The 113,281-nt window shown below is 56.1% G+C and overlaps 7 protein-coding genes and 1 long non-coding RNA gene across 21 annotated transcripts; 3 read left to right on the top strand and 5 right to left on the bottom strand.

Moving 5' to 3' along the window:
• The first annotated feature begins 285 nt into the window (after positions 1–285).
• PRKRIP1 (PRKR interacting protein 1) lies at positions 286–28,086 on the top strand. Of its 2 annotated transcripts, XM_027609965.2 has the most exons (6): positions 309–754; positions 1,507–1,585; positions 2,618–2,718; positions 9,194–9,279; positions 10,535–10,602; positions 26,816–28,086. In XM_027609965.2, the coding sequence occupies exons 1-6, from the start codon at positions 434–436 to the stop codon at positions 26,908–26,910; spliced, it is 750 nt and encodes a 249-aa protein (XP_027465766.1). In that variant the 5' UTR covers positions 309–433; the 3' UTR covers positions 26,911–28,086. The 2 variants fall into 2 exon arrangements, with proteins under 2 accessions (XP_027465767.2, XP_027465766.1); XM_027609966.2 differs by lacking the exons at positions 9,194–9,279; positions 10,535–10,602; positions 26,816–28,086 and adding an exon at positions 7,300–7,510 and having other exon boundaries at positions 286–754.
• On the bottom strand, positions 26,183–35,408 carry LOC113931856. The gene is made up of 3 exons (XR_003522893.2): positions 35,155–35,408; positions 31,396–32,117; positions 26,183–26,624 (listed from the first exon to the last, which is right to left on the bottom strand). It is a non-coding gene; the product is annotated as an uncharacterized LOC113931856 (long non-coding RNA).
• On the top strand, positions 28,001–44,796 carry ORAI2 (ORAI calcium release-activated calcium modulator 2). 6 transcript variants are annotated; one of them, XM_027609960.1, is made up of 3 exons: positions 28,001–28,125; positions 38,877–39,114; positions 44,043–44,796. In XM_027609960.1, the coding sequence occupies exons 2-3, from the start codon at positions 38,890–38,892 to the stop codon at positions 44,580–44,582; spliced, it is 765 nt and encodes a 254-aa protein (XP_027465761.1). In that variant the 5' UTR covers positions 28,001–28,125; positions 38,877–38,889; the 3' UTR covers positions 44,583–44,796. The 6 variants fall into 6 exon arrangements, with proteins under 6 accessions (XP_027465761.1, XP_027465762.1, XP_027465759.1 ...); XM_027609961.1 differs by lacking the exon at positions 28,001–28,125 and adding an exon at positions 35,054–35,203; XM_027609958.1 differs by lacking the exon at positions 28,001–28,125 and adding an exon at positions 35,451–35,601 and having other exon boundaries at positions 38,827–39,114.
• Positions 42,231–55,976, bottom strand: ALKBH4 (alkB homolog 4, lysine demethylase). 3 transcript variants are annotated; one of them, XR_003522892.2, is made up of 5 exons: positions 55,797–55,976; positions 53,159–53,356; positions 45,807–50,654; positions 44,710–44,766; positions 42,231–42,358 (listed from the first exon to the last, which is right to left on the bottom strand). XR_003522892.2 is itself a non-coding variant. In XM_027609957.2 (3 exons), exons 1-3 carry the CDS (start codon positions 55,917–55,919, stop codon positions 50,067–50,069), a joined length of 909 nt encoding a protein of 302 aa, XP_027465758.1. In that variant the 5' UTR covers positions 55,920–55,976; the 3' UTR covers positions 44,943–50,066. The 3 variants fall into 3 exon arrangements, 1 of the variants encoding a protein (XP_027465758.1); XR_003522891.2 differs by lacking the exon at positions 42,231–42,358 and having other exon boundaries at positions 44,635–44,766; XM_027609957.2 differs by lacking the exons at positions 42,231–42,358; positions 44,710–44,766 and having other exon boundaries at positions 44,943–50,654.
• A 50-nt stretch (positions 55,977–56,026) lies between these two features.
• LRWD1 (leucine rich repeats and WD repeat domain containing 1) lies at positions 56,027–62,212 on the top strand. Of its 2 annotated transcripts, none has more exons than XM_035721993.1 (15): positions 56,027–56,236; positions 56,769–57,003; positions 57,126–57,242; positions 57,733–57,873; positions 58,126–58,230; positions 58,497–58,619; positions 58,711–58,825; positions 59,014–59,123; positions 59,312–59,519; positions 59,980–60,052; positions 60,137–60,277; positions 61,272–61,363; positions 61,517–61,672; positions 61,753–61,865; positions 61,953–62,212. In XM_035721993.1, the coding sequence occupies exons 1-15, from the start codon at positions 56,157–56,159 to the stop codon at positions 62,091–62,093; spliced, it is 1,950 nt and encodes a 649-aa protein (XP_035577886.1). In that variant the 5' UTR covers positions 56,027–56,156; the 3' UTR covers positions 62,094–62,212. The 2 variants fall into 2 exon arrangements, with proteins under 2 accessions (XP_035577886.1, XP_035577887.1); XM_035721994.1 differs by having other exon boundaries at positions 56,034–56,236; positions 57,165–57,242.
• POLR2J (RNA polymerase II subunit J) lies at positions 62,189–66,031 on the bottom strand. Its single transcript, XM_027609968.2, has 4 exons — positions 65,891–66,031; positions 64,720–64,809; positions 63,179–63,353; positions 62,189–62,593 (listed from the first exon to the last, which is right to left on the bottom strand). The coding sequence occupies exons 1-4, from the start codon at positions 65,941–65,943 to the stop codon at positions 62,558–62,560; spliced, it is 354 nt and encodes a 117-aa protein (XP_027465769.1). The 5' UTR covers positions 65,944–66,031; the 3' UTR covers positions 62,189–62,557.
• A 1,584-nt stretch (positions 66,032–67,615) lies between these two features.
• Positions 67,616–90,316, bottom strand: RASA4B (RAS p21 protein activator 4B). 5 transcript variants are annotated; one of them, XM_027613911.1, is made up of 22 exons: positions 90,148–90,316; positions 85,277–85,333; positions 84,272–84,385; positions 83,695–83,756; positions 82,541–82,670; positions 80,513–80,594; positions 79,839–79,970; positions 79,519–79,610; positions 78,125–78,242; positions 77,738–77,888; positions 77,394–77,458; positions 76,948–77,060; positions 76,525–76,717; positions 76,180–76,317; positions 75,450–75,594; positions 75,001–75,167; positions 73,027–73,164; positions 71,859–71,994; positions 70,257–70,377; positions 68,402–68,466; positions 68,112–68,270; positions 67,616–67,774 (listed from the first exon to the last, which is right to left on the bottom strand). In XM_027613911.1, exons 1-21 carry the CDS (start codon positions 90,210–90,212, stop codon positions 68,149–68,151), a joined length of 2,406 nt encoding a protein of 801 aa, XP_027469712.1. In that variant the 5' UTR covers positions 90,213–90,316; the 3' UTR covers positions 67,616–67,774; positions 68,112–68,148. The 5 variants fall into 5 exon arrangements, 4 of the variants coding, with proteins under 4 accessions (XP_027469712.1, XP_027469711.1, XP_027469713.1 ...); XM_027613910.1 differs by having other exon boundaries at positions 67,616–68,270; XM_027613912.1 differs by having other exon boundaries at positions 67,616–68,270; positions 84,272–84,380; positions 90,148–90,285.
• A 15,028-nt stretch (positions 90,317–105,344) lies between these two features.
• Positions 105,345–110,485, bottom strand: UPK3BL2 (uroplakin 3B like 2). Its single transcript, XM_027613101.2, has 6 exons — positions 110,204–110,485; positions 107,776–107,928; positions 107,367–107,586; positions 106,804–106,880; positions 106,401–106,521; positions 105,345–105,595 (listed from the first exon to the last, which is right to left on the bottom strand). The coding sequence occupies exons 1-6, from the start codon at positions 110,280–110,282 to the stop codon at positions 105,394–105,396; spliced, it is 852 nt and encodes a 283-aa protein (XP_027468902.2). The 5' UTR covers positions 110,283–110,485; the 3' UTR covers positions 105,345–105,393.
• Between the last annotated feature and the right edge of the window lie 2,796 nt (positions 110,486–113,281).

Here is a 113,281-nt window from a genome sequence, read left to right as displayed (position 1 = left end):
AAGAGGAGGACATCAAGGCCTATCTGTGCCTGCCAGGCTAGCTCCCAGATTGGGGGGGGGGGGCCCTTTCCTCTTTCTCAAAAGAAAGGCTCTCATTCATTCGACCCTTGTACATTTTCTGGGTGTCAGGTGCAGAATAATTCGAGGACAAAAGAGACATGGCCCCAGTCCTCAGGGAGCTCAGTGACAAGTCTGCGCTATCTTAAACAGATTGTCAGAAATGGGAGGGAGGGTGGACCAGACCCAAGGAACCGCCAGGACAAAGACCCGGGGGCGGGAGGGGAATGCTGAGAGCCATTAGCAGGGCTGCTGGCGGAGCTATGACGAGCACGCGAACTAGAGAGGCCGGCTGGGGTCGAACCCTCGGGCGTGCAAGGCCCTCTCCCATAGGAACGTGGGCGCTCGGCTGCCCTGATTTGCTCAGACACAGGAAATGAATTCAAGCGGCTTTCATCACGATAACGCACCCCGCCACGAGCTCAGGAATATTCAGCAGCCTGCTTCGGGCTCGCGGCTCCGCTCCAGCCCCGCCCTGCCTAGCGGACTGCGCTTGCGCTGCTGGCGCGCGGCGCTGTCGTCATACGTGCGCGCCGCCGCTGCCGCTCGCCGAGAGAGAAGGGAGGCTGTGATGGCGAGTTCGGCTGCCTCCTCGGTGCGACCGCCGAGGCCCAAGAAAGAACCACAAGCGCTCGTCATCCCCAAAAATGCGGCAGAAGAGCAGAAGCTCAAGCTGGAGCGGCTCATGAAGAACCCGGTGAGACGAGGCGCTGGTTCGACGGCTCCTCCCAGCGCCATTCCCTTCCAGCGCTTCCGGGGACCCGCGGGCCCACCTCCCCTGCCGCCGCACTTAGGAACTCAGTACCCGAACCCCAGGGTCAGCCCTTAGGAAGGAGTAGGCTACCTCGGAGATAGTGAGCTTCCCCTGGCCTTATGTGGGAGCCCCGGCGGGTTGAGGGCGCTGTGGAGCGGTTTCCCGTGCTCTAAGACACTTCTAGTTTAACTTTCTGTGAACTGAAGCGTTCACAGAAAGTTCACAGAAAGATGGAATCTGTGGGTCGGCACAAGGGTTTATTTTCTTCTAAACAGCACCGATTGTTAGAGGGGCATTGGCCTACATACCTGGGGCAGGTCACTCTCCCGTCAGGGTCTCGGTCCCTTCAGTCATAAAAATAATTGGATGAGGTCTCTTCTAACACCTTTGGCTAGAACGGGTTGACTCCGGGTGTCGTAGAGTTAAGGTTAGAAGTTTCCAGCCATGAATGGTGACTTAACGTTTCTGAATTCTGCTTTGGAAAGTTAGGTGTAGCCCTGGCAAGGCTATGGGCTCTGATAGACCCCAAAGTATATGGGATGAAGTAAATCTAAGGCAGGGAAGAAAATCAGCTTTAGGTCCAAGGAGCAGAGCAGCCTTATTTCACCCATCCAGTTAAAACGCTTTGGTTTTAAGAGATGTGAATTTGTCAACAGGTTTGTACTTAAAGTTGCTTCTGTGTTTAAATGTTGCAGGACAAAGCAGTTCCAATTCCAGAAAAAATGAGCGAATGGGCACCTCGGCCTCCCCCAGAATTTGTTCGAGATGTAATGGGTAATGGCTTTTGTGTATGTGTGTCAGTGAATATAATTTTTGAAGTGTAGATATAAAAACGCTGCAGTTAGTATTTGTTAATTAGATCTCTAACAGGAAAAAAAAGTTTACTGGTTCAGTAATTTTGTACTTACAAAGAAGGGGTGTTATCGCTTATGGTTTGGCACTAGAGAATTTTCTTCTGCATTGTTTTAAATAATGCGTTGTATTGTTTTTTTCTAACTGGAAATAGTTTTATTTTGGGGTTGTAAATTAACATACTAATTATAAAGAAGAATAAATAACAGAGGTATGAAAAATTTTGAACCCCCGTAATTCCACCATTCCCCTTGTAACATTTTTTTTAAGATTTATTTGAGAGAGAGAGAGAGCGCGTGCGTGTCCATGAGCGAGCAAGCACAGCAGGGAGAAGGAGAGAGAGAATCCCAAGCCAACTCCCCACTGGAGCACGGAGCTCGATCTCAGGAGCCTGAGATCATGACCTGATCCTAAATCAAGAGTTGGCTGCTCAATCCAACTGAGCCACCCAGGTGCCCCCCACTTGTAACATTCTGATACAGCCTTTCAGACTCCTGTAGTCAAAACCACTCAGGTTTAAGAAAAAATGATTTTATAAAAATGTGGTTGTTCAACACATACTACTTAGTAAACCTTTTTTTTTTTTTAAACTTAATATAAATGGACATCTTTTCAGCTCAGTAGAAATTTAGCATGTCAAATGTGAAAGCAACTGGTAGGGGAGGGAAAGGTCTTAAGCTATCTTCTAGGTTTCTGGTCTCTCAACCACAGTTTGTTCCTCTTCCTACTATGTTAGAGTGGGGTTTTTAGTGACTTCGCATTCAGCATTCATGCAATAATTATTTAATGATGACTACGCTATGCAAGTCACTGTGCCAGGTTCTGGAGTGCAGTGGGGAATGGTCCATTCCATTACTTCAGTTTCTTTTTTTTTTTTTTTGGTCCCTTTTGATTAAAGGTAGCCTATGTTGGTAACTGGATTTCATTAAGAACTCTGGACTCTCCTGACTATAGGTTCAAGCGCTGGGGCTGGCAGTGGAGAGTTCCACGTCTACAGGCATCTGCGCCGGAGAGAGTACCAGCGACAGGACTACATGGATGCGATGGCCGAGAAGGTCAGTGAGCAAAGAGGCTGGCCGAGCCCTTGGGTTTGGGCAATGTGCACTTAGGCTTTTAGGAAAAAGCATTTAAAGAAGAGGAAATAACACCTGGTTCTTGGCCTGGGTGAAGGCTGCCTTCTAAAGTCAGCATGGGAAACAGACATCAAATCCAGGTTATTCCTTGGTCGGACTCAGCACATCAAGATGCTCCCACTAGTAGATGAATGAGAGAAGGGGGACTTCCGTGTGTGTAGAAGGGACAGCAGAGTCCCCTCTCGCCTCCAGGCCATTTGCCTTGAAATGGAACAGAAAGCAGGATCTCCCACATCAGTTACTGGGTTATTATTTCTAACTGTTCTCTTTTTGGCTGAATTCCTGGTTAAATTCCATGTAGCTGTGTGTTCGGTGTGTATGGTAGTGTGCTTTCATGTGTCTGCTTCTTTGAGTGCTCTAGTTAGAGGCTGGCATTTCTTCATGACAGGTGTAAATAATAAAGAATTGGGAATAGCCTTGGAAAGTGTATTATGAGAACTATTTTTTTTTTTTTTTAAGATTTTATTTTTTTGACAGAGAGACACACCAAGAGAGGGAACACAAGCAGGGGAGTGGGAGGGGGAGAGGCAGGCTTCCCGCTCAGCAGAGAGCCCGATGCGGCGCTCGATCCCAGGACCCTGGGATCATGACCTGAGCCGAAAGCAGACGCTTAATGACTAGGTCACCCAGGTGCCCCAGATTTTATTTATTTATTTGACAGAGAGACCGCGAGAGAGGGAAGACAAGCAGAGAGAGTGGGAGAGGGAGAAGCAGGCTTCCTGCCGAGCAGGGAGCCCGATGCCGGGCTCGATCCCAGGACCCTGGGATTATGACCTGAGCTGAAAGCAGACGCTTAACGACTGACCCACCCAGGCGCCCCAGTATTATGAGAACTGTTAAGCTTTTTATTACCTGACTGGAAGACCCAAAAACCTCTCTCTTGTTGTTCTTAAAAAATACTCTGGATATTTCGTTTATTTTTCAAATAGAATTTTGGAGTTATTTTACCCACCAAAAATCTTGTTTTTGTTTTGTTTTACTAGAATTGAGTTGAATCCATAACTTAAAATGAATGAGAATGGATGTTATAGTGTTTAGTCATCCTCTCTGGAAATGTTGTCTTTTTTTTTTCCTGCATCTTTCAATGATTTATAGAGATTTGGTATATATCTCACATTTGTTCGAAGATTTTGTTATTTTTATTGCAGTGGTGCTAGGTGCTCCTTTATATTTTATTACTGGCTATTAGTAAAAATCAGGGGAAAAAATACTGACATTTTAGTGCTTCTGTGTTTTCCCACCTGACTATTAATAAAAGCCAGGGGCACCTGGGTGGCTCAGTCGGTTAAGCATTTGCCTTTGGCTCAGGTCATGATCCCAGAGACCTGAGATCAAGCCCTGCGTTGGGCTCCCTGCTCACTGGGGAGCCTGCTTCTCCCTCTCCCTCTGCAGCTCCCCACACTCATTCATTCTCTCTTTCTGTCAAAGTAAATAAAATCTTAAAAAAAAGAAAAAGAACAAAAAACCCACAAATATTATTTGGCTAATTCTTTGTGATTTTCCAAATCTGATTTCTCTTCCTAACATGCATGAGAGATTGCCCCTTGTTCCTGATCTTACAGCATGCACTGGAAAAGACCTTTTCCTCAGTCTAACCATGATGCCTGTTATTTCATTGAATACATTTCGTTTTAGAGAGCTTCACATACTTTACAATGAAAATTATTTGTTTGCTTTTTATAAAGGAAGAAACCACTTTATCCAATAACATTTGATTTTCCAGTAATTTGATTTAAAAAAGACTCACTGTAGAATTTCCTCCTGTATAAGGGAATTAAATGTTTTTAAAAATTAAAAAATCATTCATTAAATAGAATACTATTTAGCAATAAAAAGGAAGAAGCTAATGACACATCTGACAACATGGATGATTCCTAAAACATGCTGAGTGAAAGAAGCCTCACGTAAAAGAGAGCATATCATATGATTCCATTTGTAATGAACTACAAGAGCAAGACTAATCTGTGTTAAACGTGTATGTGTATCAGAACAATAACTGTCTCTGGCAGTTGGATAGGAAGAGGTACGAGAGAACTTTCTGGTATGATCAAATTGTACACAAGATTTGAGCGTTTTGTTGTATGTGTTACCTTAGGCGGAAAAAATAGAAAAACCGTTAACAAATATTAAACTCTAGTTAATGCTGTGCATGGTTAAATCTTTAGAAGTGAAGTGTCCTGGTATCTTGAAATGTGTTAAAAAAATAAGATGGATTGGTGGACGGGTAGGGGTATAGATAGGCGGACGGACGTGTTCAAGCAAGTAACAAAATGTCGATTGTAGGATCTTGGGGGTGGGCGTATGGACTGTATAATTCCTTCAACTTTTCTGTGTTTGAAATTTTCCAACATAAAACACAAGGGAAAATATTAAAGAGATAGACATGGTACAGAAGAAAATACGTAAAAGTAAAAATTCACTGGAATGGCCAAAATTGAGTTTGAAAAATATCTGTATGATTTGGAAACAGAATGGAATCGTTGCCGTGGTGATTTTCCCCTGGTGTTTGCTTGTCCTGCAGCCTGTCTTGGCCCCCAGCTGTTGGTGTTTCTTCTCCAGCTACTGCCATCCTCCACTTGCGACATTTTCGTTTCTGGTGGCTTGTCACACAGCTCTACCTGTTAACCATGGTGGGGTTTCCACTGTCAAGAATAAAGAAAACTATGTAAAAACTATCAGAAGCACTTTTAAAATTTTTAAACTGCTTTAGAGGGAAGGAAATAGAGCAGGCAGTTGGCTCAGCTACCATTAGTCTGAACTTTTTATATATTGATTAAAGACCCAGAGAAAATACAGAAAAATGTTTCACAAACCTTGAGTCCCCAGAGACACCCAGGTTCTTATTTCACACGTCCTCACCTTTCACAGTGACTAACAGGATGTCATCGCTGAAAGAGCGCATGGTGCTCCTTGAGTCCTTGTGGCAGGTTCTCAGCCCGCAGGGGTTAGCTGCTCCAGCAGCAGAGAGAGATGGGTATGGCTCAGCTTCTAAACAGACCACATGCTTTTAGCTTTAAGTCGTTTATTTCCCCTCCCTCCCTCCCTCCCTCCCTTCCTTCCTTCCTTCCTTCCTTCCTTCCTTTTCAGATTTTACTTATTATGTTAAAGCGAGAGCACACATGATCAGGAGCTGGGGCAGGGAGAGGGAGAAACAGGCTCCCCATTGAGCAGGGAGCCTGAGGGGGGTGTCCAATCCCAGGACTCTGAGATCATGACCTGAGCCAAAGGCAGACACTTAACTTGAGCTACCCAGAAGCCCCTCGAGTTGTTTATTTTCTTCTTTTTTTTTTTTTTTAAGATTTTATTTATATGACAGAGAGAGAGAGAGAGAGCAGGAATACAAGCAGGGGTAGTGGGAGAGGGAGAAGCAGGCTTCCCGCCTAGCAGGGAGCCCGATGGCGGGGCTCGATCCCAGGACCCTGGGATCATGACCTGAGCCGAAGGCAGACGCCCAACGACTGAGCCACCCAGGTGCCCCAAGTCGTTTACTTTCGACTTGTCCTCTAATCACCTGATTTTCTCAAAGGAGACCTTTTTTTTTAAGTTTATTTTTTTTAGTAATCTCTACACCAACGTGGGTCTGGAACTTCACCCTGAGATCAAGAGTCGCATGCTCTTCCAACTGAGCCAGCCAAGTACCCCAGCCCTTTTTTATTTCATGATTTTTGCTCTCAGAGAGAGTTTCCATGCCACTGTAAGCAGATCCACATGGCCCTGGCAGTGCAGACCAGCAGAGCTGTTGAAGCCACCTTGTCCTCCTTACTTACCCTGTTGACCTTTGTGGCTATGGCTAGGAGAAAGAGATGGCACTTTACAGCAATTGCATCTGTGGTTTACAAGTGCTTTCCTGTAGGTCTTCAAATGTTATTCTTCCTGAAGACTCGGAGAGAGGAATTAATCTTTTCCCTGTTTTACAGGTGAGAAAACAGAGGCTTAGAGATAGGGAGCTGCTAGGAAGGACCAATAAAAGGGATGGGTCTGTGTGTATGTGTGCACACTCACATATGCCTCTGTGCACGTGTGTGTGCCTAGTGGTGGTGATGGCAGTGGGGGTTAACGCTGCTGTGGAATCAGTCATTATAACCGTTGTCAGTTAGGACCTGAAAATCCCACGGTTCCAGCTCTGGCCGTTCATCTGATGAGCTCAGGTCACTGTAAGGTGAAAATGCACTCCTATGCATGTCCTCTACTCTCAGTTCTCTGCTACTCTTCTAACACTTCTGGTCACCAAATGTGTGGGGATTACCCGCAGCCCAGGCAATTCTGGGACACCAGCTGAGTGTCCCACAATTTAACTCAGTTTTGATGCTGTTCACCTGGTGATAACATCGGATGCCACAGGTTCGGGACTCAGTCTCGTGGGACTCAGTCCCACGAGACTGCCTCCCCGCCCACCTCAGAGGCCAATCCCAGGCCCAGGTTTCACTTGGGCTTCTGACTGACTGGCTGTGAGTTCGAGGTTTCCCACGACTCCCTCCTCAAGCTCAGTTAATTTGCTTACAGGGGCTCACAGAACTCAGGAACAGCCAGATGGAAGAAGGGGACACGGAGCTTCATCCCCTCCCAGCACCTCCACATGTTCACCAACTTGGAAGCCATCTGAACCCCATCTTTTGGGGATTTTTTTTTATTTTATTTATTTATTATTTTTTTTTTTTAAGATTTTATTTATTTGAGAGAGAGAGAGAATGAGAGATAGAGAGCACGAGAGGGAAGAGGGTCAGAGGGTCAGAGGGAGAAGCAGACTCCCTGCTGAGCAGGAAGCCCGATGTGGGACTCGATCCCGGGACTCCAGGATCATGACCTGAGCCGAAGGCAGTCGCTTAAACAACTGAGCCACCCAGGCGCCCTGGGGATTTTTTTTTTAAAGATTTTATTTATTTGAGAGCAAGAGAGAGAGAACACAGAGGGAGAGTGAGAGGGAGAAGCAGACTCCCCGCTGAGCAGGGAGTCAGATGTGGGTCTCGATCTCAGGACACTGGGATTATGACCTGAGCCAAAGGCAGACATTTAACCCACTGAGCCACCCAGGTGCCCCTCATTTTGGGATTTTGGGGGCTTCACTACAAACTGGTTAAATCACTGGCCATTGGTAATTCGTTCCGCCTGCAGCCCCATTTCCCTCCGTGGAGCATAGGCGGTGGGACTGAAAGTTACCCTGGTGATCAACCCTCTTCCTTAGGGGCTTTCTGAAGTCACTCATTAACATAAACTGTGGTTGAAAGGGGCTTGTTATGAAAATGACACCGTTTCACCTTTACTTCTGGAGCTATTTCAGGAACCAGGAACATAATTAAATATTATAATAATAAAAGATGCCTTGGGGCACTTGTGTGGCTTAGTCAGTTGAGCGGCTGCCTTCGGCTCGGGTCACGATCTCAGGGTTCTGGGATCGAGCCCCACATCGGGCTCCCTGCTCGGCGGGGAGCCTGCATCTCTCTCTGTCCTCTCCCTGCCGTGTGTGCGCTTGCTCGCTCGCTCTCTCTCAAGTAAATAAAATCTTTAATGGGCGCCTGGGTGGCTCAGTTGGTTAGGCGACTGCCTTCGGCTCAGGTCATGATCCTGGAGTCCCGCATCGGGCTCCCTGCTCGGCGAGGAGCCTGCTTCTCCCTCTCACCCTCCCCCCTCTCATGTACTCTGTCTCTCATTCTCATTCTCTCAAAATAAATAAATAAATCTTTAAAAAAATAAAAGATACCTCTGTGGCTCTTGTATAGGAAATTTACAAGAGTTTTAGGGCCTCTGTGCCAGAAATGGTGAAGATCAAATACAATTGACTCTTGAACAAACAAGGTGATTAGGGGCACCAAGCCCCCTACCATGTAGTAAAAAATCTGCATATAGCTTTTGACTCCCCTAAAACTTCTAATATCCTACTATGGACCAGAAGCCTTACTGATGATATAAACAGTCGATTAACACATATTTTATATATGTATTATATGTTATATTCTTATGATTAAGCTAGAGAAAAAGGAATGTTAAGAAAATCATAAGGAAGAGAAAATACTTTTACAGTAGTGTCCTGTATTTATCAAAAAAGATCCACGTGTAGGTGAACCTGTACAGTGCAAACCTGTGTTCAAAGGTCAGCTGTGTAGATTTCTTACTCTAAATCACAATAGCGCACTAGCCAAGGCCCTGGCTATATAACCAGTAGTGTGCCCCTTCCCATGCTCTCATGCTTCACTGTGTAGTAGTGGGATCTTACTGAACTGAAGAAGTAACGGTCGCCATCAGAAAGGCATATATTGATTTTTGTCCCACCTGTTGGGCAACCTCTTCCAGTTAAAGTGGCCCTGGAGACCTCAGTGTGCCTATAGCACCCCCAGTGGTGTGACTTCTAGAGCTCTCATACACGGCCCAGAGTGTGTCTAAATGATTTCTTTTTTCACAGCAAAAATTGGATGCAGAGTTTCAGAAGAGATTGGAGAGGAATAAAACTGCTGCAGAGGAGCAGACAGCAAAACGGCGGAAAAAGCGGTGAGGGCTTTGGGGCTTCTCATAACCAATGAAACTTAAAGGCAGGAAATGTGAGAGCTGGTGAATGAATAGTCCTTGTGGTCAGAAGTTCAGTGTATGACCTGTCGAGGTCTTGGATGTTACCCAGTAGAGGGATGGCCTTTCTTCCAGTATCTGAGGAGAGATTAAGTCACTTATTGCTGATGCTTCCCCACACCCCACCCGTTACAGATTCTCCACAGCTCAGGTCAGTGCTTGGGTGATCGGGTAGATTTCTAGGTCTCCTCCACTTCTGTATTTTAACATCAAGTTTTAACAGTATGTAAACTTTTTTTTTTAAGATTTTATTATTTATTTGACAGAGAGACAGCGAGAGAGGGAACATAAGCAGGGGGAGTGGGAGAGGGAGAAGCAGGCCTCCCGCCGAGCAGGGAGCCCGATATGGGGCTCGATCCCAGGGCCCTGGGATCACGACTTGAGCCGAAGGCAGACGCTTAACGACTGAGCCACCCAGGCGCCCCGTGAGCAAACTTTCTTTAGCTTCTTCCTTAAATTGTGTGACCTCCCTCAGTGACATTATGTCAGTATGTAGACTGTGTGTGTGTGTGTGTGTGTGTGTTTTAATAAATGCTCCCTCATCCTTTAGAGAGTTAAGCAGGATTCTAAAAACAGTCCCTAATTCTTAGTCTGTTTCTGGCAATCTGTTAATTTATTGCGGGATAGTCATCTTTTGTTTGCTTTCTGATAGGCTTGGTAAATTTAGTTAAAGAGCACGTCTGTATGCTACAACTTGATTACATCTTTTTTTCTAGCTGTTTTGCATTTTTTTCTTTTACCATGTTTCAGTTTCTGCATGTGGAATTAAATAAGAAACAAAACTTTGTAAAACTGTAACATTTCACATGGAAACGCTGCCCAGTCTTCACCAGCTTCAGAAATCTCACCTTTGCTGATGCTGCAATAAAGTATTGTCATTTAAGAAAATAAAATAAATAAAAATAGTCCCTAAATATCTTAGAATGAAAAACATCTCCAGTATTCCTGAGATTGCTTTAATTACCTCAGGACTCCCCAGGATTTCATTTTGATTCAAGAAGAAACCAGCTTGATAATGCTGATGGTGTTGGAGTAGCAGAATCACAAGAAAGTATTTCTTCCCTTTCGTTATTACAGCATTTGTACGATTATAAGGTCTTTAAACATTCTATAAGTAGATACTTATTTTTTAAAATATATAGTAAGGTAGTGAAGGAATTAATGTATTTTATATTTATAGCCAGAAGTTGAAAGAGAAGAAATTATTGGCAAAGAAGATGAAACTTGAACAGAAGAAACAAAAAGAAGGTGAGTGGTACTTACTTTTCTTGGTTGTGATCTTTCTCAGTGTTGATCACCATGGCTGACTTGTCAAGAATGAGATTTAGAGTTTGGAGCTGGTTGGCTGGCCACTGAAGAAATGAGAACTTATTTCTATTAGTTAGGACTCTTAATTGCAAGTGTCAGAAAGGTAAACAGAAGGAAAGATACTGGCTCACATTAAGTCAGGACAGACCTCCCTTCAGGGATGGCTAGTAAAGGAGCTCAGTGATGTTACTGGCATTCTTTGTCTCCCTCTGTCCCCTGGCTCCTTGTCCTCAGGCAGGTACATGTCCTCCCTGTGGTTGTGGGGTACCTGGGAATGCACCCTGCCTCATTCTTATCCACTGGGAAAGACTGAGGGGAGAGGCACCTGGGTGGCTCAGTCGGTTAAGCATCTGTCTTTGGCTCAGGTCATGATCTCAGAGTCCTGGGAACCAGCCCTGAGTCGGGCTCCCTGCTCAGCGGGGAGTCTGCTTCTCCCTCTGCCCCTCCCCTTGGCTCGTGCTCATGCTCTCTTTCTCTAGCTTGCTCTCTCTCAAATAAATAAATCTTTATTTGTATTCTTTTAAGATTTTATTTATTTATTTGACAGAGAGAGACACAGCGAGAGAGGGAACACAAGCAGGGGGAGTGGGAAGGGGAGAAGCTGGCTTCCCGCCAACAGGGAGCCCGATGTGGGGCTCGATCCCAGGACCCTGAGATCATGACCTGAGCCGAAGGCAGATGCTTAACCAACTGAGCCACCCAGGCGCCCCAATCTTTTTTTTTTTTTTTTTTTTTAAAGCAAAGACTGAGGGGATGCCTCTAGCAAAAGTGTTTTTGTGTCTTTTTGGCTCTGATTGAGTCACTTGGCAAGTCAGTTAAGAACGCTTTGGGCTCGGGGCACCTGGGTGGCTCAGGTCATGATCCCAGGGTCCTGGGATCGAGCCCCACATGGGGCTCCCTGCTCAGTGGGGAGCCTCCCTCTCCCTCTGCCTGCCACTCCTCCTGCTTATACTCTCTGTCATATAAATAAAATCTTTAAAAAAAAAATGCTTTGGGCTCTAAGAAACAGAAAACTCAACTAGTAGTAGTTAAACAAAGAGGAGGTCATTTCTCTCACATAACAAGAAGTTTGGTGGTAGGTGGCAGCCTGGTGTGGTTCAGCAGCTCAGCAGTGTCAGGCCCAGTATCCCGGCACTTCTCTTGGTCTTTACTTTGTGGGTATGAGATGGCTGCTGCGGCTCCTGGCATCATACCTGTGTTCAAGGAAGAAAGAAAGGGGAAAGAAGTGGTACTTGTCTTTTTTTTTTTTTTAAACAGAAGAGCAAAAGATCCCCCCAAAGTGCCTAACAGATGTCATTTTATATTTCATTGGTCAGTACTGGGTGACTTTGCCATCCCTTGCTGCTATTAAGCTAGATGAATAGAAAACAGAATTGTTGTGATTATCTTTTTAACCTGTCAGGGTTCATCCCTGGGAGCTGGCTACATTGCCACCCTAGACTGAGATGAGATTTTGTTAACAAGGAGGATTAGGGGCTGAGTCATGTATCACCATCCCATAGTGCTACCAGTCCTGTCCACCTCTGAACCCATCACAGGGACAGAGGTATCAGCCACTCCCCTGAGAGCCCCTGAGCTGAGAGTCAGGGAAAGAGAGGTGTCCAATGGAAAGGACCAAGGATGCTAAGAGACCAAACACATGACAGCTGCAGACCACATTACCGAATTGATGACTCTTCCCTGATTGACCAGCCATAGCTCCTGGTTGGACAGTTGTGATTTTGGTCTTCAGATAAAGTCAGACTTTCACTGATAGACTAAAAATGATTGGTCCCTTCCAGAATCGATTTCCTTCTAAGTTGTAAATATGCTATGTGACATTCTATGTATGGCATAGTTTTAGGCTATTTCTTACCATTTCTTAGAATAATTTATTTTATAACACTAAAATGTGATTGTTAGGACCTCATTCCTCAAACCACCTCATTATTTTCCCAGCCCTCTTCTCCCTCCCTACATGCAGGGGAACCCAGAAGTACTTGGTCCAGGCTTTTCTGTGGCATCATTTCCCCTCTGTCTGAAGAACTTCTTTTCGTCACTCAGAAGAGGTCTGCTGGCTATAATTTTCTTAGCTTTTCTTCAAATGAGGCTGTCTTCATGCTACCTTTGTTCCTAACAGACATTCTCACTAGATCTGAAATTCTAGGTTGGCAGTTTTTTCTTAGCACTTCAGAAATGCCATTCCAGGGGTGCCTGGGTGGCTCAGTTGTAGGGCGTCTGCCTTCGGCTTGGGTCATGATCCCAGGGTCCTGATATCGAGCCCTGCGTCGGGCTTTCTGCTCAGGGGGAGGCCTGCTTCTCCCTCTCCCACTCCCCCTGCTTATGTTTCCTCTCTCGCTGTCTCTCTCTCTCTCTGTCAAATAAATAAATTTAAAAAAATCTTAAAAAATGCCGTTCCACTTTGGCCTCCACGGTTTCTGATGAAAATTTTGTAATCATTCAAATTGTTCTATCATTGTTTTTCTCTGGCTGCTTTTAAGATTTCTGTCTTTGGATGTCAGCAGTTTGATTATGATGTGTCTACACGTGGATTTCCTTGGGTTTATCCTGTTTGGAGTTCATGGAGCTACTCAAATCTGTAGGCGTACATGTCTTGTCAAATTTGGAAATTTTTTTTCAATAAATTTTGTTTCTGTTCTTCCTGTTGGATAATTCCTACCTATCTGACTTCAAGCGATCTCTTTCCTGTGCCATTTCTATTTTGCTATTGATCCTACCCAGTGAATTTTTTATCTCAATTACTGTGTTTTTGCAGAAAAGTTCTGAAATTTTGACTTTTTTTTTATGTTTTATTTATTGGAGAGAGAGCGAGCGAGACTGCACAAACTGGGCCGGGGGGCAGGGAGCCTTACATGGCCTGATCCCAGGACCCTGAGATCATGACCTGAGCTGAAACCAAGAGTCAGACGCTTAACCCACTGAGCCACCCAGGCCACCCCCTGGGCATTTTGAGTATTACATCATGAGGCTTTGGTCTTGGTGGTATTTGTTTTAGTAGGCAGTCAGCCTGGTTGTGTTCCAGAACATGGGTTCTCCCTAGCCTCCTGCAGGTTGTGGTTCTAGCGTCAGTTCGGTTTTCCAAGTTTTGCCGAGCTCTCCAGGTGTGTCCTGCATGCACTGCACGGTGGCCAGGCAGGGTTTAGTTCTTTGAGTTCGGGTCTCAGAGTGTCTGATATGATGATTTGGGCCACATCCATGCTTGCGCCGTCAGGCTGAGCCCGGGAGTTCATAAATGACTTACGATGTCTTTTCTAATCTCCTTTTTCTCCATGAGCTCTCCTGTACTTTCTGGTTTCCTGGGACTCCCCTTCTCAGACCTCTAGCCAGAAAACTGAAGCTTTAGTTACACGCTACCTTCAGCTGCACCTGCCTCCAGGGCCGTGCAATGGGAGGACAGAGAAGAAAAGCAGCAGGGCTTACCCGGCCATCTTAGGACCACAGCTCCTCCAATCAGCGAGAAGGGCTCCCCTCTTCTGAAGTGTTTGTGCCCGCAAGCCCCCATTGCCACCACAGGTGCTGTGGCCACCGTGACTCTGGCAGGATTGCCTGGGAGCTAGGGTGTGAGAGAATGGAGAAAAAAGAAGAAACACCACAACTTCCCTTACTCTCAGCATTGGGAGTCCTTTTCTTACCGCTCAGACCAGAAGCGGAGGGTTTCTCGTGGAGTTCCGTCTGTCCCCGGGCTCCACTTCCGCACATCAGATCGTCCCAACTCCAGGCTGGGGGTACCGAGGGGGGAGAGGACCTCAGGAATTCAGAGCTGTTCCAGTGGCACTTTGTATGCTGGTCTTTTCCCCCGTCTGCTTGCTTCTCAGGAGTCCATCATTCTGTCCAGGTCCTGTATTCAGTGGAGAGAAAGAGTCAAATGTGTGTGCTTTGTCTTACCTAGAACCCTCTGTTTTCTTGTTTTGTTTTTAAATCTAAACACAGGACTGTAGCTCTTTTGCATTTCAGCCTGGTGCTGTTGGCTCTGTTGATTCAGGTTCCAAAATCCTTTTGAATTCTCAATCTGAAATTCAGCATGTTACCATGTTTTTCTGGGGTTGTCGTGGGCAGAGTTGATAAACGTAACTCCTTTGTCATGAATGAAAATGTTGAGCCAGACTGGGCCAGGGCCAGAGCCGGAGCCCAAGCCCTCTAGCGTCCATGGGAGAGCTCCATGTGGGCTGGCAGGGACCTGTTCACTAAAACCAGTAGGGTGGAGTTAATTCTCCAGCTAAGAATCAGCCAGACTCCCTCTTATTTCCTTACTCACAGACGTGTCATAAGAAATTAAGAGGTAATTTGAGGCTGCGGAGTGAGTACAGTAGACGTAAGTTCTAGCCTTAGCTCTCCCTCCAGCTCACCCTGACCTCAAGTGTCTGGCTTCTCTTATTTGAGAGTTCTTTTTTAGCTTATAACTGATAAGCTTTTTCTAGATCTGAAATTCTGCAGTTTGATAACTTCGCCAAACATCTTGCTGTAACTAAGATACACCATATTTGGGGGAGGTTCCCTGAGCAGTGAGTCTAAAAAAACTCTTCCGTAACAGGAAGCTGAGTGATTAGTTTGCTCTGAATTTGTACTTAATGAACCTGTATCGGGTCTTCGGGGGTCCCATTTTAACTTTTTAGTAATCGGTTCCGTAATAGAAGGAGCCCGTTGGCACCATCACAGAGCCGGACCTCTCGAATCCTCCTCCTCTGACCACTTTTAGACATTAGGTGTGCCGACTTTGCTGTTCTCGGACACCTCTAATTTGCCCGAGGCTATTAAGCCTGTCTGAGCTCACAGAGCAGGCTTTGGTATTCCCCGGGAGCTTGCATGCAGGCCTCCAGATTGTTTACGGTCGCCTTGTGCCCTCTCACTGCCCCCACCCCTTCCCCCTCCCCATGTCTTGAGCTTCAGTTCTGTCAAAAAGACGATGTTTGCGCACCTTGGTAACACGGTGTCTTCTCACACCGAGGTTGTGATCTTTGCTCGCTGGATCCTGCAGTCAGTTTCCAGGTTGCAGCTATCGTTTTTCCCAACGTGAATAGAGCAGACTAGAAATTGTCAGAGTGCGTCACACCTCTGGATACAGTGATTTGTGAAATTTTCTTTCAGTTTCTGTGTCGGCTTGTGGGCTGCCGTCCAACAGATTTGAAAATTGCTGTAGTATATGGGTCCTGCTCTTAGGCTTAATTGTGAAGTTAGCACCTGGGCAGACGAAACGGTGATTACTAACACTATATGGCCAGGTACGCCTTGTAACCATTGGGCAGGATAGAGGGTGCTGGTCGTGAAGGTGATGTGTGTGTCTTCTCCGTTTCCTTCTTCATTTTTCACTTTGTCAAAGAGAAAATAGATTTTCTTGCTATCTGGTTGAAATGAAGAGAAACTTAGTGTGGTGATACTGAGTTGGGTCACAAGGTGGCTTCAGCGCACCACTGGGTTCTTGAGGAAAAGGGCGGAAAATCGCTCCAGCTTTGGAGGCCCTTCCAAAAAGTGGTGAGGGGCAGCTGGCTAGGCGTTCTGTTCTATTGTTGGAGAGGAAATAGCCCCGTTTGTTGTCCACACTGGTCCAGTAATTCAGTGAGGACGCCCTGTAGTGTCGTCTGAATGACACCGTGGGATGGCTTTAAGCCAATGTGGTGGATTATTTGGAAGCTTGAGCTCCCCAAACCAGTGTTACTTATCCTAACAGGCCTGCCTACCAAAGAAACCTAGAGCAGTTTCTCATGCTCAGCGCTATCAGCATTTTGGGCTGAAGAATTCTTTGTTGTTAGGGACTGTGTCCTGTTCACCGTGGGATTTTTAACTCTGCCCACTAGATGCCAGTAGTGCCCACCGTCCCCTGGTTACTGACAGTCAAAAATGTCTCCAGACTTTGCCAAATGTTATTGGCGGCGAGGGATGACAGAATTGCCCCAATTAAGACTCCTGTCTCAACTGGTATCTGGTGTTCAGAAGGTACTTAAAATATGCTATAGATTGAACTGTTGTTTCAATGCCAAAATTCTTATTACATACGCTCTGTTGGAAAACCGTCCATATCCTTTGTGCCTTTTGAGAATAAAGATGATAGGGGCGCCTGGGTGGCTCAGTCGGTTAAGCGGCTGCCTTTGGCTCAGGTCATGAGCCCAAGGGCCTGGGATCAAGCCTCACACCGGCCCCCCCACCCCTGACTCCTGTTCAACCCGGAGTCTGCTTCTCCCTCTGCCCTTCCCCCTCCCCCTATTTGTGTCCCCTCTCCTTCTGTCTCTCAAATAAATAAAATCTTTTAAAAAAGAGAGATAATATATGATCACTCTAGAAGTTTTTGGATTATGCATAAAAGAATAAAGTCAAAAATTTAAATTATAATCCTTACTAAAAACGGTAATTTTAACACTTTGATGACATTTCTTTTATTTCAGTTTTTAAATATATATCATATAAGCCTTTTTATGTAAATACTGTATTTATCGTCCTAATTTTATCATATAACATTGTCTCATAAATATTTTCCCATGTCCTTACAATTCCATAGTACAAGGAAGGATTTTTTCCTAGTCTGGTCTTTCATCTGTTTTCTTTAAAAGTTAATATCTGTTTTAGGGCACCTGGCAGACTCAGTCAGAAGAGCATGTGACTCTTGATCTCGGATCATGAGTTCAAGCCCCATGTTGGTGTAGAGATTACGAAAACAAGTAGACTTTAGAAAGTAAATAAATGAGTTAATATCAGTTTCAGTTACACTCAGTTGCATTTACCTGGTCTTCCTAAAATACGTGAGTAAAATCTCAGATTCCTGGATTTTAAAATATTGTATAAACAATAGTGTAACAGTAATGGAAACAACTCATATATTATCCTAATAAATCCCCTTTCTTTCTGTCCGTTTGCTTTGTCTCTCCCTGCATGTGCATGTCATCTGTGTAGTGAATGAACAGTTTTCTGTTTTGCTGATTTAATACTGTAAGCATTTCCAGTCCTTCGTAATTTGTTCAGTGACTGATGACATCCAGCAGTTGTCCTGCTGCGATACACCTCTTTCCCTTTTGTTAGACGTTTCGATTGATTCGTTTTTGTCTTCTTTAGAAGACACTGCTTAGTGAGTATTAGGTACCTACCTCCCTTCCCCCTTTATGGTTTATTTCTTTAAGACAGATTTCTACTAGTGGGAATTACTATAGCACAGAGTATAAAAAGATTTCATGGCTCTTGAAATACATTTCTTTCCAGAGGAGTTGTACCAGTTATTACTGCCGTCGACGATGTGCGAGCTTCCACTTCTGCCGTCTCCTTGCCGGCACTGGCTTTTAAAAATTATTCCTCCATGTGGATAAGAATATGACTTCAAAAGCAGTCAGGGTCTTATCGGGGATTTAGTAAAAACTGTACAAAGATCCGGATCCGGCAGGACCAGGGTAGCAGCCTCCGCTCTCTTCCCGGCGCAGCCCCCACTTCTCCCACCTTTGTACAACCTCCAAAGTTCTTTTTTTTAAAACAGAGATTAGACAGTCCTTTGTTCTTTTGCTGATTGTTAAAAAAACAAAATTCATCCAAGTAAATTTAAGGATCTAATTGGTTTTATTAAGCAATTCATGAGTCGGACAGCATCCCATCTAGCAAGTAGAGAGATGCCCCCAGGAGGTTTAAAAAAGGAAGGTTTTTATTGGCAGGAGGGTGGGGCAAGAAGTTATAAGCAAAAGAAAAGAAAGGATTGTTTCAGGCCAGGAAATCTTTTTGGGGGAAAAGGGAAGGGCAGGGTTTTTATCATGCATATGACCTCTCTAGTGTTGATCGGGAAATTTCAGGTCGAGTGTTAAAAAGTCACATTCCTGGGATAGATTGAAACTATAAGTCTTGGTTTGCTGTTGGGGATGGGGGCAAATGACTCAATTTTTGACTTGTTTTTTCTTTTTTAATTTTATATAATAAGAGGGGCACCTGGTTGGCTCAGTTCGTGGAGCATGCGACTCTTGATCTCAGGGTCGTGAGTTCAAGCCCTACGTTGGGGGTGCAGTTTACTTTAAAAAAATTATATAATAATAGCTAACGTTTATTGAACATTTGTTACGTACCCACAGCTGTTAAGTGCTTTGCAGATTTTAATATTATCCTCCCAGTGGCCCTGAGAGATCGTTTGGCAGTGGTTTTATTCCCATTTAGAGTTGAGGGACTGTAGGCACCAAACAGAGCTAGAGGGAGGGAGTGACGGGGCACGATTGGAACCCAGGTAATGTGTCTCCACTGTCCAGTGCACCTGCCCACAGGGTGACCCTGCTTGCAATCTAGTCAGCAGCTCCTGCATTCCCGGTTCCCTTTCCAGTCTCTCCACCAGTTTGGTCTGGCTGCTCTCTTCCACGAGTTCTCTGCCCCCGCCAGGTGTACACCTCTGTTCTTCCACCTCACTTCACATGCTCGGGGCTCTGTGCTCTTTCCTTTTTCACGCTACCTGACTCCCCATCTGCCTGAAGAGCTTCTAGTCATCCTGTACCTTCCTCTTGCAATGTTTTCTCTCTTCGTAAGACCTTTCCTACCCTTATTAACCATTCTAGCCTTTCCCTCCACCTTGCTCCCAGAGCTCTGCACTTACTTACTTGGTTTAGAGAATCTGCTAAATCACATAACGCAGTTATCTCTTGAAGGAGCCAAGGGCAGGCTGCCCCAAGATAGGCCACGTTGGCATGAACATTATTTTTGAGTTTGTTAACCTTAAAAATAAGAATTGCCAGTTATTTTACCAGCAAAAAGGGAGTTATTCAGGAATAAAAGAATTGCAGTTTGGGACAAACAAGCCATGGCCAAACCTCAGGCAAGTCTAGAGAACAAAGGAGAGGTAGTGCCTTTTTTTCTTTTTTTAGATTTTACTTATTTGTTTGTGTGTGTGTGAGAGAGAGAGAGAGAGAGAGAGAGCAAGAGAGAGAGCAAGCACCAGCAGGGGTGAGGGGTAGGGAGAGGGAGAAGCAGACTCCCAGCTGAGCAATGAACCCAGTGCGAGGCTCAGTCCCAGGACCCTGGGATCGTGACCTGAGCTGAAGGCAGACGCTTAACCAACTGAGCCACCCAGGTGCCCTGAGGTAATGCTTTTTTAAGGAGAAAAGGGGTAGATTGGGAAGGCTGTTATAAACTAAAAGTTCAGTGGAGTAAACTGGGAATTCAAGTACGGTGGCTTCTCATTGGCTAAGCTTTTGGGGGGGGGTACATGGAAAGCATTTCTTTCTCCACCTGGGATAGTAGAGTAGTATCCACATAAAAGATGGAGTCCATTTCTTCTTGTTGGATCTGCAACTGATGGTGAGGGGTAGGGTGCCAGCACCCCTCAACTCTGTTTTTGGTAAGGTTTCTTGTTACTAATTCTCACGAGTTATAAGGAGTCAAACCCCAGCAGATTCAGGAAAAGCTCTTATACCTCCCCCTCAACTGCCTGCTGTACCAGGAAGAGAGCTATTAATAGAGATTCCTCTTTACCTAAGAAATTATCTGCACAATAGGGCAACCTTTGTTTTCCAAACATCTCCTGTTACCTTCCTGCTAATGGTGTTCCACCTCTTTGTATCCTCAGACTCCTGCCCCTCTCCTATGCTCAGGATGTCACTTAAGCCTTCCTGTTGCCTGTTTTTGGAATTTTGTGTCTGTCTGGATTCCCCATACATAAAAAACTAAATTTGATTTTCTCCTATTACTGTTTCATGTCAGTTTGATTCTTAGTCCAGCTAGAAGGACCTTGAAGGGCATAGGAAATTCTTCTTCCCCAACACTATTCAGCTATAAAATCCCAATTCCATGCGTGTAAGGCAGTGTCTCTTTTTTTTTTAATAAAAAACTTTTAGAATGGTTTTAGATTTACAGGAAAAGTCCAGAGATAGTATAGTTCAAAGGATTCCCATATCCAGCTTCCCTTTTTATTAACATCTGAAGTTAACAGTTTTAACACAATTAATGAACCAGTATTGATAGATGTATTAGCTGAAGTCTTTATTCAGGTTTCCTTAGTTTTTACCTAATGCCTTTTTCTTGCTCAGAAGCCCGTCCAGGATATCCTGTTACATTTCATCACCACGTAACCTTAGGCTTCTGTTAGCTGTGGTAGTTTCTCAGACTTGCTTGTTTTGATGCCTTTGAGGGTTTGGAGGATTGGGTGTCCTGTAGAATATCCCTCAATTGGGATTTGTCTGATTTTTTTTTCTCCTGATTAAACTAGAGTTATTTATTTTGGGGGAGGAAGGCCACACAGATAAAGTTCCATTCTTAATCACATCATATCAAGGCTCTCTACTGTCCAGATGACTTGCACTGTTGATGTGTTGACCTCGATCACCTGGCTGAGGCCGTGCCTGTCAGGATTGTCTACTGTAAATTCACTCCTTTTGTCTCCCTTCCCACGCTGTACTTTTTGGAAAGAAGGCACTGCATGCAGCCCACATGTAAAGAGTGAGGGGTTTATGTACCCTCTCTGTGAGGGTGGAGTAGCTACATGAATTATTTGAAATCCTTTTACACAGATTGATCTCTTCTCCCCTATTTATTTATATCAATATGGACTTGTGGACATTTATTTTATACTTCAGGTTGAATCCAGTACCACCTTATTTATTTTGTTACTGATCTTGTTCCAGCTTTGGCCATGGGAGGCTCTTTCCTTTGGATCCTGTGTCCCTTTTACATACTCCCATCATTATTGGATTTGGATTTTTTTTCTTTTTCTTTTTTTTTTAAGCACATTCTTACTTTCTGGCACTATAAGCTATTCTAGACTTACCTTTTATATTTCCTGACCCAGACCCAGAACCAGCCATTTCTCCAAGGAGTCTTGATTTGTTTTATTGTTTTAGAAACCAAGATCTGGGGGTTAGGCATGTTCTTTGCTGCTGGGCTGTTGTTTGTAGGCCCCCTTAACTGATAGAACAAGGAAATATGCATGTGTACTAACCAGTGTGTGTACACATATTTATAGATATTTTTATGCGTAACTATCTGTATCGATCTCTATTATGCTAACCTGAGTTTATACTGATGTCTCCAACTCTGATCCATTGCCACATGGATCATTCCAGCTTGTTTGCCCATAACCTCCCACTCTCATAATGAGGAATCTGGCCTTTACCCTCCACCATTCATTTATTCAGTTGTCCAGTTCCAGTGCATGTGGATAGTGGCTTCAGAATTGTTAACCTGTTACCTGTGTGAAACACTTCCATCAGCTAGAGTCCAGTGTTCTGTACAGTTCCTTTGCCTTTGGTCTTACAGACTCTGCTGTTTCCAAAATTACTTAGGGCAGCACTTTCCCCCACCCCCTTCACGGAAGTTGTTTCATCCGTTTGTTATAGGGTTGAATTCATATGTCACCTTTTGCATTCGTCCTGGGATCCTAAATAACTTTTAAAATTTGCATACACTAAGATGTATTCTTTGTGCTGTAAGTTTTGACAAATGCATGGCATCCTGTAGCCACTATTACAATATCCTACGGAATTGTTTCATTGCCTTAAAAAGAATCCCGTGCTTCACCTCCAGCCTCCTCCCACCCACAGTCCTTGGCAACCACCCGTCTGTTCACCATTTTCCATAATGCCATATAGTTGGAGTCCTACAACATGTAGCCTTTTCAGCTGGCTTCTTTCACTTAGAAAAATGCATTTAAGATCCATCCATGCTTTTGCCTGGCTTTATAGCTCATTCCTTTTTATTGTGGGATGGTATTCCATCGTATGGCTATGCCATGGTTTATTTATCCATTCACCTATTGAAGGACATTTTGGTTGCATCCTGTTTCTGGTGATGATGAAGAAAGCCGCTGCAAACATCTATGTGATGACTTTCGTGTGGGTGTGTTTTCGGATCAGCTGAGTATACACCTTAGGAGGGTGATTGCCAGGTCCTGTGATAAGATGTGTTTCGCTGTGTAAGAAACTGACAGGCTAGCTTCCGGAGCAGCTGGACCATCTTGCACTCCCACCAGCAGTAAACAGGAGCTGCTGTCCTCCTCAACCTCACCAGCAAGTGGCAGCGTCAGTTTGTTTCATTTTAGACAGTCTAGTCTGCGTGTTGTGGTATCTCACTGTTGTTTTAATTTGGGACAGCCTCTTTTTGATTCTTGTGTCCTTGATAACTAAACATAGTATTGATAAACACTTTATTTTTTCATTATGTTGTAAGAATGAGCAAGTGAAATAACTTTGTCAAGTTACCAAAGGATTTGAGTGTGCACCAGATTCCTAGACTTCTCTTGGAGAGTAATGCTTCTAGGCCCTGACAACATGTTTCCCACACATAGGCATCTGTTGTGTTTGCTATTAGGTGAGGTACCCCATTTCCAAGGGCTTTTCAATCACAGGGGATGATTTGCGCCTTCCTCCTGTAGCCAGCATCTCGGGCATCCAGAACACCCATTGCACAAGCATCCAAGTCAAAGTTTTACTCTTTCTTTAAGATCTGAGTTGAAGATCAAATCCTGTGCACCCATCCTGCTCTGTTCAGATCTATGCAGGGGTTGGCATTTCTTAGAGAACCTTGAGGCAGAGTATGACTAAGTTATGGAACAAAGCAAATCATCAGCAGTTTCCACCTTGGAGCCCGAGTTCTAGAGCAGGGCCCCTGGCTGTTATACAGGGAATGGGTTACAAGTGGCAACGACTGTGTTCCCCTTGGCCTTCGGGGTGGAGACTGAGGGCCCAGGCCTTGGACCGGTCACACCGCTTGCCATAGAAATAACATCCTTTTCTGGGAGTGCCACGCTCAGGGAGCTGGGGGGTACTGCCCTAGCGTCCAGGGGCTCAGAGCCAGGTTTTTGATGCATCTCTAGTTTTTCACTCCCATCTTTCCATGGCATGCATGGTTTTTCTTTTCTTTCTTTTTTTTTTTTTTTTTGTATTGTGGTAAAATACACATAACATTTACCATCTTAACCATTTTTAAGTGACAGCTCAGTGGTGTTAAGTGCATTCACACTGTTGTGCCGCTGTCACCACCGTCCATCCCCAGAACTTTTCATCTTATAAAATGGAAACTGTACCTAATTAAACACTAACTCCCCCTTCCCCCTCCCCCCAGCCCTTAGCAACCACCAGGTTACTTTCTCTCTCTGTGCATTGGAACCATAGGTGTCTGTCTCTCTGTGGCTGGCTTGTTTCACTGAACGTAAGGTCCTCAAGGTTTATCCATGTTGTGGTAGGTGTCAGAATGTCCTCCCCCCACCTTTTTTAAAGATTTTATTTATTTAACAGAGAGACACAGCGAGAGAGGGAACACAAGCAGGGGGAGTGGGAGAGGGACAGGCAGGCTTCCTGTGGAGCAGGGAGCCCGATGTGGGGCTCGATCCCAGGACCCTGAGATCATGACCTGAGCCGAAGGCAGACGCCCAACGACTGAGCCACCCAGGCGCCCAAAATGTCCTTCCTTTTTCATGCTGAGTAATATTGCGCTGTGTACACAGACTACACTTTGCTTATCCATTCAGTGTGCTCACCTCACCCCCGTCTCTACCTCGTTTTCCTTTTGCCTCAGTTTCCTTGGGCACTTCTGCAGGCACAGTTTGGCAGAGGCCCAGAGAGTCAGTCCACATCAGAGTCCTGATTCTTAGTGATTATGAAACCTTGAGTAACAAGTTACATAACCTCTGTGAACTCCATTCCTCATCTGTAAAATGGATCTGTAGTAGTGGTACTTGTCTCTTAGACTTCTCTTTTTAAGTAATCTCCACACCCAACGTGGAGCTTGAACTCACAAACCTGTGATCAAGAGTTGCACACTCCACTGACTGAGCCAGCCAGGTGGCCCTATCTCATAGATTTCTGTTAGAGTGAAACAAGGTGGTATATGGAAAGACTTAGCATGTGCCTGGCACATAAGAAGGTTTTGTTGTTGTTTGTTTGTTTTTTTAAGATTTTATTTATTCATTTGAGAGAGAGAGCACAAACGGGGAGAGGGAGAAGCAGACTCCTTGCTGAGCTGGGAGCCCAATTCGGGGCTCGATCCCGGGACCTGGAGATCATGACCTGAGCTGAAGGCAGACGCTTAACCATCTGAGCCACCCAGGCACCCCCACATAAGAGGTTTTCTACAAATATTAGTTATTGAAACATGCTTGGGGCGCCTGGCTGGCTCAGTCGGTTGAGTGTTTGACTCTTGGTTTTGGCTCAGGTCATGATCTCAGGGTTGTGAGACTGAGTCCCACGTCGGGCTCCCCGCTCAGTGTAGAGTCTGCTTGAGATTCTTTCTCTGCCCCTTCCCCGCCTCTAAAATAGATAAACCTTAAAAAATAAAACATGCTCGGGGCGCCTGGGTGGCTCAGTCGTTAGGCGTCTGCCTTCGGCTCAGGTCATGATCCCAGGGTCCTGGGATCGAGCCCCGCATCAGGCTCCCTGCTCAGCGGGAAGCCTGCTTCTCCCTCTCCCACTCCCCCTGCTTGTGTTCCCTCTCTCGCTGTGTCTGTCTCTGTCAAATAAATGAATAAAATCTTTAAAAAAAAATAAAACATGCTCAGTGTACTTTTGAAACTTCTCTTTCCTTTTAGCATGAGGTTGAGGAGAAGGAGGAATATCATAAAGTAATGAAACTAAATCTGAGCGATGGTTTCCAGCCAGTGCCATTGCCAGCCAGTGTTCTTTAGTGGCCCACCCTGGGGTGTGAGGGTGACTGTAGACTGTGCTGTGCCCTGAGCACTCCAGGGCCCCCACCTTGAAGCTGTCTGACCCTGTGACGACAGCAGTAGCAAAGCTCTGGGTCCCTGTGGGCTCTGGGGGTGCTGGAGCAAGTTCCTGCACATCTGCAGGGAGAAGGCCTGTTGGTGGGCCTAGGGAGCCTACAGTGCCTGCAAGGGGCTGGAGGACAAGGCTGCCTCTGTGGGCTCTGGCTCTCCTGTTCCAACTCTCGCCCACTGCCCTGCTCCCAAGGAGAGGGGAGGAGGAGGTGGAGGGGGAGCTGGGAACAAGTTGTCTTTCTGCTCAGCTTTTGGCCAGCTCAGCTGCACTGTGGGTACCGACAGTCATGCCGGGGAAACATTGGAATTCAGAGCTGCACATAGAGTGTCAACAGAGAAGGTTTCTGGGTCTGTGGGAAGAGCTGGGAAGCTGGCATATTTGTTGTGGGCAGGGCCCTCTGCCACATAGTTTTTGAATCCTTTTGCAAACTGTCGTGAGAGCTTGAGACTTGGGCAGGAGCGTTGCTGGCCTAATGTGAAGTGTTAAAGGGCTGGCTGGGGACATGGCCCTGCCATGGTGACAGTGATACACATGGGGGGGGGGCAGCATCGAAAAAGCAGTGGGGGGGGTGGCGCCTGGGTGGCTTAGTCCATTAAGCGTCTGCCTTCAGCTCAGGTCATGATCCTAAGGTCCTGGGATCGAGTCTTGCATTGGGCTCCCTGCTCAGCGGGGAGTTTGCTTCTCTCTGCTGCTGTCCCTAATTGTATGCTTGCTCTCTCGCTCTCTCTGTCAAATGTTAAAAAAAATAAAAAGCAGTGAGGCCCAATTGATGGGGTGTTGGGCTCCCTTTATGGATGCTGTCGGACCTTCTTCACAAAGATGAGATTCAGCTGCCAGCAGTGGTAGATCAGTTCTGTGACCCACCCTTTATATCCTGGAGGTGGCACGAGGGGCCGATGGACGTGAGGACCTCCTCTGGCTCCTCATACTGTGTGGGCGCTACAGCTGACCCTTAGCATGGCTTTGAGCTGCGTGGGTCTGCATACATGTGGGGGTTTTACAGTACAGCACTGTGAATGTATTTTCCTGATTTTCTTAATAACATTTTCTTCTATCTAGCTTTTTTTCAAATGTACTTTATTGTAGGAAGGCACTATGCAATACATATTACATACATAATGGTTAAAGGACTGTTTATGTAATGGGTAAGGCTTCTGGTCAACAGTAGGCTATTAGTAGTTCCATTTTGGGGGAGTCAGGAGTTAGACATGAAGGGGCGCCGAGGTGGCTCAGTTGGTTAAGCATCCAGCTTGATCTCAGCTCACGTCTTGATCTCAGGATCATGAGTTCAGGCCACGCTGGGCATGGAGCCTACTTTAAAGGAAAAAAAAAAAAATTTATACGTGGATTTTTGACCTCATGGGGAGTTGGTGCCCCTAACCTCTGCACCGTTCAAGGGCAAACTGCAGTTCATAATCTCTCCTCAGTGCTCCTCCATTTTTAAAATGTCCCTTGGTTCTCCGGGTGAATTTGTATGTCTCTAATCAGATGTCATGTGATTACAGGATCCAGTCAGTCCCAGGAGCAGCCATCCAGTAGCTCTGAGGAAGCATCTGGAACAGAGGAGGAGGAGCAGCCCAGCTTCATCACGGGGCGATGACAGTGTTTGCTCTAGTGGGCTGTCTGGAGCCTGGCCCATTCTGTGACCAGGGCCTCAGAAGACCCTCCACACAACCCGAGGGAAAAGGAGGCTCTGTTTCAACTCATTTCCCCTCCCAGCGCTTTGCTGGAGGGAAGCAAGTGGGAACCCATCTTGACCGTTGACGACCCCACCTGTGGGCAGGCCTCCATGCCTGTGGGACAGAGAGGACCGGCTCCTGGACCCCTGGGGCACCACCGAGCAGAGTTCATTCAGGTTCCCACTGATAGTGAACACGTATTACCTTCTGCCCCTGGTGTTTGGACAGTGATGAGTTTGGACTGGTTTCTGTGAAAGAAATGTTTATTTAGTAAAGAACAGAAACACTTTAGGTTTTGTTCAGACCTGTGTTATGTTGTTCCAAAGCTGTAGGGAAGGCTGGGAAGCAATGTGACAGGAGTGGGCCTGTTTCCAGGCTTGCTGAAGGAAATGGCCCTGGCTCTGGGCCAGCCCGCACTGCATGGTGCAGGAACCCCACTTCCTCCCGCTGAGGGGCAGACTGTACCCCATGATACATGCTGCCACCCAGCAGCTCCCAGTCCCCAAGTGTGAATTGAGAAGCCCCCAGCATGTGCATAGGGAGATGTGGGGCTCAGCCAGGAAGCCGAGTCATAGGAAGGGCAACTTGGGGTGTGAAGAAAGCTTTCAGAAAAATAAGCAGAGAATCCCAGCTCTTCTGGACCAGAGCAGAGTGTGGGGAGTCCTGGCCCAACCCGAAGGGAGGGAGTGAATTGGCCAAAAGTCGCATTTTCGACCTGCAGTAGGGGGATCTGAACCAGGTGCGAGGTGAGCCGGGGCAGTCTCTCTGGCCAGCGGGAGGGACAGAGATGGTTTGAATTGGAGCCTTTGCTCACTTTGGGGGCTATTTATCTCCAGTTCCAAGTGTCTAGTGCATTTTGTGCCTTTTATGGAGTTTGATAGAATTAAGGAAATAGTGGTTTTGAGCGAAGGGAAACTAAGAAACATTTTACTTTTTTCTCATTTTTGCAGTATGGATTTTCCTGGTCCCCACCCTGGGCCAGGCGACATCTGTGATCACTTGTGTCTTTTAAACAATTCAAGCCACCGGAATTTTTCTTTCCCAGGAAACTGAAATGGAAAATTCATCCCTAATAAATTAGCACACCCGTGGCTGTACATTTTGGAACCTGTGTTTCTCTCGTCAGGGACTGGCTGGTTAGTTTTGTGTTTATTTTTTGTTCTACTGTCTTTGTACTGTTGGTTTCCTAATCTCCTCACAAGATGTGTGTCACAACTCTTGCTTTGAATCTGCAGCCTGTATCTTGTGGGTGTTCTCTTGCCCTGGAGGCTGTCGACAGTGCTAGAACTTGGAGTCTGAAGACCTACGTATTCCAATTCTTTTTTTAAAGATTTTATTTGAGTGAAAGAACACAAATGCCAGAGGGAGAGGGACAAGCAGACTCCCCGCTGAGCACAGATCCCAAAGTGGGGCCCAGTCCCAGGACCCCTGAGATCATGACCTGAGCCGAGGTCCGACACTTCACCGACTGAGCCACCCACGTGCCCCCTGGGTGTCCAGTTCTGACGCTGCCTCTGGTGCATCTGGCCAAGAGCTTATTAATGACACCAAGCAGAAGTGTGTTGGATGGGGGAGCGAGTGCTGGAACAGATAACAGGATGCCAGGCTGCAAGTTTATGTTCTACACGTTTACTAGGTTTTCAGAAGAGGATGTTTGGGTAGGAAATGTCTAGCAATTTCAGGCAATTTTTAAGGGGCTGCCAATACCTTAGGTTGAATGACGGTCTTCAGGGTATTGTTGTTTGAGAAAAGGGAACAGTTAGGTGTCATCATTGAGAAGGGAGTGGGAGATACAGAGAGACCCCCCTTCCCCCCCAAAAAAAAAGCCATGATGGGGAGAAAATCATTCAGTAATGCCCTTGTTAATTGGCTTGTGGGTGGGGAAAATCAGGACTTGACCCACAAAGGTGTGCATAACTTGGTTGTCTCAGGAAGCCTCACGTATAAGAATTCTGATTTATTTCATTCAGTTACTCGCTCCCCACACTTCTATTGAGCACTCCATGAGACAGCCCTGTGTTAGCCAAAGTTACTTGTATTAGAATACTCTGTCCTTCAATTAGATGTCCCTTACAGGTTTACCAAACGAGTTTATAAACACAGAGAGGTCTGGAAACTTGCCCGGGTCACCCAGCAAGTAAGTGGTAGAGCTGGGATTTGAACCCCAGCAGTGTGACTCCCACAATCCACCAATCCCTGCCCCATAGTGCTGTGCTGCTCCATGGAGAAGCTGTGTGTGACCCAGACCCGCTGGGAGGGAGGCCCAGTGCGGCTCTCTCCGTGCCAGAGCTGTGCTCCTGGTACGTGTGCATGCGTGCATGTATAATAAGGCATATAATAGTTTTAAATATAGTTGCCCCTTATTGTTTTCAAGTTCTATGTTTGTGAATCCACCTGTTCACTAACACTTGTAACCCCAAGATGAGTACTCATGGTGCTTTTTTGGTCATTTGCAGACATGCACAGACTGGTGAAAAATTCAAGTTGCCTAATGCAGTGTTTCCAGCTGAGTTCAAACAAGGCAGTGCTCTGCCTTCCTGTCCAGCTCAAACGTGTCGATTTAATGGCAGGTTTTTTGCATTTTTTGCTTTTCCTTGATGATTTTGCCATTTTTTAAATGGCCCTGAAGCATAGTACTCGAAGTACTGTCTAGTGTCCTAAACACAAGAAGGCCGGATGTGCCTTAGATAAGCTTTGTTCAGGCATGAGTTACAGTGCCCTTGGCTGCAACTTCGTCTTTAATGAATCAATACATATTAATGCAAGTGTTTTTAAATTTTTATTTCTTAAGGTTTTATTTTAAGTAATCTCTACACCCAACATAGGGCTTGAACTCATAACCCCTAGATCAAGGGTCACACGCTCAGGGCGCCTGGGTGACTCAGACAGTTGGTTAAGCTTCTGACTCTGGATTTCAGCTGAGGTCATGATCTCAGGGTTGTGGGATTGAGCCTCTGGCGTGGAGCCTGCTTGAGATTCTCCCTCTCCCTCTGCCGCCCCTCCCAATAAAATAGAATAAACTTAAAAAAAAAAAAAGTCACATGCTTCCCCAGCTGAACCAGCCAGGTGGTTGATGTGACGGGGGGGGGGGGGGGGGGGCTGTCACAGAAACACCCCTGTTTCCCCAGGCAGCAGTGGTTCAGTATTCACTAATCAACACTCAGTGTCCACAGTGACTTTAGGGAACATAACTACTATGAATAATGAGAACCAGTGCGTGTTTGGAGAGTGAGGGAACGTGCATGAGCAAGCCTGGCCTTCTGGAGAGGAGCGTTTCCTAAAGCAAGGATTGTGCCTCACTGCTGTGTTCCCTGTGTGAACAGTACTTTATCTCACCTGGGGGATCAGGAGCTGAACTCTTCAGTCCCACTTTGAATGCAGGATCAGAGAAGTCACATGGAAGGGAACCAGCACTCCCCACCTATCCTTCACGTCTTCCCTACTATGTTCATCTCCCACCATCTAAAAGGTGCTTTTCTAAAAGGTGTCCTTTCTCGGCCCTCCCCCACAGCAGGTAACCGTCTCCCAGAGCAGAGGGAAAGCAGAGATTCAGACTGAGTCCTCATGCCCCACTTCATCCCCCGGCCCGGCTTGCCCTCCAGGTACAATGGAGAGCAACCAACCAGCAAGCAGCTCCATGTGCAACAACAGCAAAGCCCCGGCTCCAGGCTCTCCTGCAGACCACCACCCCATTTATCTCCTCCCTTCTCAGCCCAGCTTCCAGAGAGTTCTCTGTTTGCTTCCACCTTTCCCAAGTTTTCATCCCCATTATGCCACTGAAAGCCTTCAGTGTTGCCACATCCAGCCCCTGGGGGCATCTGTATCATTTAGAAGCCAAAACCTCTAGCACCCTGACAGTACTGCCTCCTGCCTTTCTTTCCGCCTTTCCCTGGCTTGCTTCTTTGTTCAAATCCTAAATGTTAGGGTGACCCAGTGCACTGCCTTTTATGGTCAACACTCAGGCCCCAGGAGATCTTAATCTGACCCGTGGCTTTAAATACCACCCTGACTGCTGTCTTCTGAGTTTGTGGCTGTCTTCTGAGTTTGTGGCTTCAGCTTCCCTTTGGAGCCTCCGCCTCAGCCTGGGTCGGTGCCCCACTTCCCTCACTCCTGCTCTGCTCCTTCCTGTGCCGTCAGGCCTCGGCTTTCCACCCACCCTGTTCTGTTGCCTTGTCTTCCTAGCATCCATCCTTCGTTTACTGGTCAGCAGCCCCCTGCCACACCAGCAGCCCTCACATCCCCCACTCAACTGAGCACAACCGGAGAGCGAGGACCTGCCTGTCCAGTTCTTTGCTGTACCTCTAGTGCCAGCACAGGGCCTGGGACATCACAGGTGCTCAGTGATGTCCCGTAAGGTGACTGAACAAATCTCAGTGCCTGAAAGCAAGCAGGGAAGTTGTTCATACCTGAAAAACGGCCTCTGTGGCAGGAAGAGCCTGAGCAGGTGCACACAGTTGTGTGTGCTGGAGACGCAGATGTGATGCCCCAGACAACAGTAGAGTCCACTTCAGACATCCAGACTGCCTGGCCCGGCCTGGAGGCCGACTCCTCACAGCTCAGGCATTTCAGACACCACCCCCCCACCCCGCCTCCGCAGCTTCTGCCGCAGGTCCCCCCTTCCATACCTTCAGAAACACTGGTTTGGAACCTGTCGAGGACTGTTACTACTTCAAGTTTCCTTTCTTTTTTTCCGACATGTGTCTTTTGGAAAAAGCCAGTTATTCAGTTGAGTTAGATGAGTTAACGTTTTGTTGACTTTCGGAAATAGGAATATAACTCAGTCCGTCTCCAGGCTGCCTGGAAGGAGAGTGGAGAGAGCAGCATTTCCTTCGGTGGTGTTTCTGGAAACAGGTGCGCCTTCTCCCCTGTGGAAGCTCATTTATGTCTACTGTTTGGCACATACTTGACTACAGTGAGCTACAGTTACCATATTTTAATATATTTCTGTAAAGAGAACATTGTGGGGCAGGTCCTGAGGCAGTTTTCAGTTTTCTTATTCCACAGAATATAGCAAATGTTTGTTGAACAGGACCAAAAGCTTAATCTGAAGGGTTCCTAAGTGTACTTGGCTCAGCAGTGGGGATGATGGTGAGCGAGATGCAGGCCTTGGCTTGAAGGATCTCCAGATCTGATAAAGAGACACAGACAAGAGAAGAAAGGTCAGTGCAGTGGCGTGTACCACAGGGTGTCATGTGACCCAGGTCTCCGGGATGCGGGCAGGGCTGAACTGAGCTCCTAGGTAGCTCACAGCAGTTTTAAGAAAGCAAGCCGAGATTAGTAAGTAGATGCCCTGTCATGGCCTGAGTCACTAGGTTAAGGGGACTGGAGTTGATCTAAGGCCACAGGGATAACTGAAGGGTTGGAGAGACAGGAATTTTTTCCACTTTGCAGTGTGGAGATTAGATGGGAAGGGGACAGGTGGAAGGCTCCTGCAGGAATGCAGAGCAGAGGTGATGAGGGCCTGAGTTAGTGTGAGACCAGTGGGACCAGGGAGAAACGGGAGAGTTCACAGGACTGGATGGGGACGGGAGGAATCAGAAATGACAGCAGGTCTGTAATGTCACCAGCTGGGTGGCTGGTGGAACTCCTTGAGACAGGTGACCCAGGAGGTAGGGCAGGCAGGTGAGGAAAGAGGAGGAATTCAGCTGTAAGCGTTGGGGGGTGGGGGGAAGTGAGGGCGGGCCTTGGGTCACGCCCTGCCAGGCTGGGGGTGATCTGGGCTGGAAGTGACCATTTGGAGTCAACAGACTCCTTGAAACAAGGGGAGTGGGTGGGACCCATCAGGAGGGAAGTGGGGAAACACCCACATCTAGGGGACAGACAGCAGAGGGAGAGCCTGCACAGGTTAAAAAAAAAAAAAGCCTGCACGGGGCGCCTGGGTGGCTCAGTTGTTAAGCGTCTGCCTTCAGCCCAGGTCATGATCCCAGGATCCAGGGATCGAGCCCTGCATCGGGCTTCTTGCTCGGCAGGAGGCCTGCTTCTCCCTCCCCCACTTCCCCTGCTTGTGTTCCCTCTCTCGCTGTGTCTCTGTCAAATAAAATCTTTAAAAAAAAAAAAAAGGTGAGGGCACCAGAACAAGGAGAGAGTTGTTTCTAGAAGGGAGGAAGGCACGGCTGAAATCTGTCCTGGAGTTCGCATCACAGTGGCAGTGGGCTGCAGAGCGCCGGGAAGGAAGTTGTGATGACAGCTCTCTTGGGAAGTGTGGCGAGCAGTGGGGGAAGGTGGTAGCAGGAGAGGTCAGAAGGGGTCAGGCTGAGTGGGAAGGGAGGGGGGCGGGGAGCTGGTATCAGCACAGGCTGGGAAGCAGGGTGGTACAGGCTGAGAACTGGTTGAGAAAGGGTCAGGAAGTGGGAGGTGCAAACTTCAGATCTAAAGGGTAGTGACAAGGCCTAGCCATGGGAGTCAATAGCCAAGGAGACAGAACTGTCAGGGGACTGGATACATTGTCCAGAGCAGCCGAGCGGCCATCTGGGTGAGAAGACCCAGGGAAGAGGAAAGCAGGGGCCGCGGTCCTCACGGAATGAGGGTGTGCATGGATGGGGAAGACCAGAACGTGATCAGCCCCTGGGATGTGCCTCGGAGACTTGGTCTTTTTCAAGCTGAGACCCGAGGAGAAGGAGCAACTTGCCATGGCCAAACTACTCGGGAAAATCACAGCCCCGACTCTCCCCTGGACGGGCCAGCTGCGTGGCTGGCACCCACGGGCCTTGCCCTGACCCTCCTCCTCTGGGTAGCTGTGCACCTGAGGGGCCCTCCAACTATTAGTATTCCAACTGTTCCTCTCTGTTCAGCATCTGTTCAGCATGGTGCTGGCACCTTCCTTAATCTTCTAGGGGCCGGGGAGAAAGCCATTTTCTGTGTTTGGTTAGGAAACCAGCACGGAAAAGCACTGGTGGTGATGACTTAGGTTTTGCTTCTGTCTGGGCATGCTGGGTAGGTGTGCTAGGGGGTGGGAGCACCATCACTGGCTTTCTAAAGGATGTGCAGTCAGACTCCAAGGGTGAAAATTTAAGCAAGTGACTCTTGTGGAAAGAATGGTCATCTATGATGCAATGACTCTAGTTTACAAAGTGTTTCTTCTTCCTGTTTTCCAGATCATTTTACAAAGAGCTGTTGGTTTTTGAGGGTTCTGCCCCCTGAAATTCAGATGATCCCTTCCTATAGCCATCTGTAATGTGTGTGCATGTGTGTTGGGTGGAGGGTCAGTAATCAGACCCTGGGATTTTCCTAGGCTGTGGTCTGTTTTTAAGTGTCTTCCTGAATTTAAAACGTGTCACTCCAGCTCTCAGCAGTGCCCTCTAAAATACGTCTTGAGAGAAAAAATGGATTTGGCCTGACATCCGTTCACTTCTTTTCTTACAGTCGTCAGAAAACTTGGGACTGGTTGACATGAGTGGAATTTTTCTTTCATTTGGATAAATGTGTCACTGTCGGATAGTGTTGTGACAGATGGAAAAATCCTATGTAGGGCACGCAGGAAGGACTGTGAGGGGCCGTTTGGCACAGGGCCTTGATATGAACGTATCTCGCCTCTTAGTTAATTATTTGTATGCACTTCCTGAAAAGAATGTTCCTGTTTGAATAGCTCAGTAGAACAGCTCGGTGGACGCCCATCAGGGGCCAAGCGAGCTGCACCCGGGTTAGAAACCCCTGTGTCTGGCTGGGCCTGGGGGCGGGTGGGGCGGGGGTCGGCTACAGTCAGGGCGACCACCTGACCAGTTCCTGTGCGCTGTGCGCAGCGCCACGGTCCACCCTGGCAAACGGGTGTGGCTGCCGGAACCCTTCCCAAACGGTGCCCCTTTCCCCACTCTAGCCACCTCACCCCGCCGGGCCTGTCGGCAATGGGATACCTGTTCCCTCTCCCCACCCCTCCACACGGCCCATGGCCAAGCCTGGGCATTCTTTGGGGCTCACCCTGGGGACTCTGCTCTCTTTGGGTAGTGAGACCCACACACGGGTCAAGCAGGGCTCACCCTACCCTGGACCTGTCGTCCAGACCCAGGGACCAGAGAAAGTGCAGCCGCATCGTTCGCCAGCGCTGCTGAGGGAGAAGGAAGGGGGTGGTGAGAGCGAGGGATGCCCAGGCTTCCGGCCCCCTTCGCCGCCGAGCCGACCCGTGTTCACTGTGGCCCACGGCGCGCCCGGGGAACGGGAGAGATGCGCACCTTTTGCCGGTTTCCGCTCCCCGGCTTCCGGCCCGGGTGGTCCTGACTAGTAGGTCCACGCCGCCGGGGTCCCCCAGGAGGGGCAGCGAGGCCCCCCCCTTTCCTTTCCCTCCCCTCCTCTCCCCTCCCCTCTCCTCCTCTCCCCTCCCCTCTCCTCCTCTCCCCTCCCGGCCTGCCAAGTCACGTGGCCCGTGGCGCGCCCCCCCCCCCCATGGGCCAACCACGTGATGGCGGCGCGCCGTTGCCTTGGCAGCGGCTGCGGTAGCCCGCGGGGGCGGGGCAGCCGGCGGGGGCGGGGCTGGGGGGGACCCTGCAGGACGCACGGAAGGAGGGAGGGGGCCGTGCTCAGCGCCCAGGCCTGGCCACGGGGCCACAGGGCAACACAGCCACGCCGCCTGCCGCAAGCCCGAGCCGGAGCGGAGCCGGGCGGGCAGGCAGAGCAGCTCGGTGAGTGCTCGCCGTGGGGGGTTGGCGGGGTGCTGGGGGGGGTACCCCGCCCTGCTGGGGGACCGACTGGAATTGCACCGGGAGACTCGACGGGGGGAGGGGATGGGCTTTCTCCTGGGCAGGCTTGGGATGGGGTGGCTTCGGGGTTGGAGGGTGGCCAGGTGGCCCCAACCCCATAAGATCCTCGGGCGGGGTGCGGCGCTGAGAAGGCCCGGAGGGAGGTCGGGGTCGGGGGCCGAATGCGGGTCCTCCGGCTCCTGAGGCTCCCTAGGGGAAGGGACAGAGATGCAGGTGGACGCCTTTGGGAAAGCCCTATGGGGGCTGCGCCCCCCCACCCCCCACGGGTGTGACAGAGACCGAGTCAGAAACAGACTCGCCATTGCTCATGCCCCAGATGTTTAAGGGAAGTTAAGACAGGCAAACCCCAAACCTACCCCCTGGATCAGACAGGCCTGCCAAGGAGAATAGCTCATCTTTAGAGAGTCACCGTTATTCAACAAGAGATTTTTTTCTCTAACCCTTATATATTTAAAAAAACAACAACAAAAATCGCCTGCAAAGTTTAGCCAGGAGAGCACCTTTTGGAGCCTCTGCCACCTGACAAATGTCTGGTTCCATCTTGCCCCACCCCACCCCCTGCCCCATCCGGGAGTGTGAGGACCAGACTCTGCCTCTCCCCCGGGTAGGGGGAGGAAGCCTGGCACAAGGTAGGACATTGGGGCTGGGACCGTTAGGATGGATATGAATCCGGTTAGGGCTGCTCCCTGAGCAGGAAGTGGCCTCTCTATCTCCAGGACCCACAGGCCTGCCTCAAGACCTGGCTCCAAGCAGATGCACAGCCCCGCTTCCTTCCACTCCCTGCCACCCTGAGGACATGTGCAGGGCTGAGGCTGCCTGGGCACTACCCAGAGGCCACTGTCCGCCCTCACTGCCCACAAAGCCCTCCATCTCCACTTTCCAACTCAAGCCCAGCCCATGCCCATGGATGGCCCCTGGGCTTCCCCCTTCTTCAGCCCACACATGCCTGTACCCCTTTGGAGGCCCCCAGGTCCTCCTGCCCCTCCCGGTCAGCCAACTGTTTCAGTGGGCACCCGGACCAGACCGACCCCAAGCTGCTCCCCTTACTAGTTCCTTCAGAGTGCCTGCAGCCCGGCGCCTCCAGAGTCCAGCACAGTCCTACCTCCTGGGCTGCCTCCGGTTCCACACACCCCCCGTATCCAGCCTTCCCCCCACATTTCCCTGATCCCTTCTGCAGCTAGCCTTCCTGCCATGTCCCCTTGCCTCTCAGAACCCTCCCATGCGGGCACCATCTGGTCTTTGAGGGAGGGCCCCTCTTTGCCAGTGCTGCCTTCACTACTTATGTTCTTGCTCCCCAATAGGGACCTTCTCCCTGAGGCTGATGCAGCCTAGCCCCTCCTCTGCTCCCTTGTCCCTTGCACCCCCTCCACTAAAGCAGCAGTTAGCTTCCTGGGTGAGAATCACCCCCTAATGCTGCTTCCCCACTGGGTAGAGTTCCTTGAAGGAACTCACAGGATCTTTGATGCCTAAGTACCAAATGCAGCCTGACCTTGGAGCCCACTAAGCATCTGTTGGATGGAGTTTAGAGGATGCATACTCTGAGGGGCAAAGGCTGTGCCTTTCACGCATCCACACGGCCATATGCTGTCCTCCAACCTGTCGGCTCACTTCTGTGACACGTGGGAGACGAAAAGAGAAAAAGTGAATTTTCAAATGATGCCATTCTCAATTATTTGGAGCTAACTGATGGATTAGTTAGCGGCGTTTCTCTGGATTCTCCCCGCGGGAAGGGACGTCCTGGTGATGGAAGTGCTCAAAAGCAGCGCCGCTGGCTGCAGACATGGGCGAGGGGCAGAGTGACCACGGCTCTCACGTCGACGTTCCTAGAAATGACCTAGTAATTGGTATCCCCTGGCAGAAATAGAAGTGCACAGAACTGTTCTCCAGGGTCCTGTTGGCCAGTAAAAGCTACACTTCTGCAGCCTGGCAGAGAATAGGGAGGAAGGCACCCCAAAAGAGAGAGCTCCTCCCCACCTCCCGGACCTTCCCACAGAACCCTTTTAGAGATGGACGTGGATAGATCCAATTTGGCACATTCCCCCAGCCACTGACCCTGGTAAACAGCCCCCACCCCCACCGCCCCAGCCATGCTCCCTGGGACCTAGGAACACTGATCTGTTCTTAATAGCCTTAAGTAGGCTTTCGGTGGGGCCTATGCGGGCCTGAACGTACAAGTTAATATCTGATGCCAAGTGAGCTGTGAGGTGCCTGTGCCCTTGAAGTCTGCCCTACAGAGTAATTAGAGCCGCGCCCGGCGTGCTGCTGCATGGGCCGGCCCCTTGGGCCGCATGAGACCGCCAATCCCCTATTTGGATTAGTGGAGATTTGGGTTTAAATTCACAAATCTTGACAGATTGGCCCTTCTGATCTTCATGCCGTGTTCTTGTCAAACTAGATATCTACCTGGGAGGACTGTAGACACGTCTGGCCTCCGTTGCTCTGTGGAAGGTGCTCATGTCGGTGGATTCAGTTTTTCCTTTTGCTCACGGTTTCCATCAGAGCCTGGATGTGGCTTTCCTTTAGTTCCAGAAACCAAGTATTTCTGGAGGTGAACTGCGCCGATTAAAATTCAAGTTGGATTTGAGAAATGAGCCCCAGCTTGGAAATGTGTTTTTTCATGGTTGGCGCCTGGGCATTGAAAAGCGGTTTTGAGTCATCGGTTCCGTTATTTTGTTTCCGAGTCCTATAAGGGTAAGGGTAGGGAATGTCCCCATTGGAAGATGCACAGGGTCAGAAAGTTCAGATGTCATCTTCAGGATCACACCCTAGAAGCAAATCCAGGCTTAGTGACTAGGTCCTAGGATCTTTATACATGCTGTAGCTCCCCACTCCTTGAAAATAGGAACAAATTGGAGGATTTCTTAGGTGCTTTTGGCTAACCTTAGAGTTCCATTCACCCAACAAGCCACACTTGCTTGGAGCCTTTTTGATGTAGGGATGGAAGGCTGGATCATTAGCTTTGTGGAGGCACAATGGATGCTGGCGGTGATGGTGGCGGCGGGTTCCTGGAAATGCACTCCTGACCCTCCTCCCTAACAGAGGGTCCCCACAATCCTGTGTAGGGATCGGGGCCCCACACTCAACACTACACCTGGTGTACAGCAGGTCCCAGAGAAGGTTAACTTGCCTGGCTTCTGGCTTTTCCAGGTCTTGGGAACCCTCTGGGATGCCTGAGAGTGTCTCTCTCCTGCCCCCAGCCTGGCTCCCACCATGAGCGCCGAGCTCAACGTGCCTGTGGACCCCTCCACTCCTGCCTGCTCTGAACCAGGCCACAAGGGCATGGATTACCGAGACTGGGTCCGCCGCAGCTACCTGGAGCTGGTTACCTCCAACCACCACTCCGTGCAGGCCCTGTCCTGGAGGAAACTCTACCTGAGCAGAGCCAAGCTGAAGGCCTCCAGCCGGACCTCTGCCCTCCTCTCAGGCTTCGCCATGGTGAGTGCAGACACGTGGTGGGGCCCTCGGCCTGCAAAGCAGGCTTCTGCTGTCGAGATCCTGTGACACTTCAGGGAGCAAAGCGCTCCCTCTGGGCCCTACTGGCGGTCAGGACAGACCCTTAGGAAGTCTCCCCACGTCTCAGCTCCTCTGAGGGGCCTGCTCCGTCAACTGGAGGGTTTGTCTGGGGGATGCAGGGGAGTCCCCAAGCCCCGGAGGCCACAGAAAGCCCCCTTCTTTTTTTTTTTTTTTTAAGATTTTATTTATTTATTTATTTGAGAGAGAGAGAATGAGCAGGGGGGAGAGGCAGAGGGAGAAACAGACTCCCCGCTGAGCAAGGAGCCCAATGTGGAACTCGATCCCAGGACCCTGGGACCATGACCCGTGCCGAGGGCAGACACCTAACGACTGAGTCACCCAGGTGTCCCAGAAAGCCCCCTTCTGACATTCCCACAAAGCAGTTACCTGGCAGGGAAGTCAAGAGCAATTGAAACAGCTTCAGTGGACAGGGGGGAAAGTTCCATGTCTGCCTCATCCTGAACACCACCCAAGAGTGGAAATCTGAAGGATTTGAGCAGGACTGGGATTGATTGGGGTTTGCTCAGGTTAACCCAGCTTGAGACGCAGATTGCCCCCCCCTCCCCAGATGTGGCCTCTTGGTGACGTAGCAGAGCCTCTGGCCTGACTCCTGGCTGCCACGCAGGCTGCAGCTTTCCTCTGAGTCCTTCCCCAGGACAAGAGTTGGTCTTGGGCAGAACCACATGCCCTGAGAAGGGCCATGTCACCTGTTGACTCCAAGGCCCCTGACCCACATCCCTTCAGGGAATTGTCCCAAAGGGTGAAGATGCCAGGATTCAGAGTGACCACCCCTCTTTCTCTGTTGTATGCCCAGAGGTCCTCTTGAGTGGAAATACTTTTTTTCTTTTTTCTTTTTTTTAAGATTTATTTATTTATTTGAGAGAGACACAGCACAAGCAGAGGGAGAGGGAGAAGCAGGCTCCCCACTGAGCAGGGAGCCCAACGTAGGGCTCAATCCCAGGACCACAGGATCATGACCTGAGCCTAAGGCAGATGCCCAACCGACTGAGCCACCCAGGCGCCCCAATTTTTTCCTTTAATGTAAAAAACAATTGTTATTTTTCCAAAGCCCAGAGCTTCCATTGTCAGATCAGCAGTACAGAAAATAAGTTGTCAGAGTGAGCCACTGTGGCCAGTCCTGTGGCAGGAGCTTGCTCGCTCGTTGATACAAGCCACCCTTGGAAAACCGAGAGCCTGCGTAGTCTGGGCGTGACGGAGGTCACCAAGCTTAGAGGCAGTAAGTTTGGGTTTAGATCTGTAGTTTAAAGCAAAGGTTTAGTTCAGTGTTGTGTGTATTGATTTACTTATTTTTAACATAACTTCATAAGGGTACAATCATATGGGGCACAACCTTGGCTTATAGTGATTTTCTTCTTGTGGTTTCCGTCACACACAAAAGACAGAATGCTTTCTCAAGCTTAATTTGAAAGGTATGTATGAGAAGTATAAATGTCACTATGAAAATGAAAGCTTGTTTTCTCCACCACGGAATTATAGGATTGCATTAGGTTTGTCTGGCCTGCTCTTATTATTATTTTTGTGACTCTGGAAAACAAACCGTGGGGAGTATCGTGTGACCTGGTGCAGTATGCCGGTTTCCTTTGTGTGGGGGGGCCTGGGTCTCAGAAGTCAGTTCCTGTCTGCAGTGTCTGTTTAGACCCTGGCCTTCCAAACACTAGGATCTGCAGACTTAGAGAAGCTTCACTCTTTCCCCAGCCCACAAAAGGGCTCACCCACATTGAAGCCTCCAACACTACTCATTTAAAATTGGAAAACGGGCCCTGTTCATCAGATTATAAAACATAGAGCGGTTTCTGGAGGACTAGCGTGAGATCGAGGGGCAGCCCGCAGGGGCATGAAATGGTCATAGAATGAAAATAGTGACCACAGAGAGACAGGCATGGGAGAGCCCGGATGTGCCCCACAGGGTGCCATCTGTCCCTAGCTTGGCGATGGCGGTCACTCTTGCCAGTAAGAATTCCTTTCTTCAGCATTTACGGAGTGTCTCCTCTACCTGCACGTCCTCCCTTACACAGTCTGGGATACATTTCAGCAGCCGTACAGTGCCCTCGCCTTGCCTTCTAGAAGATTCCTCTCAGGGAGGCTGTTACAGCCTAATACGCACCAGAGATTCAGCCGAAATGGGGGTGGGGTGGGGCAGGGGAGCACTGGAAAGCAGTAGAAAGAGTGTGGCGCGGAGAGCAGGGGTGGGGACAACAGCAGCGTGCACACTTGACCAGCGTAACCCGCTGCTGGTAGACCAGGTCATGATTCATCAGACAGTGGCTCAGCGCCGGAGAAGGCAGACCCACGCGGACACCGTGGCCGACTGAGGGGCAGGGCTAAGTGGAAACGAAAACAGGCAGTTTGCTAGGTGGAGTCCCTCCCTTCATGTTAGGTATCCCCTAATTAGAATTGCAAAGCTGTTTTTTTGTCCAACATCAAGCACTTATGCCCAGCCTGGAGCCTGTTTCTTCATATTTATCCTTCTGCAAACACACAGAACCAGTGATCCGAGGCCCCTTCATAAAATCTTTGCATAAACACATTGAAAAATGGCCTTTTGGCCTCTTTCTCTCCTGAAGGCTGAACAAAACTTTCTTACTGTAGGCCTTTTACTTATGTTTGTTTCTTACCTCAGCGCCCGCTGTGGTTTACAACCTCCTTTTGTTGAACCATGTCCTTTGTGGTAACAAGAGCCTGCCCAGGCCACAGGAGCACTGAGAAAAGACCATCCCTCAACTCGTACGGTATGGCGACTGTCTGTATGGAGCAATGATCACTGCCGAGTTTCTGTTCAGCTGTGGTCCATCAGGACTGCCGTATCTTCTTTTTACCTACCGAATGTTCCATCTCTGCTGAGAGGATGAATTTTTCACTCTAGGAGGCGGTAGTTGCTACAAGTTGTGAAATCTTTCTTGTAAAATTTTAAAAATGGGATGGCTTAGATCTAGGAAGCACACACAGTGGGTGGAAAAGCCTTCCTCTGGCTTCTTTCTGCCTTCCCTCCCCTTTCCTTGACTGGTCTGGTTTCTTACCTCTGGGTACCTGGGAGAAGGTGGTGAGCCCCGGAGTCCTTGCTGGGCCTGGACTAAACAGCCCCCTGGGGGAGGGGGTGGGAGCCAGGCCACCAGAGGGAGCCATTCTGCGTGGACTGGGTTCCGCCCTGGGGAAAGTAAGGCAGGAGAATGTTTCCTAGTCTGTAGTTTGAATGCCCTTTAGGCCTTGTGCTGAGCAGGTCCTGCCTTGCTGGCTATAGACCTTCACTACCACAGAGATAGGCTGGGGCTTCGGGTTCCCACTGGAGATCCATCCATTGATCTATCGATATTTATTTATTTATTTATTTACTTATTTACTTATTTACTTATTTTAAGATTTTATTTTATTTATTTGACACAGAGAGACACAGCGAGAGCAGGAACACAAGCAGGGGGAGTGGGAGAGGGAGAAGTAGGCTTCCCACTGAGCAGGGAGCCTGACGTGGGGCTCGATCCCAGGACCCTGGTATCACGACCTGAGCCGAAGGCAGTCGCCCAATGACTGAGCCACCCAGGCGCCCCTTATTTATTTATTTTTGAAGATTGATTGATTGATTTGTGAGAGAACGCGCGCACACACACGCGTTGGGGGGAAGAGTGGAGGGAGAGGGAGAATCTCAAGCAGACTCCCCTGAGTGTGGAGCCTGGATGTGCGGCTCTATCTCAGGACCCTGAGATCACCACCTGAGCCAAAACCAAGAGTCAGATGCTTAACCGACTGTGCCACCCAGGCACCCCTTTTTCTTTTATTTTAAAACTAGTTTGGGGGGCTCCTGGCTGGCTCAGTAGAGCATGTGACTCTTGATCTAGGGGGCGTGAGTTAAAAGATGTTTTTAGTTAAAAAATAATAAAAACAGTTTCTGCCGAAGTTAATACATGCTCGCAGCTTACGAAGGAAGGAAGCGCCTGGAGGCTGGTAAGCAGCCCTGGTCCCCGCCCAGCGGCAGTGCCTGCAGGCCCCTCCGCTCTGAGTAACTTTCTCCAGACTGCTGTTTCTAGATTTATCCATTTCAGGCCTTACCTATTGGCCTTGTCTCTGTGTGACTGTGGGTGATGACTCAGCTCCCTGTGCAGCCCAGCCCCCCCAGCCCCCCCTCACCTCTGCCCTCATTCCTGTCACCGTTCCATGCGGGCTTCTCCCTGGGGCATCTGGACTCCTCTGCCAGATGCACCCTGCGGTCCGCGTGAGGCTGTCCGACCCAGGTGGGCGGCTCTGAGTCTGGGGGCCGCCAGGAGCCCCCGGTACTACTTTTCTCTTGTTACCCTTTGAAAGGTTAGTTTTTTATTTTTTTAAAGTATGGTGTAGATTTTGTTTATTTGACAGTGAGAGAGCACAAGCAGGGGGAGTGGGAGAGGGAGAAGCAGGCCCCCCGCGGAGCAGGGAGCCCGATGCGGGGCTCGATCCCAGGACCCTGGGATCATGACCTGAGCCGAAGGCAGACGCTTAACCGACTGAGCCACCCAGCCACCCCATTTTCAATTTTTTTTTGAAAAACAGCAGTTATTTGGTGCCTAAGCCAAGCCCACAGGTTCCCGGGAAGTGTGGCCTCTGTCCTGGCTCAAAGCCTGGCACCCCAGGAAACCCCTGTGTTGGCACCGGGAAGGCCCCCAGGGTTGGGGTGGGGGTGAGGCCCTCCATTCCCCTCCCTGTGCTTTAATCCTTCGAGATCCTTCCTCAGTGAGATGTTCTTTGGCTCCTCAGAAAATAGGAGAAGCTGAAGTGTGGGAATGGTGAGGCGGGTGCCCCCTGCCCTGCGCAGGCCCAGGACAGGGGCGCCCCGACCCAGCCCCGCCCACTCTGCCCCGCAGGTGGCCATGGTGGAGGTGCAGCTGGAGACGCAGTACCAGTACCCCCGACCACTGCTCATCGCCTTCAGCGCCTGCACCACGGTGCTGGTGGCCGTGCACCTCTTCGCCCTGCTCATCAGCACGTGCATCCTGCCCAACGTGGAGGCCGTGAGCAACATCCACAACCTCAACTCCATCAGCGAGTCACCACATGAGCGCATGCACCCCTACATCGAGCTGGCCTGGGGCTTCTCCACCGTGCTGGGCATCCTGCTCTTCCTGGCCGAGGTGGTGCTGCTCTGCTGGATCAAGTTCCTGCCCGTGGATGCGCGCCACCAGCCCGGCCCCCCGCCCGGCCCCGGCGGCCACACAGGCTGGCAGGCCGCCCTCGTGTCCACCATCATCATGGTGCCTGTGGGCCTCATCTTCGTGGTCTTCACCATCCACTTCTACCGCTCCCTGGTGCGCCACAAAACAGAGCGGCACAACCGCGAGATCGAGGAGCTGCACAAGCTCAAGGTGCAGCTGGACGGGCATGAGCGCAGCCTGCAGGTGGTGTGAGGGCGCGGTGCCCCGGGCCCAGGCCAGCGCCCCCTCCCCCCACCCCCCACCCTGGGGCACAGCATGGAGGTGGGCCGCCGCCGAGGCCGCCCCAACACTACCATGTGGTTCGAGACCAAAGTCTTACCCCCTGTCTTCACCCTGGAAAACCTGGCTGGGTGGTCCTCCCACAGAAATTGGAAATCTGTAGTAAAAAGAGAGACTCTGTTGCTAAGAGCTGAGACCAAAAAAAAAAAAGCCTGGGGCCTGGGGATTTCCTGCGGCAGGAGAGGGGGCTTCGAGCAGCCCCCAGGCGTCCCGGGCAGTCTCAGTGACGGGGTTGTGGGGGGCAGAGGCCGGCAGGGGAGGGCTGAGGGTTTCAGAGAACTGATGGCCCTGTGACACCCGAAGTGGGTCTCAGCGTGCCACCCTCTGTGACTAGATGGAGTGCAGGCCCACGGCTTGGCCTGGTGCTTCCCTCCCCTGCCCTGGGGGGATTAGGTGGCCAGGCTGAAGGGGGAGAGGCAGGAGCCGGGGTCCCAGGTCTGCTCAGCAGGCGTGGTGGGTGCTCAGCCGGGCATCGGACTGGTCTGGCCCTGGGGAAGACTTCCAAGGATGGAGGCCTGGCAGGGCTAGGGAGGCACGTCTGTGGGCGTCCCGTGTGAGATGGAGGGGGTGAGGGTGTACTCTGGGGCACACTGGGCTCAAGTTCTCTCTTCCTAGCCATCCTGGAGCCCTGGTCACGTTGACACAGCAAAGCCACCAGGTTGGGGAAAGGGCCCACAGTCCAGAGGCCTCGGTCTTTGGGCTACAAAATGGCCTCTGAGCCCACGTCGGCTGCCCCTCCAGGCTGTGGCTGCCAAAGGTACTTGCCCAGAAAGCAGAGCGTGCTTCCTGTCTCCCTGCTGCCTGTGACCCCAGGAGGTGGGAGGGCGCGGCCTGGGGGACTTTCTGTCCAGACAAGGCCCGTTGGCCTGACCTGGCCAAATGCAAGTCCTGCGGAGTAGCAGCTGCAGGGAGGGCGAGACCCCCAATCCTCTCGGCCACACGCAGGGGCCCAGCTCACACATTTCCACAGCCACGTACATACATCCTACGGCTCAGCTTAGGGGCAAGCATGCCGCACCCCGAGCTGCTTTTAAAACCCATGTTTACCACATCGTCCAGGGGCAGCCTAGAGAGGGAGCCTTTCTCGTTTCCGTCCTTGGACGTCATGCTCTGATGGCATCTCTGTGGACAGCTTACCTTCTCTCTCGGGTCTGGGGTGGCTGTGCCGAGAAATCCTGGCTGGCCTAGCTGTGGCTGCTGGGGATGTGATGCACTGAGGACAGAAACCTTAACACACAACCAAAATGCTGCGGGGCTGTCTGGGAGACGCGCCGGGAGTCGCCGTTGTAAGTCGGGACATTATGGGAGCCTGGACATCGGGTTCCGTGGAGCCGGACGAGAGCCTTCCACGGGGCGCGGTCCTGGCATTCTGCAGAGCTGTCATTGCTTGCTTGCTCTCTCTCTAGTGCGTGTCTCTTCTCTCCTGGAGCCTTGTCGAGAAGGCTTGTCTGGCTTTGTATGTATTTGCTTTGTGTCAGTGTCACTGAAAGACGGCCACTCCGTGTCCTGGCGGGGATGGGACGGGCTGGCTCCTCCCCACAGCTGGGAGTGGACAGCAGGCCCTTCCTCCCGCCTGAGGCTTCGGAGACGGGCTGTGCTGGCCTCACTTCCCCACGCCATCTGGTGCCCCTGCCCCAAGTGCGCCAGACGTGCCGAGCCCCCCTGGACTGGAAAGCGCCCCCCAGTGCCGGCAGGGGGCCAGTTGTTAATGTCTGCTCCGCCTCGGACTGGCCGCTGGGTGACTCGTGACAGTGCCACGTGGGTAGCAAAGACACCACATCCCGTGTTCTTAAGGCTGATTGAAGAATTCTTGGTCTCTTTCATCTAGAGTCTTCTCCCAGCTCCCAGAGGCATGGGACAAGCGGAATTTCTGTGGAACAGAGAGGACCATGGGTCTGGGGATGGGTGGCCCGGTGGGGAGTCTCAGGGCAGCCCCAGGGCTTTGGGGGAGAAGGAGGAGTGGCTGCTATTTGGAGCTGCAGACACAACTCAGCAGGGAGGGTGGGGGAGGGGAGGGCAGCTGCCGCACTGGAAAGGCAGTTTCTGGAGGTTTAACCTGGCTGTGAAGTGTTCCTGGCGCCCCGGCCGCTCTGGGTGAGCCTCCGCGCCCGCTGCCCAGAGCCAGCAAGGGCTCGCTCTAGTTTCCTCTGAGCAGGGCCTTCCCGGTGCTCACGACCCGAGCGCCCGCAGATACGCCGAGGCGCTTTCCAAAGTGGAGCACGGTCTCCATTTAGTACCTGGCCAGAAGTTGCAGAACTCAAGTGATTCTATTTTAGAAACTGCAAGGGCAGAGTGTATTCTGGTGTCTTCTAGGAAAGTCTTGTGAGGCGTGAGTCTGAGTGCATCAGGGCTGTCGCGCACTGATTAACTCCATTGTGCGTGACACCGGAGATCACAGATGGTGAATGCAACACCTGTCCTGTGTGTGGGTTTTTCAAACAGTTGCTCGGGATTGAACTGAATAAACAAGTAAATCCGTGGCGCGCCCTCTCTGCTCTTGGCGGAGCACGGTGGCCAGAGGTGACAGGGTGGCCGGAGGTGACGGGCGGGAGCCCCTGGCGCTTCCCCGGTGTTTGCTGCCTCCCGGAGGGCAGACTGCTTCTCCTGAAGTCCCTCCTGCCTCTTCTGAATTGCTGGTCACGGGCCTCGTGTCTTAACAGGCTTCCCAGGCGAGGGGGTGACTCCTCTGGAATGGGCAGGCAGAGTGCTCAGACCCAGACATGCTGGGAGGCTCCCTCCAGGCGGGGCCCCAAGAGAACTGGGCGTCTCTGCCTGCTGCCTCCCTTCCCTTCCCCAGCGGGGCTCCCCCTTTCCAGAAACACAGCAAGGGACAGCCCCGCGGGTGGCTGAGCTCCAACAGAGCCCATCTGACCAGGGCCAGCTTGAAGGTCCCCATCCATACCCTCCAGGTGAGGAGCCACCGAAGCTCTGGTCCTTCGGTGGCACCTTCTCCATCCCAGGTACCTGTGGCTCTGGGGTTAGGACAGGGAATCCCTCCCACATCCTAGTGACACTCACCAGAAGCTCCCAGACATTCTGTTTTGTAACTGTGACCCACTGAGGCCCCTGTCTAGGAAAGGATAGTCTGCCTTCTATTATTTTTAACTTGCAGGCACTTCAACCTAGAGGCTCCTAGGAGTCAGGTGTGCAAACACGGACAAGTTGTGCCAATCCAGCAGGGGCCCACCTGCCTCTGCAGCCAGGGAGGAGGACTTCCCAGGCCCCTGGGTGTAAAGGAGGGCTGAGTTCTGCACAAAGCCCAGGTCCAGCAAGCCTACTGCATGGACCATCCCCCAGTGAGTGCAGCCAACTCACAGAAGCCTCAGTCGTGACTCACATGCCGCCAGAAGGTGGAGAGGTAGGGTCCACAGAAGCCTGGGTGGGGGCCGCAGGGTGAGGGGCACAGGACTGAGCCGAGATTCCTTGCTAGGCCCATTTAGAACCTGCTGACCCCTTTCCAGCCCTGATGTGTGCGCCGCCCCCCCGCCCCATGGTTACTGGGGACACAGTATAGACAGGTTCCACATGCATCTCAACAGGAATAACCCAGAGGATGCTTCTCAGACTGAGCTCCACATCCTCCTGCCTGTTGGGACCAGCCTGGGCCTCCCTGCCTCCAGGTCCAAACAAATAAATGGGCCTGAGTTTCCTTAACATCTTTCAAAGCAGGACAGGCCATTGGCTGCGCTCTCCCTGACTCTTAAGAGGATGGTGCAGGAAGCCAGCCTCAGAGTGGAGGCTTCCGTGTTAGTACAGTCCCGTAACACCCATCACTCGTCGTAGTCGGAGGCCGCCAGAGCATCGGGACAGAACGGTCCGCACAGCGTACGTCTGGTGTTGACGCAGAGCATGCAAACGCAGTAACGGCCACCTCAAATACTGGGTTGAGCAGCCATCATACCCCTCAGTCAGTGGCTGAGCCCCCCAGCCTGGCCCTCTCCCAGCCCCATCCCGGTTGGTGACACGAGCAGCGGATGCAGAGGTGGGCACACTGAACCTGATGGTCTTCATGTTGTAGCTGCAAGGACAAACCCAACTCAGGGTCACCAACTTGGCCGTGATGCAGCATGTCCCGAGGTGTGCTCCGGGGGCCGTATGGACCATCGCATGGAGTGTGTCCCGAGGGGCACTCTGCGGGGCTGTAGGAAGGGCCCACTGTCAAATGTCTGGCAAGCACTGGGTGATTCTGGGGGCAACAGGCTTCTTTGCTGAGTGGCTCTCCCCTACAGGTCTGGGTGTGCAGTTTCCCACATGGACGTGTTAGCAGAGCATCCTGTGGGCTCCACACACAGGGATGCTCTAAGGCCCAGCCCGTCAGGGCAGAGGCTCCCACAGGCCCCCGTGGAGCAGACCACCAGGCTTGCAAGCCCACTAAGCTGTTCACATGCAGCAGGACTGGCTGGAGCTCCAGGGAGGGACCGAGAGCAGGGGCCGTGAGGGTCACAACCGTGAGAGGAAGCCGTCCTCCACCCTCCTGCTCCAAGTGAGCTGACTCAGGGAGCCACCTGCTGTGCAGCTGGGCTCAATTCAGCCACTAGAAACCCAGCGGCCTCTCCATGGGTCTCCAGAGTGATGCCACTTCAGAGACAGCACATGGTGCACCGCCAGTGACTGCCCCCCCACAACCTGACAGCTCACAGAAGGTTCTAGAATGACTGAAGACCAGTGCGGACCATGAACGTTTCTGGGCTCTGATGGGGCCCTGGTCCAAAGGTTTGGCGCTGAGCATGTGGCTGGTGAGCATATTTGGTCTTATGCGCAGAGGGCTGGCCGCCATCCAGGTGAGCACCCCATACAGCACCAGTGTCAGAAGTCCCCCTACTTTTTCACAGCATGGGCCAGGGAGGGAGGTGACACCAGACTCTCCGGAGATTCCCCTGTCCTCACTGCCCCCCATACCCCCCGGGGGTCAAGCCTGACCCAGGCAGAGCCGGACGCAGAGACGGTCACCAGCTCTGAAGGCTGAAATAATAACTTCAAATCTTCTGTCAATTCTGCTCTCCAACTCGCTTCCCAAATGAAAGGACTGGAGAATAGGGTTATCAGGGAACTTCATTAAGAGAAAGGGGTAAAGGAGAAAACGGTTTTAGGTGGTACCAACATGTTTAAGCTCAAATGATCCCACTGCCCTCCAACTGTGACAAGCCAGCCACACGGGTGGCCGCGGGGCAGGCCAGACAGGACCGACCTGAGGCACATTCCCATCACAACTGGCCCCCAGGCAGGGCCCACACTGTTGTCGTGTCAGGATGCTGAGCAGTCTTCTCTTAAAAGCTAACAAGCTGGGGAGAAAGCCCCCTGTGCCGGGCTTCCCGGCCTCAAGTGCTGGCAACAGTCAAGCCTGGAGCCGGCGCCCTGGCCAGGCGTGGAAGCAGCGCCTGTCCCCGGGGAGGTGGCTCACATAGGTCTCCCTTGAAAGGAGAGAGAGATCTGCAGGAGTTCCTGCCCCAGTTCTTGCTGCCTCCCGCCGGGACAGAACTCGGCCGACAGCTCCCTGAAGGTGGCACAGACGCGGCGAGCCTCAATGTGTCTGCGGTGGACAGCGTGCTTCCACTGGTGCCGCGCGGCTCCCGTGAGCACGAGCAGCGAGCGGCGGGGCAGGGGGACGGCCACCTCCACCTCCTGGCACAGGACGGACCTGCTGGGGGCCATCACCCCTTCCACCAAGGCCTCCGGGAAGCCGGAAGGGGCCAGACAGAGCAGGAGGCTGCCGGGCGCCTCCCGGGACATGGACAGCACAGTCGGGGACAGGAGGTTGAGGCTCACCAGCCGCTCCCCCCACAGCCAGGCGTCGTCCAGGTGGGGGTCGATGGCCGAGCCCCGCTCAGGGCAGTAGTCCAGGTTACACTGCTCCACGGGCCGGAAGTCCTCCAGGATGGGGTACAGCCCCATTCTCCGCACCACCTCCCGGCTGAAGCTGGGGAGGCCTCTGAAGCCAGTGGTCTTGAGCTTTTGTTTCCGAAAGTTGACTTTGGGGCCGTAGTCCTGAAGGGTGAGGACAAAGGGGAAGTGGAGAAGGGTCTGAGTTTATAGGAATGGCTATCACAGGCCAGGTGTGAAGAATCTGATCGTGGCGACCAAGACAAGCAAAAACGCCTGACTCTGGATCAGGATCTGGCTCTCCAGCAGGAGGCCGGCCCCAACAACAAACAGCAAACGCTCAGATGCTGGGAAACGCCGAGACAAGAAATAAAGCAGGAAAGGGGGTATGATGTGCTGGGGCGGGTGGGATGTCTTCGCTCATGTGCCCCTGAACGCAGAGAGAAAGGGAGACAGGGTCGGGATGCGGGAAGAAGGAGCCAGGAGGGAGGGAGGGCCAGCCCAAGGCAGCCTCCTCACGTGGTCGGCGCTGGGGATCCCTGGGGTTCAGAACCGTGACGGAGAAGTTCCGCTCCCGGCTACACGCCCAGGACTGGAAACACGGCCATGCAGACACGTGCCTGCAGGTGTTCACAGCAGCACCGGGGCACAGCAGCCGAAAAGCGGGAACAGGCTAGTGTCCGTGATGGGACAGATGGATGAAGCGACAGTGGCAGGTCCGTACGACGGAGTACCATCCGGCCACAAATGCCATGCGGCACTGACAATGCTGTGTCAGGGGAACAAGCCCACACGAAGGGCCACATGTTCTATAATCCCATTTACGTGAAATGTCCGGAACAGGCAAATCCAGAGATGGAAGGTGGATTAGTGGTTGCCAGGGGACGGGAGAATGGGGAGCGACTGCTCCTGGGGACAGGTCCCCTTTGGGGTGATGGGCCTGTTCCAGAAGCAGGCAGTGGAGAGGGTCGCATGTTCTCAATATAGCAAAACTGTACATGTTAAATGAGCGAATTTTACGGTATGTGGATTCTAACTAAAAAAACAATCGTTAGGGAGACTCCCAGAATAGCCCTCAGACTTGTGGCCCAAGGGATAAGCATTCATCCAGCAACTCCTGCCCCCTCGGCGCCCCCCAGTGGAGGGTGGCACTATCTGGTGCAAACGTCTTTCTCCTTCCAGCTTCGGCATGTCCTCAGCGTGGCTGCACCTGCCCCGCCCCCCCCAGCCCCGGCAGCGGCAGGAGAGGGAGGAGGCTGGGGGTGCAGCGCACAGAGGGGCGTGGGACCTGCAGTGTCTCGGGAGCAGAGAGGGCTCACAGGGCCACTGAAGAGCAGCAGGGGAAGCAAAGGTTGGGACGGGAGGCCTAGCAGAGCAGCGAGTCCATCTGAGGAGGGGTCCTCTCCAGGGCCAACTGACAGAACAGGGGTGGGGGCCACAGGAAGCTCCAGAAGGAATCCCAGCGGCAGAACTGGGGGCTGGGACCTAGGTGGGGCAGTGGGGGTGCGGGGTGCTGTGTTCTCAGATTCCGGGCATGTTTTGAAGGAAGAAAGCAGGCAGGGAGGACCAATGAGAGAGAGAGGAGTCTGGAGAGCTGCATGGTTTCCGGCCCGGCAGATGGAAGATGGAATCTGCCAAGACGGGGACACCGCAGGGGTGCCGGGATGGGCCAAGACTCAGTGAGGGTCTGACAGATCTGGGAAGCCGGCTGGAGCCATGAACGTGGGAGTCGCAAACGCAAGCACGGTGTCAGAGCCGGGACTCATGGAGACCAGCAAGGGAGAGTCTGGAAACGGAGAGGCCCGAGGGCTGCCCCTGACAGGGGCCGCTGGGTAGGGGTGCGGACGCCAGGATGGACATGGCCAGTGTGTGAATGCGCGAAGCAGGAGCTGAATGCGCGAAGCGGGAGGAGAGGCACTGGAGACAGAATGAACAACTCTTCGGAGGAGCCGGCTGCAGAGGTGAGAGGCGGGGCTTACGGGCAGTCTGGGGGGAAAGCTCCAGTTGAGGTAAAACTGACGTCGAGGACAGAGGGGAGTGGGGGGGGGCCTTGGAGAGAAGGGCACGGCTTTCTCGGAGAAGCGTGAGGAGCCGGACTGACTGGGGCTGGGGTTTAGCAGAAGGAGCAGGGCAGTGAGGGGCACCAGAGGACGTGCTGTAATGACCAGTGAGGCACTGAAGTCACTGGGGGGGGGACGGAAGGACAGAAGGCGGCCACTGGTGGACAGTGCTGCAGGGAAGAGGGGCTGCGATCCCCGACAAAGTGGAGGTCCAGGACTTGGGGGCCCGAGTGCCTCGAAACTGATGGGGAGAGAACTTCAGTGGGAAGGCGACTGGCAGCCTTCTAGAAACCCTCGGAGCTGAGCATCAGCCTGTCATACGGCCCCGCCTCACCGTGTCTGGTGTGTCTGGTGGAGAAGTGGCGCAGGCCAGGGCACAGGCAGGCCTCCTCCACACACCACACACCGCTCCCCTGGCTGCCCAAGTCCCAGGGTCGGGGGAGCTCGCCCCCTTAACGGCCCTGGGGGCTGTGGCTGCTGAGAGAGGCGCTGGGAGGGACGTGAGCAAAGGGGCGCAGGGCAAGGAGTCTGGAGGGGCCAGGCAGGGTGACTCCCCTCTGACCGGCTAGCCCGGCCCTCCCCTCCTCCCCAGCTGGGGGCCGAGCCTACCTGCTTCCTCCGTCCAGACTGGGAGAGCTTCCAAGGCTCCCGGTCCATCAGCTGCACCATCTCGGCTTCCTCCTCCCGGGTCACAAAATCCTCTATCAGCGTCACACCAGGGAAGGGGAAGGCCCAGCCTTCAAAGTCAGACTCCTCGGCCCCCACGGCCCAGCCAGTGTCAGAGTAGTAAATGAAACGGTGCGTTTTCTGCGAAAGAAAGATGGGGGGCCTGGAGCCACTGACGCCCTGCCTCACGCCGCGTGTGTGCCTTCTAGGGGCTGGCTCGCCTGCCCCCGAAGCCACTCTGGAAAGCAGCTGGAGTCCAGAGGGAGGCAGAACCCCTCCCTGCCTGGGGCTGCCTCCCGGGAAGGGCCCTGTGCCCGGTCCTTCCTCACTTTCCTCATCTTAAGTGGGAAGAGCGTCCACGTACCTACTCTCTGTTGTCTCTTTTATTTATTTTTTTAAAGATTTTATTTACTTATTTGACAGAGAGAGAGACAGCGAGAGAGGGAACACAAGCAGGGGGAGTGGGAGAGGGAAAAGCAGGCTTCCCGCGGAGCAGGGAGCCCGATGCGGGGCTCGATCCCAGGACCCCGGGATCATGACCTGAGCCGAAGGCAGACGCTTAACCATCTGAGCCACCCAGGCGCCCCTCTGTTCTCTCTTTTAAAGATGAGGTGATCCGGGCTGTGCAAAGTTAAGGAACTAGCCTGAGGCTGCACAGCCGGGGGCTGCCTGCGAGTCCACGCTGTGCTAGTGTTGCTGTGGGGTGTCTTCTGGCCTCCCCGGCGGCGGGGGGGCAGGACTAAAGGAGAGGACCCCGGGGCTGTCCAGAAGGCGAGCATGCTAGGCAGCCAGAGGGGAGTCTCTGAAGTGGGGGTGACTCTGGGCCCTGCCCTCCTCTGTGGCTGCAGAGGCACCGCCTGAATTTCCCTTCAAAAGAGGAGAGAACTTGCCAGTCATCCTCGAGAAGTGCCCAGCCGACAACCTCCCGCTGCCTCAGGTTTCGGGCAGGGGCCGTCCTGGTACCAGGCAGCCCCCAGCCAATGACTCAGCGCAGGCCTGGCCTTTTCTACCCGACACGGGACTCCTCTATTCTGTCAGTCCGCTCTGGAGCTCCCAGCTGGGGTGGCCATGACTTTGTCCCAGCTGCATGGCAGTCTGAGGTCCGCCCTGTCCACTTAATTCTGCTTCCTCGCCGCCTTTACATTTCATGGCCACTGCTGCCCAGCCCGTCTGTGAACCATCGTGTCCTCTGTCTTCTGGCATCTCCCACGGAACACATTAAAATCAGGGAGTCATCCTGTACCTTCTGCTCATCCCATAGCCAGCAAGTCGGGCAGGTGCTATGCCCACACCGAGTTCAGACTTTTGGCACATCTCAGGTTTTACTTGCGGCAAAAACATATAGGACGTAAAATTTGCCATCATCACCATCTTTAAGTGAACAGGTCAACGTCAAATACGGTCACATTGTCCTGCACCCGTCCCCACCTTTCTAAAACTCTGGACTCTAAACAACAACTCTTCGTTGTTTTCCCCAAGCCCCAGGAACCCACCATTCTACTTTCTGACTCTATGAATTTGATTCCTCTCCGGGCCTCGTGGAAGCGGAATCCTGCAAGATTTATCCTCTGGTGACTGACATTTCACTCAGCGTAATGACCTCAGGATCCATTCTTGTCACAGCAGGTGTCAAAACGCCCTTCCTTTTTAAGGCACATAACATTTCATCGGACACAGTAGGCCACATTTGTTTACCCGCTCGTCCACTGCTGGACATCTAAATTGCTTCCACATTGTAGCTACTATGGAACGTGGGTGTACAAATATCTCTTCAAGGGCCTGCTTTCCATTCTTCTGGGTATATACCCAGAACTGCTAGATCACACAGGAATTCTACTTTTAGTTTGCTCAGAAATCACCAAATCGTTTTCCACTTTTACCAGGGATGCCGTGAGAGTTTCTGCACTGGCTTCCCAGACTCCATACCTTCCTATCTGCCTCTCCGCCTCCCGGGATCTTTCTAAAACTCACCCGTAACTTCCTTTAAAACCCTGAGCAGCTCTTCGTGGTCCTCAGGACAAGTCCAGCCTACCCAGCCACCACACACAGTGCCCTCTGTGGTCGGCGCCGACGGCCCCTGAAGCGTCAGGCTCCTCCCAAGCGCACGCACCTGCCCCAGGCCTGCACCCAAGCAGTCCTCCGGCGGAAACGCCCTTGCCCCCCCTCAAAGGCTCTGAGTCCTTTTTCCTTAATTAATTGGAATTAATTTCCTCCTTGACCACTTCTGCTCTACGGTGTCTAGGGCACTTTGCCCTGCCCGGTTTTCGGCATTCTCTTCTCTTTCCGGGTCGTCTCCCCACTCCGTGAAGCTCGTAGCCCCAAGAGGCGGGGTTGGGGGGGTGGGGGGACCCCTACGTGGAGGCTTGCTGTCACACTCTCCCTAAGGCTCAAAGGGGAGTTGTGGTCGGATGGCATCCACTCCAAGCCCACCCCTCAAAGCGCTCATCTCATCCTGCAACGCCCCCAGAGCGAGGGCCCCTGACACGGGTTGATCCGGGGCCCGTCTTCGTAGCCAGTCTGGGCCTCAGTTTCCCCATATGAAGAAGGGAGCTGTGGCACGGCCCCTCCCCCCAGCCCTCACCTGCGGGGGGTGCTGCCAGGGCGGGTCACCTCCGCGCTGCCGCTCGCAGATCAGACAGGTCCGGATGCCCTTGCAGCCGCATTCCCGGAGGACCTCGGGGGCCGCCACCGCCGCAGCCGCCATCGCCGCGTCCTGGCGACCAGGGCGCAGGCGCGGAGCCGCGGGGGCAGCTGGGAGTTGTAGTCCGCCCGCGGGGCACGAGGTCCGCGGGCTCGCTTCCTTCCGGTCGTCGCCAGCTACTGGCTTGCGCGGCGCCGCCTCCAGAGTTCCGCCGGCCGCGGAGCGTCGGGCTCCAGGAAGCACGGACTCGGCCGGACGCCGGTGCCGCCAACCGGCCAGCGCGGGCCGCGCCTGGTCGCCATGGGCCCCCTCTCGGCGCGGCTGCTCATGCAGCGAGGGCGTCCCAAGAGCGACCGGCTGGGGAAGATCCGGAGCCTGGAGTAAGAGGCGGGCCTGGGGGGACGACGGGGGTCCGCGGGGTCGCGGCCACACAGCCCGCTACCCGGGCTTGGGTCGCCGGCCGGTCGGGAAGTAAGGCTGGGACCCTTACCCACTCCCTGCCCGGCGCCCTTATCGCCCTGTTGGTTAGGCGGAGCCTCGGATCACTCGAACCAAACGCTGGGCGCCCGTTATGAGATGGGCGGGCCGGGCCCCGAGTGGCCTCTCCCTTGCAGGGGCCCGGGCTGGGGGGCGGGGGGGCGAGACAGTCCTGCAGAAAGGGTATTGAGCAGCCTGTTGAGCTAGTTCCTGAGGCCCTGGGCAGCACAGAGGAGCTCTCTTAGAGGATCGGGGAAAGCGTTCCGGAGGAGCCCCTGTAGGCAGTTGTAAAGTAGTTACAAGATTTTCAAAAGTAAAGGCTGTGCGTGTCTTGTGGAGAACCTCTGCTGAAAGAGCCTTCGCAGGCACCCAGGACTGCCCCAGGTGTGAGGGCCTGCCCGCCCCCCTGAGCCCTCCCTGTCTGCCCCCACCCAGCTTGTCCGGGCTGAAGCTGCTCTCAGAGCACTTGGACCCCAAGCTCCTGAGCCGCCTGACGCAGCTGCAAGAGCTGGACCTCTCCAACAACCAGCTGGAGACACTGCCCGCCAACCTGGGCCTGTCCCACCTGCGCATCCTCCGCTGCGCCAACAACCAGCTGGGGGACGTTACTGCCTTGTGCCAGTTCCCGCAGCTCGAGGAGCTCAGCCTGGAGGGCAACCCCTTCCTGACTGTAAGTTGCGGGGGGGGGGGGGGGGGGATGGGGGGGCACCTGCCCCAGACCCAGGGCCAGCACTCTGTGGGGCTGAGCCACAAGTTGGGGGTGACATTGAGCCACTCTCCCTCATCCCCCAGGTCAGTGACAACCTGAAAATCTCCTTTCTCCTGCCCAAGCTCCGGAAGGTTAATGGCAAGGATGCTTCCTCCACATCCTCTCAGGTGGAGAACCTAAACCGGGAGCTGACCAGCCGGGTAAGGGGGCCGGCCCGGGTCTCTGGAGCACTTGGGGGCCTTGAGGAGCGAGCGACCGAATGGACGTTTGGAAGACCCTGAGTGGGGGTTCCGGGGGCTCTCTGCCCTGACACTGAGCGGCACTTATCTCCTAGCCTGACGTGTTTCTCTGAGCCTGGCTGTGGTGCTTGGCCTCTTGTTCGTAGAGGTCATGCTCTCTGGGTGCAGGCTGGGCCCGGCCAGGGAGGCCGGGACACTTTCACAGTAACTACCCTGGGCCCGCTCCTCTTCCGGGCTGTTGCTCGAGCGCGTGCGAGCGAGCGTGTGTGTGCGCCCGCGCGTGCACGCACTGAGGTTTGCACACACTGCCTCTGAGGCCGTGGTTCAGGGAGGCTTTCTGGAGGTGGTGAAGTGGAGACTCCTGTGGCCGTAAGATTGGAGGCAGGGGCGCCACGGAGGGTCCAGGGGATCTGGGGTGGCCTGGGCTTGAATCTGGTTCCTCTTGTTCCAGGTCACAGCTCACTGGGAGAAGTTCAAGGCTGCAGTGAGCCCAGAGGAGGAGGCAGAGAAGGCCCAGGCGGATTTTGTGAAGTCTGCTGTCAGGGACGTCCGCTATGGGCCTGAGTCCCTCAGCGAGTTCACCCAGTGGCGAGTATGACCTCATCCTGCTGGGAGTCCGTTCTCCCAGCTCCTCCATGGCTCCCATGCCTTCAGCTGCCCTAAGAGTTAGGCCTCTGGCCATGAGGGGTGGTGGAGTTCGGTGGGTCGGGGAAGGCAGACTTATTGGTTGGAAAGGCCCTTTCCCACCTCAGGAAGCACAGGTTCCCTCTGCCCCGGCATTTGGGGGAGGGGCTGGGAGCCCCAGGACTTGTGCCTGGTTCCCCAATGTCCTGGCCCCGCGTAGGTGCGGATGATCTCTGAGGAGCTGGTGGCCTCTGGTGGGCCCCAGGTGCATGAGGCAGACGTCCCGGAGAGGCCTCCAAAAGCCGCAGCTGCCCAGGAACCCAGGGTGAGTGTGGTACCACGCAGCTCGCAAGGCTCCAAAGGCCTGTCTTGGCCCTTCCTGCCTCGGGAGACTGTAGAGAAAGGGGATTGGGGGGGGGAAGTCGGGGGGTCCTGGAAATGAGCCCAGGAGACGGCCCCTGATGCCTGAGCTGGTTCACGCTGACCCTGGGCCAACCCTTGCTTTCTGCCCCCATGGGAGGGTGCGGGCCAGCCTGTGATGCCGAGGAAGCAAGCCCCGGACCCTCAGCCCAGCCCCGACCCCCTCCACAGGCCAGGCCCGTGGCCAAGAAACGGCCAGATGACATCTCACTCAACCTGTCTCCCAACAAGCGGGTGTGCACCTCCTCGTTGGCCCACGTGGAGGGCAGCCCCCAGGACTCTGATGGCGGCCAGGTAAGCTCACAAGGGGGCAGGGATTAGCTGGCAGGGAGCACGGGCTGGGGCAGCTGTGACCGCCCCCCCCCCCCCCCGTCTGCCCCCACAGCCCGCCCCAGACCTGGAGCCCCTGCATTTCCTGCAGTGTCACAGCAAGAACAACAGCCCTCGGGACCTGGACACCCAGCTCTGGGCCTGCGCTTTTGAGCCGGCCTGGGAGGAGGGTACAGTCTTGGTGGGGCAGGCAGGGCCAGGGCGAGAGCCCCAGGGAATGCTACCTGGAGGGGGCCGCCTCCGCGGATGGGGGGCCTGGGAGAGACAGCCTCTGAAGCGTCATCAGGGCCAGGACAGAGGCGCTGCAGGGGCGGACTTCATGGAGAACGTGTTTACTGAGGCTGACCCCTCCAAACAGGGCACGCGGGGGCCACCTCCCAGACAGTGGCCACGTGTGGTGGGGAGGCCGTGTGCGTGATAGACTGCCAGACGGGCATCGTGCTGCACAAGTACAAGGCACCTGGCGAGGTGAGGGCCCGGGGCCTGCTCCTGCGGCGCTGGTGGGGGGCGGGGGAGGGGCTGACCCGGTCCTGCTGGGCCTCACTTCCACCAGCTTGAGCTGCAGGGCGTGCGCACGTGTAGCCCTGCCCCTTAGTGATGCCCGCACCCATGCATGGCTCTGCTCCTTAGTGACGCCCGTACCCCTGCGCCCACAGGAGTTCTTCTCGGTGGCCTGGACAGCCCTGACCGTGGTGACGCAGGCCGGCCACAAGAAGCGCTGGAGCGTGCTGGCGGCTGCAGGCCTACGGGGCCTGGTCCGCCTGCTGCACGTGCGAGCTGGCTTCTGCTGCGGGGTCATCCGGGCCCACAAGAAGGCCATTGCCACCCTCTGCTTCAGCCCCACCCACGAGACCCACCTGTTCAGTAAGAGCCTCTCCCACACCCCTGTCCTGCATTCCGGGCCGCCGGGGTCTGCTCTGGCCGGGGTAGAAGCAGCGTGGCTTTGTGAACGACTGACAGGGCTTCAGATCGTGCCTTTTCCCCCTGACCCGCTCTGTGGCTTTGAGGCTGGGCAGCTGGGCCGCTCTGTGACCCGGTTGGGTACCCCTGCCCGCCCCCCCCCCCCCCCCCCCCCCACCGAAGTGTGGTAAGCCCGAGAAGGGATGTGTGAGCAGAGGCCTGCGAAAGGAGGGCCGCCTGGCACGGGGCGTGGTAGCGCAGAGGGAGGTAGAGACTGGCGGCCCTGAGTCTTGTCTCCCAGCTGCGGCCCTGCCCGCCTCCCAGGGGCCAGGCCTTGTGACCACGGTCTCAGCCTGGGATGGAGCCTGCTGGGGCAAGTAGGGCCTCTTCAGAGCCACCTCTTCCCTTCCCGTCCACTCCTCAGCGGCCTCCTATGACAAGCGGATCATCCTGTGGGACCTCGGGGTGCCCAACCACGATTACGACTTCCAGGCCAGGTGAGGCTGTGGGGCGGGGGGGGGCTCGCTAGAGCAGGCGGACAGCCGGGTCGGTGGCCTCACGCGCTCCTCCCCCACCGGCAGCCAGCTGCTCACCCTGGATACCACGTCCATCCCCCTGCGCCTCTGCCCTGTGGCTTCCTGCCCGGATGCCTACCTGCTGGCAGGCTGCGAGGGCGGCTGCTGCTGCTGGGACGTGCGGCTGGACCAGCCCCCGAGGAGGAGGTGAGGCCGGCCGGGCCAGGTGCCTGACCCCCTGCAGCGGTGCCCAAGCCACGGCCCGTTCTGGGCCGCCAGCAGCTGTCTTCATGGGGCCCCTTCACGGGGCCAGCCCGTCCCCACCTCCACTAGTCTCCCAGGGAAAGGTCCGTGCCTGTGGGACTGGGCCGGGCCGGCTCTCGGAGCTGCGGTCGCCTCACCTCGCAGGGGAAGGGGATGGTGCCTGGGCAGGGATGAGACCCCGGAAAGGCTCATCTGTACCCACCCGGAAGGCTGGCATCCCTGCCCTCATGCGGCCCACAGCCTTGTTAAAACCCACGGAGCATTGTGTCGGGTGTGATGGAAGGCGAATGAGGGGACCGTGAGGAGGTGACATGACGGGTGGCAGATGGGTCGTCGGGCTCCTGTTCACCACACGGGCCGAGCCAGGGAGTCAGGCCCTGGGAGGGAAGGCGCTGGCACGGGGGCAGCGGCCCGCGCGAGGCCTGGCCGAGCCTGGGAAGCGGGAGGACATGGCGGACGAGCTGGTGGGGACACACCGGCTCCGTCTACCAGAGTGAGACTGAATTTTGTCCTCAGTGCCGTGAACGGCCTGGGAAGAACTTTCCCGGGGCGGGGGGGGTGGGGGGGGGGTTGGTCGGTGACAGCAATGAGGCAGCTGCCACGTGGGAGCAAATAACTAAAGCATCAGGCGCTGGCGGCTGTGGGGCCGAGAGCCTGTGTGGGGCCCACGCCACACGGCGGGGTGAAGCCCTGGGCTTCCCCCCCGACCCATTCCTGCCTCCGCTGTGTGTGACCCCACACCCTCCCGGGCTTGGGAACGCGCCGCAGCCCCGTGCCACCCGCCCCTGAAGGCCTGCTGCTCCGGACGCCTGTGCCCGCGCGGCGGCAGCTCCCAGCCGGGGCGGAGCACGTGCCCAGCACACCTCCGCGAGCGGCTCTGGGTCCCCCGGGGGCGGGGGGGGGGGGCAGCCGGCCAGCTTCCCCTGCCGCCCCACAGGCCGTGCGAGGTGGAGTTCGTGTTCTCCGAGGGCTCGGAGGCAGCCACGCGGAGAGTGGACGGGCTGGCCTTTGTGAACGAGGACGTGGTGGGTGAGTAGCCCCCCGCTTGGGGGGCCAGCTTGGCCTTCCGGGAAGGCCTTTGGGGGCGGCTTCTCCCAGGGCTCCTGAGGGGTCCCCACCGCACACCGGGCAGTGTCTAGAGAGAGGCCCCCACCCAGTTCTGTCTCTCCCCCCCCCCCCCAGCCTCCAAGGGGAACGGCCTGGGCACCATCTGCCTGTGGAGCTGGAGCCAGACGTGGGGGGCCCGGGGCAAGCGGCCCACGCTGGCGGTGGTGGTGCTGGCCCGGCTGCAGTGGTCCCCCACCCGGCTGGCCTACTTCTCGCTGAGCACCTGTCCCGGTGAGCCCCCGTCCCCCCCCCACCCCCCCACCCCGCGGGGCTCCACCCCACCCCCGGTCTCAGGCTGTGCATCCCCGCAGGTGAGGGCATCGTGCTGTGTGGGGACGAGGAGGGCAACGTGTGGGTCTACGACGTGCGGCACCTCCTGACGCAGCAGCCTCCGCTTCCGGCAGCGCCGCAGGCCCCGACACAGGTAGGCGCCCCCCGCGCGCCCCTCGCCCCCCGCGGGGACTGCTGAGCAGGAAGCTGGAGCCCCGCCCTCCTCTCTCCCTCCGCCCAGATCCTTAAGTGGCCCCAGCCCTGGGCCCTCGGCCAGATGGTGACCAAGACCATGGTGAACACGGTGGTGGCCAACCCCACCTTCACGTACCTCACGGCTCTGACAGACTCCAACATCGTGGCCATCTGGAAGAGACAGTAGCTGGGGCGGGAGGGGCGGGAGTTCTGGGGGGGGGACCCAACTTAACTTATTCAGCTTTGGGGTGAATGACCAGGATGTTCTTATCGGGGAATATTTTTATTAAACTCTCCGCTGTTTAAGAAGACTGGAGCGCGGTCTGTGGCCCTGCTACTCGGAGACCAGCCAGGCTGGGAGCAGGGGCTCCTGCAAGTGACTGTGGTCCTCTGGGGCCACACTGCAGCGTGGACGGGCCCCAGGTAACCGGTCCTCCGCACAGCCCCATGCCCCGCGAAGTCCCCTCGGCTTTAGCCCCCAGCCAGGCCCTTTCCTGCCGCACTTTATCAGGAAGGTAAAATAGACTCTGTCCAGGACACAGCAGCTCCGGCGGGAAGGGGCGCACCAGGATGTCCCCGAAGCTGGGGAAGCTGCTCTCCTAGAAGGTTCCAGTGCAGGGTAGGAACTAGCCAAGCAAGACTTCCAGCCTCCTATTCGATGCCTTCTTGCTTGTCTTTAATGGCCACCTGAGCAGAGGGGGTGGCAGCCAGTCAGCCGGAAGGGCCAGGGTGAGGAGGCTGGGAAAGCAAGCCCGATGTCCCCGAGCCCCCCAACCCCCCACCCCGTCTGCCTGAGGTGCAAGTCGAACTCTGACAAGCCATGGATCCTTCTCACTCTACACCCAGTACACCCAGGCCAGACGCTGAGGCCCTCTGCGTGGACAGGTGTGACCATCCCCTTTCGTCCTCCTTAACTGTGGACCCCCCCCCCCTCCACAAATACCCTGAAGCAGCCAGGCCTTACCAGAGGCGGCTTGGGGGAGCAGTCCCAAGGGGCAATATGACCCTGCTTCCACAGGGGCTACAGGAGCCCCCGGAGCCCACAGTACGGTTCCCACCCCTGCTGGCAGACAGCATGCCCCCAGCCTCGACTCCATAAGCCCCTGTCCACGCTCGCTCAAGGCTGCGGGAGCATCGCTGCTCGGTCACCACCTCGCCCCGCCCCCCAATACCTCAGGAAAACCACCCCGGGGGTTGTCCGGGGTGTGGGCAGGAGAACACTGCAGCTCCGGGCAGACGCACCCCCGCTCCCCTGCACGCCGGGCCCCTCACCCGGAAGCGCTCCTCCAGCAGGGAGAGCTCGCTGATGAGGTCCGTGATGGCATTGGTGAAGGCCTCCTGTGGGCTGTAGTCCGGGGTGGTCTGCACTCGGATGATGATCTTGTGCTCCAAGGGGTGGGGGACTTTGTAGCCAGCAAACAGCACCTGCGGGTCCTTCAGCAGCTGTCTGGGGTACAGAAATGGGCGGTGTGACACAAGGGGCTGAGCCCAGCACCCTTGGGGATGACCAGGCCTCTAAGCAGAGAGTCTTCCCACTGGGTTGAGGCCTAGAAGCCAATACAGCTGGGGGCTGACCCCAGGTGGTTCCCTGCTCCTGATTTCCCAAAAAAAGTCTTCCAAGTAAAACATTGCAAAAAAGATCTCATGGGGACGCCTTCCCCCCCCCCCACACCCCCCCCAATATCTGTGAGGATCGAGGACCCCAGCTGGTAAGCAGGATCTCCAGCAAACTCTTCCCTCAGGGGAAGGCTGGGACCCTGCAACAGCCCCAAAGAGCCCTCCCCAGGCCGCCCGGGTTCAGCAGGCAGCGCACAGCCCAGCACGGGCACCTGACGTGGCAGTACAAGGGGGCACGGGGAGAAGGCCCAGGGCCTGGGTGGCCAGTGACACGGAAGCCCTCTGGGCAACACGGGCTGGCAGCTCCTGCCCACACACCTGGGGCCCCGTCTGCGAGCCGTGCCCTGGGCCCGCGCCCGGGGGGGGGGGGCGCATCTGCAAGGCTGAGGAGCCCGTGTCTGCGAGCCGTGCCCCGCGTGCTGTCAGCAGCAGGCACCACAAGGGATGGCCCTTGCACAGGCGGGGACGTGGCTCCCAGAGCAGGGGAGTGGCAAGGCCCCAGAAGGGCCTGTGGGCACCACCGGGGTGGCTTGGGGGTGGGGAGTCAGCCAGAGGACAGCCAGCTCCACCTCCCACTTTCAGCCCAGAGACCAGGAAGGCTCCTGCCTGGGGCCTCAAACGTGCAAACCTCGGAAAGACCTGGCTTCACCGATGGGGTTTTGAGCAGAGAAACGACAAAGTGCTTGGGCCAGAACAGCAACCACGTCGCTGACCACCTGCCCGGTCAGGACTAAACTGGTGTAAACACAATCCGCCGTCCACCAGGGGCACCGGATAACCACAGAGCCTCTCCCCCACATTCTCCCCTCCTAATAAGATCCGATCTCTGGCACATCTGTCTTTGCGTGCCAGGTGTCCCAGAGGTCATCGTCCCAAAGGGCGGGTGGGTGACAGCCAGCCCTGACTGCTGCTCCCTGCTCCGCAGCACAGACACACGAGCAGGCCCACGTTTCTCTGGCTTGCCGCACGTTCACTTCCCACCGTCAGATAAACGAGCCGGGACAGAGATTCGGTGGTGTGAACAGATAGAGGTCAGCGTCATTTTGGAGAAAGTGTACTGGAACGTGGGAATTGCCAGAGGAAGCACCCAGACCTTCCTGAAGCTCAGAGAGACTTCGGGGAATCTTCCGGAATGTGTGCTTTGCCTCAAAGAGCCCCATTAAACATTTCCCAAGAGCCTCTGACGTGAAACTTACGATTTAATGATGTTTCCTAGCGTGTGGTCTTCTTTGTTGATGGTGAACAAACAGGCATTGGGTACCTTGGTGTCCTTGTTAATGGTAATCCTAGAAAGAGGCGGAAGCAACAGATGGGCAAACGGGGGCTCCCCTCCTTCCCCAAGTCTAAACCCTGCCCTTCAACGCAGGCCCAGGTCCCACCTCCTCCTGGAAGACTTCCTCCATCTCTTCATCCATAAAGACCTCTCTGAGTCAGAGCAGCAGAGTGGCTATGCCCTGATTCTGCGGGACCCTCACCTACTCCGGATTGCTCCTTGGCACCAGTGACATTTTAGGGTGGATAATTCTTTTCTGTAGAGGGCTGTCTTGCACATTGTAGGATGTGAGCAGTATCCCTGCCAGCAGCACCCCCTTTATGACAATCAGAAGTGTCGGCAGACATTGTCCAAAAGTCCCCTGGGGAGCAAAATGGCCCCAGCTGCCAACCACTGCTCCCAAGGGAGACGAAGTGGCTGGCAAGGGCCACACCGTAGAGCCCTGCACACCAGGCTGTTAAGAAGGAAAACCCAATGTTTAAGACGGTCGGCTGCGTGCTGAGCCCTGGCCTCAGCACTTCCGGTAAATTACCTCATCAAGCTCCCCTTAGAGAAAATCCTGTGATTTAATACAGCAAGAAGCCCATTTCCCAGAGGAGGAAAGCAGGCCTCAGGCAGATTAAGTCATTTGCCCAACGACATGGAGACGTTAAGTGAGAGAGCCAGGCCCAGGCTGAGAGACCAGGGAGGGGACTACATTCCCTTGCACTCTGCAGGCAAGAAGCCCCTGAAGGGTCTTCACAGGCCAGTGAGGATCGGTCGTGAGCCTGAGAGCCAGCCCTCTGGCTGCAGCAGGCGGATGAAGGCGGCGGCCGGAAGGCTGCCGCATCCCAGAGGGAAGGAAAGCACTGTGGCGCCAGGCACTCTAGCTCCCATACAGACCGCCACTTCCCGTGTGCCGGGGCAGTTCCTTAGCCTCTCTGAGCCTCAGTTTCCTCCTCTGCAGAACGGGGCCACTCAACCACCGCCTGGCAGGGCTGGCTCGAGTTTGGCAGACACAGTAAAAGCTGCTTCCGTCTCCCCGCAGTGGACGAGGCCGAGAAGCCCCAGGGTCCGCCCGCGACCCCCGGCCCGCCCCCGCCAGCTCCACTTACTTTTTCTCGCCCTCGAAGAGCAAGAACGACTCGAAGGCGGGAGGGGCGTTCATCCTAGCGCCGCACTAGTCCCCAAAGTCGCAGCAGCAGCCACCACCGCCAGCGGAGCCCTACAACACCACCTCTTCCGGGTTAGCGGCTGCTTCCGGGTTACGGCTTTCTCCCGCGTGAAGACCGGCCGCTTGCCCCCTAGCGGCCCGAGGGACGTAGCGCAGACGCGGGGAAAGCCCGGGGGCGCGGGGAACGGAGGGAGGCGGGTGGTTCTGCGCATGCGTGAGCCCGGAGTTGTGGCTCTGTAGACGCGCTCCGGCCCCCGCTCGCAGGGCTGGGGGGCAGTTGTGTGTGTGGTACGACGGCCTCTCCCCGCTCCCCGTGATCCCTGTTTGGAAATATGCCCTTGGAACACCCAGCGCGAGACCCTCGAGTGGAGAATGGAGCCAAGGCGCAGTGGGGCCGGCGGGGGGCGAGAGAAGCCTCATGGGTGTCTGGGGCCGCGGTGCGGATAACCCCCTGCCGAGGGTGCCTGCCGTGAGAGCCCCGGCTGTGTTGTCGCCTGCTTGCCCACTGGGCACGTGGCCTGATGAGCGGCTTGTTAGGCAGGCAGCGGGGGAGGGCGGGGGCCAGGCAGGTGTACCCAGCGGGGAGAGAGGAGCTCCGACGGCCAAGTGTAGGAGTCCGTTTGGATTGGCCGGTATTTTGCAGACTGCAGTTTGTTCTGAAGGCCCCACCTGCGCTGTCTGAAGCAAGGGGCTGGGTCTCCCATTAGCTACTGGAGCCACAGCTGCTGAGAAACCAGGAGCTTACACACCACTTCCTGGAAAGAGCCATCCCCTACTTAGGCCTTGGGCCCTAGGGCGAGGAAATATCCCCCCGCCCCCAGACCCACACTGGCCTTGACTCTCCAGGCCAAATGGTGGGAAGGGGCTGCTCTTTAACTGGGGAGGGGTAGAAGGCAATGAGGGGATGGTGTCCTGGGGCATCTCCACCCTCCTGGGCCATTCTGGCCAGGTTTGGGCCCAGGATGCTACTTAACTGGGCTGGCTGGGGGAGGGAGGTGTAGTTTTTACCCAAAAGGGGCCTCACTCCCTGCCTGATAGAACCCAGGGGTTTGGGGGTACATGAGCGGTAGGGACAGTGCCAGGTACGCACTTGTTGTAACCCCTCTTCAGGCTGCAGCGGCCACCCCACCCCAGGACCCTTCTGGAGGAGAGAGGGTGGTAGGTGTTGCCACACTGGGTGGCTGTGTGTATGCAGCTCATAACCAGGCTCCTACTTGCGGCAGCCCCATAAACGCACACCTCTCCTTCCCGTTCACACTGCATTAGGGCGCAGTAGACCCTGGGGTCCGTACTTCCTGACCACAAGGTCCTGGAAACCGAAGGAAATTGAACAGGGGTGACGACTGGTGTGAGGCCCTGAGGAAGTAGCCAGAGAACAGGGTGTTGGTGATGGGGGAGGGGCGGCGCAGACTCAGCCACCCCTGGGCCAGGAAGGGAAGGTGAGGCACGTTCAGGCTCTAGCCTGTGGGGGATGGAGCAGTGGGACCCCGGGGTATGGTGAGGACAGCAGACGGGGAGAGAAACGAGTCCCCCTGGGATGGGGGGGGCAGAGGGGATGCACAAAGGCTATGCTGGTGGCCCCGTCGTTGGCCACCAAGGAGCCACTGGAGTCCCCAGGCCTAGTCCTTCCACCAACCCCCATCACAAGAACCCAGAGCCCAGGCAGTCACAGCAGGTTTATTGTCAGCAACAGAGCACCGGCGAAGCTCGCCCGGAGGGCCCAGCCAGCGGCCGGGGTGGAGGAGCAGGCGGTGTGGTGGCCAGGAGCTGGGGGATGCTGAGGTCCAAGCCTGGTCTCCTGGGCTCCGTGTTTCTTCCCACCTCCCTGGGTCCAAGGAGCATCAGTCCACCCAGGCTCGGGCCACCCTAGGGGTGGCTTCTGGCTAGGTCCGCCCTGGGCAGAAGAGAGGGCCCCTGGAGAGCGTAGGCTAGTGCCAGGGATGGCTGCAGGGCCGGCAGGGAGCAGCCAGGCTCCAGAGAAGAGCGGGAGTGTGCCAGGCGCCCTGGAGACTTCAGGCGGGCAACGATGGGCCTTCTGGACCGCCCCCCCCGACCCCCCAATTCACCCAGCCCACGAGAGCCCTAAGCCCTGCTCCCCAGTGAGTGGGAATGAAGTGAAGAGCCGAAATTGCACCGGGGGGGGGGGGCGGGTCTCCAAGCACCTGGCAGGGGGCTCGGCAAGGGCGCAGGGGGTGGACCTCACGTCTGCAGCGCCAGCGGGCGGTTGAGCCCCGAGGGCCGTGAGCCGGCGGGGCTGGAGCTGTGGGCCTCCTGGAGGTCCTGCAGCACCTGCAGCAGCTGGGCCAGTGGGTCTTCGGGGGCTGGAGGCAGATGCAGGATGAGAGCGGAGCAGCCAGGGCCAGAGGGTCCCCCGCCCCGGAGTGGGGCCCCGCCCACAGCCCCCCGGAACGGAGCTCCGGCCACTGCGGGGGTCCGGCTGGGAGGGACCTACCTTCCCCTGGGCCCATGCGCACAGAGCCTGCCCCTGTGCCCGCACTCAGCTCCCGGTGCTTCTCCCTGTGGAGGAGGACAGAGTGAGAGCACGTGGTGCCCTTGCCAGGAAGGCTGGGTGACCCCGCGTAGGCCTCCTGAGCCAGAGGGGATCCTGGGAGCGGGGGGCCGCCGACCCCTTCAATCTGTGGGGAAGTAACAGGGGTCCAGGTAATGGTCCCCTGGTCACCTGCCACCTTCCCTCTTCCAACCTCCTCTGGTCACCTCCACCACGGTGCGCCAGCGGAAGGCACTTCGGAAACCCAAGTTCGAACAATGTCACTCCGGTTTCGGAGGACCCTGCAGAAAAGGGCCAACTGGGGCCTGAAGCCCCAGGATTAACTGGTGGTGGGACAAGTTTCCTCCTTATGGGAGGACGAGCCAGTTGCAGTTTAAGCACAATTCCTAACCGGGATTCACCAGAGGTCCCTGGGCCCTCAGTTACGACCCTGGCAGCCCACACGGAGGGAGAGCGAGCAGCCACGTGGACCCCAGGCTTGAAATTCCTTGCTTCGGAATTCCTCTGGCTTGGTCTTTTTGCCGGTCTCCCTGACGAGTTTCCGAAGAGCTATGTCCCTGTAAGAGCTAACGAGCTGCTCCTCCTGAGATGCCTTCTAGGCCCCATGGGGTCAGTCCGGTCCCCTACCTGCCCTGCTCATTTGCTAATTCGACACTGACCGCAAGAGAAGACATCGTTCCCAGCCACCAAGCATCCAGTAACTGGTTACAGCAGCCACAGGAAGTGGGCACAGCAGGGACTAAGGACGGGCCACCGTGTCAGGGGATCAGAGGTGCCGGTGGGGCAGAAGGTCTGGTGGTGCTCCATGGCAAGGAGGCGAGGCGGAATGAGAGGAGGGGTGGCCGCGTGGTTCCGGAGCTGGGGAGGCTATGATCAGGCCCCTGGGCACTGGTCCCGTGGCGGGACCCACCTGAACCCAAGGTGGCTTGGGTTCCAATCTTGGCTCTGCCACTTCCTGACTTAAATGGGGGACAGCTGTGGGTCCCGGGAACAGAGCAGACAGGGTGGTGACTTCATCCAGTAGGTGGCGAAGTCACCGAGCCAGGGGGCCAGACTAGGGGCAGAGAGGGAGATGGTGAGTGACAGGACCACACCATCAGAAAGGACGTGTGGCCGCAGAGTGACCTGGGAGCTGCTGGAGAGACTGGCTCACAGGGGAGCGAGCGGTTCTCGTCCGACCCCATGAGCTTCGAAGGGTTCTGAGGAAGAGATTACACCCTGGAAAAGTTGATGAGGCACAAGGACAAGAGCCACCACCCCTCCAGGGCCCTGGGGACTGGGCTGTGGGGCAGAAAACCGCCCCCATCCCAGCAGGCTCAGGGAAGCCGCTCAGGGCTCAGGGAAGCAGCGGGTTGCTTGGAGATCTCCCCACTCTGGACTCCACCTCCAGAGATTCTGAGTCAGTGTGGTAGGGCGCAGGCATTCTGGTTTTTTCTGAGCAGGAGCCAAGGGCTAAGAACCAGGGCATTACGGAGATGGCTGAGGAACTCAAGAGAGCTGGCTGAGGACAATCCCTGCGCTCCGAGGGCACAATGGGGAGGCCGGACAGGTTGGGAGGCTGCGTCAGTCCGGGGCAGGATACAGCCATGGCAATGACTTGTGGCAATGACCCGGGCCTTCTGCAGCCCTTGGGCCTTCCTCCTCACTGAGCCAGCCTCATGCCGCAGAGACCCGCGTGCCCCTCCCCAGGTGTGGCTGCAGAAGGGGCCAGGCCTGATCTGCAGCAGGAGACCAGCCACGTGGCCCCAGCTCCGGCCCTCGGCCGCCACACTCCCCAGGGCCACACAGGCCTCCTCACCTCAGTGCGGCCTCCACGCCCAGCAGGTGCCGGTAGATGAGCTGGGCCTCCAGGTCATGATCCAGAGGGTCATTCCACTCCTGTAGGGTCACCCGTGACCGGGTCTTGTCACAGCCCAGATCTGGGGGCACAGAGAGGGCAGGGTTGTGGGCAGGGCCCATGAGAGCTTACGTCCAACTTTGTGGCAGTGCAGGTGGGGACACTGAAGCCTGGAGAGGGACAGGAATGGGCTCAGGGGCCCCAGGAGGGCAGCAGCTCATCTCTGCCGGGTGCAGCTCCTGAGCCCGGAGATACATGACTGCCAAGCACGGGAGCCGCGCAGGAGACAACTCAAGGGGGCTGTGGACGGCTTTCTGGAGGGCTGCCTGCCCAGAAGGAAGAAGGGAGCGGCCTGGGACCGTAAGATCATGGGGCTGGAAGCTGAGGGCTTCATGCCTTGGAATGAGCCGGCCCTGCCACCTGCTGGCCTGACGACCTTGGCAGAGACATCGGCCCCCATTAAGCCTCGGTTTTCTCCTCCACAGAATGGGCTACCAGACCTGCCTCCTAGCTCCCTAAGGAGTCCCCCTCACCAATAAGAAGGTCTATCACCATGAAGGTCAAAGCCAGCAGCTGCAGGTCAGGCCAACCAGAGCTGCCACTGTCCCCTCCCAGACCCAGGGCTGGGCTGGAGCAGGTGGGGCGGCTTCCCAGGGCCTCCCGTGCCAGGCTCCAGGGGCTGAGTCTCTTCTGAGACTGTGGAGCAAGAATTTTGTAAAGCAGTGAGCCTGGGTGGCTCAGTCATTAAGCGTCTACCTTCAGCTCAGGTCATGACCCCAGGGTCCTGGGATCGAGCCCCGCATCGGGCTCTCTGCTCAGCAGGAAGCCTGCTTCTCCCTCTCCCACTCCCCCTGCTTGTGTTCCCTCTCTCACTGTGTCTCTGTCAAATAAATAAAATCTTAAAAATATATATATATTTTTGTAAAGCAGATGGAGATCAGAGAAGACCTTAACAGTCCCGGAACTGAGCTGCCGATAGGGAAACCAGCTAGTCACAGAAGGCCGCTTAAATTTAAAATCATTAAAATGACATAAAATTAAAACAAACTTCAAACTCCATTCCTGGGCCACACTGGCCACGGCTCAAGCCACGTGTTTGTAATGAGCACAGGCGCAGTACTGGACACCACTACCACCATCACGGAAAGTTCTAGCAGCAGCTTGTCTCGGCCATCCCTCTGGTGCCCAGGGTCCCCCACCTGCAGCTCCAGTATCAGGCTGCCAGGTGGGAACGTGCAGCTCAGCAGCAAGGAGTTCCTACAGTGTGTTCCTCGGAGCCCTGGTTCACAGGAACCTCCCTCCCCGGCCAAGGGCCCTTGTCCCGTGAGCTAGTGTTACACTCCAACTCGTTTCCAGGCCTCCTCAGGGCCCTCAGCGAACCCACGTGCGGCACCCACACCACGTGGCACTTCCCAAACTCCCGTCACAGAACCCTTCCCGCCCAGAGCACCTGCAGGGACTGGCCCGCCGCCAATTCCTCCCCACGGGTGCACAGGTGGCCCCCAGCCAGGCCAGCCAGGGTGGACAGATGCCGTGTAGAGGGGCCCACGCCTCCGCTCCCACCTGACTTGTCCTTCTGGTGGCAACAGCTCCACTTGTCCCCGCGGAAGACGCCAGGGTGGTAGGAACCCAGCAGGCCGGGGTTGCTGATGCTCACCTTCCGCAGCGCAGACAGCCACTGGTTCAGCTCGTTCACACACTGCAGGGGGCGCGGGGGCCGTCAGAGGTCACCCCCTCCAGGAAGCCTGCCCCCCTTCCTGGAGCTCCCAGGCACATGGCCTGACGAGCAGAGCGCCGGCTGGACGTCGGCCGCCACTCGCCCCCTTGGCCATGCCTTGGGCAGTGTACAACCTGCCAACTGTACGGGGTGGTCACCGTTTTCCCCTGTAGCTCCGGGCAGTCCCTCCCAGGGACAAGCCAAATGCCCTCTGACTTCAGCCTTCCTTCTTGCTCCCCGTGTCCTGCCCCCAGACATTCTCTCCTTCACGATGCCCCTTCTCAGAGGCCACCCGTCAGAGACCCTCCCGCCCACCCTTTAGAGAGCAACGTCCCCCTGCTGAACGCTACTCTGTCCCCTCCCTCTCTCCCTCAGTCTCCTTTGTGCCCTTCAAGGCACTGCCACCATTTGACATTTTAAATATTGATTTAGTGGTCCGTGTGCCTCCCTGGGAGACAAGTTCCACGAGGGCAGGGCTCTTTCCCCTGCCGCTGTACGCCACCACAGAGAACCACGCCTGGAGCCTTGTAAGCGCTCCACAAATACCTCTCAGATGAATGGATGAGTTAGTACATAAAGAGACGAGAATTTGAGAGCACGTACTCAGAGCCACACGCCGGCATAAATATGTGAGGATTACGTGTTGATGTGTTCCACAAACACAAAGGCACCAGCACAGACACTCAGAAATCCAGTTTTCCGCAAACGTGTACAACGTGTGAGGCTCCAAATCACAGGACCATACACGTCCTTACCCTGGACCACGCACAGACCTACACTTGGGTGCCTAGACAGGCCCAGGGAAAGCCACGGGCACAGGCCCCCAGAGCCCAGGACACACGCACGCATGCACGCACGCACACGGACACACAAACGCACTGCACTCACATCAGTTCTCACACCCTGCTGGGCCTGAGGCAGCTGACAAGGGGGTAGGAGGCTCACTGGGGCCTCCTTCTAGCCCCCCCACCTCCCCAGCAGCTCTCCCCTCGAGCGCCCCCACGCGGCCCCCACCTTGCACTGCAGGTACACGGTCTGGGGCGTGCCCGCGTCGTCCTCGTAGATGACCTGCATGACGTGCGAGCTGCCAAAGCTCTTCTCCTCCACCTTCTCTGCCGCCCGGATGTTGGCTAGCTTGACGAGGGCGCTTTTCTGTAGTGGGCCGAGGCAGGGAGACTCAGGGTCCGAGTCGGGACCACTCCGTGTCCTAGTTCTGGGCCTCAGTCTCCCCTTCTGCAGCCCCGGGGGTTGGCTTAGGGGACCCGGCTCTGTGAGTGACCCCAGCCAGACAGAGCGCAAATGGTGGTTAAGTGCCTGGCCTCTCGAGGGTTCGCAGCGATCATGGGAGGTCTGAGCTTTGAAAATGTCTGGACTCCCAGCATTCCCCAGGCCTGGAAAGTAGCACCTGCCTGGACCAGGCCCTGTGCCTTTCCCCTTATGAATAATCCCCCCCGCCCCCCGCCCCCGTGCCTTTACCTTCCCTGTCTCCTGGCCCCTCCCCACTCCTGCCATCATCCAATCTGTTAAGACACGAATGGGACAGGGAAAAGCTGTGCGTCTGACGGGTCTGTGTCCCTGAGGGACCCCCAACCTACTGAAGCAGAACCTGGGCTAGCAGCCCCCAACCCGGGGTCTCCCATCAGAACTCATCAGGGCCCTTATCACCCAAGTAAGAGCCCCCATGGCCCTCAGGAGAGCACCCACTCCCCCCAGCCTGGCATGCAAGCCCACCACCCCTGCTGGCCCCAGTGACGAGCAACGAAGGGCAGAGCTGCCTCTTGGGAGGAGTAAGAACACCTGGAGGGGAGCCCCGAAAACACACATCTGGGGGTGGGGCCTCCCAAAGGACAGAAGATGTGCTGCCCTCTTCTGCTAAAAAGGAGACAAGAAGGAGGCAGCAGTGGGGATGCACGGATGTGCCCACAAAAGGGCAGAGCTCAAAGCCAAGGAATGGAAAGGGGCCCAGAGTGGCATCAGGGAAAGCCCTGCCAGGCTTGGCTGAGGCTGCAGAAAACGCTGAGGGGGCTCAGCGACTGGGCAGCTGCTAGGAGTGGAAGAAACTAGAAAGCGAGAGGCCCAGGCTGAGGCTCCTCACCCGGGGAGCTCCCTCACCCCCTCGGTTCTCCCATCAGGTGCTCAGGGCCGGGTTGGGAATCCCTGGAAGACCGTCCCCAGAGCCTGGCTGGCGGGAGGTCGGGTCAGCCCAGCTAGGGGTCAGCAGACCCACCGAGAACATAAGTGCTCCGCCCTTCCTGGGAGAAGAGCATGGACAGGAGACCAGCCTGGGGCCTTGGGTAAAACCACTGGCTGAGATCCTGCCCTGTGCCGGGCCCGGGCTCTGCACCCTCAGAGTGATCCTCTCCTCTGCCCTCAATGACTTGGGCAGAAGGGACCGTCGACCCCAGTTTGTAAGCCAAGACACCAACTAAAGCTCAGAGAAAATGAGACACTTCCCAGGTGCACAGGGCTGGAAAGCAGGACTCCTCCCAGCCCCCCTCATTCCTCCACCTCCCAGAAGCACCCCTCAGCCCCCCACCCCACTCATGCGCCAAGAAGCCAGGGCTGACATGGCAGCCACAGCCTGTCCCTTGCCCCCTGCCCTCTGGGCAGAAAAGGTTCTTCCCTACGGGTCTTAAGAGATCCTGTGGCTAGGGCGCCTGGGTGGCTCAGATGGTTAAGCGTCTGCCTTCGGCTCAGGTCATGATCCCAGGATCCTGGGATCGAGTCCCACATCGGGCTCCCTGCTCCTTGGGAGCCTGCTTCTCCCTCTGCTTCTCTCTCTCTCTCTCCCTCTGTCTCTCATAAATAAATAAATAAAAATAATAAAATCTTTAAAAAAAAAAAAAAAAAAGAGATCCTGTGGCTGCCACCAGAAGCCTGGTCCCGCCCGGTTTTCTTCTCTGATCCCGGTGGGCCCTGGGATGGGCTCCGAGGGAGGCACAGGTGCCTCCAGAGTGTTACAAACCCCTCGGATCCCCACTTGCCCACCTTAGAGCTGGGTGTCTTGGCGAAGCTGAGCGCCTCGGTGGTGAGGGAAAAGTGGAGTTTCTTGAAGGAGGACATGAGGTGGCCCTTGCCCTTGGTCCTGTGGATGAAGAGGGGCCCCTCCTTCACCGGCGGTGCCTGCAAGCTCAGTGCCCGCTGTAGGTCCAGCTCTGCCGGGCCAGGGAGGGAAGGTAAAATGTGAGCCCAGGGACGAAGTAGGGACTGCAGCAGAGCCGCGAGGGGCACAGGCAGCAGGTGGGCAAGGCCACGGGACGGGGCAAACGGGATCAAGAAGCTGCGGGTGCGACGAGAGAGACAGAGGAGAGAATAAACGGGACCTGGAAGGCTGTGGGCAGGGCCGTAAGACAGGCCAGTGTGGGTGGGGCCACGGGGCAGGGGCGGAGCAAATCTGGACGGAGAGGGTAGCGTGGGGCCGCACGGGGAGCGCTCACCCTCCTTCTCCTCGATGTCCACCAGTTTAGTGATGAAGTCCTTCAGCTGAGCCACGCCCTGGCGCACGGTGGGCTGCAGCGGCTCCATCCAAGCCTCCTTGGCTCTGGAAGCGGGCGTGTCCATGTTGCCCACATTCTGGACCGCCTGCAGGTGACAGCAGCCAAGGGCCAGGCTCTGCTGGGTCACGGGCCCCCCCACTGCAACCTCCCCCGCCCCGCCCCCAAATCGGGGCTACTCCCGCGGTAAGAAACGGAGGCAGAAGCGGCACGAGCTCTGCTCATGGGCCCGTTCCATCCGCACTGGGGTTCGGGGCTGAGCCGATCACGGAGTTTGAGGCCTTTCGGGACCTGACAGTTGAGACTACTTGAGGGCAACCTACTGGCCTTCCTCGACAAGTTTAATAGGAGAGTGCTTCCCCCCCCACCCCACCCCCCGGGTACGCCGGGCCCAGCCTGGTGCCAGGCAGCTCGGTGCCGCCTGGGAATAAGCAGATCTGGGGGTTAAAAGGCCCGCATTCACACACACAGGCAGTGCGGCCTTGGGTAAGCTCCTTCCCCCGCAGGGACCTGTTTCCTTGTCCATGAGCTCGGATGACCACGAGAAAGCTTTGTCAGCTGTGCAGTGCAGTGCCACCGGCGTTCCTGGAGCCAGTCGGGGATACACTGCCATGCAGGCAAGGGCCCCGTGGGCACCCGGCTGGGCATCCCGCCCGCGTCCCCGGGCCCGCACCTTGGCCAGCAGGAGCAGGGTGCGGCTGGTGCGCGCGTCCGCGTGCCGCTCCCGCAGGTGGAAGAGCTTGGGCGCCATGATGGCGGGAGAGAAGAAGCGCAGGCACAGGAAGCTGGTGACGGCGATGAACGGCACGTTCTGGGGGGCGCGGGAGAGCAGGGCTGGACGGCCTGAGGCCTAGTCTCGGGACCGCCCGCGGGCCTTTGGTGCTGTCCCCGCCTCTCCCGTTCCCCATGACCCTGCCTGCGGTCCTAACCCCCTACCCCCCACCGCTACCGCCACCGCCGCGCCCCGGGACGCCAGGGCTCCACCGCCCCGCCCCGGCCCCACCGGCAGGGGGCGCACCTCATGCTGGGCGCTGGGGAAGCGCTCGCGCACGCGCCGGAAAAGCTGCCGGAAGGTGGCGCGGACCACGGCGGGGCATGCGCGAACGGAGCGACTGAGCGCGCTCAGCAGCGCCCCCAGGTGGGTGCGCAGCGTCTGCGCGCTCTGCTCCAGCACCTCGGCCTCGGTCTGTGGGCGGTGCAGCCCGGAGCACCTGAGTGGATCCCGCAGAGAGGATGGAGGTCAGCGCCCCTGCACAGACTCGCACAGAGGCTCCCCGAGACAGGCGCGATAAGGCGTCAGCAGAGACAGGGACAGAGGCAACGCACAGATGGGCAGAGCGACGAAAGGCAGACCCAGGCAGAAAGGGCCAAAACATACACTTGCAAAAAGGGCCTGGCACCCCCGCCCCCCCCTCCTCCCCGGAATCACCCCTGGCCTCACCCTACATCCTTGACCTCCACTTTGCTGGGGTCCAGCTCCACGTACTTCTTCTCCTCAAACACCCTGTCAATGATGGGGCCCAGGACGCCGTGCAGATACCGCATCCCAGCCACCTGGGGGCCGCGGGGGGCGGCATTGGTCCCGCCTCCGGCCTCCAGCTGCAGGCCTTCTCCCTGCAGCTGGCCTCCCAGCCACCCCGAGCACCATCTGCCTGCCGTGTCCACTCTGGATAGAGCCAGGCACGCAAAGGGGACAGCGTGACAAACTGCTGCTGCGCGAATGAACGAGTGAATGGATGCATGGGTGGATGGATGAAATTCTTAGCCTTAAAGGGCCCTGGACTCCCAACCGAAGACTGGAGCTTAAGCTCCCACTCCATCTCTTGGCCCTTCTGAACCTCCGTCTCCTCATCTAGGAAACAAAGACCATATACCACTCAACCTCACCTTCAGAAAAGACTCCATGGACTTTGAGGCCAGAGAGTTGCTCCGGAACAGGGTGTTAGCCTCACCTACAAGCAGAGGTTCTAGTGGTTAGGGGGTTGGGGAAGGACAGAGGACCACGGGGATGGGGGCTCTAAGCTGGCCCCTCTGTAAGGAACTACCTTGCCACCTCCCAGCACACTGCCACACCTATGCCTTTTGCTCTTTGCTTTGCCTCCTCAGACCCAGCTAAGCTTCCTACAGGAAGGCTTCCCGGATTTCTCCCCTCTCATTATCCCTGGAGTCCTAGGCTCCTGGTTCCCCTCTCCACCACACCCTCAGACAGGCCGCCCCCTCCCAGGCCTCACTGGTACGACCCAGCTCCAACTGGAAGAGCAGGTCCAGAAAGTCTTTGGCCAGTCCCTGCCCCAGGAAGAGCTTGAGCAGGTTGGTGGCCACATCCTGGCGGCACTCGGTGCTTGTTGTCTCCTCAATAAGTGGTATCAGCTGCCCTGGGCCCTGCGGGAGGCAGCAAAGACAGGCAGGGTTGGAGGACCCACAGGGGAACCCAAACCCTTCACTCTTGAGGACCTCAGAGGACCACGGGGAAGGGGGGGTGCTTTCCCAAGGGATGGCAAGGGGCCCTGGGCACTGGCTACTTCCTTACCATCCTGAGAACGGAGCGCTTTGCTCTTCAGAGCAGGTGTAGGCCTGTGGTCCCCGGACCCTCCCACCTTCCCCCAGGGCCCCCTCACCTGGGTGCCCAGCTTCACCTCACAGCACAGCAGCCGCACCAGGGGCTGGTAGCAGCCGGAGGGCAGTACCGTCTCGTCCCGCAGCCGCACCTCCAGCTGCAAGGAGCCCAGGCTGCCCCTGGAATGGGCAGCCTGTGACCTCTCCACCAGGGACTCAGGCCACTTGGGCCAGGCCCCCTCCCCACTGCCGCCATGTTCCCCACTGGGGGCCAGCCTCTCAGTCTCTCGGCTCATGCCCTCCACCTTGCCTCCCTGCACTGCCTCCCCCCCCCCCCACCGCCCCAATTCTTTCCCCAAGCTGCTTTCTTTCCCCGCTCGGAAAGCCCTTCCCACCTCCAACCACCCTCACAGCCTGGCTTCCTGCCCCCCTCTAGACTCCTTGGACTCTGAGCTTGACCCATGTGGATGTGCTGGGCTCCCCAGCCTGGAATCTGTAAACTCTCAAGAGAACAGCTCCTTCGTGTATACGCTTTACACTGGAAGCAAATCCCCAAGTGTCATAACAACCTGCCAGGGGCAACTGAGGCTCGAGCAGGTTAGGCAACTTGCCACAACAGATCTAACTGCCAAGCTCCCCTGCTCAGATCCCTCCTGGTGGGGGCGCTGGCCAAGGCTTAACCGTCTGTAAGGACCCCTTCCAGAAGCACAGCGCAGTTCACTAAGTGATGATGCTCAGCACGGCCTCATCCGCAGAAGCCCTCCAAAGGGCCCTTGGCTGGTTCTCTGGAAATGCCTCGCTGCTGGACACAGTCGTCTGCCCTGCCCTACCCTGTCGATGGTGGGGATGGGGGGTCTGGGGCTTTCTGCAGAGAGACAGAGCTGAACCATCCAAGGTGGGGGACACTGCTGATTCTCCACCTCCAGGCTGAGTTGTGGGCAAGGAGGCCAGAGGGCTTCCTTGATAGGGTTGCCAGATTTACCAAAATAAAAATACAAGACGCCCAGTTAAGTTTGAGTATCTTTAGTACAAGTCTGTCCCCAGTACTGCATGGACATACACTGAAAAATGATTCATTGTTTGCCTGAAATTCAGCTTTAAGTGGACATCCTATATTTTATCTGGCAACCTTATTCCTGGAAAATTTGGGGGGGGGGGAGTCAGAGCTCTGGGGACTTGAACCCTGGGTCTGAGGTCTGCCGAGAAACCCTCAAAAGGAAAAAGTCTGATGGCCTGTTCCAGAATCTAGCAGAAGGTAGAAAGCAGGAGACCTCTACCGCCTCGGAGCTAGGAGGACAGGGCTGAGTCCAAGGCTGTGAGAAGGGCCAGGCGGCAGGACCAGCCAGGATAACAGTCTGGGCCCAGTGGGCAAGGGTCTGCCCCTCCCTGCGCCTGCCTGCCTGATGGAGCCAAATGTCAGCCCCCACCAGCCCCACTGGCAAGCCCAGGTACTTACTCTCCCCGCCGACTCTTGGACTGGTCAGGCTGCAGCCGGAACCAGCCCTCCTCCTGCTGGGTCGCCCACAGTCTCTGGACATTGAATATCACCTGGGGACAAGGCAGACGCGGGGGGGGGGGGGCACGCTGAGGCTGGGACCCTCAGCCCTCTTCCTTGCCAACTACTGTTCTTTTGGGGGGAGTCCCTTCTGGGGGGTCCCTGAGCACCAGTGGCTCATTCTGGGGAGTGCCCCTTTGGGGCTGCCGGAGGGGGATGGGGGGCTGGAGGCCAGGCTCAGAGGTGGTGGCAGGTGTAGCCGGAAGGGGCGGGGCACTCACTTTGCCCAAGAAGTCATTCCGGCTGACAAGGTCCCAGTCCCAGGCTTCCACACACAACGCCTCCGTGGCCCCCTCTTCCAGCTCAAACTCAAACGTCTCGTTCCAGCGTGGGTAGCATGATTTCTTCACAATCTGCCCAGAATGGGAGGAGGGGTGGGGCTGACCCCCATGGGCCCCCCCGAGCAAGGCCCAGCCACGGGCACAGCCAACCCCAAACACCCCACTTGGGATCCCTGCAGGGGCCTTGCAACAACAGAGGTATAAACTTCCTGTCCAAACCCCTATTCACTTCTCAAGGTGGGGAACGGAGGCCCAGGGTGGGTAAAGTACTTGTCCAAGGCCACAGAGCGAAAAGGTAGCGGACTGCGCTGGGAAACCAGGACCCCACCCCGTACCCATGCTCGTGGCTGAGCCCACCACCCCGGCTGTTTCCTGGAGCAAAGCAGTGGGGGGAGCTGTTGGACGGTGCAGATGAACCCCACGCCACTGTCTTGGTCCAGGAGGCCGGGACTGAAAGGCAGCTGGGGCTGTAGGGGCCGGTGCCAGAAGAGCCAGGACCTGCTATGTACCGGGATCACCCCGCTTTTCTAAACCTCTTCTGTGAGACTGCAGTCCCAGCCTGACCTCCCAGCTGATGAAGGCCTGCCCGTCCCCCACTCCCCCGGCCCCCTCACCGAGGTCTCCTGCGTCCGTCCGTTGTAGCGCACTCGGACGAAGGGGTCAGATGCACCATTCCGGTCCTTGGGGGCTAGGTCCCTGGGGGGTGGGGGAGCAGAGCATCCACTTCTCACACCCCCCCTCCCCAGACTGCACCCCAAGCGGTGGGGCAACCACACCAGGCTGGACTCATCCACGCCCTGGCAAGCCGGATGACTGTGGACAGCGCCTCTCCCTTTTCTGGACACTGATTCCCACGGTGTTCACCCCCACCAGCCTCCACGCGGCACGCACACCACGCTAGGGAACCCCCCATGGCTCCTCTGAGCTGACAGCTGCAGGCCGACTGTGAGGTCATCCTCTGCTCTGGGGAGTGGGGGAGGCAAGTGCATCATGGAACAGCCTGGGCTGTGCCCCCCACCCCACCCCGGGTTCCCAGTGCAGCCCTGAGCTGGGGCCGCCTCTCTCAGCCTATTTCCCCATCGGCAGAATGGAGAAGATAACCGCCACAATTGAGATCATGGGCTTCTAGAAGGCCTGCCCTGCAGTATTCCCCTACTTGGGGGGTGGATCTTGGGGAGCAGCCCCAATGGGCCATCCTGCTGATCCTTTGCAAAGCCCAAATCCCTCTTCCTTTTACTGCAATTACTACACCCCCAGCTCAGAGCCCTTTGTGGAATAACAGCAAAGCCCGCCCCTCTTCCTTTTACTGTAATTACTATTTTCCGCTCTTCTCCGTATTTTCCAGTTTAAAGCCTCTCAGGCCTGCTTTTCTTTCCTCCTCAGAGCTAATAGAGTTCCAGAACGTGGCCTTGAGAATCCGCCCAGAAAGATGAAGAGAAATACTCTTTCTGCACAGACAGCATCTCGGGCCACCCAGAATGCCAGTGGGATCTGAGTGGGGGGTGATGGGGGGCCAAGACCCCCCCCAACTCCACACAGAGGTCTGGACAGACCGCTCTTCCCGCCCAGGCACCTGCTAAGCGGAGGCCAGGTTGGCCCAACCACCGCGTCCCCAGGAGTCTCGGCAGCATGTGTGTGTCTGTGTGCACGTGTGTGAGCATGGCACGCACACGGGCCACAGACAGCCTGGTGCCAGGCGAGGCTGAGGGAGGCGGAAGCGGGTGGGCAGGGGAACGGAGGGTGGGAATGGCCGAGCGTGAGGGTGTGACCGGGCCTCTGCCCAAGTCTACACATTTTCCCTCCGCCTGTGCCTCGTCCACGCTCCAGCCCCAGGACAGAGAATCAAGCCAGGGGAGCCACAGTCCCTGCCTGCAGGAGAGAGGTCTTCCTCCCCGGGAAGCCGACCACCCCCGCGAGGACCCGCTCCTCCACAGGCGCTGGCCAGGCCCTGCCCTTCGCCCCAGAGGCAGCCAAGGACCCTGTGCAGGCGGCCTGGAGCCAGAAGGGAAGGCGCTCCTCATGGGGCGTGTGTGACTCACACTCAGGCCCAGACGGGAGGGGAACCTGCAGCTAAAAATACCCGGGGGGGAGGGGAGGGGGCCCTGTCACAGGTGACTCAGGCCCACCTTTCTGCCCAAGTCACTGTCCCTCCTGGAGAGAACCCCACCCCTCCCATCTGAGGACAACCCCCCCAACACACACACACACACACACACACACACACACTGGAGAGAACCCCACCCCTCCCATCTGAGGACAACCCCAACACACACACACACACACACAAATTCATACTGCAGTTAAACCCAGGGGAAGCCCAGTCTTGGCACAGGGGCTGCATGCTCAGAGTTTGGGGTCCCCTCTCGCCTGCTACCCCCACTGCTCTATGATGCCCGAAGCCCCACCATCAGAACATCACCCCGTCCCCAAAGAGACATAGCGTCCTGGGCCGGGTCACCCAGGAAACACCTTCGGGTCAGGGCAACCTCCCCAGTCCGCCTGTGCGCAGGCCTCGGTGGGAGGAGGAGCAGGGCCAGGACGTGGAGTGGGGGGTAAGGGGGGGACAGCAGGCGGGCAGTCGCGGCAGGTGTCCCTAGTTGCGTGGGGCCCACCGCCCCGCTGCCCAGACCCTCCCGCCTCACCTGGCCTCCAGCACAGAACAGCGCAGGCGGCGGGCCCGCGGCCCGGGCACCACTTCCAGGCGCAGGTGGATCTCGCCTTGCACCTCCTCATCAGGGTCGACCTCCGTCAGGTGGGCCCAGCCACTGAAACCTGTGGGGCCGGCGGCTCAGCCAGGGGCCTGGCCCTCTCCCTCAGCCCCTCCGGGTGCCACAGCGCCCCTCCACCATCCCCTCGGGGTCCTCTCGAGCTCCGGGGGACAGGGGCTCTCGTCCCCAGGGACAGATGGGGACACAGGCCCAGAAGCTGAGCAACAGCAGTTGGAAGAGGCTTGATGCAAATCCAAATCCGGCGACCCCTGTGTCCTTACTCTCGTGCCCCGCTGACCCTAACTTGTGGCAGGACCACCCTCTCTGGCCTCAGTTTCTCCATCTTAAAACAGCGACTCTTTTTGTCTGAGGCTGCTGGAGGAGGGGCCGAGCCCAGAAGGGGAAGCAACAAGGGACCAGCATCACTTGGGCCGGGGGACCTTGAGGGGCTGGCGGGGGCAGCGGGCAGGAAAGGCCTCTGGCCTGGCAGGCGCCAAGAGGCTCCGTGAGTCAGCAAAGTCGCCCTGGCCTCACAGACAGGAGCAGGTGTGTGCCGGGAAGGCCCGGGAGGAGTCACAGGGGTTCGGACAAGCAGAACCTGAACCGCCTGAGAGCTCGTGGTCTGAACCCTCACCGCCAGACAGGGACCCAGCCCGCAGGAGGCAGCACCTGCCCCGGGTCACACGGCGAGGCTGCGTCAGCATCTCAGCCATCATTCAAGGGGCCTCACCCGGCCACAGGCCGACCCCTTGGGCTTAGGACAGAGTGGCACTGGGGCCCAGGCTGAGGGGACCCCAAGGGTACAGAAAGAGCCAGCCCGATTGGGAGGAGGAGTCTCCACACCTCAGCAATGGAGCATACAGGGGCCCCTTCCTCTGCCTGCAGAGGCCCCAGATCCCACCCCTAGCAGCCCCTCTTTGCCCTAGGGGGATGCAGTCCCAGTAGGGGACAGAGTGGGGCCCAGGGCATTGTCAGGGTCTCAAAACTGGGGGAAGGCCAGGGACGGGGCAGACCAGTGGGGTTAGAAGGAGGGGGGCCAGGGGAGGGGAAGCAAGAGCAGGCCGTGGGCTCCCTCCCAGGGATCTTACCCTTAGGGTGAGTGGCCAGGGTGTCCCTGGTAAGGCAGACCTTCCCGATAACGTCGTCCCGGCTGGAGGATGGAGAGGGAGCCAGAGCTGGGCAGGGCTCCTCAGGGAGCCTGGGACCCCCCTCCTGCCCAGTTCAGGGGCCCTGTGGGAAGCAGGGAGGCTGATGCTCCAGTCACTTGCAGGAGCCGATCGGAGCAGGACCCATGACCCTCCTGCGGGCCCTGCATTCTGGACACTCTCAAGAGCATGTGCTAGGTTTCTGCATGTGGACGGACACATGGGCCCACATATATGCCAAGTTCATTCTGGGTTTCCTAGCTCGCATGCCCCCACGCACAGCCCAGCACACCTGTGCCTTTATTCCCGCACGTGCACGTGGATGATGTGGTGTGAGCAGTGTGAACACCCCCGCCCCCACAGACACCTGCTCGCTCAAACCCTGAACCCTTCCAGACCCTCCCGGGGCTCCCCCTCCCTCCAGGCCGTAAAGAGGAGGCAAAGCGACCAGCATTCTCAACAGGCCCAGCAGTGACACAGCAGGGTCTGGGCCCCATTTGAAGGGCGGGGGCCCACCCACCTGAGGGCATCTTCATCCATGACGTAGAAGGCCACCGCGTGGAAGGTGGGCGGCAGGTGCACCTGGTACTCCTCGCCCCAGAATGGGCACAGGGTCTTCCACACAGTGGCTGTCCTACAGGACAGGACCCTCAGCACCTCTCTGGGCTACCCACAGGCCCCGGGCCGTGACAAGACAGGGCCACGTGACTTAGGTTCACCTTTCCCCACATCTTCTTCGGTGGGCAGAACAGTGGAGAAGCTCTGGCCGTGAAGTTTAAGGTCGAGGCCAGAGACACAGAGGAGATGGGACCTCAAAGAGCCTGCCCAGAATTGTGGAACCCATGGGCAAAAGCGCATCCAGGGGAGGTGGCCCTTCTGGGTACAGGCTGGGGCCCCCTAGCCTGAAGCAGCCTTTCTGGGGTATAACCACAGTGGGAGACTCTCAGGGAGCAGAGACCCCGAGGGAAAGCCAGAACGGGGGAGGAGGAAGATGCTCAGGCTTTGGAGTCAGCCAGATTTGGGTTCCAGTCTGACTCTGCCGCCTCCTAGGTATGTGAGCCTAGGCAAGTTGGTCTCTCTGAGTCCCCTGTTCCTCCCCTGTAAGTGCAATTTAACAATATCACATCTAGCTCCTTGCAAGTTTTAAGTGGGCTGCAAAAGGTTTAGCACAGGGCCCGGCGGATGGTACTCCATAAATAACACCTACTGTTACTACTCATCATCCTCTGTCCCTTCCGAGGGCCATAAAGATCATAGAAAGGAACAGCGTTGGCGAGAGGCCCTTGGATGGAAGGCCTGAATGCCCGTTAAGGTCAGTAATCAGCAGGAGGAGTTAGAGGTCAGTTTCCTCACCTCCCAGCAGGTGTGTCAGGGCAGGGGCGGGGCCAGGGGATCAGACATTCGGAGCCCTCCCCCTCCCCTGCCCTGGGGTGTGAGCTGGAAGGGTAGGGGTGAGTGGGGAGGAGCAGGTGCACCCCGGCACCTGCCCTTAGTGGGGGGGTGGCGCTGGAGGGAGGGGCCGTACCGGATGATGGGCTCATTGTCCACCTTCACGATGCAGTAGGGGTCGCTGCTGCCAGTGCTGCAAGACACAAGGCCAGGGAGGGGCTGACCGGCGGCCGGCGGCAAGTGGGGTGAGGGTAGGGGTGCCCCAGGGGGCTCCCGGGCAGCTCAGCCCTCTGTGACCCCAGGAAGAGGACAATCAAGGCTGAGACACGGGGGCCTGGGCTGTGTCCCCAGGACCCAACGGCTCCTCAGGCCGAAACGTGTGCCCCCCGCCCCCACCCCTCATCAGTCTGGGAGGCCGGTGGTGAGCAAACGGCAGGAACCTGCACGAGGCTTCCCTGCACTGGTGCAGGGGAAGGGGAGAAAGGACCCTGCGGGGGGGGGGGGGCGGGGGGCCCTCCTGCTAGGGGGGGGTTAGATGCTCCTTCCTGCCATCCCTTCCTCCCGCCCCACCCCAAGGAGAACAGAAATAACAATCATAGCAGGGGACAGCCCCAGGCCAGCTCCAGAAATCCAGATTCATCTGCAACACCCAAGTGGGCGCCTTGTTCTCTCTCCCCTGAGCCCTTGCTCCCGAGGCTCCTCTTGCCTGGACGCCTGGACCACGCTGCCCACCTCCCAGAGTCAGCCCCCCCACCCCCCCACCCCCCCGCCTCTCAGAGCCCGCCCCCGTCCCAGAGGCAGGGAGTCCCCTGCGGGCCCACTGCCTGCGAACTCTCCATCTTTCCCCCCATCCCAGGACCGCTAGCGATGCGCTGTCCTCAGCTGCCACCCCCACCCGACCACCCGAGGGAGGGGCCACTTCTGTGTCCCCAGAGCCTAGGACAGGGCTTGGCACAACACAGGGGGCCCAGGGGTGTTTGCTGCATGAATGAATGAACAAATATAACAGTCTGCCCTCGAGCTCTCGGCCGTCTGGGAAAGAAGAAAGGGAAAGACCAAGCCAGGACTGCTCCAGTGCCCTGGTCTCTGGTTGGTAGGGGACTCCTGGGGTTGTGCGGGGCAGCCCCAGCCAGGCCTAGGGCTGGTCCCCGGCAAGAAAGGGGGTGAGGACTGTCTCCGGGAGTGCCTTTCAGGCCCAGTGTCCATAAAAAGGAAGTGATTTGCATGTTGGAGGTTGGGGAATTCCAAGCCCTGCTCCCCTTCTCAAAAGGGGCTCTTCCTGCAGTGGAAGGCATGAGACAAACATCTCCAAAGGTCCTCCCAGGACTCAGTTCCCTACACAGTGCAGTGGGGGCGCTCACAGGGTGACTGGGTCCCCGGCCTGATGGGAGGGCCAGCCCATGGCAGGTGTTTGGTAAATGTTGGCACGGCCCTAGACTCCTTGCTCTTCTGCCTGTCACTCCTTCCCGTGTCATTTAGGAGCCTCCTCCTCCAGAGAGCCCCTTGGCAACACCCTAGCTTGCATCCCACCACCCCAAAGCCAGGGGACTCGGGGCCTCCAGTAATCAGGCCCCTGTGCACCCCCAGAGCTGGGCTGATGGCAGGGCCCAGCAGCTGCATGCATACTTGCAGAGGAACTGGGAAGGAGGAAGATGTTCCTATGGGCTGAGACCTGGTGGCGGCGGGGGGTGGGGGGGGTGGGGGCGGGTCCCCTCTACCCTACCTCTGCCTCCTGGCCTGGCACCCCTAGCAGCCCTGTGAGCCCAGCTCTGCCCACTGGGCAGCTCTCACTCAATGAATGAATCTCTGAATGAACCATGAGCTTCGGGGTTTGTGTTACAGGCCAGATCATGGGGGTGGAGGCCTGGAGGCAGGAATGGACCTGGGCGTGCAGGGGCTGCGAGGAGCTGGGTGGCTGGATCAGAGAGGGGAAAGGGGACAGTGTCAGGAGCGGGCTGAGGCCAGAGGCCCAACCATGATCCCTGGCCAGGTGTTGGGCCCTGTGCCCCTGCCCAGTGCACAGTGAGGGCCCCGGACTGGCCCCCTGCCCCAATTCCCCTTCCCCAAGCCACTTGGGGAAGCCAGCCTGGCTACTTGCAAGGCCTCTATATTTAGCCCCTTGGCAGTTTCCAGGCTGTGGGAGGGGAAGGATCAGGGCAAACCCTGAAAATAGTCCCGGGCCCGTCCCCAGGGCCACCGGGCGTGGGAGCCAGTCAGTCACCGGTCATTATGAGACTTAGCTCCTGTCTGGCTGACCCAGGCGCACAAGGATGAGAGACGGTAGATGGAAACAGAACAGGAACAGGTGGGCTCTGAAAGCGGTCGGTGACAGGGAGCACAGCTGTGCTCTCTGCCCTTAAGAGAACTAAAAGCCCATGAGTGGAGATGGCAGCTCTGATGATGTCTCCCTCCCCAGAACTGTCTCAGTCAAGATGGAGCACTACAAAAGGTGGTGAGCTCCCCGTCCTCGGAAGTGTGCAAGTCACGGCTGGAAGGGAGACTGCTCAGGAGACAGGCTGATGAGGCATGGTCTCACCACCATCCCTGCCTCCGGCATTCAGTGAGGGCCTCCTGGGATCTCCAAACCCTTGCTGTCCTTGAGCCAAATGATTTGCATGGCATTTGCAAGGCTCAGTCCCCACTGAGCCACACGGCAAGCCTGCAACATCACATCGGCCCAGCTAGGATTCTTGGGCTGTCAGCAGCAGAGAGTGGGTCTGAATCCTGACTTCTCTATCTAAATGCTATGTGGCCTTGGCAAGTGACTTGCACATCCTGAGCCTGTTTCCCCTTCTACAAACTGAGCCTATCTACCTTATAGAACTAAGACAAGGATTAAATGGAAGGGTCCTCCACAGCCCTTATTCTCCTCTACCACGGACCAGGAGCCTCCCCAGGGCCCCTGGAATGCCAAGATGAATGAGTCACAGTTCCTACCCCTCATGGTCACAACAGCATGGGCAGCCCAAGAAGCAGCAACTGCTACCAAGGGCATCCTCCTGACTCCAGCTGACCCCAACTGCTGGAGGGCACAGTCGGGGGCACGATGACCAAGGCTGCCGGAGGGCACCAGGGAAAGCCCTGGAAGGGAGCCGAAGTTTGAGAGGGGTCCTGAAGGATGATCAGGAGTTTGCTGGAGGACTCTGAAGGGGAGTGTCTGAAGGCAGAAGCCCCTAAGTGTGCAAAAGCAGGGCTGCAAAGAGCCCAAATGTGAGGGGCTGAGGGGGGAGGGAGGGTCAGAGCTGGATTTAAGAGCCAGGTGACAGGTCTGAGGGCTTCAGGAGGTGAGGGGAGGTGAGTAGGGACGGGGGCAGGTCAAGGAAAGAGATCCTGGAGGCAGAACCAACACGACTTAGTGGCCACTCCCCACCGCCCCCCCCCCCGCTCCGGGAGGATGGAGCCCCAGGGTTCCCAGGCTGCGCAGAGGCAGGACTGGGCGGAGAACCTGGCACGGTAGACCCAGTCCGAAGCTTCACCGCCCGGGGCTGGGGAAAGCCTAGAGCCAGGCACTAGGGCCTGCAGGATGGGGAGGGAGGCGACAGACGGAGGGGCTGCTCCTTCCAGCAGCCACCAGCCAGAGGAGGCCAAGCTGACCTAGTTAGCGGTGCTAGCCTGGGGGGTGCTTAGAGGCTGGGCCTGGAGGCTGAGACCCTCCTCAGGGCTCATCCGCCTGCTCTCCCTAGAGCCCACATTCCCAGTGTCCGCCCCACCTACCCACCCCTCCAACACAGAAACCCACCTGGAGACGGCCGCCCAGCCCCCTCCCTCACCCATTGCCATAGCAACTGCTGAGGCTGGCCTTGCCAGGCCCAGGGGGCCTTGAACTAGAACTGCTCAAGGCGCTGAGTGAACAGGGAAACTCACAGGGGCCACTGTCCGTGTGAGAGAGACGCCCTCGCCCCAGCCTCCCGCACCCCTCCCCATTCACCACCTCAGGCAGCGGAGCCCAGGGCGGGCCAGGAGAGGGGGGGCACTCCAGACAGCGGACTTTGGACCCTATGCAGCCTCTGGGCTCCCTTTCCCCCACACCCTGCTCCAGGCAGCCAGCGCACCTCTAGCCTTGTGCTTAAGGGCTTTTGACCTCCAGTTTACAGAAGGGGAAAGTGAGGCTTCAGAGCTAAGATGCTGCCTTAAGGCTGTAGACAAGGGAGCCAGGGATGGGATGGGGCAGCTCAGCTCTGGGACTACTGAGAAAGAAGCTGGGACAAGGGGCTGCTGACACCTCCTCAAATCTGGCCAGGGACCAGGGAAAGCCCTAGATGTCAGTGTGGGTTAGGAGCTCTGGACCCAAGACCTTGCCCTGCCATTTGGAGCCAACATTTTCAGGTCTCCAAGCCTTGGTTTCCTTATCTGTAAAATGGAATGATGAGACTGCCTTGCTGAGTACTTGTGAGGAGGTGAAGCCACTGCATGGCGCAGATAAAGCCTAGGGCACAAGCAACAGCTGCTCCCCAGCCACCCCAACTTTGCACGGGTCCCAGCCTCCTGACCTACAGGTTCACCCTTCACGCCAGCGCACAGCTGGAAGCCCCGGGACAGCCCCGGCCCCCAGGGCCTGTTTCAGGTGCACACACTCGGGGACTAAAGGTTCCGGAATTACTGAGGAAGACCTCTCATTTCCAGAGGGCACCCCCACCCCCTCCAGCCACACCCCCGCAGTTCACCGAAACATCTCCCTGCGAGGTGCCCCCACGCTCAGCCCCTGTCCTATTAAAGCCCCTTCCCCTCTTGAGGCGCCATTGGCGCCCTCCCTGCTAACTCAAGCCCCTCACAGACCCCCGTCCCCTCCCTAGTCCACAGCCCTTCCCTGTCCCCCCCCATCCGCCCGGTGCTCGCAGCAAATCTTACTGTCCTCATTTCCCTTCCAGTCCCCCACCGCGGCCACACTCGCCACACCCTCGCCGCTGCTCCACTTGTGGGCGGCCGTGTGGACCCCAAAAAGGTCAGGCTTAAGGGGCAGCATCCCTCCCCAGAAAGTTGGGGCCCCCCACCCCCGGCAGCGCTCACATGTCCTTGGCGGGCAGGTTCTTCCCCTCCACGATGCGGATGGACAGTGAGCTGCGCTTGGCCATCGCGGGTTCACGACGCGGGGTCCGGGCCCGAGGGAGCCCGACGCCAGGGTTGGGTGCAGCGGGCCGGCGGGCGGGCGCGGGACTGGGCGCCGCGGGGGGCGGGCCGCGCCGGGCGCGGGAGGTAAGCGCGGGGGCGGGGGAATCGCTTCCACTTCATTCACCCCCGCCCCCGCCCCACGTGCGGGGGCCACTGCACCCGGGCGGGCCAATCGGCGCCTGGGGCTCCCCGGGGTGGGCGGGGCCGGCCCAGATCACTGCGCTCATTGGCCACCTGGGGGTTAGGGGAGGGGCCTGCGCCGGGGGCTGTTGCCCTGCTGGCTGGCCGCGGGCTGGCGGTGGCGGTGGGGCGAGGGCGCGACGGTCGGCGCCCGGGTGGCCTGTGCCACCGGTACGCGTGGGCGGCGGGCGTGGTCCCAGTGCCAGTCCCCAGGTGCACGGGGGCTATGGGCCCTAGTGTGTGTTCAGAGGCGTGGGCAAGTGCGGGGACACGCGGGCGGGGGACGTGCGCGGAGGAGCGCCCCGGCCACCCGAGCCTGACGCGTGGGACGCCCTGCGTAGGTGTAAGATGAATGAATGAACAATCGGACGAACTTAGCAAACAGTATGTCTGTTTGTGTTAGAGCCACCTGGACCCAGAAGGAGGCAGCGAGAGCCAGGGCGGTCCAGAGTTTTGGGGACCATGCTTTTGAGTCTCAAAGACCGGGCTTATTTTTGAGGACTTGCTTGGGAGGAGGGGGTTTTCTCAGTTGTCACCTCACTTAGGCCTCCTACCTCCCCCGCGGTGGGAACTTGGATGAGGCCCTCAGGTTCACAGAGGGAAAATTACTTGCTAGAGGTCACCCATTTGGCCCAGGCAGAGCTAGGCTTGGCCTCCCCGGGACTCCGTGAGCACAAGCCTTTCCAGTAGGGGCACCATCCTTCTCCCAGACTGTGTCCAGAGCTGAGTTTCTAGAATCCAAATCCACCCCTTCGTGGTTTTCTCCCAGATCGAGAGGTCACAGTCCTGGGGCTGGCACAGCCGCAGCTGGCCCTGGTCATCTGTCTGCCCCAGAGGGCACTGCCCCAAACATCACGGCACACTTGGGTCCCAGACCCAGCTTCACCCCTCTCTTGCCGGTCACTCTGAGTGGCTCTCTGATCTTCTATGAGCTGGTTCCATTTCATCACCAGCAAAGAGGGAGCAGCGACACCTGCCACAGATACACAGGAAACATTGTATGTGTGGGTGCCTAGCACAGGTTCTATTTTCTCTTATCTTCTGTTTTCTTTCCCTATTTTGTTATTTCAACAACACACGCACACTTGGCCAAATGGAAAAGATGTTGAATGTTTACAGTGCTTTCAACCAAAAAAAAAAAAAAAAAAGAAAGAGAAAAGAAAGAAAAAAAGAGGGGCACCTGGCTGGCTCAGTCCATAGAGCATATGACTTTGTCTGGGGGTTGTGAGTTCAAGCCCCACCTTAGGTTTATTTATTTTTTTTTTAAGATTTTATTTATTTATTTGAGAGAGAGAGAGAATGAGAGATAGAAAGCACGAGAGGGAAGAGGGTCAGAGGGAGAAGCAGACTCCCTGCTGAGCAGGAAGCCTGATGTGGGACTCGATCCTGGGACTCCAGGATCATGACCTGAGCCGAAGGCAGTCGCTTAACCAACTGAGCCACCCAGGCGCCCCCCACCTTAGGTTTAGAGATTACTTTTAAAAGATGCTATTGGGGGCGCCTGGGTGGCTCGGTTGGTTAAGTAAGTGTCTGCCTTCGGCTCAGGTCATGATCTCAGGGTCCTGGGAATGAGCCCTGCATCGGGGTTCCCTGCTCAGTGGGGAGTCTGCTTCTCCTTCTGACCCTCCCCCTGCTCATGCTCTCTCAAATAAGTAAATAAATAAATCTTTAAAAAATAAATTAAAAAAATTAAAAGATGCTTTCGGGGTGCCTGACTGACTCAGTTGGTAAAGTATACAACTCTTTTTTTTTTTAAGTCTTTTTTTATTTATTTGACAGAGAGAGCACAAGTAGGCAGAGCGGTAGATAGGGGGAGAGGGAGAAGCAGGCTCCCCGCTGAGCAGAGAGCCCGATGCAGGGCTGGATCCCAGGACCCCAGGATCACAACCTGAGCTGAAGGCAGATGCTCAACCAACCAAGCCACCCAGACGCCCCTAAAGTATGCAATTCTTAATCTCAGGGTTGTGAGTTCGAGCCCCACACTGGGCATAGAGCTTACTTAAAACTATATATATAATAACAATAAAAAGCAAATAAATGTTTTCAATGAAAAGTCAGTCTCTCCTCTCTCCCAGCCACACAAATTCCCTCCCCCAAGGCATCCACACCCCTGATTCCTTGCACAGCCTCCTGGAGACAGTCTCTGCCTACGAGGCCGCAGCAGACATATGTGTTTGTCTTTTACACGCAAATAGTAGCTAACAGGTTCCACTTACAGTTTCTCTTACTTTATCTTGGAAAGCCATACATATTTATACGTTAAAAAAATTCTCATTCTCGGCCAACTGCCCAGTTTTCCAGTGTGGACGTACCATCATCCCTTTGACAGGTCTCCTGTGCGTGGATGGGCCGGCACGCTTCCACCAAACAATAGCATGGCTCACACATCATTTTGTACGTGAGCAAACGCAGCCAAGGATAAATTCCTAGAAGCGGAATCCCTGGGCCAGAAGACTTGTGTGTGTGGGATGCAGATTTCTTGCTGCGGTAGTGGTTCCGATGTCCGGCGTCCGCGGCCACCGACCTACAGGAGCGTGCCAACTCCCCCATGTCGTCCCCGGCATGCTCCCTCGTCAAGCTGTGATCTTTGTCGACGTCATCTGTGGGAAAATAATGGTTCCTCAGGGTACTCGGGGCTCTTTTTTTAGGTAGTTTATCAGGGCCTTCATCAGTCTTCATGGTCCCTGAGATTTGCCCCCTCTGCCTTGTCATTCTTCAGGCATATCCCAACCCCCACCCCTGGATTTGGGCCAGGACACTTGGGGAGTGAGAAGCAGCTTTGTTGGCTTTTTGGTAGACTGGGGGCTCCCTCCCCGCCTCCCCCCACTGTGGGCTGTTATGGAGGCCTGGTTGGTGAGTGGGGGGCAGGAGGGCTTCCGCCAGGTCTAACGTTTGAGGGTTACTGCAGGCTGACCCCTTCCCTAGCTTGGAGACACACACACCCCCCAAGCAGAGCCGGGGAAGCCCAGATTGGGCTTCTTTTGTCCACTTCAGGATCCAGACTTGTTCGCCTCCGGTGCTGGGGAGCTCACCTCCTCCAGAGGCAGCTCTGTCCATCTTCAAACTACTGCAGCTGTGAGCAAGGCCTGCCCCCCCCCCACCCCACCAAGCTACCTTGAAACCTAAACTGTGGATGTTCTTCCCAGAGCCTTCGGCCTACTCAGCTCCAAGCCAGGCTCCCCAACCCTGCCATGAGCTCTAGATCCCACACTGACCTGGTCATTGTCCCTAGAAAGCCTCCAGTTTGTCATGGGCCTTTCTGGAGTGTAGCTTCCGGAGAAGGGTTGGGCCTTCCTGCTGTGCTGTGCTGCACAGACCAAACATGAACAGACCAAACCCTCCCTTTGTCTGGGCACTAGACCTTTAATGATGCCACCCACAACCCCCTTAGCTTTTTTGGGCCACGCTGCCCTAGTTTCTGGCTCCAAACAACAGAAACCAGCTCTGAGTAATTTAAACAGAAAGGGATTCTTTACAGTGTGTCACAGATTCTCGGGGAGAGCCAAAGAACCAGGCCCAAAGGGTGCACCCAGCCAAGAACAACGCCCCAAAACACATGCCAAAAGTGGCTTAGTACAGACACACCCAGCGCTGGCCCTAACCATGGACCCCTCATCTCAGGCCAACGCCGGACGCCAGGGTGTTGCTGTCCCAAGTACTGCACCATGGCACTTCCCCTCGTCAGCGCAGGGCTGGGAAGACCAATGACAGTGCCATCAGTACCTGTGCGGGGAGGGACCAACCTCAGAAGATGGGGCGGGGGAGAGGGAAGAGGGCCCTGGATAGAGGAAGGGGGTTCAGGTGCTGGGTGTCCCCAGGAGTGACGACACCCACTGCAGGGGCTGGAATTGCCACATTGCCCCCCGTGAGTGATATCTCTTTAGCACCCACTAGATGCCACCTGCGCAACAGGCACCCACACAGTTTTCTCATTTGGTTCGAGGGAGGGACAACCTGTGCGGGAGGTGCCGTCACCCCCTTTTCCCTGAGATTCCCGTGGGGTGCTCGGCATCCTGCAGCACGCTCCACTCCAGCAGGAAGGAGGAGCCTCTGTGGGGGTCCCCTGCCAGCAGGTGTCAAATTCTGCCTCCCGCAGTGCCATTCTGCCCCCTCCACACACGGTCCCTGCTGCCGACACGTGAGTAACCCCCACCCCTACCCGCCACTGCCTTGGCCTTGGCCCTGCAGCCTGGGAGCACTGCCCCAGAGCACGGAGACTCCCGGGGAAGAGCATGGTCGACACGGAGGATTCAGCCAGGGAGGCCAGCCAAGCTGTCAGCCTGTTCCCAGAAACCGGTCTCTGGGGAGGGGTGAGTCAGAGGGCGGGGCCAGGAGGGGAGCCCAGACCTGGCTCCACTGCCCCGTCCCGACCCTTCCTCTGTGGAGGGCTGCAGAGGAGACCCTTTTGCTGAGCAGACCACTGCCCATGGTTCCTATCTCCCTCGTTCATTCAGTCATGCACTCAGCCACCTGCTTAGGTATTCAGCATTCATTGAGCACCTGCTGTGTGCCAGGCCAAGAGAAAAACCAGCCGTGGTGGTCCTTGCCCTCAAGGGGTTCACAGTTGAAGGGAAGAAATGGACGTAAAGGGGTGGGTAAGTGCTAGAGCAGAGAAATGAATGGGGGTATGGAGGGGAGCGGGGTGCTCAACAGATCTCACAGAGAAAGTGGCATTTGAGCTGGGTCTGGAAGGATGGGGGGCATGTCTGATATGTGGTCGCAAGAGGGAAGGGAATGCTCCCCATGGAGGGAGCAGCCTAAGCCAAGGTGGGCAGGTGTGATGAAGCCTGGGGTGTTCTGGAAACATCCAATCGGGCGGTGTAGGAAGCGAGGGAATTGAGACTGGAGAAGCAGATAGGAAGCAGCCGATGATGGAGAGCCTTGACTGTGGGGAGTGCTCTGACATTTTCCCGGGCAGGGTTTGGAGCAGGGGAGTCACGTGGGTGGACGTGGGTGCTGGAGATGCAGTAGGCTGACATTTTGAAGTGTTAGCATGTGGGTCTCCTTCCCACCCTGAACTTCCTGTGCCCCGAACCCACGGGGTCAGTTGAATGGAATATCTCCGCCCACATATTTTTAGGGACCCACAAAAGTGCTTTAATTTCTTTCGAGTCAGAAGCAAAAAGTGGATATAATAGCGATGAATATGTAACAAATGAATCCAGCCTGGATTGTATTCATCGTTACACCAAAGCAGTGGTAAAATATGGGGTAAGATCTTGACCCACGCCGGTCAAAGGTGCCCAGGGCTCAGGACGGCCGGTGCTCCCTGGCACAGGAGGGAGGGAGGTAGTGCTTGAGTTTCAATTCCCAGCACATGGGTAATATTGGAAGAAGAAAGTGTTGGGAGTTACGGGGTCTGGGGCTTTGAGCTTCAGGGGAGCCTTGGAAGGGGCGGCAGGACCAGCTACCCCTCCAGCCTCCACAGGGATGGGGAAAGAGCCTTAGACAAGGATGAGCCCCTTGGGTGCTACCCCAGGGAGGGGTCGGATGTAATATACAGCGTAGTAACTACCGTTAACAATACCAGGCTGTGTACTCGTAAGGTGCTAAGAGAGTAGATCTTAAAAGTTGACATCACAAGAAAAAAAATTATAATTATGTGAGGTAGTGGATGTTAACTAAACTCCTTCTGGTGATCATTTCACAATATACACATGTGTCAGATCATCATGTTGTACACCTAACACTAACACAGGGTTGTAAGTCAATTATATCTCAAGAAAACTGGAACAAAATTGATTAAAATGCACCCATGCCAGGTTCCTCAAAAAATTAAAAATAGGGGCGCCTGGGTGGCTCTGTCTGTTAAGCGTCTGCCTTGGGCTCAGGTCATGATCCCGGAGTCCTGGGATTGAGCCCCGTGTCGGGCTCCCTGCTCAGCAGGGAGCCTGCTTCTTCTCCTGCCCCTCCCCCTGCTTATGCTCTCTCTCTCTCAAAGAAATAAATAAAATCGTTTTTATAAAATTAAAAATAGAATTACCACACGATTCATCAATCCCATCTCTGGGTATATAACCAAAAGAACTGAAAACAGGGTCCTGAAAAGATATCCGCACCCCCATGTTCATGGCTGCATTTTTCACAATAGCCAAGAATTAGAAGCAAACTTAATGCCCATCGACAGGTGAGTGGACAAAGATAATGTGATACACACACACACACCTTCACACGCATGCAATGGGATATTATTCTGCCTTAAAAAAGACGGGACTCCTGGGGGCGCCTGGCTGGCTCAGTCGGTAGAGCCTCTTGATGTCGGGGTCGTGAGTTCGAGCCCCACAATGGGTGTTAGTGTTTACTTAAAGAAAAAAAAGAAGGAAATCCTGTCACATGCTCCAACATGAATGAACCCTGAGGCCATCATGCTTAGTGAAATAAACCAGTCACAAAAAGGCAAACACCGCATGCTTCCTCTTATATGTGATCCCCAGAGTCAAGTTCTTAGAAATAGAAAGTAGGATGGTGGTTGCCAGGGGCTGGAGATGGAAGGAGGGGGGCATGGGACTTGTTGTTTAGTGGGTATAGAGTTTTGGTTTTTGCAAGATGAGAAAGTTCTGGAGGTGTATTGCACAACACTATAAATACACTTCACACTGCTGAGCCGTGCGCTTAAAAACTGGTTCTGATGGTAAATTTTAGGTTACACGTGTTTTACCACAATTTTAAAAAATGCAGATATACCCCAACTCTGTATGTATATTTTGGCCATAAAAATATTTGAAAATGATGTTATAACTTAGCTTCTGAAGCTATTTTGGTACAAGTCACTCCCGTGATTTTGCTGCTGGTCCTGATTTTTCTACAAACATCATGCATTCTTGGGAATCTTGGGGATTTTTCCAGAGTGAGAAAATGTGACCTACAAATTGTTTTCGTGCACAGTGACATGTTTTAAAATACTACACACAACAGCGAGCGAAGCTGACATAGTGTGACATTTGGAAGAAATTTAAGTAAACGTTTATTATCTTTTTATATTTTGGGGTTTTATTATTTTGGAGCCAATGCATTTCCCCCAACTGGATTGCATGGATTTGCCTGAGCTGGAGGCCCCAAGCCCACAGGGCCCCCTGGGGACAACTGTCACTGGTGCCTGTCCCGTCCACTGGGAGGAGACAGGCCAGGAGCGGAGGGGGCTAAGGCATTACTGTTAGTTAGGGGGAAGCCGAGAAAGTGGGTCAGAGGAAGGAGCAGGGAATGGGGAGACACCTGGGCAGATATGCTGAAAGAGGTGAGGACAGCGCCCACACGAAGGTTAGAGGGGCCCAGCTGTGCCCCCACAAAATCTGGGCGCAGGACTCTGGACTGAGCCCGGGGCCACAGGGAGCCCTAGCAGGCTCTGGGCCGGGTGACAGCAGTGTGCTGAGAAATCTGGACTCGCCAGCAGTGAGAAGCCCGGAGGGGCAGGCTGAGAGGCTCTGTTCCCAGCCTCCCCCTGTCCCCCGCTGGTCTTGACATGCCACCCACCCCATGTAGGAAGAGAGCATTAACTACAGGTTTTAAAACCGAGGCCCACAGTGAAGAGTGTGGGCCCTGGAGCCTCAGTGCTGGGTTCAAATCCTGAATCCACCACTCCGATAGGATTTGCTGTGTGATTCTAGGCAAGTAACTCTACCTCTCTGGGCCTCACTTGCCTAATGTATAAAGTGGGGCAGCGGTGGCTGCGCCCCAGAGAGTGGCTGTCACACTCATCAGAGCAGGCTGATGTCACCAGACCCCGGGAGACACCTTCCAATGCTGAGCACTTGAGGGACATTCTCTCTTTGGCGCCAGGGGCTGTTCATGTCATCCGCCTTCTATGGCTGAGGAAAGCACAGGCCAAGCCCCTGGTGTGTGGGGGCCGGCCCTCATCACCCTGGATCCACACCACAAGGCTGGGACCGAGTGCTTTCCACCCAACGGGCCGCAGAGTCACTTCGATGGACTGCCCACTCCTTGCACGGCCCCGGCCTCCCTGAGGGGACAGAGAAGAGACCCCGGCTCAGAGAGAAAGACAGAGAGACCTAGATGGAGAAAAACAGAAGTAGAGAGAGTGAGAGAGACAGGAAGTCAGAAAGAGAAAAGACAGGAACCGAGAGGCACTGTCCTAGCCCCCGGACTGAGGTGGGGGCAGAGGGAAGGAGAGTATTGCCCCCCACCGGTTCTCCCCAGGGACCCCTTGTTGGAAGGGGAGTTGGCAACAGGTTGCAGGCCCCTCTGGGCATCCCAAGGTGGCCGAGAGTGGTCTTGGGCAGAAGCCAACGTGGACAGAGGCAGGCACAGGGCTGGTGACAGGTGCCCTGTGGGCACGGGGACCCTAACGGCAGCAAAGGTGGCTGCCAGCAGGGAGCTCAGAGGCCCCTTTCTGTTAACCCCCTCAGCCTCCGCCCCTGTGGGTGAAAACTACTTTCCCACCCCCCAAAGTGGGAAACTGAGGCATGGCAAGACGAATGAGAAACCAGGAGCCCTGGGTGTTGAAAGTTGAAGGCTGGCATTCCACAGTCTTGGGTCCAGGAGCCACCAAAAGCACACGCTTCCTATGGAAGGTAGAGGTGTTCCCTGTGGGCTTCCTGGAAGAGGAGGACCCAGGCTGGCCTTAAAGGAGTAGGGATGGGACCCGGAAGTGGGCGTGAAGGGGCCAGGTCCAGGTCTCAGGGTGCCCCCCTGGGCAGAGACGGCCCAAGGTTGTGGGGACAGCATGACTGCGAGGAGCCCCTGGCTCAAAGGGCCCTGACCGGGCCTCTCCAGGCTCCAAAGAGAGAGGGATGTACGCATGAGACAGGGACTTGGCTTGAGAGCGAGGAAACTGCGGCCAGAACATAAACCTGCTGTGGCTCCTGGCGCCACCGCCTCCCCACTCCAGCTCGGCACAGGCCCCAGGCTCGGCTGACAGGAACCAGGAGTCTTGGGGTGAAGAACAGAGCCACAGGGTGGGGGTGGCGGGGCACGGAGTGGGAGGTGGCCCCTGGGTCTCAGCCTGACTCCTGCCCAGAGAGCTCCTGCACACCCTTCGCACACCAACACCCCTCCGGGCAGTGCTCCCCATCACCCCCTTCTCCTCTCATGTAGCTCAGGGAGGGCCCCCTGGCCTCAGCTTCCTGGGGTCCCCTGCCCTAGCTGCCCCCAGCACGACCCCCACCGTCCCCCTACACCTTCTGTGTGACTTCCTCCCGCTTCCCCTGCTGGGCCCCACACACTCTCTTCCTGACCCACATCTCTCTGGCCTGAGCCTGGGCGAGGGGCAGCCAGGCTGACGGGGTGAGCAGGGCAGCGGGAGGACCAGCTCCTCTCAGGGGCAGGGCCTCGGCCGGCTCGCCTCTGTGGCCGTGGTGCCATTCAGTGGGTGCTCCTTGGACGCTCATGAATAAACAGAGACTAAAACACACACATCTTAAGTCAACAGCTGGAAGGATTTTTACACGCGCCTACGCCTGTGCAACCCTCACCGGGGCCAAGGTCTAGAACATTCCCAGCTCCAGGCTGGCTTCCTCGTGCCCCAGTCCAGTCACTGCCACCCCCAGGGACAACCTCTGTCCTGACAGTCTTGTCTGCTTTCTGACCTTTATCTGGATGGAATCCTACAGAATATTCTCCTCTGTTCCTGGCTTCCCACGATCTCCTTCTCCGTTCGCCCGTGGAGGGGCACCTGTGCTGTGCTCAGCCTGCAGCGGTCATGGATAAGGGTGCTCTGAACTAAGTTCTTCACGTGTCTTCTGCGGGACACGAGCGCTCCCTTCTCTCGGGGAAATACCTTTGAGCAGAATCGCGGGGTCCTAGGGTAGAATCCTGAACAGGTCAACTCTTAGGGCCCCTCCCCGGGCATTTCACACCTTCCCCCCAGCGCCGCCCCCCCCCCCCCCCGCCAGTCCCCAGTGGACCCACCAGATGGCCCCTCTACCTCCCCCCAGTGGCCTAGTAGTGGAAACTCCAGCTACTTCAGCCTTGTTGGACAGAGCAAGGCAACTCCCAGGGCCCCCCTGTCACAGCTGAAGGGCCCCCTGGATTGGTCGGCAAACACAGAGCCCTTCCTTACCCCGAAGAGGACACAAAACTGTTCCATGAGCTCCTCTCATGGCACTTCAGAACTGTCTACTTGGGGTCTGTCCCTCTGTCCTGGCCACCCTTCCCCTCCCATAGGACAGGGACTGTGGCTAAGCTCTTCCTGCCCCCAGTGCCCAACATGCAGCCTGGGGAGCACAGCAGACAGCTGGGGACACAGAGGAAGGTCTAGAGATGAACGTCCCCACCCTGGGGACCAAGCCTGAAGATGTAGACTCAAGGTCCTGTCCGTCTACTGCCTTTAACATCTTGGGTCCTTAATGCAGGCCTGGCATCCCTCCAGGGTCAGAACCTGTTCACCCCTTCACCCCTGCCAACTGAGCCTTAGGCTCGGGGCAGGTGAGGTAGGGACAACCAAAGTTGTGACAGCCCACCCCCCAAACAACCCCGGTGGAAGCAGGCGAGCCATGGGGAGAGAAGAGGTCTCTGATATTCTTGGAGACTCCCCGGGGGCGCCCCGTGGCCAGTCAGAGGGGCTGAGCTATGGCCCTGGGGCCACCGGCAGTCGGCTCCGAGACCAGAGGTGCGGTCGCCCCCCCCACCCTTGGCCTTCAGCCCAGACCCAGGTTCCTGACTTCCCAGAAGTTCATCTCCTGAGTGGAGTTCCGTGCTTTGCTCTCATTAACCTCCTGAACCTTTCAGAAATCAGTGGAAAAGCCCCGCCCTCATCCTCCTGCTGCGGAAGCTGGGGTGGGAGCTGGGGAAGGTAAGGGGACCATCCAGGCTGCTGTCCAGGTCAGAGGCGGGGGTGGGAGAGCTGGGCACCCCTGCCTCCCCTCCAAGACCCCTGCAGCCCTCCCCCCACCCCTGCAGCCGAACTCTGAGTCCCTCTCTGACTCACCGCGCCCTCTGTGTGTGGCGTTGGCTGGGCTGGACTGGAGGGACCAGGGGTGGCTGACAAGTCTGAGTCTCCTGTCTGTTTCCACTGCTCCCCATCTGTCTCTCCTGGCCCCTTCACCCCACCGGGGATGGATGGGGACCCCCCCCCCTTTGTGAGCAACCAGGAGATATTCTTAGAGTCCTTGATATTCGGTGGGGGGAACAAATAATTTGCAGTGGAAGGGGTCACAGACGGCCACGGGAGAAGGGCGCCATTCAAGCTGGGCTTGAATGACCAGGAGGGTTTGGGCTCCCCGTGAAGGTGGCGGGAGGCGGGAACAGCAGCAGGAGGGCAAGGGGAACATCAGGCGTGAGCTCTCGGGCCATCAGGATGGCACAGGGACCTCGGACCTGACTCTGGGCAGCTCCAACCCACCCAGCAAGCAGAGCCTCTGGCTCCTGCAACAGCATGTCTCCAGGGGGACCCCAAGAGCACCTGCTTCTTGGCCTGGGACTCACCAGCGGGTCCTGGGACAGTGGAGGAAACCACTCCCTTGGCTGGACTGTCCTCCTGGGGAGAGGCCTCCCAATTGGGTGGCTGGGACCCCGGAGAGACCCGTCTCTCAAATGGGGTTGCATTTTTGTGCCCCAGGGTGGAAACATCCCCCAGGAAGCTTAAGTTGGTGGGGTCAGATGCAGAAGCAGCCCACCCCCGGACTCTAGGACTAGCTGATCCTCTCCAGGGCCTCATCGCCCTTCCTACCTGCCTGGCTTCTAGCACCCCCAGGCCTTCAGACCTCTCTGTGTGAGCCAGCATTCCCAGCAGAGCCCTAGGTCCCATGCCAGAGATGGGGTGCAAATGCACATTTGCAGGGAGTAGTGGGAAGCTGCCTGATTTCCAATGACTGTCCGCTTGGGCCACCTGGGTTCCTGCTGCTGGGGACACCTGGGGTCTGGATGGGGGCCAGGACATGGAGATGAGGAGACTGGAGGCTGCGAAGGGCACTGGGAGAAGGGCCCATAGGCTCGGGGGCTCGGGGTGGTGGGGGAGTCTCCCTGGACCGGCTGGGCTGAAGCAACAGGCTGCGAATAGTCCCCATCCCTGCCACACATTCTCTCCCTGCCTTCTCCTTTCTGCTCCATTTTTGTCCTTTACCTGTCCTGAGCCCAAACCCAGAACAGAAGCCAGCTTTCTGAGAAAATCAGAAAATCCATTTGACCTGGGGGCTAGAGGACCAGGGAACCAGGAGGAGGTAGGGGGCCAGGGGGCAGCTCTAGGTTTGGCTATGGGGGGTGCATGGTGGCCTGGGGGCCTCTGGAGTATCCATTCAGAGGTAGCCAGAGTTCCTGTCCTCCAAGACTCAGGGATGGGCTCCTACAGAATCCCCTCTGCATGCCCCCACTCTGGCCTCAGGCAGCCCTCTGTCTGGCACAGGACTTTAAGATCATCTGTCTGCCCTTCTGTCTGGTCTGGAGACCACAAAGATGGGGAAGGGTCTGATTCCACAGGATTCGCCCACAAAGGTGGCCTATGCCCTTCTGTGATATCATGATATAATAAGAAATATGTATTTGATCTTTGTTCCTGATTCCTGGCACAAAGCTCCTAAAACTCTTAGAATTTTTTTGAATGTTAGGGGTGACAAGAACATCTTTTTTTTGAGTGAGAGAGTATGGGGGTGAGGGTAGGGGCAGAGGGAGAGAGAGAATCTTAAGCAGGCTGGGCGTGGAGCCTGACACTGGGCTTGATCTCACAACGCTGAGATCATAGCCTGAGCCGAAATCAAGAGTCAGACGCCCAACCGACTGAGCCACCCAGGCGCCCCGAACATCTTTTGTTTTGTAACACACTTCTTTCAACCACACCTGAGTCCATGCGAATGAGGTGACCCTCATAATGAGGGGCCGGAAGTTGAGTTCCATCACCAACGGGCAATGATTTCATCAATCGTGCCTACGTGAGGGAACCCCCACAAAGACCGTAGATGATGGGGCTCAGAGAGCTTTTGGGTTAGTGAACACGCTGGGAGGGTGGTGCACCCAGAGAGGGCACACAAGCTCCACACCTTTCCCCCCTACCTCACCCTATGCATCTCTTCTAGTCAGATGCTCCTGAGTTGTGGCCTTTATAAGCCGGTAATGGTAAGTAAACAGTTTTCCTGAGTTCTGGGAGCCGTTCTAGCAAATCATCCAATCTGAGGATGGGGTCACGGGAATCCCTGTGTTGTAGCTGAGTTGGACAGCAGTGTGGCTATCCTGGGCACCCAGGGCCTGTTTCCAGTGTCTGAAGTGGGGGCGCAGTCTTAGGGGGCCGAGCCCTTTACCTGTGGGGTCTGCACCAACTCCAGGTAGTGTCAGAATTGAATTAAATCCTAGCACGCCCAGTTCGTGTCCGGAGACTGGGAGAATTGGTTGGTGTCAGAAGTGCTGTGAGTAAAACAGATCCTAGTAATCCTGTGAGTCTATTCTTGGCCCTTCTCTGTCCTGCTCCGGTCCCAGGAGGCTGGTCACGGACCACACCCCCCAGAGCCCCCTGCCCTCTGGCTTCTGGTTCCGTGAGGTCATTTGGAGCCACCAGCATAAGGGGTATTTCTTCCCCCCACCGAAACCCCGCGCCCTCTGGTGGTTGCGTCCTTAGATCTAGAGCCCCTGCTCCTGCTGGGCAGACCCTCCCCCAGGACTCCTGCTCACGGGTTCTGGGAACACCCGCTCCCTCCTGTGGGCCCCTCAGGTGCGGGAGCGCTGGGTGGCCTGGGTCAGGGCCCTCTCCTGTTGGCTCCCTTAACATGCTGACCACACCTTTGTAAACGTTCTCAATTGTCCTGCCAAACAGCTTACCATCTGTTTCCTGACAGGCCTGACCCTACAGGGCGTCAGTTTGTGCAGCTCCACCCCCGCTTTTTACATAGAGGGAAACTGAGGACCAGAGAGGGTAAGCGATGTGTCCAGAGTCACCCAGCCCCAGGGCTGGGGCTCCTGACTGCTCCACAAAGGCGATGGAGAGGCCACGGCTGACCTAGGCAGGGGGTGGGAGCCTGTTTGCCCCCCTCCCCTCCCTGCCCCTCCCAGCCCGGCTCCCCCATGGTCATGTGAGCATTTCCTCCAGAGCAGGAACTGGATGTGTCTGCACCAGCTAGTAAACCAGTTAGGGCCATTTGCACCTCCCGGAGAGAGGCACCTGGGCACCCAGCCAGCACCTTCCTTCCCTGCACCTGGCCCCAGAAGCACGTGGCACAGGTTGCCCCCTCAGCCTCCCTGCCATCCCTTACCCTATCCTCAAGCCACCCCAAATCTGCCCATCCACCAGCCCCTGGTGGCTTCCGGGCCTTTGCACATGCTGTTCCCCCCACCTGCGCACCCTTCCTGTGTCGCCTGGCACAGGCCTGCTCCCTCTCCAAGGCCACACCTGCCCAGAAAGCCTCTTCTGTAGCCTCATCTGGATCTCTGGCACCTGCATTCTCTCCATTCCTTGAAGCGCTGGTGTTCCTCTCCTCCCCCCTACAGTACGCTGCAGCTTGAGGGCAGGACCCTGCATGGGGCATCTTCCGCTCTGTGGAGCCTGGCCCAGAGTGGGGCTCATGATCACAAATGCTGGGCGCCCCAGAATTAGATTTGGGGCCAGGGTCAGCTTCACCTGCACGACCTGCCCCCCACGCCCAGAGTGAGCCTCAGGCTGGGTGTGAGGCTTAGAGGCTCTAAGCCCTCCAGCCAGAGGGGGGCCACCGGGAGGGCCAGCTGGAGAGGGGACCACAGGGAGGATGCTGGGGGGATGGACAGCCAGTGCCGGACACTCGCAGGACGGGATGGACACATTGACCTCACTGGTTTAGCGTAACCTCGGCCCAGGGAGGCCAGTGTAATCATCCTCATGTTCCAGAGAGGGAGACTTGAGGCCAGAAGAGAGGCTTACCTGCATCCAGATGACTCAGCTAGCCTAGGACCCCAGGTCTCACCCCTGGTGCTATATCCTCCTGAGTACCTGCCCCTGCCCCCAGGGAAGCTTGGGATAGGGGTTCAGGGAGACTGCTCAGGTGTACAACAACACAGATGTGCAGGGGGGTGTTGGGGACATTTATTTCTGACAAAGACAGGCCCAATTTGGCGCTAAGGACACCCTCCCCCCACCCTCACTTGGAAGCACTCTCCTCCCCGGGGCTCCAGAAAAGGTAGGGCGTGCCCCCAGCCCAGGATCTGTAGGCTGGAGTCCCCCACGGCCGGAAGGCTGATCACGTGGTGGGTGTCATATCTTCTCACGCACACCGACTGCTCAGGGCCCGAAATGGGAGTGCTCCCACGGGTGTCATAGCTTCAGGGGAGGGGAGAGAAGGTGAACTTAGGGCCTGATCCAAGTCCCACAGCTTGGAGCTCTAGGCATAGGAGCATTGGGGAAACTGAGGCTTCACTGGCCAGGCTGGCTTAACCGAAGGGAACCGGGCTATTCCTCTAAACTTCACAAATCCAGCTGTGCCCTCCCAGCGCCCCGACTCTCCTCTACTCCCTGCACCCCAGGATCTGCCCATCTCCCCTGATCGAAGCCCTCCACTGGCTCCCTCTGGCTCTCAGGACACAGCCCTTTTCCTCAGCTGGAAATCACGACCCCGCTTGCCTGGCTGCCAGAAATCCTCCCCCACCCCAGACACCCCCTCTCCCTCCCAGAACTGCTCTCCTCCTCTCCTCCCCAGATCCGACCCAGACGCCAGGCTTCCCCTTTCCTCTAGGAAGCCTTGTGGGTACCCCCGGTTCACCAGGCCCCGGCATCCGAGCTCCGGATGAAGTTTTGAGGCAAAGCTCAGCTCTCGGACTAAAAACAATTCTCCTCTACTTGGGTGTATCCCGCGGGAGGGTCCGCGGTGAGCCCCCCACTCGCAATTCCGGCTGTTGCCGCCAGGGGGCGAGCGGTGGGCGATCCGAGAGCGTGGGCACGCCCCTGCCACCACCGTCCCCCACCCGGGCAATACGCAGGCAGAGAGGGACAAAGGAGGAGGGGTTCATGCATGCACACACACTCCCCATGACCTGCTGTCTTCTGGGCAGGGAGGGGGAGGGGCATAAGGGGTGGTCCCGGGCAGAGACCCCACCTCTCCCAGGGGGCCCAGACCCTGTCCACCTACCAGGTGTAGATGAGCAGAGCAGGGAGGGCAGTGAGGAGGACAGCCAGCAGGACGGACAAAATGGCAATGCTGACCACGGTGCCCGCGCTTTGGGGCCCTGGGGCAGCCTGCAGTGCCTCAGCTGAGGGGCGGGAGGGGGCTCCCCCAGGCAGACAGAGAAGGGCAGCGAGGAGAGACCTGACCTGAGCAGGGGGACCTGGACCAGCCTCCAGACCAACCATCCCTTGCCCCAGCTGGGGGCCCCCCACACTGCGGGAGGGCACCTGCAGACAGCAGGGTGGTAATGGTGCCTCTGATGGGGGCGCTGGCCCATTCCCCCCAGCCCAGCCCATCCTCGGGAGCCCCCCAGGCCCCGGGGTCCCCAGCCCCAGTGTTCAACCTGCTCATTTGGCCACTCCCATACCTTGCTGCAGGCGGGTCTTACTGGACCACTCTGTCTCAGCCACAGGTTCCCTGTCCCTCATCACCAGGAACTTCACTCTGAGAAGTAGACCCAGGCCTGGGGGTGAGGCCTCTGGCCCTGGCACCTGTCAGTCTGACCCCTTGACCCCCAGTGCCTGGAGAGTGGGGGTGGGGGGGGAAGGAGTGGAGACTGGGCCTAAAAGCCTGCCTTAGAACCCACCAGAAGGGGCTCCGATTCCAGCTGTGACATTTCCCAGCTGTGTAGCCTTGGGTGCATCTCTCAGCCTCTCTGGGCTTTAATGTCCTCATTTAGGAAATGTGTATGGAACGATCTAGATCCCCAGCACCGAACATCAGTGAATCAAGCCCTGAGTGAGGGGTGATGGGGCTGCAGCACACCCTGCCTGGAAGGGGAAACCACCCGCGGGGCCCAGAAGGCCCATGGGAGCAGAGGCCCAAGTAGGGGGGCCCTCTGCCGGAGAAAGAAGGGAGAATTCCCCAAGGCCTCCCTGCCCTCAGCTGGGAGCTGCCCCAGCTGACATTGGGGCCCGGGAGGTAGCTCACCGGTAGGGGCCCGGGCCCGGCAGGGGCGCGTTGCAGCCCCGTTTGGCCGGGAAGCAGCTGGTATCATTGCCAACGCGGAGGACCCGGAGCTGGTTCCCAGTCTGGTTGCCCAGGTAGAGTGACCGGTGGGCCATCAGCGTGAGGTAGTAGCCCCTCTGGGTGAAGTCAGCGGGGGCTGGGATGTCCTCCACCCTCCGTGGGGCAGTGAAGTTCGGGGTGGCTGAGGGTAGCCGCAGGGCAGATGGTGTGGGCTGCAGGGGCAGGCTCCCCCCTTTCCCGCCAGGCCAGACAGCCCTCCTGCCACATCCCCTGCAGACCTGCCTCCCCTTCCCCCACACCGGCAGCTCCTCCCAGGCCTCCCGCCCATTTCACAGAGGGAACACCAAGGCCTGCGCCCCGCAGCACCCACCGTTGCTGTGGGCCACCACCAGCCAGATGGCGTCCAAGTCAGAGATGTTGAGGTGACTGAACTGGCCCGTTGGCTGCTCCAGCGTGAAGGTAGACTGGGTGAGTGTCCCTGCCAGGGTGGGGCTTGCGAGCTGGGGTACATAGCTGATGCGCTCTGGGGCAGGTGGGGGGCAGACAGAAGATGCTCAACAGGACAGCCAAGCCCCCACAGCCCAGTCTGAGGTGGGAGTCATGGTCCTGGAAGCCCCAGTCTGAGGGAAGAGCCATGGTCCTGGAAGCCCCAGTCTGAGGGAGGAGCCATGGTCCTGGAAGCCCCAGTCTGAGGGAGGAGCCATGGTCCTGGAAGCCCCAGCCTGAGGGAGGAGCCATGGTCCTGGAAGCCCCAGCCTGAGGGAGGAGCCATGGTCCTGGAAGCCCCAGTCTGAGGGAGGAGCCATGGTCCTGGAAGCCCCAGCCTGAGGGAGGAGCCATGGTCCTGGAAGCCCCAGCCTGAGGGAGGAGCCATGGTCCTGGAAGCCCCAGTCTGAGGGAGGAGCCATGGTCCTGGAAGCCCCAGTCTGAGGGAAGAGCCATGGTCCTGGAAGCCCCAGCCTGAGGGAGGAGCCATGGTCCTGGAAGCCCCAGCCTGAGGGAGGAGCCATGGTCCTGGAAGCCCCAGTCTGAGGGAGGAGCCATGGTCCTGGAAGCCCCAGTCTGAGGGAGGAGCCATGGTCCTGGGAGCCCCAGTCTGAGGGACGAGCCATGGTCCTGGAAGCCTTACTCTGAGGGAGGAGTCATGGTCCTGGAAGCCCCAGTCTGAGGTGGGAGCCATGGTCCTGGGAGCCCCAGTCTGAGGGACGAGCCATGGTCCTGGAAGCCTTACTCTGAGGGAGGAGTCATGGTCCTGGAAGCCCCAGTCTGAGGGACGAGTCATGGTTCTGGAAGCCTCACTCTGAGGGAAGAGTCATGATTCTGGAAGCCCCCGGCGGAGGGAAGAGTCATGGTTCTGGAAGCCCAAGTCTGAAGGGGGAGTTGTGGTCCTGGAAGCCCCGTCTGAGGGGGGAGGCACAGACTTGATTTGGGAGCCCCGATCTGAGGGAGGCATGGAGGCTTTTCCTGGAAGCTTCAGTCAGACACTAATTAGGAGGGCTTCTTAGCAACTCTGTGCCCATGGGACATGGGTGGGTGGCCTGAGTCCAGCCAATGCCCTCTGCCTTGCTAGCCTACTAGGGATAGGCACTGTGGGAGGTCGGGAGGGAGGTCCTGCCCCACCTGACACTGGGGTCCCTGCCGTGGGCAGGGCCTGGGGAAGGCATGGAGGCACAGGAGGCCCCTCCCCCAGCAGCATACACAGTTCTGGGGAAAGGGTCTTAGGCCTGGTCGGGGTGAGACTCAGATTTCAGGGAGCCTGAGCCTGCGCCTCAACCCTAGACTGGACTCGACAGAGCCCAGTGACCTTGAGCTCTGGCACTCTCTGGGCCTCAGTTTACCCACCTCTCAAGTCCCTCCAGCTCCACCCACATGGTCCAGGTTGGTTTGCTTGAGGAGAGGAATGAGTGGCTTGGGGGGATGGGGGGGAGACACAGGAAGGTCTCCACCAAGACCCCAGGCCCAGACGTGCACCCCCCGGGAGGTGTCCTGGCTGAGAGGGCAGGATATCCTCTCTTCCCGGCCCAGGGCTGTGCCACCTCCCACCCTGCCCCAGGCACCTTCCCCTTCTGGATCTCGTCCCCCTCTCAGGCCCTCACAGCCTCACTTGGGGAAGGGCAGCCTGGGCCCCCGTGCCAGAGACGGGGGTGGGGGCAGCACAGACTCAGGACTCAGCCTCTCTGTCCAGAAGGCTCCCCTGAGGGCAGTGCCCCTCCTGTCCCCGGCTCCCAGCACTGGAGGGCAGCGGAAAGGGGAGGCGGCTTTCCCGCCCGTCTCCAGAGCCCTCTCCCTCTCTCGGTTCTGTTCAGCATGAATCATTTCCATTTCATTCAGCTCCAAAGGATCAGGGCTAGACCTCTCCTTCCTCAGAGCACCCACTTCTGTCTCTGAGGCCCAGCGCACCCTGCATACAGCAGGGACTCAGTGTCCGCTAGACAAGGGAGAAGGAGGGGAGCAGCCCAGATGGGGGGCCGCACCTCTAAGCGCCTCCAGTTTAAGAGCCCACAGTGACCTGCAGCCACCGGGGAGAGCTTCGTTGGGGGCGTTGTCCTTTAAACCTCCGCTCGGGGACAGGAAGGAGAGGAAGGAGGGGAGGCCCTGGCAAGAATGGACGGGGGCTCAAGAGGCGTGGGGATGAGAACCCTAAAGAGAGGGAGGAAGCATTGCTCACTCTCCTGTCCTGGGGAGTGGGGACAGGTGTCTGTCTTGTGACCTCTTTGGTGGGCCATCTCCCCTGAGCCACCCAGGACCCCGTCCCCAGACTTGGGGCTTGGGAGGCAGCTGGCTCCCCCTTCACTCACCCAGGCCTGTCCCCCACTGGAGGACGGTCAGCAGCAGCAACAGCGGCAGCAGCCGATACCGACCCCCACCGAGCCCCATGGCCAGGCCGAGCGTCCGACAGTCTGTCTGTCCCAGGGTCTGTCCGCAGCGCCCCCGAGCCTCCGCTGACTGCCGGGGGGTTGGGGGGGGGATTGAGGCGGCAGCTTCGGGCACCTCCTGCAGCTCCTCCCAAGGTGCCCCCTCTTCCCAGACAACTGGTTGGACAGGTTTGGGGGCAGAATCTGCTGGCCCTATGGGTTCGGCATCCCAGGGAGGGGTCTGAAGAGAACAATCAGTAGCTGCCACGAGGACAAGCCCGGACCCTCCCACCCCTGACTCCAAGCTCCAGGTCCAGGTAGCCCCAGTGACAGTCGGCCAACAGTCCCAACCTGGCACCTAGGGCTCCCCACAGTCCTCCGTGCTGAAGGGAGTTACCCTCCAGGGGCTTGTCCAAGATCACCCAGCCAGCCAGGGCAGAGCCTCCGTGAGACAGTCACACCCAAAGGCAAGCTTGGGGGCACTCCCTGCAGCCTGGGCTCTGGAAGGGAGAGCTCCCCAACATCGCCCTTCCTCCTCTCCTTATCCAGGTGACCCATCCTCTCTTCTTCCTCCAGCTCTGGCCGCTGCCAGGACTGGGCAATTCTTCCCGAGACAGAAGGGTCCCAGATGGGGTCTGGGGCCAGGAGTGGGGGTGGGGCTGGTGCCAAGCATGTACTGACCACATTTCACCTGGATTAGAGCAGAAGCCCCTCATGGAGCACCCCCTGCCCCAAGCACCAGCCCCCCTCAGCCCAGCCTCTGCCCCTGGCCAGAGCCACCCTCCTAAAACCCAAACTCCTTTGGGGAGTACTTGAAAAAACATTTATTTATTTACTTATTTATTTATCTATCCCCCCCCCCGAAAGATTTATTTATTTATTTGAGACAGACAGAGAGAGAGAGAGAGAGAGAGCGCACAAGTGGGAGAGGCAGAGGCAGAGGGAGAGAGAGAGTCCCAGGCAGACTCCACACTGGGCACAGAGCCCAATGAGGGGCTCGATCTCATGACCCCAGGATCACGACCTGAGCTGAAACCAAGAGTCAGACACCTAACGGATTATGGCACCCAGGCGCCCCTAAAACACATTTTTGAAACAATTATAAGTATTCTCTAGTTATTATAATGCATTTACATGCTATTTGATTGCCAGCCCACATACACTTGTTTTTTTTCCCCAAAAGTACTTAAACGGTGCCAATTCTATATTACAGTGAACTTCAAAAGAGGTAAATACTCCTACCAACTATGTAATTGCCTGGTAGATTTTTTTTGTGACCGACTCTACTCGGACATGCTAGCAGAGCGTGTCTGATTTTTCAAGATTTGAAATCACTGTATTTCCATTCATGATTGACTCAGCTCCACCAGAGCAAAAGCTCAGGGAAGGCGGATGAGGTCAGGGTGAGTCTGGGTGAGCGTGGGGGGAGGCTCAGCCAAAGGGCCACCCAGACGACCTCTTTCTACCTTTTAAAAGGCGTTGAGATTCAAATGAATAAATAAAATCTTAAAAAAAAATTTTAGAAAGGGGGAGCCTTTTTTCCCTCTTCCTGCCCGTGTCTCTCCCTCTCCTGCCCCTACTCCCAGAAGAGCTCCCGGTGGTAAAGGTGAAATATGTTTTTGTTTTTCATAAGGAGCCCCTTTCAACCACACCTGAGTTTATGTTAATGGGGTGACAGTTGGAAAGATCCTAGGTAACCCCAGGACAGGGGCTGGTGGCCAAGGGAGGCAGCCTGAGGAGAGGACTGGAATTTTCTGCCCCATATCCCCTACTTCCAGAGAGGGAATTAGGGCTGGTGGTTGAATGAATCCCCAATGGCCAATGGCTTAATCAGTTATGCCTACATAATGAAGCCTCCGTAAAAACCCTAAAACTGGGGCACGTGGGTGGCTCAGTCGGTTAAGCGTCTGCCTTCAGCTTAGGTCATGATCTCAGGGTCCTGGGATCGAGCCCCACGTTGGACTCCCTGCTCAGCAGAAAGCCTGCTTCTCCCTCTCCCTCTCCCTCTGCCCCTCCCCACCACTTGGGCTGTCTTTCTCTCTCTCTCAAATAAATAAAATCTTTGGGAAAAAAAACTAGAAAAATCTAAAATACCTAAAAAATCAGTCCTTTCCCTGTTGATTTGAAATGCCGTTTTTGTACACCACGGACAGAGGCAATTCTCAGTGACCCCTCTCAGCTTAACCCTGGACAAGCTCCCAATATGTTCCAGGGGTGTCCACAGCCCACTAGGGGTACCACTGGCTCAGTTGGTCCTGCCAAGCACAGGTATGGGGGCTCCTTCCCAGACTCCCAGGCCTCCAGGAGTCCTCCCTAGTCCTGCAAGAATCATCCTGGGGATGTCGCAGGTGACAGCGTGGAAGCCAGGCAGCAAGCGCAGGCTCAGCCAGGCTGGGGGACGCTCTCTCCCACGTTCCGACAGGAGCCTGGTCAGCGAGCTGAGGCCAGCCCCCACTTGGGCACAACTGGACGTCACCAGCGTCAGCAGCTCCCAGCCGTGCCACGATGTAGCCACAATGATGACAGCAACAAGAAGGACCAGGGCCGACCCAAGGCCAGAGACGCCACCTCGGCCCATGGCCATTTTCCTACCCTGGGTCCGTGCTGGGACTTCGGCACAAGCTCAGGAGGGGAGAGAGAGGCCACACAAATCGACCAACATCGGACCCACAGCCCGAGAGAGTAGACACCAGGAACCAGAGTTGCTAGGATTCAGAAAACAAAGGAGTCTGACGTATCCTATATCCTACACCTCGAAGCGCACATTCATGCCTGATTCGTGTGTGTGTGTGTGTGTGTGTGTGTGTGTGTGTGTGTGTGTGTGTTCAGGTCAGCTTCTCAACTTTCTGATTCATTTCTTGGATCAATCTGTCTGTATGGGTGTCAGTATCAGGCCATTTCAGCCACAGTAACCTTATCCAACGTTCTACTCGACCACAGTATAAAGGATTTCCCCCGAATATACTGATGGCTGCATCGTTATTTGACGAATGAGTCTTTTCTCCATTAACAGTAACTCCC

Source organism: Zalophus californianus, chromosome 10 (genome assembly GCF_009762305.2).
Source record: "Zalophus californianus isolate mZalCal1 chromosome 10, mZalCal1.pri.v2, whole genome shotgun sequence".
Taxonomy (NCBI): Eukaryota; Metazoa; Chordata; class Mammalia; order Carnivora; family Otariidae; genus Zalophus; species Zalophus californianus.
Note: the sequence above shows the minus strand (reverse complement) of the source record. Positions and strands in the feature narration are given on the sequence as shown.

Excerpts from the sequence above, each read along its gene's own strand:
- PRKRIP1 (XM_027609965.2), top strand. The coding sequence starts at position 434 with ATGAATTCAAGCGGCTTTCATCACGATAACGCACCCCGCCACGAGCTC. Across the intron at positions 755-1,506 it reads AGCGGCTCATGAAGAACCCG|GACAAAGCAGTTCCAATTCC; the intron begins GTGAGACGAGGC and ends TAAATGTTGCAG. Across the intron at positions 10,603-26,815 it reads ACAGAAGAAACAAAAAGAAG|GATCCAGTCAGTCCCAGGAG; the intron begins GTGAGTGGTACT and ends ATGTGATTACAG.
- ORAI2 (XM_027609960.1), top strand. The coding sequence starts at position 38,890 with ATGAGCGCCGAGCTCAACGTGCCTGTGGACCCCTCCACTCCTGCCTGC. Across the intron at positions 39,115-44,042 it reads TCCTCTCAGGCTTCGCCATG|GTGGCCATGGTGGAGGTGCA; the intron begins GTGAGTGCAGAC and ends TCTGCCCCGCAG.
- ALKBH4 (XM_027609957.2), bottom strand. The coding sequence starts at position 55,919 with ATGGCGGCTGCGGCGGTGGCGGCCCCCGAGGTCCTCCGGGAATGCGGC. Across the intron at positions 53,357-55,796 it reads CCTGGCAGCACCCCCCGCAG|AAAACGCACCGTTTCATTTA; the intron begins GTGAGGGCTGGG and ends TTTCTTTCGCAG. Across the intron at positions 50,655-53,158 it reads AGTCTGGACGGAGGAAGCAG|GACTACGGCCCCAAAGTCAA; the intron begins GTAGGCTCGGCC and ends CTCACCCTTCAG.
- LRWD1 (XM_035721993.1), top strand. The coding sequence starts at position 56,157 with ATGGGCCCCCTCTCGGCGCGGCTGCTCATGCAGCGAGGGCGTCCCAAG. Across the intron at positions 57,243-57,732 it reads ACCGGGAGCTGACCAGCCGG|GTCACAGCTCACTGGGAGAA; the intron begins GTAAGGGGGCCG and ends CTCTTGTTCCAG. Across the intron at positions 60,053-60,136 it reads GATTACGACTTCCAGGCCAG|CCAGCTGCTCACCCTGGATA; the intron begins GTGAGGCTGTGG and ends CCCCACCGGCAG.
- POLR2J (XM_027609968.2), bottom strand. The coding sequence starts at position 65,943 with ATGAACGCCCCTCCCGCCTTCGAGTCGTTCTTGCTCTTCGAGGGCGAG. Across the intron at positions 64,810-65,890 it reads CTCTTCGAGGGCGAGAAAAA|GATTACCATTAACAAGGACA; the intron begins GTAAGTGGAGCT and ends GCCTCTTTCTAG. Across the intron at positions 63,354-64,719 it reads CTAGGAAACATCATTAAATC|ACAGCTGCTGAAGGACCCGC; the intron begins GTAAGTTTCACG and ends TCTGTACCCCAG.
- RASA4B (XM_027613910.1), bottom strand. The coding sequence starts at position 90,212 with ATGGCCAAGCGCAGCTCACTGTCCATCCGCATCGTGGAGGGGAAGAAC. Across the intron at positions 75,168-75,449 it reads GGACATCGAGGAGAAGGAGG|AGCTGGACCTACAGCGGGCA; the intron begins GTGAGCGCTCCC and ends CTGGCCCGGCAG. Across the intron at positions 68,271-68,401 it reads GCGCATGGGCCCAGGGGAAG|CCCCCGAAGACCCACTGGCC; the intron begins GTAGGTCCCTCC and ends ATCTGCCTCCAG.
- UPK3BL2 (XM_027613101.2), bottom strand. The coding sequence starts at position 110,282 with ATGGGGCTCGGTGGGGGTCGGTATCGGCTGCTGCCGCTGTTGCTGCTG. Across the intron at positions 106,522-106,803 it reads TAAGACCCGCCTGCAGCAAG|CTGAGGCACTGCAGGCTGCC; the intron begins GTATGGGAGTGG and ends CCCGCCCCTCAG. Across the intron at positions 105,596-106,400 it reads GCTCTGCTCATCTACACCTG|CTATGACACCCGTGGGAGCA; the intron begins GTAGGTGGACAG and ends CCTCCCCTGAAG.